This window comes from Pleurodeles waltl, chromosome 6 (genome assembly GCF_031143425.1).
Source record: "Pleurodeles waltl isolate 20211129_DDA chromosome 6, aPleWal1.hap1.20221129, whole genome shotgun sequence".
Taxonomy (NCBI): Eukaryota; Metazoa; Chordata; class Amphibia; order Caudata; family Salamandridae; genus Pleurodeles; species Pleurodeles waltl.
The window spans coordinates 304673119-304817297 of NC_090445.1; positions in this window are offsets into that span (position 1 = coordinate 304673119).

A 144179-nucleotide genomic window follows, 5' to 3' on the forward strand; every position below is an offset into this window, starting at 1 on the left:
CTTAAATTCATATTTGAAAGACACAGGGGATTTATTGAGACATTTGGATGGCATTCCGTGGCAGGACTCATATAAGTTGATAACAATGGATGTCATTTTACTATATACCAATATTGAACATCAGATTGGCATCCAGGCATGTAGGTACTTTCTGAGCCAAAGAAATATTCAATTTGCCCAACATAATGAAATGCTTTTAGAAATGATCCATCTCTGCCTTACCAATAATTTCTTTCAGTTTGACCAGCAGTTATTTTTACGGATAAAAGGAACAGCCATGGGCTTTTCCTTTTCTCCAAATTTTGCGAACTTAACAATGGGCTGGTTTGAACAGAGAATAGCATGGGCAGAAGAAAATGAAAGATTCCAGCAGAAAGTCATTAGCTGGTTAAGATTCATTGATGATTTATTTCTAATTTAGGATGGCACAGAAATTGAATTTAAGGAATATTTTAACGTTCTGAACAATACTGTTGCCAAACTGCAATTCACTTATGAAATCAGTGACACACGAGTGACGTTCCTGGACACAGAACTCTATATAAGAGAAGTAGAGATACATACCACATTACACAGAAAATCTACTGCCACAAATTCAGTGTTACATGCCAATAGTTTTCACCCACCTAATACTAAATGGAACATACCATATGGCGAATTCTTACGGATAAAAAGAATTTGTTCAGAATCTGGAGAATTTGCTAAACATATAAAGGCCTCAGAAGAAAGATTTATCTCCAGACAATATCCCAGGAAATGTATTAATAAGGCAAAACAGCGAGTGGAAAAGATTTCGAGAACAGAATTAGTTCATAAAAAAACTTCTGTGTTGGAAGGTCAATCGGAGGATCCTATACGTTTCATCACAACATACTCCAATAATGTCTCCCAGTTACGGAAGATTCTAACCAAACACTGGTCTATTCTCCAATTGGATCCTATAGTAAAGGAGATTATGGGAGACTTTCCTCGAATGACTTTTAGAAGAGCACCAAATTTGCGGGACAGAATCACGAAAAGTCACTTTAGCTCTCGGAAAAGGGGCAACTGGCTCAAAAAAACAGGTTTTTGGAAATGTGGCAATTGCAAGGCTTGCAAAATTGCGAAAAACACTAAGGAATACACCATTGGTAATGGTGTTACAAAAAGCATTAAACAACATATCACTTGTAAGAGCCGGTTCACAGTATATGTTATTGAATGCCCCTGCGGTTTAAAGTATGTTGGGAGCACCATATGTGAAACAAAGAAAAGGATCCTTGAACATATTCGTGACATCGTCAACACAGACAGAAGTTACGCCACGGCTAAGCATATGGAGTTGGCACATAATAGCCAATGGGAAACAATTACTTTTTATGCGATTGACCATGTCCCCATAAGTGAACGAGGAGGGGACAGAGAAAAGAGACTACGACAATTGGAGTCTAAACACATCTTGGAGATTCGAACCTTGACCCCCTATGGGGATGAATCAGGATGAGGAGTTATTTGTACATTTGTAATTTTACATGGCAGCCATTGCAAATAATCATAAAACACAGTTTTTTCTATTTTCTATTTTCTATTCTGCAGCACTTGCAGCTAATATTCAGTTTGGTTAATATTTTAGTTTTTTTATTATGGGGGGAGACATAGACAGTATGTCACATACGCACATTTATGAGGTGTATCAACAGATTGGTTAAATTGGTTTTGTTTTGCGGTAACTACAACTCCCAGAATGCAGCATTATAAGTTTATAGTGCACCAGTTAATAATTGAATTTATTTGGAAATTATGGGAGAGTTTTAGTTGTGTAGACCGCAGTTATTAAACTTAACAAGCAGAGAGAAGTATTTTCTAAGTGCATTTAGAAATATGTTGAGTCTTAATGAATTGTTATCTGTAGATATAAATGTGGAAACAGAAACCCCCTACCGGAAAAGCCTGTGATCAAGATCTCTCAGACCGAAACGCGTAGAGCAGGTGATTGTTGAGCTGTAGACGAAGTTAACTGAGCCTGAATAAATGAATTTTGTGAAACAAGAGATCCCGGAGTGCGGTCGTTCGTGAAGTATTTCATGAATGTTGTTGATATATATATATATATATATATATATATATATATATATATATATATATATATATGTATATATATATATATATATATTTATGTGTATGTTATTCTATGCTTAAATGTTCATAAGTCATTGCATAGCTCCTAGATAAGTTGTTATATTAGATACTTATGAATCCCTGCTCTCATTTTATATCACACTGATCAAATGTTTATTATTAGTATTTGACTATTCAAAAATTGAGTAAAGATAAATAAATGTTAGAAAAGTACACTTATTAATTGACTTCAAATATTACAAATCTTGAAAGTCTGTGTTTATACAATGCTACTTTTCTTTTCATATTATGCCCATTATTATATTCCTTGGACATAAATTTCCTGCCTATGTAGTTACATATCTATTTATTTATTACTGTAGTCCTACTGCACTAGAGAAAAAAATAAAATCTATAACTAAAATTCAAATTATAAATAAATCTAATATATATATATATATATATATTAATAATTAAAAAGAATAAATAAATAAAATAAAAATAATGATCAAAAATGTGTATGTATAGATATATAAACAATTATAAATAAAACATTATATTTTTACTCTCTTTCTTAACTTTGTCTACCCATCACCATATGTCATGTCTCTTTCGATCTATCCTCCATTCCCACTCTGACCCATCCCAAATCCATTCTACTACTTTCATCTCCTAAGTAACCCTTCCTAAGCTCTTCCCTCCTCTTCTACATCTAACTCACCAAAACCTCAGTTTCCTACCAAGATCTCCCAAACAACCCTACTAAATTCTCCCTCATTTATCTCACCTTTAACTCATCCAAAACCCTTCCTGTTACTATGATCTCCCTAACACTATCCACAGACTCTTCCCTCCTCCATCCCCCCTTTACTCATCCCAAGCCTAAATCCTATTACTATAAACTCCCAATTAACACTTCTGGATTCTTCCCTCCTCCACCCCTCCAATACTCCAGTCAATCCATCTAACAAACTCACATATCCGCGGCTCAAATTAACTCATAATAACATTAAAACTGTACTCATATTTCCCTATATTAATCCACCACTACAGTAATTCCATTTGGGTTCCAGAGTAGCAAGCTACTCACCCAAAAGCGCTTTGATGCCTTGTCAGGGGTAGTAAGCACTATATAAATACTATTACAATACAATACAATACAATATATTTTTCTAAACACTGTGTGGTGTATTTTTATGGTGTTATACTGTGTTATTGCATGACTTATTTCACAAATACTTTACACATTGCCTTATAAGTTAAGCCCGGCTGCTCAGTGCCAAGCTAGCACAGGGTGGGCACGAGATAATTTGGATTGTGTGTCACTTACCCTGACTAGAGTGAGGGTCCTTGCTTGGACAGGGGGTAACCTGACTGCCAGCGAAAGACCCCATTTCTAACAACGCCCCTTCCTAATACCAAATCGCAAAAGCAAAATGTGATTCTGTGAACGAGTTACCAAGTCATATTTTGCTTTGGTGCATTGAAAACAGCATTTTTCCAGTCGTAAACGGTCCACCGGGAAAATGGTTCGTACATCTGGCCCATGGAGCATTCCAGTCCTTTCCTTCTGTACTGGCACACAATGGGTTACCTTGTGCCAATACAGGCACCCTTGCACCATGATGCAATGGTGTCTGCATTGCAAGAAGGATTGTTTTGTGCAGGAAGGAGCACCTTCCTGCTCCAAAACAATAATGGGATTATTTTTCCTCTTTCTATATGTGCTGCAGAATGCACCACACATAAAAAAATGAGGAGAAATATCTTTATTTGTGCCTCCCTTGGGGACACCCACCCCAATGCCCAGGGAATGCCTTCCTAATGCAGAGTAAGGCAACACTGTAATTTGCGTTGCCTTGTCTTACTCCATATCTATGAGGCGATTCAAAGGCAAACAAAGTGGCTTTGTATGGCCTAATAGATATGGTTGAAACAGAAAAGTGACACAACGGTCAAGTCTCTCATAAATATGCCTCTTGGGGAGCCAAGATGGAGGACAGATAAAATGCACGATCGCACCTCTCTGTACCACCACCCGGGATTTCCCCAACCTGTGGCCCTGGGGGGCTTCTCCAGTACGCTCACGGGGTCTCCAAGGCCTGGGCCCTTCTCGCCAGCAACGGGGGTGCGTGCAGAGCGTTCAGAGGACCCGCCCTCACCGGATTGTGGTGAGTGCTGAAGGCGGCCTTGCGCAGCGAGAAAATGGCAGCACCCTGTGTGCATTGCGATGGACCAGGTGGCATGTAAGAGAAGGGCCCTGGGGAGTGGGGACTGGCAGCAGGAGGTCGGCGGCCAGCCCAAGAGGCCACAGAGACCCAACGTGCAACTGGGGCAACCACACGGTTGCGCGCAGCACTGCAGAGGGCGGGTGCCATAATCGAGGTGCGGATATAGGCTGGAGCGGACCTTGCCTTCAGAACGGAGGCTGCAGAGGACGGTGGGGGTGAGGCTGGGGCCCGGCGGTTGATACGGCCACGGAGGGGTCGGCCAGGCCCGGCATGGCCATGGTGTGGCCCTGGCAGGAGCATATGCCTGGAGAGAGGCCCTGTCTGCTGAGCAGAGGAATCTAACGCCAGGGGGCTGAGGAGGGCCCTGGGCGCCACGTCAGAGGAGGAGACTTCCAGAGTGGAGGTGAGGGGCCTGGGACACCGTACTCTCTGGGGGCACTTGAGGTGACCTACTAAGGATGGAGAGCCAGAGGAGGAGCATTGGGCACCGTTGTGTAGCAGGGTGAGGTCTTGGAGCTGCGTCGGTCAGTCTAGGAGGTTGGGGGCTCGGCAGGACGAGCTTGCACCCCTGCCCGGAGGAGAGCTGTGTGAGGCCTACCGTGCTGGTCCCACGGGGTCCGTGGAAATGGGGACAATGCGAGGAAAAAAGTACAGATCCATCAAGGACATCCTAACCACGCCACCGGGAGGCAGAGTGGAGGAGGAGACCCTTGGGCCCTGTGAGCACTTAGACAAGGACGTGGGTGCTCCGGTCACAAGAGGTATCCTGGAAGGCCTCTTTGCATCGCCCGAGACAACATCCAGGCTGTGAAGAGGGACCTTTCACAAGATTTGAAGGTAATGCACCGGGAGCTCAAGGAGGTGGGCGAAAGAGTGGCATCGCTAAAGCACGAAAACGCCAGAGGGGAAGAGGTCGAACAGCTGCAGCAGGAAATTCTCCGACTCCAAGACCAGCAAATAGAGCCCAGGTGCACACAGAAGACCTTGAGAACCGGTCGCAGAGGAACAATATTCGTATATGAGGGGAGCCTACCAGGGCAGAGTAGGGGGACATACTCTTGTATGCGCAGGCCCTATTCCATGAGATCCTAGGTGAGTCTGCTGACAAGGAGGTGGGCATCGACAGAGTCCACAGGGTGGGCCGCCAAGGTTGCCTCACGCTTCACCTGCCGACATCTTGGCCTGCATCCATGACTTCCCTTTAAATGAACGCATCCCCCGACTGGCACGGGGGCAACACCCTTTGACCTTTCGCAGGCACACTCTGCTCCTGTACCAGGACTTGGCAAACATCACCCTTCAAAAGCAGAGAGACGTTCATCCCATCTCGGAGAGCAAAAAGTCCCATACTCTTGGTTACATCCCTTCCGGCTTATATACCGATGGTAGGGTAAGCTACACCAATTGCGCTCACTGAAAGAAGCATATTAAGTCCTCCAGCTGCATGCCCCCCAGAGCGGGGCGGGAACTGTCCTCCGACGGACCACAGGAGTAAGAGGCGCGCACGGTGGCAGACGGCTCCACATGGCGGACCCAGACCGGACAAGGAGACTATGGAATCTGAAAGGAGAGTGGCCCTGGAGTCCCTAGGTGGGGACAGGAAAACAGCAGCTAAAGACACAGGGTGACCACTGAGGGCCCATCAGCTGGTAACATAGCTCAGGTGGGGTGGGAGGGCAGGGGAGCGCCCACAGTACATTTAATTGTTTAGGGGGCAGGCCCTTTGGACTGAGGCTCGACCTCAGGACTACGCCAGCTCACCCAGCTCCCCCTTCTGGGGTTGTTCGATCATGTTGATTTGTTATTTTCTGTTTGTCTTAGGGGGGACTGGAGAGCAACACTTATGCTTAGTGGTAGCTACCACACACAAATGGACGCCTACACAGACTACGGTCCCCCTGCGGCAGGTGAGAAGCAGCGGAGCTCGCCCCAGAGACATTTTGCTCAGCTTTGCTTTCCTCTCGCCTTTCCAATGTCCCTGAAACTAATCACACTTAATGTCAAGGGGCTGAGCAATCCAATCAAGTGCAGAGCGATCATCTCATACCTCGAGCACTGGAGCGCGGACATATGTCTCCTTCAGGAGACCCGACTAGTTCCCCCTGACCAACACAGGATGCGGTCTAGAGACTTTCCCAAGCAACACTTTTCATCCGGTGGGAGGAAAGCAGCGGGGTTGCAATCCTGTTGTCGTGTTCTTTCAAGGGGAGGGTGGGCGACAAGGTAGCGGAAGTATGGGGTGGTCTCTTGGCCTATAGGATTCACGTTGTGGGTACCCCGATGGTGGTGGTGTCTATCTACGTCCCGAGTAGGGTCAGGAGAAGTTTATCTTTGGGGCCCTTGAGCAGGTAATGGCTACCCAAGAAACACAGGTGTTTATTGGGGGCGGCTTCAATATAGTGCTAAATCAGGACCGGGACAGATCCACCTCACTCTATGGGGTGCGGGGGCCATGCATGCCAGGGGCCTGGAGAATTTGAAGGGGTGGGGGCTTAGAGACCTGTGGAGGAAAAGACACCCCAATACTAGGGACTCCACCTTTTACTCGCACGCTCATAAGACCTACTCACGTATAGATTTTTTCTTGGGCACTAAAGTCATTGAGCAGAGGGTGGGAGACATAGACATAGGCCCTCATTCTGACCTTGGCGGGCGGCGGAGGCCGACCGCCAAAGTCCCGCCGTCAGGTTACCGTTCCGCGGTCGAAAGACCGCGGCGGTAATTCTGACTTTCCCGCTGGGCTGGCGGGCGGTCGCCTTCAGACCGCCAGCCAGCCCAGCGGGAAAGAGGCTTCCACGATGAAGCCGGCTCGGAATCGAGCCGGCGGAGTGGAAGCTGTGCGACGGGTGCAGTTGCACCCGTCGCGTATTTCACTGTCTGCGCAGCAGACAGTGAAATACATTTAGGGGCCCTCTTACGGGGGCCCCTGCAATGCCCATGCCAGTGGCATGGGCACTGCAGGGGCCCCCAGGGGCCCCGCGACCCCCCCTACCGCCATCCGGATCTCGGCGGTCCGACCGCCGGGATCTGGATGGCGGTAGGGGGGGTCGGAATCCCCGCGGCGGTGCAGCAAGCTGCGCCGCCGCGGAGGATTCAATGGGGCCGCGGTACACTGGCGGGACCCCGCCAGTGGTGCCGGTCCGACCGCGGCTTTACCGCCGCGGTCGGAATCCCCATTGGAGCACCGCCGGCCTGTCGGCGGTGCTCCCGCGGTCCTCCGCCCTGGCGGTCAAAGACCGCCAGGGTCAGAATGACCACCATAGTTCCCTGTGCATTATCAGACCACACAGCGGTTGCCCTCACAGTTGGAGCCCCACTCGGGCATGCCAGGTCCCACCTGTGGCACTAAAGACCCTCTCTCCTGATGAGGCCGGAGGTGGTCTCCCAGTTATTGCCACTTATCTGGAATTTAAAGACACGGCTGACACCCCACTTCCCCTTATGTGGGATGCACTGAAGGCGGTGATTAGGGGGGGGTTTATAGGGATTTCTGTTGCAGATAATAAACTCAGATGTGAGAAAAGGGCTCAACTGCAGCAGCAATTGACACGCTCGAAACAATACACAAGAGGACAGGGGCCCGAGGGTCTGGAGACACCTTAACGCAGCTCGGCTGCAAACTTGCAGGGATTGACTTCGAGAGGGCAGAATATGCGGTCCTGCACTTGCCACAGTCCTATTATGTGGGTGACAACAGATGCGGCCACCTCCTGCCCAGTAGACTTAGGTCTTAGCACCAGAAGGCGGAGGTGTCGTCAATCAGGCTCCCGGAGGGACGGGTGGTCACGAGCAATGCATAGATCGCCTCAGCCTTCCGTGACTTTTATCGGGACCTCTACTCAGCACAGCGGACTGACCTTAGACCCTCGCTCAACTATCTAAACCAGGGCCGCATGGCCAAACTGACGCCAGAAGAGGCCACCCCTCTTGAGGCTCCCATCCGCCTGGAGGAGGTTATTTCGGCCATAGTCCGTCTTCAGGCTTCGAGGTCCCCTGAACCAGATGGATTTTCCAGAGCCTTTTACAAGGTGTTTTACTCTTGATTGGCTCCCCTTTTGACCAGGCTCTTTAACAACAACAGGGGGCCAGAGGATCTGCCATCAACTATGCTGGACACGGCCATAGTGGTCATCCCAAACCCGGGAAGGACCCAGAGGAGTCTGGCTCCTACAGGCCTATCTCACTACTAAATGTCGATTTTAAGCTCCTGATGGGTATCCTTGTGACCCGTTTGAACCTACTGATGCCTGGCCTGGTGGACCCGGACCAGGCGGGCTTTATTCTGGGCCGGCAGTGTGGAGACAACACGAAGCACCTTTTGCACACCGTGGACAAGGCGCAACGCACGGGGTGGCACGCAGTGCTGCTTAACATAGACGCCAAAAAAGCGTTCGACCGTGCTCAGTGGTCCCACCTTCACGCAACGCTCAGACAATTTGGCCTAGGGCCCAAGTTCTGTGCCTCAATAGGGGGTGAATACAGCAATCCGAGGTCCTCAGTTAGGGTCAACGGGGTGTCATCTGCTCCTTTCCCAGTGGGACACGGGACCCGACAGTGGTGCCCACTGTCCCCCCTGTTCTTCGCTCTATACATTAAACCTTTTGTACAGAGCGTGCGGGACAGACGGGAAGTAATCTGGTTCAGATTCCGAGGGGAGGCATACACGATTGCGCTTTACACTGATGACGTTGTGGTGACCCTTGATGACCCAGTGAGGTTCCTCCCGGTCTTTCTAGAGGAGGTGGAGGCTTTCGGCGCAGTATCGGGCTTCCGCGTCAATCTGTCGAAGTCCAGCGCGATTGACCTGGCACTACTGGGGGAGACGCGGAATGAACTGACACCGCGTTACCCCTTTCAATGGGAGGAGAGCTCCGTCCCTTACCTGGGTCTCTGGGTGGCCCGAACGGTGATGGAGACTGCAGCCATCAACTACCGGCTCCTCCTGTGGGGGGTCAGGGCTGACCTGTCACACTGTCCTTTCCTCGGGATCTGCACGCTGCCGAACAACAGGCCCACCTTCCAGCGTCACCAACTCAGAAAGCTATTATAGCACAGAGTTATGGTGAAGTCAGTCAGGGGGAAGGGAATTAGGGTAGGGAACAGCAGGGAAAGAGATTTGAAAAGGAAAAATGGTTAAGCATGTATGTATATACTTGTTCTTAACAGCATTAACATTCAATTATACATTTAGACAAAGGCGTCTCCATGAATGCAAGTGTTGAGACCCTTATGGAATAAACAAAGGCGTCTTAGTGGATGCAAGTGTTGAGACCCTTATGGAACAGACAAAGGCGTCTCCGTGAATGCACAAGTTGAGACCTTTATGGAATAGACAAAGTCATCTCCGTGAATGCAAGTGTTGAGACCCTTATGGAATAAACAAAGGCGTCTCCGTGAATGCAAGTGTTGAGACCCTTATGGAATAGGCAAAGGCATCTCAGTGTGTGTAAGAGTTGAGACCCTTATGGAATAGACAAAGGCGTCTCCATGGATGCAAGAGTTGAGATCTTTATGGAATACACAAAGGTGTCTCAGTGAATGTAAGAGTTGAGACCCTTATGGAATAGACAAAGGCCTCTCCGTGTGTGCGAGAGTTGAGATCCTTATGGAATAGACAAAGGCGCCTCCGTGAATACAAGTGTTGAGACCCTTATGGAATAGACAAAGGCGTCTCCGTGTGTGCAAGAGTTGAGACCCTTATGGAATAGACAAAGGCATCTCCATGGATGCAAGTGTTGAGACCCTTATGGAATAAACAAAGGTGTCTCCGTGGTTGCAAGTGTTGAGACCCTTATGGAATAGACAAAGGTGTCTCTGTGGGTGCAAGCGTTGAGACCCTTATGGAATAGACAAAAGCGTCTCTGTGAATGCAAATGTTGAGGCCCTTATGGAATAGACAAAGGTGTCTCCGTGTGTGCAAGATTTGAGGCCCTTAAGGAATAGACAAAGGCGTCTATGTGGATGCAAGAGTTGAGACCATTCTCTGAATCATGGAACAAGAACAATTAGTAAAATCATGATACTTCAGGATGTCACAAGCATTAAAAAAAACTGGGCGTGGCCCTTCTCTGAATCATGGAACAAGAACAATTAGTAAAGTCATGATACTTCAGGATGTCATGAGCTTTAGACAAAACTGGGCGTGGCCCTTCTCTGAATCATGGAACAAGAACAATTAGTAAAATCATGATACTTCAGGATGTCATGAGCTTTAGACAAAACTGGGTGTGGCCCTTCTCTGAATCATGGAACAAGAACGATTAGTAAAATCATGATACTTCAGGATGCCTTGAGCATTAAACAAAACTGGGCGTGGCCCTTCTCTGAATCATGGAACAAGAACGATTAGTAAAATCATGATACTTCAGGATGTCATGAGCATTAAACAAAACTGGGTGTGGCCCTTCTATGAATCATGGAACAAGAACGAACTGAGACCTCTGAACCTTGAGAAGGCAAGAGCTTGGACCATGGACATACTCTGAACATCAATCATGCAACTACTATGCATTAATAAACATAAAACGTTTGGTCTCGTTCTAGAAATTTGCAAAAACTTAAATGTGTATCTCACATATTATCAAAGACTTAAATATGTCTCTCGCATATTATGCTTCCGAAAACAATGAAACTATGATTTGCTTATTTTTTAAATGTTTTCACATTTGCCACCTAGGCCTTTAAGTTTTACTCATGTAAACTGAAGGGCCTTGATTATTAGACCAAGACTGCTTTACTCATGTGAACTGAAGTGCTTTGATTGCTGTGCCAAGTGCGCTTTACTACTGTGAACTGAAGCGCTTTGAATGCTGTGCCAAGGGCGCTTTACTCCTGTGAACTGAAGTGCTCGATTGCTGTGGCAAGGACGCCTTACTCCTGGGAACTGAATCGCTTGATTGCTGTGCAAAGGACGCTTTACGTCCTTGAACTGAAGCACTTTGAATGTCGTGCCAAGTGCGCTTTACTCCTGTGAGCTGAAGCGCTTTGAATGTCGTGCCAAGTGCGCTTTACTCCTGTGAACTGAAGTGCTTTTATTTTTTGATAAAGACATTTTTATTGATTTTGCAGAAGAGATAAAATAATAGTACATGTAACTTGGTACCAACGGGCACCTAGAGACGGTCTATCCCTTAGTTCCTGACAGGACTCCATAGACATTATATGTACAAAAAATCATTAGATAACATTATAAACTCAACACATCAAAACAGGGGAAAGAGGGAGGAGAGCGAAAACTTCCCATCATCCATCCCCGGCAAGGCACTGCCCATCAAGCTGCGTCCCTCCAAGCGGGCTAAGCACATGACGTAGCCTCCCACCTCCTGCACACCCTGCTGTGTTTATTTGGGCACCCCCTAGCCTAATAAACAAGTTTCTCACGCTGTGCACACCAGTCCACACCTCGTCTCCATTTGGCCAGTGCCGGAGCGGCCCGGCCTTCCTGTCAACCATTATATCTCTCTTGGGCACCAGGCACACCACCCCCAGGAAAGTTTGGTCAGATCTTCTCAGTCCAACATCTCCCATGACCCCTAACAGGAGTCGCAATGGAGCCACCTCTATGTCCTCCTGCAGGACCCCAGAGACCTCCTGTATGACAGGACCAGCCTTTGATCAGGGGGTCCACGTGCAGCAATTTTGACAGGGGTTTTTATTGCTAGTGCGAAGAGTAACGGGGATAATGGGCATCCCTGACGAGTGCCACGACCGTTAGGGAACGGGTCGGAAACCAATCCGTTCACCTGTCCCCACGCAGTCGGGTTGCAGTAGAGTAGTCCCACCAGGCCTCGGAATTTAGGTCCAAATCCGTTCCATTGCAGAACGCGGTCGAGTTAGGACCAGTCCACTGTATCAAAAGCTTTTTCAAAATCAAGCAAGAGTAGAGCTAGAGGGGATCGTGACAGGGCCCAGCGGTCTGCCAGGGCCGAATGTAAACGTCTAATGCAGTGCCTAGTGTTACGGGAGGGCATGAAGCCGCATTGGTCGGGGTGTACTAATGAGGGGAGCACATCCCTCAGCCTGGAGGCAAGAATTGAGGACAGCACTTTGATCTCAGTGTTCAAGAGAGAACGCCGAGCAGTGTCACAACGGGGGTTGGGTCTTGGGAATCACCTCAATTGTGGCTTGGTCAATCCCAGGAGGGAAACAGCCCTTTCTTTCTGCTTCCTCATACATACTAAGCAGATGGGGGCCCAGGATATCGCCGCACTTACTGTATAACTCTGCCAGGAAACCATCCGGTCATGGGGTCTTGCCCGATGCCAGGCTCGCAATCGCATCTGTAATTTCTACGAGGCTGATAGCCTTGTCCAGGCTTTCCTTTGTTGCCTGCAAGATTATAGGAAGGGTTATATTATTGAGGAGGGGGGATTCCCTTTCCACAAGTGGTTGGGGGTGTTCCGCATATAGTCGTGCTTAATAAGAGGCAAAACTTTGGGCGATTTCGCTGGGTGTCCTGAAAATAGATCCCGAATCATCTGTGATTTCGGAAAAAACTCTATTGGCCAATGGTCGGTGGCCAGCCAGTGTAAGAGTTTCCCGTTTTAGTCCCCCCATACACTCAGGCAGCCGACGCCCTCCAAATATGTTTCACGTATTCCAACACTAGGTGATTGATCTCATCTCTAACCATAGTAAGCTGCCTCAGGCTAGAGGCTGACGCGGAGTTCACCTGCTGGCGTTCAAGGTGCAACGCCCTAGCCTCCAGTTCTGACATTCGTGAGTTACGAGCACGTTCGCATATGCGAAGGAGATGTTTGGTCTGTCCTCTAAGAGTAGCTTTACATGCAGCCCAAACTATACCTGGAGACCGAACCGATCCCAGGTTCTGTTCAAAGTATTGAGTGAGATGATCTCTAACTTCAAGAGTGTAGTCACTATCTTGCAGGTACCACGCGTTCAGATGCCACACCGGGCGTCTGGTGGGATCTGCACCACCCAGCCAGATTTGTATTGATGTATGACTCCACGTGCTAATATTTCCACCCCAGTGACGTTAACAATGTCTAAAGTGGACATAAACACGAGATCGATTCTGCCGTGCATCTGGTGAGCAGCTGATGTTTGTGTGTACTGACGCGTCCTAGGGTGCCAGGTTCTCCATACCTCGCAGAGGCCGAGATTCTCAGCCCAACTACTGAGGATTGATGCCCGGCCGGATCGGCTGGCAGTGACACCACCTGAAACATCCAGTCTGGGATCTAGAACGGCATTAAAGTCCCCTCCTATCAATGTAGTTCCCTGGGGAAGTCCTGCCACCACCTGGCGGAGTAAGAGTTAGAAGGTATCAAGCACGGACGGGGGAGCGTATGCACACACAAGGTTGAACGGTAACCCGTGGAGCGATCCCAAGACTGCTACGAACCTGCCTTGTTGGTCGGACTGCGCGGTTGTAATCACCATGGGAAGTGAACGGTGGAGTAGGATGGCCACCCCCCTGGAGCCTCTTGAGAAACCCGAGTGGTAGACCTTGTCAAATCCTCGTGCGAGCACGGGGCACCTAGACCCAAGGAGGTGAGCCTCTTGCAGTAGGACTACTGAGGGGGTGTATCTACAGATAGTACTAAATACTGCGGACCTCTTGATCTTGTCCAGGAGGCCATTCACATTCCATGAGGGGACCTGTGTCAGTGAGGGCCACGCGTGAGTTGTGTGGATGTCGTAAATTGTCAAGTATCCGTCAGTGAGTGTAGGTACGACCGTTTCAAACATTGAAATGATATGCTAAAACAGTAAAGAAACTTACTAAAACATTACTGCCTACCCCCGTTTTAAACTTCTCACCCCCCAACCACACCCCACCTCATACTTCTACCCCGGAAGCATCTGTCGCCCAACTACTGAACCAAAACAACATAACCAGAAGGACTGTCGTTGGAGTGGAGTGGTGGACCCCTCCATTCATTCGGATCATCTGCAATCAATGGACGGAAGTCAATGCCAAACGTGATGAGCAGTGAACGAGACATTGGGCTGCGGGTAGGGCTCCCTCCCCGGCCCGCGGGAGCAAACGTTGGGCAGCACCAGTCAATCTCTGCGCACCACAGATCAGGCCACATGACCCCCATCAGCCGAGCACCGGGGACTGGCTCAGGCGGTCGCCATCCACCACCTGCATCGAGCCCCGAGTACCCAGGGCCACGGCGGGGATCTCCTCCACCCGAGAGCTGGAGTCCTGATCCACTTCCTTGCTTGTAGGACGGTCGAGAACTCCTCGCCTCCCCCGTCGAGATCTTATGCGTCTCCGGCCCCTCCGAAGTCCCATGTGGGAGGAGGGCCCACCCCAGGGGGGCCCCCATCTGGCCTGGAGGCCCCCCTGGGACACAGCGCCCCCCTCAGTCAGCCAGTACCATGCCTCCTCTGGGAATTCAAAAAAATACGCCTTTCCCTTTCCGGCCATAAGGACTTTTAATCACACAGGAAAAAGAAGCATGTATGAGAGTTGCTTGACTTGCTCATAAGACCGGCGTCGGGCCTGAACTTCGCAAGTGTAGTCTGGGAATATTAAGATCTTGTGATTATCAAAGTGAAGGTCGTCGGAGCGCCTGGGTTCTTTAAGGATGTTGTCCCGGTCTCTAAGGTTGAGGAAGCGTGCAATCATCGGTCTTTTTGGGCCACCCAGGGGAGGGTGCGGGTCAAGGGCCCTATGGGCACGTTCGATTGCAAACCAGGGTGAAAGAGTTTGATCTGTCATCCAGGTCCTGATCCAGCGTTCCAGGAATTCAGAGGCCCTGTCTTCCTCTGCCCCTTCCAGAAATCCTATGAGGCGCAAATTGTTGCGTCTCGAGCGATTTTCAGCGTCTTCAGCACAACGGTGCAGTTCACTGCTCTGGGTCTGCAATTGGGCCACTTTGGTTCTAAGGTTAGCTAGATCGTCCTCGGTCTGGGAGACACAACCTTCCATCTCAGTAATCCGTCCCACTGCGTTTCTGGGATCCTGTCTAATGAGGCACACATCTTCACGCACCTCTCCAATCTTGGTCTCCACGGCTGACTGCGATGACTGAATTGCTTGGAGGATAGCGCTTACTCCGTCCAGCGCCGGGGCCCCAGATGTGGCATCTCCATCTCCCCGAGGGCCAGACGGTGTGGTGAACTGTTCGATCTTCTGTTGAGAAGCCGGTGGTTCTTTGTTCGTTCTGTCCTTCCCCATCTCGCCTCAGGGGGCCAGGCCGGGCCCAAGCTTTATCGTGCCATGACCTACGTCAGGCCCCTGTTACCTCACGCCCCCGGTGCTCCCGGGGTCCCAAAAGGGAATTCTCCAGGGGGGAGGGGTCCCGAGCCGGTCCGGTAACCACCATAGGATTCTCAAAATCTCAAATCTGTATGTGGGGCCCAGCAGCCGCAGGTCCTCTCCCAGTTTGACCAGGCCACGCCCCCGCGCAGGGTGGTCACCCAGAGTGGGGGCTGTTCACCCCGTCACGTCCAGATCCCGACCGGGTGTCCCAGTCCAACTCAGCCAGGTGACCCCGGTGGCGGGAGCCCCCTCCAATTGACTGATCCTCGGGGAGAGGGGAGATTTCAAAGACTGGGTGGCCTGAGCCCCCGGCGACCAACCCACTGTCCCCCGCCGCGCCAGCCGCTACAGTGCCTTTGTACTCACAAGGGTCCCGAGGGTCCAACCGCACCCTCGGCTCCAAGGGGGGGATCCGCGAGTCAGCTCACCCCCGACAGTCCAGTCGCAGCTCCGCCCAGTGGCAGGTAAGAAGGGGGGAGGGGGGAGGAGGACCTCCCGGCTCCCAGGCAATCCACTAGTTTCTTAATTCAAAGCAGCAGCGGCCTGGGGCCCCGTACGTCCCAGGGGCCCAGTCCTCTTCCGACAGCCCGTGCGGCCACGTTCGTCAAGTCATCAGCCTCTATATTTTGCTGCGGCGGGTGCGGCTCACACCGCGGCTCCGCGTTTCAGCCCGAGAGGGCCCTCCTCCTTCAGGGTGGCTCTGGGTCAGCCCCCCGCCCGGGGGTCAGCCACTGCGGCACTCAGCACCCGGCCGGCCGGTCCGGGAACACAAAGGAATTACTCGAGGCTCTCCCCCTCTCCTTTCAGGCCTCGGCACCAGTTTCCCCCAGTCTTCTCGCTGCCCTCACGGCCCGGCGCATCCAAAATCAGGGGCCGGCGCCACAGTACAGGTTACGTTGGGCGGCCCCGGCTCCTGTCGCCATCTTGTTCTGCAATTCAAACTGGGCCGCAACAAGCGCTCGTGCACTGCCTCCTGCCTCTCCGCAGTTCGCTGGAGTCCCCGATGATCAGGGGATCCACAGAAGTAATCAGGGAGGCTCCACTGGGCAGGGAATTGACGGCTTCCTCAGGCGGATAACAGAGGGGTCCGGAGCACTCAGAGTGCGACCACCATCTTGACGCCCGAGGCCACGCCCCCCCACTGAAGCGCTTTGAATACCATGCCAAGTGCGCTTTACTCTTGTGAACTGAATCGCTTTAAATGTCGTGCCCGAGGCACTTTACCAGTGTGGCCTCAAACGCTTTGCTCGTTATGCTAAGGGGCGCTTTACCTTGTGGAAGTAACGACTTCCTTCAAACTTGGATTCAGCGACAAGTACGACCTACTCATTTTTTAATGCACCATGGAAACAAGGATACTTCGGTAGGATGACACTCTGCTATTCAGGAACTCTGCTCTTCTCCATAGAAACCCCCACGAGGTCTGGCTGCATCAAAGTCTTCAAAATAGTGAGCAACGTGCTTGGTTGTAGCTGGGCTTTATAGGCTTGCCACACCCCAAGATGGCTGCTGCCTCTAAAAACATGGAAATTGTAGTCCCTTCATGGAATAGCACTGATAAGAGCATCTTGTCCACCAGTGACCTGAACCTGCAGCTCTATGAGCTTTGCCACAGGGCAGACGACGTTGATGGCCACCTTTGGAGCAAGAGGGGATGACAAGTGGTGCACAGAAAGCACTGCAGAGCCGCGCAGCGGAGTTTCGGGCAGGACATGGACTGCGCATGGTTCTATTCCTGACACGACCTCACGGAGTGGCGACAATACCCCATTTCGTGGACTGGTAGAATAGTGGCCATTAAAATGTCAATCCTTCCCAGGGCCCTCTTCCTTGTTCAGACATTGCCGGTGGAACCCCCATCCGGTTCCCTTCAGACACTGCAGAGAGAAATTAACCACTTTATATGGGGGGGGTAAGAGGCCTAGAATGGCCGGTGCCCTGGCGACACAGGCCCTGGTGAGGGGAGGCCTCGGAGTTCCAGACGTGCAACAGTATTATAGGGCCACACAACTCTGGTACCTGGTGGAGTGGTCCAGATCAGAATCAGACAAGCGCTGGTTATTCATGGATCAGGGAGTAGTGGCCGCTCCCCTATGGGGGATCCCGTTCCTCCCTCGCCATCATAGAACAGGGGGTTTATATTTGTCCACAGTCACCAGAGCTACAATGAAGGTGTGGGCCAGGCAAATCACTCGGGTGAATTGACTCCTTCAAGTGCCCCTTGACGACCATAGTGGGGCACCCAGACTTTTCCCTGGGCTTGGACAGCCACGCCTACCGGGACTGGACAATCTTCAGCCGTCGCTCAGTCGGGCATCTGTTCGACGAGCGGGGCATGCTTTCATTCGAAGACCTTCGAAGGTCCCAGTCCCTCCCGGAGAGAATGTTTGACCTCCAGATCAGGCACTGGGTAATGCACCCTTTGATTAGGTAGATGGCCTGCCACCCCCTCACACAGTATGAAAAATGGTTGTTGACCAGGAAATCAGACAATCGCATTATATCGGATCTGTACGATCTATTGCAATGCGCAGCTCCAATTTCAAGCATTCCGAGCTGGATTGGTTGGGAGGCTGAGCTGGGGAGATCCTTGACACCAGAAGAGTGAGAGGTGATTCACTACAGGGCACACCACACAGCGTGCTTCGCCACGAGCATGGAGACTGCAATAAAGATAACCACCTATTGGTATCTTACCCCTGTTAGACTGCACCAAATCAACCGCACATAGTCACCTCTCTGCTGGAGGGGGTGTGACGCCATGGGTACCATGACCAACTTACTATGGGAGTTTTCGAGGCTGGCTGGGTACTGGGATGGGGTCCTACAGGACATAGACACTCACATGAACACCCAACTCCCACGCTTCCAGGCCTATATCCTATTGGGTCTTCCGAACCCCCTGGCTTTCCCGCTCAAGTCCATACGGGGTCGACAGATAAGCCTCTCTATATCCATGCCTTGTTCCTTTTTTAGGACTTACCAGGGTCTATGCCTCTTCCTGAACCTGGGGCTGTACACTGACTACTGCCTGTTTACACCCCCGGGGTTACTTTCTCTGTTACCTACGGCTCCTCCTATGACTTGGATATACATTGTACACCAGGTTTTTACAGGTATTTCTGGTCTTATGTTACCTTGCCACTCTCTCATCTCCTACCTCAATGCGTTCAGCATCTTGCATTTTATTCCCTCTCTTTTCTCACATTTCCAGCCTTCCCTGATACGTCTCATACGTACTCCTGGGAGTTACCGTTCATTGTACAACCTTTATAGGTAGAAGTTTCTTCCTTTTCTTTGTACTTACTCTTTTCTAACTACTGTCTGACTTCGGGTTTCTTCTTTTTCGGCTCACTGCCGTATTTGCATCTGGTCACGACTACGCTCATTTGGGGTTTCACACTTGTTCTGTACTTTGTAGTTCACCTTGGTCTCCACGTGCTATTTCACACTCTTCTTTGATGTCAATACACAATTGGGACTAGGGGTACTGGATGCCACCTTTACACACGCATATATCCTGCCATGTCTTTTTCACACAATCACACCTCTGTACCACTCTCTTTAATGCCTTTGTTCCAGTATACTTGTACATCTCACAAAAGCAATTACTATATGTATTTTCAGCCTTGATGAAACACGTGTCGGCTGTATCTATTTGGATTGTACTGGCTGTACCTATTTGGATGTAACTGTGAAGTGATGACTACAGTTCAATTAAATGGTCTACTGGAACTCAATGAAGGACTCTGCATTACTTATTTGTGGATTTACGACATGCAATGTGCATATTTATTGTAACGGAGCAATACGCTATATGAGTGCAGTGGTTGTCTTTGTTCTTTCCCTTTTTCTACATATAAGTCACCCATAGGGTAAACCCTAGGTAACCCAGAGGGCAGGGTGCTATATAGGTAAAGGGCAGGACATATATCTGTGTGTTTTATTTGTCCTGGTAGTGGAGACCACCCAAATTTGTTTTCCACTGCTGTGAGGCCTTCTCCTTTCATAGGCTAACATAAAGGCTACACTCATAACCAGTTTCAGTGGTAGATTCTGATCAGAAAGGGGTAGACAGGTCATATTTAGTATGGCTAGAATGATAATACAAGATCCTGCTTACTGGCAAAGTTGGATTTTATTATTACTATTTCAGAAATGCCACTTTAGGAAGTGAACATTTCTCTGCACTTGAATCCTTCTGTGCCTTAAAATCCACGTCTGTGCCGGTCTGCTTGACAGCTCCCTTGTTCATTTCACACAGACAACCCAAAACACAGACTGCTTAGTCACACCTGCACACATCTGCATACTGAGTGGGTCTTCATGGGCTGGGAAGGTGGAGGGCCTGACACTTACATTTCAATTGACAGTGGCCTGCCCTCACACAATGGACTGCCAAACCCCCTACTGGGGGTGCACTTCAAAACCACTATCTGAAGTCTCCCCTACTTCATACGCACTTTTGGGTATATAAGCTTGGACTCTGACACTACCAATGTAGACACTCCTGGACTTCAAGATACTCCTTGGGACAGACACTCTGCCCCAGAACCTGCAACCTGCCAAGAGGACCTGCCTGGCTTCCAAAAGGACTCACCTGGACTGCTTTTCTGAGAAGGACTGATGCTTTGCTTTAGCCCTGCTGCCTTGCTGGCCTCTGGCTCTTCTGAGAAGTGCTCTCCAACTGCTTGGATTGATCTGGCCTCCTGTTCCTGAAGTCTCAGAGCCAAAAACACTTAGGTGGTCATTCCGACCTCAGCGGTCTTTTCAATAGACCACCGAGGGACCGCCGTACGGAAGACCGCCAGTGCTGGCGGGCTTCCGCACAGGCCATTATGACCGTTGGCAGCGCTCCGCCCGTTTCCGGGCGAAGAGCCACCAACAGCCATACTGGCGGCAGGCGGGGAAGTGGAGGTAGCTCCACCTCCACCACCACGCCAACAGAACACCGGCCAGCGAATCACGACCTGTGATTCGCTGTGGCGGTGTTCTGTTGGCGTGGTGGTGTCAGCAGAGCTGACCCATGGGTCCCGTTCCCTCCCGGAGGATCACCGGAACAGGTAAGGTGATCGTCCCCTAGGGAAGGGGGGTGGAGGGGTTGGGGGGTTTGTTGTGAGTTGTGTGCGTGCATGGGTGTGTGCGTGTGTGTATGTTGAGGGGTCGTGTAAGTGCGTGCATGAATGCGGGGGGTGTGTGTATGTGCATGAGTGCGTGCATGAATGAGGGAGGTGTGTGTATGTGCATGAGTGTGTGCATGAATGCAGGGGGGTATGTGTGTATATGTTGGGGATCGGGGTGGGGACGGGGGTCCTGCAAACTTTTGGGGGTGGCAGGGGTGTTGGGGGGTAGGGGAGGGAGTCGGGGTGGGGGTTGGGGAGACCCCTATCAGTGCCATGGAAGGGATTCCCTGGCACTGATAGTGCTTACCGCCATGGATTTCATGGCAGTCCCAAACCGCATGAAATCTATGGGAGTAAGCCGGGGTCAGGCGGGTTGGAAAACCGCCGGCGGTATATGACGACCGCTGGGCTGGAGACCCAGGTCTCCAGCCCAGCGGTTGTTACAGCCGTGGCGGTCGGAATGGTGAAGCGGCGGCTGGGCATGGCGGTAACCGCCATGGTCAGAATTCATAAAAAAAGACCGCCAGCCTGTTGGCGGTCTTACCGCCGCTTCACCGCCGACTGTCACTTTCGGAATGACCGCCTTAATCTCTGCAAAGAAACTCCTTGTGCGGTGAAAATCGACGCACAGCCTGCTGGAATCGATGCACAGCTTGCCTCGCAGTGAAAGAATCACTGCATCGCTGACCCCGAACGATGCAGTCCAGCTCCCCAAGTGGAGCGCCAGCGTTGCGACCGAACTTCGACGCACAGCCGACCGGATCGATGCATCACTGAAATGGAATGATGCAGCCTAACTTCCTGCGTGGGGGACCGATGCAGCACCTGCCGTGTGACAGAAACTCTGACGCATCTCCCAATGGATCGACACAGCCCTGTGACTTTACCCTGCACGCCCAGGATTTCTCTGCATCATCCCTGGATGTCAAAAGACCCGCATCACAAAGAGGATTCAAGCCTGCATGCCAGAATTGACGCATCGTCTGTGTGCGCCCAGAATTCTTACACACACCCTTCATTTTCCACGCATCTCCTCCTCTGCGGTCACCCGGCATGTAATTTTGATGCAAACCAGGAACTTTGGGCCACATGTTCAAAGATCTGGTTCTGCAACTCGCAAAGTGAGAGTCTTGACAACTTGCAATTTGCGAGTCGCGAAACCGGATGTACAACAGTGTCGATGACACTATTTGTGATTTGCAATGGGGTCGCAAAGGACCTATCTCTTGAATATTTCTTGGGAATTGCAGCACTCACAGGGATGGTGGCTTGTTGGGGTCAGCAGACCACCATGTCTGTGACTGCTTTTAAATAAAGCAGTATTTTTTTTTTTATGCATTTCAAAAACAAAAATGAAAAGTTTTCTTTTAATTTTTTCAGAGCAGGCAGTGGTCCCTGAGCAAGCAAACACCATTATTCAATAGTTTTTTTTAAAAACTTATTTGTGATTTTGCAAAAACAAAGTCTTTACATCCAAAGGTATATCCAGGAGACAAAGAGAGTGATCCTTCCACCTCGAAATTCAAGACAGAGTGACCAGGAGATTGACAAAGGACTGGAAGGAGCCTGCTCGATAGGAACAGGATGTTAAAGTCTTTGTGGCACTTCCTTCCTTTTTTAAACAAATTTAGGGCTTCTCAATCCAAAAAACAGCTTGAAGGGTCTATTGGAGAAGGAAATTCACTCAAACAACCCTTATTGACTATCTTTAGATGTATCTGGGGTAGAAAATCTACTCCATGTGCATTTATACTCATAAGCAGGACTGTTTTGGCTGCCGTTGTGGCCGGAAGCAGTGTGACTAAACACAAAGGCCCTCATTCCAACCGCGGCGGTCAATGACCGCCGGGTTGGTGGACCGCGGGAGCACCGCCGACAAGCCGGCGGTGCTCCAATGGGCATTCTGACCGCGGCGGTAAAGCCGCGGTCGGACCGGCAACACTGGCGGTCTCCCGCCAGTGTACCGCCGCCCATTGGAATCCTCCAAGGCGGCGCAGCTAGCTGCGCCGCCGAGGGGATTCCGACCCCCCCTACCGCCATCCAGTTCCCGGCGGTTCTCCCGCCGGGAACCGGATGGCGGTAGGGGGGGTCGCGGGGCCCCTGGGGGCCCCTGCAGTGCCCATGCCAATGGCATGGGCACTGCAGGGGCCCCCGTAAGAGGGCCCCTAAATGTATTTCACTGTCTGCTACGCAGACAGTGAAATACGCGACGGGTGCAACTGCACCCGTCGCACAGCTTCCACTCCGCCGGCTCGATTCCGAGCCGGCTTCATCGTGGAAGCCTCTTTCCCGCTGGGCTGGCGGGCGGCCTGAAGGCGGCCGGCCGCCAGCCCAGCGGGAAAGTCAGAATCACCGCCGCGGTCCGCGGAACGGTATTCTGGCGGCTCCCGCCGGCCGCGCGGTGACCGCGGCGGGCGGGAGTCGGAATGACCCCCAAAGTCTTGCACCCGAGGCTGAAAACAGGGTGATCGAACGCAAAGTCTTGCACCTGTTTGCTGGTGGCCTAGAAGTATTGTGGTGCTCACAAGAGAGTGCCAAATCCCAACCTCGCATGCGTAAAAGAACTCTGCTTCACGCTGGATAGCGGAATTTGGGGACTCTGCATAACTCTGCATAGCGCGAAGCGCCCAAATTCTGCGAACTCCGCTGGCGGATTGGATGTCCAGGCTCAGGCCTATTTAAAGCCTTGTGCTTTAGCCACATGAAATCCCCATATTTTCTTCACAAAAATGGAAAAGTAGCTTTAGTCATGTTTTCAGGATAGAGCCTTATCTCTATAGTGTCTTTAAGGTGTGCTCCATGTTTCTCAACCATGGCAAACTTTTGCAATTCTGGCATCTCAGAATGTCCCTTACACTCTTTGATATTCTACAACAGTGGGGATAATCCAGAGGTGTATCAAGTAACTTATTGAGTGGAAGTGATATAAACTGCCACAGAAGTCATTCCCAATATGGTTCCGAGAATTACCATTGGTGTCCCAGTTCCTAGTTGTAGCAGACACCTCAGGAATGAGTATTCCATTTTTTGAAAGGCCTGCACATTTGGACCCCAGTCTCCGGCACAATAATAGCTTGCAACTAATGCTTTTGTTTTGTACACAGACAGAGGTGTATGGATATTCTTATAGTAAAAGGTTTGACTAACTGCAATCTTCGAATCTAATAAGTGCAAAGATCAAGATAAATTGAATTGTTAAAGTCCAGGTGAACGGACAAAAATGCATTCAATAGCCACAACATCCGAGAAAAGTAAAGTAGTATAAAATATGCATAAGAAATGTATTTGAAAGAAACAAGACTTCACTAAAACTGAGATCAATAGAGAGTTAGAAATTGGTCATATTTAGTGCCTATTTTCTTTACCGAGACAGACAGTAATCCCTATTCAGCTTGCCAAAGGGGAGTTTCAAAAAGGCTGAAGGAATGGAGGGGCAGAGAATTATTTGTTGTCTCTGCTGATTCTAAGATTGTGGTTGCTCATCCAATTACATATTTTAGACAGACAAGCACAAATAGAACAGAAGCATGACACCCATCGGAAGATATGTTACAATAATATGGGTGATGTCAGTATAGTGAAAATTGACTGAAACCAAAAGATTTTCCAGACTTTCTGCATCCAGAGAGGGTTTATTTAAAGGGTGGGAGCAAGTAGCCTTGTTTCAAGGGTTTAGAGACTGAGCCAGTTTCCAAGGAGGCTTCCATGAAAGATTTCACCTAATAAAACATGATGCCCTGCTCTTCTTCCAAAAGTGGACCTCAAATGGCATCTTGAGTCTAGGTTAATTTGTTTTTGAGCAACAATAGAAATGAAGTGTCAACGTATAATGGTAACAAGTTGCATCTCGCAAACTCTCCAATTATATTAGTTTTACTAAATGTCTGTATTTGGTAGTTATTGTTCAGTGAGAACCGCCCTTCAAAAATTGACTGAACACGACCTTAGCTTCAGACTGCTTTTTTCCTATACGTTCCAGCCATTTGCACATGTGGGATGCGCTTATTATAAAGGGAAGTGTGGGAGTAAGCAACAATAAGACATTTGCTCTTGTCAGTGAATGTCAGACACTATGGTCATTGTTTGAGCTTTGGATGCATTTGAATTTAAATGTATACATTTGTAAAGTATTACAAAAAGGATGTTCTAACACTTAATATGCATAGATAGCTATCAGGTGAGAAGGAAAACAGCCAAGGGATCAAAGGTAGCTCTTGAGGGATATTACGAAGTGAATGTTATTTGGTTGAAGGTATAGAGCTTGAGATAGACTGCTAAAGCATTTACACCAACATAGGAAATCCTTTAAACTTTGGTGAAGAGAAGGAAGATGAAGTAAATTGATACTTGCAAAATAGAAGGGGCAGTCAGGGTTCTAGAAATGAAAAAGGCAGAATAAAGAATGTAAAATAAAAGTCACTGTGAACCAGACCGAGGACCATAAAAAGTATCCAGGTACAATAGGGAGCTGAGTCTCAGTAAGCCGGATACTGAGCATGGCAGGAAATGCCGTGGATGAGACGTCTAAGGCATTTTTGAATACCTGACATCTGCCGAGGATGACGCATTTTGTGCTAAGAAAATCTAACTAATTGATACAGGATAGAATATAATAGTGGCCGGCAGTCGCTGTCTCTCTCTTAGAAGTTGTGCCTGTGGGAAGGAAGCATACCATATATTCCTGTAGCTTACATGAAAAAGATTGATTGCCTGAACAATCCTTTTTTCTGAAAGTCATGGGGAGAATTGTGATACATTTCTTAAGCATCAGAAAATAAAAAATAAGTTAGTGGTAATACAGATGACTTTGGAGGAAAGGGATTGAATACTGTCAAAAAGAAACCTAGATTTTTGACACATTTAGCATACAGTGCCCGGGGGTGCAATCAGCATGTGTACCTGTTTTCTATACCCCCAGGTCACTGTTGTATTATAGTAGGGGCTGTGGACTCTTATGTGGCCAATACTCTAGTATTGATAGTGGCTGCATATATTTAGGCCCTCATTACGACCCTGGCGCTGAGTGATAAAGTGGCCGTAATACTGCCAACAGGCTGGCAGTTATTAGCGCCAAATTATTACCATGGCAGTTAGAACTCCCATAGACAGCCAATGTACCACACCAACAGCCAGGTCGGAAACAACGATCACCATGGCGGTAACCGCCAACAGCCAGGTAGAAGACAAAGTACACCCACCATATTTAGGCACTGCAAACTGCTATCTTTTCTGGGGCAGTACCAACGCCATCAAAAGCCTGGCGGAAACAAATCATGGAAGAGATCTGACTCACCATTGGAGACACAGGGAAGAAGAACACTGCCATGGAACCTGAACTGCATGTTTTCCCAATGATCTTCTACGTTATGCTCTACCTGGAACACCAATGGCGAAGAAGATGATGACGATGAGTACAACCACCTAGCACACAAGGGAGGGAGGGAGGGATGGAGGAAAACGAGAGTGACACACACACACTAACGAAACACACCCAACACACACACCATGCACACGACCAGCTGCACACAAAAAACTATTTGCTCATGATTCACAGCAGAATCATGCAAGGACAACAGGAATGGACAAAAGTGATTGTATTTAAATCAACATCTAAAAAATGTATCAATTTGTCAATGAAACAGATATGTACATAAAGAGACGCTGCCCAGTCCAATGTTCAAAGGGCCCACACGGCCACAGGGCACAGTCTAAGGCCCAACCTGAATCCTGAATTCATCCAGATAGAACTCTGCAGGGGCATCAGTTCGCAAGTGGGCAGGCACCTCAGGTGGGGGCACCTCATTCAGATGCAGGAACAAGCCCACTGTTCTGGATGCATCTCCATGCCCATTGCTCTTCCTGGGAGTGCAAGGCCACAGTGTCTCAGGTGGTTGACTTTCCCACTGGTTCTGGATGGGGCAACATGCCCATTGCTCTGTCCTTGGGAGTGCAAGGTCACAGTCTCTCAGGAGGGTGACTTTCCAACTGGTTCTGGATGGGACAACATGCCCATTGCTCTGTTGTGTGAAGTGCAAGGCCATGTCTCTCAGGTGGGTGACTTCCCCACTGGTGATGGTGGGGGGGCTCCTCATACAGCAGCCCCTGGAGGGTGGCCTACATGACGTCCGCTGGCGGTGACAGCTGCAGTGTGTTGGTGGATGGTGGATCCTCCTGATCAGCCTCTATAGTTGGTGATGGCTGCAGTGGGGTGGTGGATGGAGGTGCATCCTGGGCAGCCTCTGCAGTTGGTGATGGCTGCACTTCCACAGCTGGTGGTGGGGGCACCGTGACATTGTGTGGTGGTAGAAGTGTCACCCTGACAGCCTCCACTACATGGGGTGTGGATTCCTTACCCTTCCTGGCAGGAGTGGATGTCTTCATCCCCTTATTGGATGGAGGTGCAGGCTCCTTCCTCTTCTTGCCTGGAGGTGCAGGCTCTCCCCCTTATTCGATGGAGGTGCAGGCTCCTTCGCCTTCTTCGATGGAGGTGTGGTATCCTTAACACCATGAGTAGGGGGAGTCACCACTGTCCCCATGGACTGTTTCACTGAGGTGCAGGGCTGGGTCTTTGGTACCCTGCTCATACAGGCAGGATGGGGGAGGGAAGAGGTCAAGTTGGGCAAGGAAAAGTTTTTTAGGGATGGTGGGGCGGGAGGAGGGAGGAGTGATGGGAGTGGAGGTAGAGGGAGTGGTTGTGGGAGGTGTATGATTTGGGTACAGGTGCATGGGTTGTATGTTGATGTGAGGTTGATGGCTGTTGGGTGTGTGAGTGCTTGCATTTTTGTCCTTTAGAAGAGGCTACAGACAGGGTGGGAGAGGACAGAGGTGACGCATGCATGGCTGTTGTGGAGGTATCTGCTAGTGAGGTGTGTGTGCTGCTTGGTGTGGTGATGCTGGTGGTGGATGTTGATGTAGTGCATGCAGGTGTGAGTGTGGTCATGACTGGGAGGGAGGAGGAGGAGGAAGGGGAGACAATTGAGGCAGTGGATGTTGTCATGTCTGCAACAGTATGGTGTTTGTGTGAGTGCTTGTGTGATGAAGTGTGGTGCTTGTGTTTGCCTGTGCTTCTCTTGTGTGTTGTCTTGTGTGCATGCTCATCTGTATGTGTGCCTTGGATGGGTTAGGGTTGAAGAGAATGGGACTGGGAAGTGGTAGTTGGAGGGGGACGGTAGAAACAGGGACAATGGCTGCTGTCAGAGAGGAGGCTAGAGCCTCAATTGATCTCTATTGAGCCGTCAATCTACTGTGAATGTCCTCCAGGAGTGCACTGCATTGCTGCATCTGGGATGCCAGCCCCTGGATGTCATTCACAGTGGTTGACTGTCCTACAGAGATGGATCTCAGAAGGTCAATGTCCTCCTCACTCAGGGCAGCAGGGCTCACTGGGACAGGGCCTGAGGTACCTGGGGCAGAGGAGATTCCCACCCTCCTGGGTAAGCGGGCGCGAGCAACTCGCTGTGGTGCTACTGGCAGGGTGGTGCTGGTACAGGGATCACAGAGGTGTCTGCCACCACCAGGGAGCTCCCACCGGAGAAGGTAGCTGAGTGTGTGCTGTCACTAGCAGTCTCTGCCGTGGTGCTCCGCTCGCCCTCCGTCCCACTGGTTCCCTCGGTGTCAGTGGACCCTGCCTCCTGGGTCTTGGGGGATGCAGCTTCCTCAGTCACCAGTGCCCGTGCTCCTCTGCCAGATGATGCTAATGCACACAAGGACAGGATGACAAAACAAGAAAGGGGGGGAGAGAGACAAAGGATACACTGGGTCAATGACAGCACCAACACCACTATTGGCATACACATCACAGTCACACACAGGGAAAAGGCGTAAGCACTATGTATTGCACTACCAGTGATATGGCTGGTTACTAAGGGAAGATGAGGACTACACATCGTCAACTGCAGCACTCCTGGGACCCACGATGCCCTGCCTGAAATGGACTTCTAACAAGCTAGTTTACCTGTATTTGCCATACACCCATTACCCTTCAGATGACCCATGCTGCAATGTCTGGCCTGGCTTTAGGGGCACCCACTAACATGAATTCACCACCCGGATACCACCCCACCTGCCAAAACTTTTAATGATACCCACTGTACTCACCCCCTTGTGGCTGCTGTGATTCCCTCAACCGCCCATCCAGCTCAGGGTAGGCCACCGCCAGTATGTGGGCCATCGGGGGGGTCAGGGTCCGACGGGCACCCCTTCCTCTTTGGGAGGCCATCCCCAGCTGGGTCTCCGCCTTCTTCCGTGCTGAGCATCTCAGGTCCTCCCACCATTTCTGACAATGGGTGCTCCACCTTCCATAGACCCCCAGGGTCCGCACATCCTTGGCAATGGCTCGCCATATTTTCTTCTTTTGATGGGCGCTGACCTGCAGAGGAAGGAGAACACCATTAAACAAACAGTGCAGCCTGTTACACAAATGGCACACCATACCCGTTTCCATCACCATTAGCACACACATCGTACAGCGCACACCATGTACACTGCCAAAAGAAATTCCCCCATCCCCCAACCACCGTTACACAATGCTTGCACACACATCTTCATGCATCCTTCCCACATGCATTGTGCCCAAAGTGTAGCCACCTGTTGGTCTGGAGGTCCATACAGCTGTCTGTACTGGGGTAAGACCCCATCCACCAGTCGCTCCAACTCCTCCGAAGTGAAGGCTGGGCTCCTTCCTGAGTCACACGGGCCATGGTAGCTTCTAGACACAGGTCACAGCAGTACACGCAGTGTAGGTGTTCTCCTGTTGAAGGTCAGGAAACAAGTAAAGGATCAGATAGAAAATGGAGCTCACGTCCGTGGTGGTGTACACCGTCACCACCGGCGCAGATCCCTATTGGCCACTGTACTCCATAGAGCCCCATATCATCCAATAGGGAATTGCACAGCGGTGCAAGACCGCCTTCCACCACGACGCCCAACGTCAGTGGAGTTACCTCACTTCCACCTGTCCTTACATACAGGACAGGCGGATGCCATTTTAGGGGGGGAAGCAGTAATATAGACAATAAATGCATCACAGATTAGATTGGCAAATACCTCGCCACTAACACTGTCCCAGCACATAAGTGCACCATGTGGACTGCAGTTGTGGTTTCATTGTTCCAATTGTGACAGCCTACTCATTCTTGTGTCCCTTTAGATATCTACTGCTGTAGATGAATAGGAGGTGGAGACATACCCCCTTGTACAGACCCCTGGTGGACTACACTGGAGGGCAGGTACATTATTCTCACCTACAGACTGGACAGGGCTACAATCACAGAGGTCTGTGCCCAATTGGAGCCTGACCTGATCTCATCCATCCGTCATCCAACTGGGATCCCACATCTTGTGCAAGTGCTATCAGTGCTCCATTTCCTGGTAACAGGTTCTTTCAAAGTGACAGTGGGCTTGGCAGCAAGAATGTCACAGCCAACGTTCTCAATCGTGCTGGCAAGAGTGTTGTCTGTACTGGTAAAACACATGTGCAGCTACATTGCTTTCCCCCAGGTGGAAGATTTTGCCACTGTAAAGGCCAGATTCCATGCAATCGGACAGATCCCCAATATTACTGGGGCGATTGAGGGTACACATATTGCGTTTGTCCCCCCCAGCAGAATGAACAGGTGTTCAGGAATATTAGTGGATGCCTCTGGTGTTAACCCCATAGCATTGTGTGAGGCTAAATGTGCTACTCGGAGGTGACTCTGGCTACCCAAACCTATTGTGGCTGCTATCCCCTGTGAAGAATGCCAGGACAGAGGCAGAGGAACGTTATAATGAGGCACATGGTTGAACCAGATGGATCATCGAAAGGACATTCGGCCTCCGGAAGGCCAGGTTCAGGGGCCTCCATCTGACAGGTGGATCCCTGTGCTACTCACCTGAGAAGGCCAGACAGATAGTAGTGGCATGTTGCACACCCTGGCCCTCAGACGCCATGTACCTTTTCTGCAGGAGGAGGAAACAGGAGATGCCCCTGTTGCAGCAGTAGACCCTGAGGACAGTGAGGATGAAGAGGCTGAGGATGAGGATAACAGAACATCAGTTATCCGTCAGTACTTCCAATGACACACAGGTGAGACAGTACAAATGCACATTTCTATGACTATTGGTGTATCTTTGTAGCATTGGCATGCTGGCATTAACAAGAATGTCTTGCATAACATTTGTGCATCAATGTGCTAGTCCTGGATGCATTCTTATAAATAAGTGGGGTAAAACATGTCAGTTCGGACTACATTGTTTATGTTATTTTCTGACCTTGAGATAGAGATAGCAAGGTACTGTCCCAAAACTAATGTCTTATCAGGGTGTCATATCGGCCTGTCGTATCAGGGTCATTGAATGCACATCAGGTGTTTTATGATGTAATTGTCAGAATGTCTTGCCATTTTCACAGGTTATTAGAAAGATAAGGAGAGACATCCTCTGTGTCAAAGGCAGGCATGTCAATGATTGTCTAAAAATAGAAAAAATTGAGTCTCTGTCTGCTCAAGATGGAGTTGGGCCTCAGGGAATTTGTGTCAGCATCTTTGTTCTCATCCATAATACACTGTGGGCATGTAGCCCCACACACATGCAAATGAGGGAACACCCTCTGAAGATAGCATAGGCACTATGGCTTTCATTATGACATTGGCGGTAAATGCCGCTTACCTCCAGGCTGATGGCCGCCAACATACCGCCGCAGTGGCGAATATCCGTTCACCATATTATGACACACACACACCAATCTGACAGAATACAGCCACATACACAAATCTGCCATCCCAAAGCTCAGTGCAAAAGTGGCGGTCCCAACACCCATACCGTTATACCAACAAAACAGCGCCCATCACATTATGACCCATGACTCACCACAGCAGACATTCAATGGCAGTAAACCATTGGCAGTTCATACTGCTGGCTTAGAATGGACACCCATATACAAAACAACTCCACTTTGGCCAAAACTAAAATTACACACCTGACACTCATACACACACCACACCACTATAAAACACACACTCACATTACCCACAACCCTTTATGAATACAAATCATTGCCACCAGACTGACACCAAGACCACTGCGACAACTAGACACACACCACTTACACCCATATATCCCTCCCTCGCCCCACATCACACACCCCACCACATTACTCAACACACTCTCACCAACACACACCACACAACACTCATGTCCCCGCAAAGGCACCCCTGTTTCACTGATGAGGAGTTAAGGGTCATGGTGGAGGAAATTGTCACGGTAGAGCCACAGCTGTTTGGAGCACAGGTACAGTAGATATCCATTGTCAGGAAGATGGAGCTATGGCGGAGAATCATGGACAGGGTGAATGCTGTGGGACAGCATCCAAGAACAAGGGAGGACATCAGGAAGAGGTGGGACGGCCTATGGGGTAAGGTACATTCCACAGCAGCAAGGCACCAGCTTACCATCCAGAGGACTGGTGGTGGACCCCCACCTCCTTGTCCATAGCTCACAGCTCACAGCATGGGAGGAGCAAGTCTTGGCAATACTGCATCCCGGGGGACTCACTGGAGTAGCTGGAAGACTGGACACTAGTAAGTCAACATTTACCACTTATCACCCCCCCATTACCTGCAGGCCATCTCACAACCTCATCCTTACTCCCATCACTCCACCCCATCCCACATACTACAACTACACATATGACTACCCCAATGTCAAGCCCTTTATTCTATACCAATGCATGAACAGCCCTCCCAGCCCTATTTGGACACCCATCACAAATGCATGCACAGCATAGCGAAACTAACAATCCCACAATATATCACCATACACAAGCAAGAGGTGGCAGGGGAACCCCAATCAATCAATCAGTAATTTGTAAAGCGCACTACTCATCCGTGAGGGTCTCAAGACGCTGAGGGGGGGAAGAGGGAGAAGAGGTGGGAGGTGCTGCTACTGCTTGAACAGCCAGGTCTTGAGAAGTTTCCTGAAGGTAAGGACGTCTTTGGTCTGGAGAAGGTGGGTGGGAAGAGTGTTCCACATTTTGACGGCGACGTGCAAGAATGATCTACCTCCAGTTGTAGTTCTGCAGGTGTGTGGGACGGTTGCAAGGGCGAAGTTGGCGGAGTGGAGATGCCGGGTCGGGGTATAGAAGGAGTATCGTCTGTTGAGGTATTCTGGTCCGGTGTTGTGCAGTTCTTTGTGAGCATGGGTGTGGAGTTTGAAGGTGATTCTCTTGTTGACTTGGAGCTAGTGCAGGTTTTTCAGGTTATCTGTGATGTGGCCGGGGATGTCCAGGATGAGGCGTGCGGAGGCATTCTGGATGCGTTGCAACCTCTTCTGGAGTTTGGCTGTGGTTCCTGTGTAGAGGACATTGCCGTAATCCAGCTTGCTGCTTACAAGGGCTTGGGTGACTGTTCTTCTGGTTTTGGTGAGTATCCAAAGATAGGGGGGAATCCAGGGATGTACCATTTGTCATACACATGAAGCATAATACATCACTTACATCCACACAGATACCACAGCCAATGTCAGTGGATAGGAGGTGCCATGACTATCCAGTCCCCCAACAGAAGATGCACCCAGTAATGACAATAACTCTGGACTTCAGGATCTGGATGATCTACCTGACCCATCAGGGACCACTGGACAGCCGGTCACACAAGCCCACTCACAGACCACCACAGAGCCTACCCCTTCAGTATTCCACACCCCAGCACTCACCCAGCGTACCCACATCTGCGTCCAGGACAAGTCAATCAGCAGTGTGCCCACCTGTACAGGGACTCCAGGCCACACCTCGCCCCCAAGATAATCAGGGACCTTGGATCAGTGGCAGTGGGCACACCATTCAGGGGACAAGAGGCACAGGCCAACAGGGACACTGGGAGGACTGCTGTGTGCCAGGGGGAGGACAGGACCAGGGAACCGACTCTCCATGAGGCACTCTCCTAGATCCTGGGAGGCTACCAACATTCCCAGGACATGATGGGCCGGATCCTTGACAATGTGCAGGAGAACAGGCAGCTGCAGGAAAGACAGCATCCGGGGATCAGGGAGGACTTACAGGCCATTAACACCACCCTGATCCTCATAGCAGGGGTGCTGGCAGACGTGGCCAACATCATGAGGGAGGCAACAGCACAACAGCGGGCCCTACCACTAGCCAGTCCGTTGACCAGCCCTCCACGTCCACTGCCGTTAGTGGGCAGGAGACCCCACCACAGGACCCACAGGCCACCAGCATCCCTCCCCCTACAGGAGATGAACTACCCCACAAATGTTCCCTGCAACCCAGACAGAAACCAGATACACTTGCCAAGACCCCTGCCAGGAAATGAAACTCTCCTGAGTGACCCCTTTATATCCCACTCAGTCACCATGTCCACTTTGAACTGCTGTTGCTCCCCTTCCAGTGGCTCCTTGGACACTGCACCTGTGCAATAAACAGACTGGAACAATACCCTGGACTTTCCTCCATCATCACCCTATTCCATTGCACTTTGACCTCATTTTCTTAGCACTACAATAAACACGCTTGAACACAACTCGACTACTGGTATTTTATGTGTTGACAATGTATATTTATGGAAACAGTCACACCGCTGCAAATGAACTGTACACTGTGAGAGCATAGAAATAATGACCTGTAGCTGGCTGTAGTCAACACATCAGTACACCTTTGTTACATCACCAACATCTGTAAAATGACAAACCATAGGTGACAGTAATTTGAGATAAAAGGAAGTTAATGTCAGCATGCCAATGCTACAAAGATACACCAATAGTCATAGAAATGTGCAGTTGTACTGTCTCACCTGTGTGTCATTGGAAGTACTGACGGATAATTGATGTTCTGTTGTCCTTATCCTCATCCTCTGCCTTCTCATCTTCACTGTCCGCAGGGTCCACTGCTGCCACAAGGCCATCTCCAGCCTCTTCCTCCTGCAAAAAGGCACCTGGTGACGTAAGGCAAAGTTGTGCAACATACCTTCTTGGGTGAGTAGTAGAGGGATTCACCTGTTAGATGAAGGCAACAAAACCTGACCTTCTGGAGGCCGAAGGTCCTCTCTATAATTCTTCTTGTTCACCCATGTGCCTCATTGTAATGTTCCTCTGCCCTTGCCCTGGGGTTCCTCACAGGGATCAGTAGCCATGAGAGGTAGGGGTAACCAGAGTCACCTGCAAATATCAAGGGACAACTGTTAGCCACACACCAACCCTTAGGGCCCACACTACACCCATACACCAACATCCACTGGGTGAGAACCAGGGCTCACCTATTAGCCACACCCTGTGCCTCTGGAGTTGAGCCATCAGATATGGGATGCTGGTATTCCTCAGGATTAAGGCATCATGCACAGACCCAGGATATTTTGCATTGATATGGGAGATGTACTGGCCCGCCAGGCACACCATCTGCACATTGATGGAGTGAAAGCTCTTTCGATTTCTGAACACCTGTTCATTTCCCCAGGGGGTGGGGGGAATGCAATATGTGTACCATCAATTTCCCCAATAAGGTTGGGGATACATCCCATTGCATAGAAATCAGCTTTCACTATGGCCAAATCCTCCACCTGGGGGAAATGATGTAGCTGCACATGTGTTTAATCAGGGCAGACAACACTCTGGTCAGTACTACTGAGAACATTGGCTGATACATTCCTGCTGCCAAGCCCACTGTCACTTGGAATGAGCCAGTTGCCAGGAAATGCAGCAATGATAGTACTTGCACAAGAGGGGGATCCCAATGGGGTGATGGATAGCAGATATCAGGTCAGGCTCCAAATGGGCATACAGCTCTGTGATTGGGGCCCTGTCCAGTCTATAGGTGATGATAATGTGCCTATCCTCAATTGCTGCCAAGTCCACCAGGGTCATGGAGGGGGGGAGTGTCTCCATCTCCTATTCATCTGCAGCAGTTGCAATCTATGGGGCAAAATGGTGAACAGCTGCTTAGTATCTCTTATTTCCAACCACTACACTTTAATGCATGTCGTGATTGTAACAGTATTTTTTGGAGAGGTCCAAATGGTGCGTATGTGTACTGTTACGCAGTTAGGAGCCATGGCCTGCCTCCCCCCCCCCAAATGGCGTCCGCCTGTCCTGTATTCGAGGGACAGGTGGAAATGAGGTAATTCCATTGACGTTGTACGCTGTTGCAGGAGGTGGTTGAAAATCGCCGTGCAACTCCTCATTGGTTAACATTGGGCCCTATAGGTTACAGTGGCCAATGGTGATGTACGCCGGCGGTGACGGTATGCACCGCTGTGGACGTGACTGGCATTTTCTATGTGTTCACTCACTTGCTACCTGGCCTTCAACAGGAGATGACCTACACTGAAAGTGCTGCTGTTACCTGTGTCTGGAACTGACCATGGCTCATGTCACTGGGAAAAGGGCCCCTGCCTTCACCTCGGTGGAGCTGGAGCGACTGGTGGATGGGGTCCTACCCCAGTACTGAATGCTGTATGGGCCTCTAGACCAACAGGTGAGTACACTGTGAGTATGATGCATGGGGCGTGAATGCATGGAGTGCTGTGTGTGAAGGCCACATGTAGGGGGAGTGGATGGGCACTGGGCAGCGTGCTGCATGTATGGTGGGCCATGACTGTGCTAATGGGGATAGGAAGGGGCATGGTGGGCAATGAGTGTAACAGGCAGGATGGTCGGATTAATATCTTTCCCTGTGTCCATTTCCCTGCATGTCAGCAGCCATCAGAAAAAGGGTATATGGTGGGCCAACGACGTGCGGACCATGGAGGTCTACGGCAGGCAGAGTACCCACTGTCACAAATAATGGGAGGACCTGAGATGTTGGGCATGGAAGATGGCAGAGGCCCAGCTCGGGATGGCCTCCCAACGAGGAAGGGGTGCCCCTCGAATCCTGACCCACCTGATGGCTCGTGTACTGGCGGTGGCCTATCCGGAGCTGGATGGGCACTTGGGGGCATCACAGCAGCAGCAAGGGGGTGAGTACAGTGCCCCAATATACAACTTGGGCATGGTGGGGTTGTATCCGGGTGGGTGATGTGCGCCTGTGGGTGCCCCTAGGCCAGGCCTGAAATTGCAGAGTAGCTCCCATGTTGGCCAGGGTGCTGATGTAAAATACCTCCAACCAAGCTATTCGGCATCCACTACTGGGCAGGGGTCTGTGGGTCTCAGGTATGCTGCAAGTGGCGTTAGGTATCCCTATCCATGGGCTGGTGACTAGCATTGTGACTGGTAATGCATTGCATAGTGCGTAGGGCTGTTCCCTGTGTGTGTGTGTGTTGTGTACGCCAACAGTGGTGTTGTTTGTGCCATTGACCAAGTGTATCCTTTGTCTCTTCCCCCCCCTTTTTTTTTTGTCACCCTGTCCTTATGTGCATTAGCATCATCTGGCGGAGGAGCTGTGGCACCGGCAACGGAGGGAGCTGCATCCCACAGGGCCTAGGAGGCCGAATCCACCAACAGTGAGGGCACCAGTGGGACGGAGGGTGAGGGGGGCACCATGGTGGAGACAGGAGGGAACAGTTCTGACATGGATTCCTCCTCTGATGGGAGCTACTTGGTGGTGGTGGACACCTCTGTACCCACCCCAGCTACAGCCTCCACCCCTGTACCTCCACCGCCCTCCCAGCAGCTCCTCAATGTGTTTCCAGTGCCCGCTCACCCAGGAGGGTGGGCATCTCCTTCTCCCCAGGCACGTCAGGTCCTCCCCCAGTTAGCCCTGCTGCCCTGAGTGAGGAGGCTATTTACCTCCTGCAATCCATCTCTGTTGGGCAGTCAACCATTGTGAATACCATCCAGGGGCTGGCAGCCCAATTGCAGCAGACAAATGCATTCCTGGAAGGCATTCGCACTGGCATGGCGGCCCAACAGAGATTAATCCAGGCTCTGGCCTCCTCTCTGATGGCACCCATTGTCCCTGTTTCTAGCCTTCCCCCTCCAACGTCCTCTACCCAATCCCATTCCCTTCAACCCCAAACTTTCCCAAGCATGCACCCAGGACAACACACAAGAGTGGACATGGCAAACACAAGCACCACACTTCATCCCAGAGGCACTCACACAAACACCATCCAGATGCAGAAATACCAACATCCACTGCCTCCACTGTGGCCCCCTCCTCCTCATTGTCCACATCCCTCCCAGTTGCATCTACACTCACACCTGCATGCACTACATCCTCATCCACTACCCCCATCACCAGCACACCTATCAGGACATGCCCCTCACAGGCAGTCACCACCCCCACTTCCATGCACACATCTCTTGTGTCCCCTCCCACTGTGTCTGTGCTCCCTCCTCCCAAAGTACACAAATGCAAGCACTCAGCCGCCCAACAGCCATCCTCTTCACAAAGCACCTAGCCTATGCACCTGCACCCAAACACAGCAGACTGACACCTCCTAAAACCACTCCGTCTACCTCCACTCCCAGACCATCTCCCTCTTCCCACCCCAATGTCCAGAAGAAGCTTTTCCTCTCCACCTTTGACCTCATCCCTAGCCCTCCCCCACCACGTCCCTCACGTCAGGCCAGGGTGGTCAGAACCCAGCCAAGCACCTCAGCCACCCAGGCCAGGGGCACAGTAGTGTCCACAGCTACACCAGGTGGGAGAGGATCCCTGGCACCAGGCAGCCACACTGATAGGGTGCCTGCACCAAGTTCTGCAAGGAAGGGCAAGAAGGCACCCCCAGCTACTGCAAACTAGGGTAAGGAGACACCCCCAGCTGCTGCAAAGAAGGGCAAGGAGGCACCCAAGCTGCTGGCAGGAAGGGCAAGGGGCCTGCACCAGCAGGCAAAAAGGACAAGAGGCCTGGTGCTGGGCCTCAGTCGGAGCCCCCACCACCAACCATGGTGGTTCAGCCATCCGAGGCTGTAGGTGATGGGCTGGAGCCTCCCCCCACCACTGCTAGCACCGCCACCAGCACCACTGCCGGCACCACTGCCATCACCAGCAGCCCCAGTGGGCAGCCGTCCGAGGCTGCAGGGGATGGGCTGGAGCCTCCCACCCCACTGCTTGCACCGCCACCAGCATCACTGCCAGCACCACCACCACCAGCAGCAGCCCCAGTGGGCAGCCTTCCAAGGCTGCAGGGGATGGGCTGGAGCCTCCCCCACCACTATCATCAGCAGCAGCACCACTACTGCCACCACTTAATAGCTAGCACCGCCGGCAGACAGTGTGTAGTCCTGCTTTCATGGGCTGTTGTGTGGCCTGGCCCCTGCAAATCCTGTGAGTCTGACACCCAGGTGAGAGACTGGGACCTTGTACTCCCCAAGATCTGCATCACAGGACACAATGCCCCCTCCAGAACCAATGGAAAAAGCCATCCACTCACCCCATCCTCCACAGGATGCAGCTCGCTGGGCACAATGCCCCCTCCAGAAACAGTGGAAGAAGCCAGCCACTCACCCCATCCTCCACAGGATGAAGCTCACTGGGCACAATGCCCCCTCCAGAACCAGTGGAAGAAGCCATCCACTCACCCCATCCTTCCCAGGATGAAGCACACTGGGCACAATGCCCCCTCCAGATCCAGTGGCCTTGCACTCCCCAAGACCAAGCACAGGGCATGTTGCCCCATCCAGGACCAGCGGTGTTGTACCATCTTCCCGCTGAGGCGCCCCCTGTCTATTTTTGACCTGATGCCCCTGCAGTGTTCTCTCTGTGTTGTTGCAGGAGTGAGGTTGGGCCTTGGACTTTGTGATGTGGCTCTGTGGCCCTCGGACATTGAGGACTAGGCATTGTCCCTTGCATTGTAAATATGTATATACTTTTGGTTTGGATGCATATATTTATAGTATTTTATCTTATTACACTCACTTTAATCAATTCATTTTATCCTTGCATTATTCCTGAGGGGTATGGGGTGAATATGTAATGCTATTTCATCTTCTTGTGTGTATGGTGTTGGGGTATAGCATGTTGCATGTGTGTGTTACTCTCTCTTTTCCCCTCCCTCCCCTGTGTGCTAGGCGGCAGTACTCACTGTGGTCCTCTTCCCCGGGTTGGTGTTCATAGTGGAGCAGAAGGTAGAAGAGCATGGGTAAGACATGCAACTCCAGGATCCATGGCGGCATGGTTCTTCCTTGAGTGTCCAAAGGTGAGTCGTTTCCCTTCTGTGCTGTGTTTCCGCCAGGCTTTTGATTTCGTTGGTACCACCCCAGAAAAGGTGGCGCATAGGTGGGTCATATTACTGTAGGTGGTACATTGTCTTCCGCCTGGCTGTTGGCGGTTACCGCCGTGGTGCCTGTTAGTTTCACCCTGGCGGTCGGTGTGTTAAAGTGGCTGTTTGTCTGAGCGGTTTCAGCCATGGTCATGATTTCATATTTATTACCGCCGGCCTGTTGGCGGTATTACCGCCACTTTATCACCGACCGCCAGGGTTGTATGAAAGGGCCAAAGTGTTATTTCAGCTGATGTGCGTGATATTGTAAAGAAAGACATTGGATTTTTCTAATTACCACTGCATCCCTGGATCCCTGTTTAGGGACTGTTAGTAACCTAAACACAGAGAAAACATTTCAACTACATATTGAATGAGGTTGGCTACAACAACCTGCTTCTTTACATTCACTTGCTGTTGCATTGAACTAAGTTCACCCATGTGTGTAAAGGCAAACCTTGTATGGCTAAGCAAGAGTCTTAGTTTAAGCAACAAGGCAAAAAGGCCATCAGAAAGCCAGTACAAGCATCAAGTCATTTTGGAGGGTTTAATAGGGGTCCCATGTAGCCCCAGGCATCCCCCTGCAGGAGATACAGTCACCAACTACACACTCCTGCAGAAGGATCTCTATCCCTATGAGAACTTGAGTTGTTGACTGACTGAAGTGTGAGCCCTGATCAAGCAACAGCCACAGTCCATGGCAGGCTGAACCACAAAAAGTCACTTAATAAACCCGTGTGTAACCCTGGGTAGCATGGTGCAAAATAGCAGTCAGGCCTAATTTTAAGGAAATGTGTGAAATATATATGCAGCACACAAACAATAATTCTTAATAAATTAGTTGAAATCAAAATGACAAAAAAGCAATCAGTAGAGCTGGTATTTTTAATTTTTAAATTTAATTGCAAAAACTAGCACCTAAAAGATGAAGCACCAACTGTGGACATAAAGTCAAGCAAGACTGGCTCAAAGGTGAAGAATATGACCAACTGCGATGGAGTACTGTTCATATATAAGAAAGAGATTGGAACCAGCCAATGTTTACCTTTAAACATAGAAGAATGTTCAAGGAAAAAGATCTAAGAAGGTAAAGGTAAGCGGTCAGTGTCAAAGAAGGGAGCATCCTTGTCGGGCAGCCTTGTGTCAAAGATGCAGTGAAGTTTTCTATCTTAAGACTTAGTTTATCTTTTAGACATCACAACTCTCCAGTGGGACAAGGCAGAAAGTTGTAGACAAAGACATTTACAGGGGCTCGGAAACCCCTTTGATAAAGGATGACTGAAAAGGATTTGCTACCGTAGTGGGCCACGAAGTCAGGTGGATCGACAAGCAGGTTCTCCTGGTCTTCCTTCAGTACTCAGAGCAGTTTTTAGACAAAATGCCTCTCTGGGCACATTTAGCACTACAACCAAGGATCCAGGACTGGTAAGACTCGCTCAAGGTCCAGGTGTGGGTCCACAATGGTAGGGGCCTTTGATGTCCCTGTGGCTGTGAACCAGAGACTAGCAAACTTGAAAGATGCAGGGCTCAAAGAGTAGGACTGATATCTGAGGGTTCAAGTCAAGTCCAGGCAACATGGTAGTCCTTCTAGATATGGCTTAACACTCTTGCAGAGTGCCCAGCAGGTCACAGCAGCAGGTAGTCCTCTAAAAGTCCCACTGCAGGTCCAGAAAGTGAACTGTAGAGTGGGTCTTATTTTTATACCCAGTGTTTGAATTTGGAAGACGTTTCTCAAGCTTTCTCTTTAACATGCTTGGTTTTAACTGACTTTCCTGTCCTGGCTCCAAGCTAGCTACAGTGATAATGATCAGTTGTAGAGCCCTTTGTGTGAATGCAGAGCACAGCTAATTAAATTTTGAATGAGGTTGTGCCCAGCTCCACCACTGCCGCCATCCTGCCAGTGGATGGCCCATTCAGGCACAATTAATCAATTTATTGTGTGACTGTCTGGGAGGAATTCACAAAGTATAACTGTCAGCTACACACAGTCATGTGACCTAGTCTGGGCTGCAAGCAGCAAATTGCTAAGGCATGGAAATTCCAACTTTATAAAAGTGAACTTTTCAAAACTGTATTTTAAAATCTGACTTTACAATTAAAGAGGATTTTTAATTACAATCTCAGAGATACCAAGCATGAAATGCTTACCTAGTCCCAATTAAATGTTAACACTTATTATATGTAATAAGACAACCCAATTTTATCTTAGGACAGGTAGGCCTCACAGTAGTGAAACATGAATATAGGAGTTTTTATTTACTACAAGGACATATAAAACTTTGAAAGTACATGTCCAACCTTTAAATTACAATGCACAATGCCTTATAGGCTGAGAAGGCCTTTTCTTAGGAGTGATGTATATACAACAAAAGAGGTGTTTAAGGCTTGGCAAGGGGGTTATCTTGCCAAGGTGAATTTGATGGTTAAATCTGCATTTAAGGTTCAACAGTACATCTAGGACATGTTTTAAGGTGCTATATATGTGAGCTGCACAATCAGTCCTGAAGGTCCAGTAATAGCATTCAATTTACAAGAGACTATGGTATCCTACTTTACCAGTGACTTATAAGTAAATTAATTATGCCTATCAGGTGTAAACCAATTTAACCATGTTTCACTGAGTGAGCACAAGCACTTGACCACTGGTAGGGAGCAGTAAAGTGCAGAGTACTAAAGCCAACAAAAACAAATTCCACACAAAATGGAGGCCAAAGGTAAACAATTTGTGGGTGCCCTGCAGAGAAGGTCAAGTCCCAGAGTCCCCACTTTGAAGTACAAGCAGGTGCCACCTGTACAGTGAAAGATGGACCAGTTCTACACTCATAGTTATAGGGGGCATCGCCCTGGTCTCAATGAGGTGTACCTTGTTAAATGTTCAACACAATGCAGACCGGGCCAGTGTGTCCTTTCCATAATACACTCTCAGAATGGGGTACATTAGGTGTGAGATCCTCCAGTGATTAGTACCTCTGTCCTACTCTGCTCAACTTAGGAGTATTCTCTTCCATTCATTCCGTTACAGTCACACAACATTTTCAGAATATGGTCAAATGTTTGTGTGCTAAAGTGATCTTAAACAGAGATTCTCAGCCCCATCTCACAGCTGGAGACTGTCATAAGGTTAACTAGGAAAAGCGGACATAAATGGCCTTGTGTACAAAGCTGCAAAGTTTTCATGGCCTAAACCTGATGTACTGCTTGATGTGCTGCTCCTGTCCAGATACTTTATTTGAGTACTTGAACTTGTAGTCCTGTCTTATAATGGTAAAACTGTAAATCCTAGAATTCAAAGAAAAAACCTGGATGGTGTAGTGTGTCATGCACGAACATGGGGAACTTCGCAGGGCTGTATATACTGTGCAGCACATCTTCATCTGAATTCTGAGTGGCATCTGGAGCCAGTATAATGTAAGTAATGTGAACATTCTTTGCTTTTTGTGTTGAACTTTCTGAGCTGAATGAAGAATGGTTTCATGGAGTAATGTAGGACTTGGGTACTTAAGCCTAGACATTACAAATAAATGAATGCATGTTTGGACATATTCACAAGGAATAAAGGGTCACACATTTTAGATAATGAAGAATAAAACCAACTTCTTTGCTCACTTTTTGATATGTGGGATTAACAAGAGATTTGAATTTGGAATAAAACACAAAGAATTTGACTGAGGGAGTAGAAGCATGAGGAGAAACCTTCACAAGTTAGTGAATGTATTAGTGAAGAATTTATACTTCTTTTCAAGGATGAGGCGTAATGGGAAACTCCATTTTTAAGGAATAAGGAGAAGGAAGGAATTCAACATCCAGGATTGAGGTAGAGATTGTCACTTTAAATCTCAGGTGCAATGTCTCAAAAAATGTGTCATGTGCTAAGGCCTAAACTTGGTATCAATACCACAGAAAAGTAGAGTGACACTGCTGATTCACTAGTGGTAGTTGTAACTGAGATAATTCTCTCTAGCATTATATCTCATCAAATTACTCTTAATTATGCACAATTATGTGAGAAGTATATTTCAGCATTTAGCAAGGGCCTGAGGATGCATTTTGTGCTAAGAAAATAGCAGTAAATGCTACGGGACATGAACTGCAATAGCGAGCAGTTGTTTGCTCTCTCCTAGATCATTGTGCCTGTGCTCCTGCGGTAGGATTTTTGCACCAAGTTACTCTTCAAAACTCTTAATTACTAAGTTGGGGTAAGCGTATAGTTTAGTAATTTTGTATCACAACAGAAATGAGCAATTACTGAAATTACTCTTATTACTCCAGTGTCATAAAATATTTGCCCAGTCTGATAAATCACCAGGCGTGCTGTAAGTAAAGAGATAGACATTTTTCCACAGCTTTGAAACTTAACATAATAGTGGTGTGGGAAATGTTACACTGCAAACAGTGTGGCAAATGCAGACAATTCTGCTTGGTCACACCTGATTTTTTTCCTTTTGCTGGATCCTATATTTTTGTATCCATTCAGAACTCTGTGCACTTTACACTATAACACCAGTAAAGGGCTGGTGCTTCCATTTTAAACATGGATGAACTGGCATACCACTAATTGGTATGATTAACTTGCCTATACATCCCTAGTATATGGTACAAAATATACCCCTGGCCAGATTTTAAATGCCACTAGTGGGCTGCAGCCCCTGTTGTTCCATTCACTATAGTGGGAGTGCAAACATGGCTTCAGACTTTCCAATGTAGCCTGGCTGTAACGGTGCACAACTTGCACTGTCCTCTGTTGGAATAAACCCTTTTGACAGATAAAAACATTTATTTTAAATATTATTGTTACCCCTATGTAGGGCTTACATCCTAAAAGACAGGGTGCATGGTATTTACTAATAGGACATAGTGAAATTTAAAATTAACATATCCTTACAGTAACTAGAACCTCAAAGCTATTATAACTAATTGAAGGCTGGCCGGCCCATAGAGAAATCCTGGGAAGCAATAATAAAGAATAATATTCTTTCTCTGGACTGGGACTAGCCAGAATACTTTCCAGTTATTGATTTTTAATCTGCATTTAATATCCACCTCAATAATGAAGATGTATGTTTAATAAATATTAAGAAAAATAACTTTTAGAAAGTTACACTTCACATAACTGAACTGTCTGAATGTTAAATAGCAGAATCAACTGCCAATTCCCAGCCAGTGCTTAGCATTAGCATAGGTGGGAAAAAGGTGGGAAATGCCTCCCAGGAACATTTAATAGGCTGTCCTCAATGGCAGAGATGACTTCTCTGAGCTATGGAGAATTAGGAGGGTGGGGCTGTGGGCCTCCATTTGACAACATAGGTGGTCATTCTGACCCTGGCGGTCTTTGACCGCCAGGGCGGAGGACCGCGGGAGCACCGCCGACAGGCCGGCGGTGCTCCAATGGGGATTCCGACCGCGGCGGTAAAGCCGCGGTCGGACCGGCACCACTGGCGGGGTCCCGCCAGTGTACCGCGGCCCCATTGAATCCTCCGCGGCGGCGCAGCTTGCTGCACCGCCGCGGGGATTCCGACCCCCCCTACCGCCATCCAGATCCCGGCGGTCGGACCGCCGAGATCCGGATGGCGGTAGGGGGGGTCGCGGGGCCCCTGGGGGCCCCTGCAGTGCCCATGCCACTGGCATGGGCATTGCAGGGGCCCCCGTAAGAGGGCCCCTACATGTATTTCACTGTCTGCTGCGCAGACAGTGAAATACGCGACGGGTGCAACTGCACCCGTCGCACAGCTTCCACTCCGCCGGCTCGATTCCGAGCCGGCTTCATCGTGGAAGCCTCTTTCCCACTGGGCTGGCTGGCGGTCTGAAGGCGACCGCCCGCCAGCCCAGCGGGAAAGTCAGAATTACCGCCGCGGTCTTTCGACCGCGGAACGGTAACCTGACGGCGGGACTTTGGCGGGCGGCCTCCGCCGCCCGCCAAGGTCAGAATGAGGGCCATAGTGTCCAATCTTCCTTGACAGGTCCATTGAGCCACACTGTACACTTGAAAAGAATGGAACAGAATACAAATACAATCCTTGTGAATCCAGTGTCGGGTTGCTGAAGAAAGCTGTTTTAGTCCTATCAAACACCTGTATCTGGGTTATACATATAAAACATGGGGTGCACTTGAAAGAAAAGGCACAGAATGGCAAGACAATTCTTGTGTATCCACTGCACGATTGCTAGAAAATGATGCTTTTTTGCTACCAGACTTTTTTCTCTGGTTTAATTGTGGGTACAGTGGTTGCCTCAAACTGGATTTTACAGTTAGAGGTGTGAAGGCAGTAGGATTACCATAGGACACTCCTTACACATACTCACAGTCCACAGAGCACATATTTAGTGTGTCTGAAAACATTTGCATCTTAGAAATGCCCGAAGTGCATATAGTTGGTCACAGGAATGTTTGCTTCATTGGTTAGGATGTGTCCAGTAGTCAGTTGCACCCACCAACTGTGGCACCTCCAGACACCAACTTCAGAACACAGACACGTGCTAGAAGAAAGGAGGACTGTACCGTCTATCTGTGACCTGTGAGGAGCCCTGACAGACTAGACCTTGTGTATCTTTTACCCAGGAAAAAGAAATTGACTGCAAGTGTCATGATGCTGTCCTCTTGTTTAAGTTATGGAGCTACAACATGCTATAAGAGGCCTTTTTCTGGAAGTACAGAGCTGACAAGTAGAGACTGGACCTGGACTAGATACTGCTGGACCCTGCTGAGCCCTGCTGTTGGCCTCTATCTGACATCCTATGAGTCTATAAGTGCCTGCCATGAGGTCTTGGGAAGCTTTTGAAGAGTACTCCTGTGGTTCACTGGGACATCAAGGGCCTAAAGGTAAGCTTTTGACCAGGTGAGACCTATTTGGTGCCTAGTTGGTATATCCAGCCAGAGGCCATCCTCAAATTGTGTCTGTGTCCCGGTTTACTGTTTTGACAATCATTTTCACTTTGTTTCCAGGTGCTATTTCTATTTAATACTTAAAAATGCATATATCAGGTTCCTCTTATTGGGTTTTGGTCATTTTGGTGTCCTTCTTGTTTATTAATTTTCACTCCATGGGTCTCATTTACAAGGCCACTAGGGGCATACTGTGCCTCTGGGCCATCCGTTTTTCTGACACTCCGTGTGCTGGGCCATATTTACAAGACCAAATAAAATCACCTTCCACAGCTTTTCATGGCCTCCGAAATACGTTCCTCTTTCACTCAGAACACTGTGTGAAAAGGGTGTTCCATGGGTGCTGCTGTGGGTGTTCCCATGCAACACCCATGGAACCTGACAGAATCTGAAGCTTTCCCTGATTATCAAAGCTGTGAATGCTTCAGATTCCTCCGTCACCAAAGGGGTGGCATTGAATTTGTGCAATGGTGAGAAATAACAATATTTCTCCCCATTAGTTCCTCTTTCTATGTGTGCTATACTGTGCAGAACACTTAGAAAGAGAAAAAAGCCATTAATGATTGTTTATGTGAAAGAAGGTGCCAGCGTTGGTGCTAAGCAGCAGTTTGTGTGCCAGCGCAGAGGAAAGTACATGGATGCTTCATATTTCTGTAAATACGACGCATCCTTGAACTTTCAAAATGATGTAGCATGGCTTGCAGCGCCATGCTGCACCATTTTCTTGTAAATAAGGCCCCATGTTTCTAATTCAGTCTAAGATTTTTAATGTTTTTAATTTTTACTTTATTCCTCTATTATTACTCCACAAATATGTTACATACTTTACAGATTGCCTCAAGTCAAGCCTGTCTGATCTGTACCATTGATACCAGGAGGTTGAGCACATGTTAAATGAGTGACTATGGGCGATCGGACCACCAGACTCCAGGTGGTCTGACTGCCACATTGTGACCCTGGTGGTCGGACAGCCAGCGGAACACCGTCCCCTCTAGGAACATGGTTGCCAATGGGCTGACAGCAATCAGAGTTGTGGTCAGCCCTGGTGTTGCCGAGTTCGACACCACAATGCTGATCACAAGTCCAGTTTCTGCTAACCTTTTTATGGCGGGGTCCCTGCCATGAACAAAATGGCAGAAAGACAGTGCTGAGGGCTAGAGGGGGGCTCCTATACTGCCCACAACCTTTTCAGCTGAGGGCACCATCTGTGCAATGGCATTAGCCTTGGCTCCATGAGGAGCCAAGGCCAATGCCGCTGAACTGTTTCCACTGGACTTCCTGCTGGAAACCTCTGTTTTCAGAGGTTTCTGCCAGTTAACCCAGTGGAAACCTTGTCATGGAGCCAGGGGAGACACCTCCAGCTCCATGGCAGTCTCATTTCCATGGGTCTGGCGGTCCAGGTTTCAGACTGCCAGACTCGTAATGAGGCCCTATGAATGTTCACCCATACAAGGTTTGTGATTATCTTTGGGAAAGGTAGTCACCCACCCCAAATAATAATCCAATTTCTTACAACACATTTTCTGAATATTAAATGATCCACACTTCATAGTTTTTAACTACACATGTGTAGTGTTAGTTGGTGCTAAAACTGGCATCATTTTGATAAGTGTGAAACCAGATATGTAGTGTGTTTGCAATGAGTCTTCTTGAAGAATTGTTTGCAATTTTTCAAGTAGAACTATATCTAGTAGTAATGACTGAAACAGCTTCATCATACATGTAATCCATACCATCTTTTAATTTTGTGTGTTTTCTGGTCATATTTATATGGATACAGGTAAGAAAGAATCACAGCTTCCTTTCTCTGCATTATTGTATCATGGTTTTTGGTATTAAAGTAGATATTTTAAATTTGGAAAATTTTACTTGTTTTTTTCTTGCAGGGGCTCTAATTGCCAGGGTAGTATCACACGAGGAGTAATAGGCAACTATGCCCTGGTGTACTTTTTTGTACATAAAGGCAGCCATTTGTAGGTTTGGCATATGGACAGCTTTAGCTCTATTGCCTGTCTCATAAAACAAAACTGTTCTTAAATAAGAAAAATACAAAAATACAAACAAACACCCTTACATGGTGGGACTTCTTTATCCACTGATCTATTAAATTATCATTCAAATTGTACTCTCACCTACTACAGAAAACAACTTGGGGTATTATGTCAACCCACTTCAGTCTTTGGCTCTCTTGCGCTGTGAGTGACAACAACTAAAAAGTTAATTTAAGTGCCAGGTTAATATTTTGCAATGTTTTTTTCACTTTCCAGTCTCTTCCCAGAGTTTTTAATCTTCTTTGTTTGTTTAAACTATTCCTTCAGGTTACAACAATTCAAAGCCAAGTGTATGTTTTTGTGCCCAAAATAATCATATGTTCTTAAGATGTGCATGAAAGTTTAAAACAATTTCTGTACTGTTCAAAGTTACACCTGTTTACCAAGGACTTGAATGAATGAATGATATGGTTTGTATAGCGCGTAAGCTCCTCCCCTCAGAGCATCCCAGTGCTAATTACTAAAGAAGACGTGTAATGTTGCATTACCATTATATGTAAAGATTATAGTTTTTTAAATTTTTCTTGCAAACATATGACTGCCACTTTTAGATGGCTACATGCTTTTATTTTTGCTTTCATTTTGGTGGCAGAAACATAGGCCCAGTGCAGGGGCCCCCGTGCACAGCCCCGTTGCGCAGGTCACTGCCCAATTTACGGGCAGTGATATGTGCGATGGGTGGTGCTGCACCAGCTGCACTACAGCGTTGACGACGGCTCCATGTGGAGCCATCGGAAATGTCCAGGCCCAGAATTCCGCTGGGTCGGTGGGCAGAAACACTGTTTCCACCCGCCGGCCCAGTGGAATGTTTATTATTGGGCTGGCAGGGCTTTCAACCAGCTGGCGGTCTGTGTTTAGACCACCAGCATGTCGCCGTGTTTATAATGACCCCATAATATGGAATCATATCCCCAACTTATTGGTTTGTCAATGCTTGAGTTTTGATTGGCCTCGCATAAAAATGATTTTTGCTGGTATCACCACAAATGAGTCTTTTCCCATAATTGGAGGCGACTTTAACATCCATATATGAAACTTTAAGAGTTATGTTAGTACCATCCTTCATGGACTATCTACAGACATGCAATTTATTTTTTGCATTGCAATTTGTAGGCTTTTCCCTTGTCGTAACATTCGACCCTGGGTTTTCCATTCTTTCCTTAAAAGTTCCATACTGATATGGGCTGATCACCATCAAATTACCTTCTTCATCCCTTCTAATATAACCCAGCCCATGGATTCTGTTGCAACATGCCACATTAAGAAACATTCTAATGCCAAGCCGTTCCACTCTGTCACTCTCAACCTCAACCCTGGCCTTCTAACCCCCACCTAGTTTCAACCTCCCGAAATGCAGGGGATCACTAATATAATATCCAAACAATATTGCGACAAAAAATATTGTGTAAAAAATATTGAATACAAAAATGTTGTTTTCGTACAATTACAATAGTAAGTACAAACATAATGCTTATTTTAAGTGTACTGTTATAAAAACGGTCACCACTAGGTAGTTGTAGTTAAGACTTTGGGCCTCATTATGGGGCTGGCGGTCACAAGACACATTACGAGTTTGGCGGTCAGACCATCATCGAGCTGCTGTCCCTGCCAGGATCCTAGATCCTGACGGGGTGTAGGCAGTCTTGGTTGCGTTAAACTCAGCACCACCCTGGCTGAAAAAAGGGGGATCCCAAAACTTGTTTTCCCCATGTTAATCTCCTTAGGGATATTAACCACAACTACACCCTGAATTACCTGACACAATTACACTAAATTTTGCAGAAAGGTAGCTGTCCAGAAAGTGACTTTTGTTATTTGGTATAAATCAGTTCAGTAGTTTTTGAGATATAAAAACAAAACAAATTTTATATATAGGGATGCGAAGGATCCACGCACCCTCCCGATCTTGTGCTGAGAATTGATTGACTGCGAACACTTCAACCAGGAAATGTTGGCAGCCATCTTGGGACTCGGCTTCAGCTGAAAGAAAACATACTAAATAAATAAAAAGGGCCAGAGAAGTGTCACTCTGAGCCCCTGGCCTTGGTCGGGGCTGCCCCAGGGTCCACACAAGTGCTATAAAGATTTTTTTTAAATCTATGAATGGATCTGTGGATTATTCTGAGATTTTAAAAAAGTGCAGTCTCCTGAGCTTTTCTTTTCTTTGCACCCATGTAGGTAAGGTCCCAGAGGGATTTGGTGGTAATAAAATGAGGGGGTGCATGGGGTCCCCCTTCTGCTGCTAATGGTAGCCTCAGAAACCACCACCTCCCCAGTGCACTTCAAGATATGTATGCTGGCAGGCCAGCGGGGCAAGCCCACATACACTGGGGACCGTCACTCGTGGGAAATAAATGAGGGGAGCCTGGGCAGCCCCCAGAGCCCTGGGGAGCCTCACCTTCCTGGGGGCTAAACATGCAATTAATGCAGTGGGACTTGTGTGGCCCCACCACACCCCCAGGGACAGCCACCTCTCCCGGGCTGAAATAAAATAATGAAGTGGGTCCAGGGTGGTTATAGGCCCTGCCACCAACACGCGTCATGCACAGCCTAAGGTCATGAGTGGCAATGGGTTGGGTACTCATAGTGGGTTAGTCTCAACCCCTGTCATGCACAGCTGTTTGCCATGCATGTGAAGGTTGTATTAACATATGGTAATTAAAATTATGTAAAAAAAACATACAAATGCATTGAAAAAAACAAATGCTAGGATCTGAATTTACTTGCACAAAATGACAAAAATTCTGCATTTATGGTTAGCTCAAGTAACTATAACACGTGCCTTAAGTTAACTATAACTCATGCACATGCCATCCATTGCTAATTACCAACATATTAGCTCAATCATGACATCCTTGATAATATCAATGTAACATTTGCAGCATAATTATTTAGGCGAAAACTATATATCAATCAATATAGCATTTGCAGTGAAATTATTAAATGATTTAGAAGAAAAAAAACAAAAAACAAAAAAAAAAAAAATATATATATATATATATATATATATATATATATATATATATGATTTGAAAGCAAAAAATAACCAAATACTAATAACAAATATAAGAAAAACGATATTAGGAAAAGTCTAACAATAATATATAATTTCTTCCCACTCCAGTCTGTGCAACAGTAGGGAAAACGTTGGACTTTGGAGGTATTTAATTTGCCATTCCCACTCCGGTCTATACAATGGTAGGGAAAGCTTTGAACTTCGGAGTGGAAAATGTACCATTCCCACTCCAGTTTGTGCAAAAGTAGGGAAAGCGACGGACTTTGAAGAGGTAAATTTGCTGTTCCCATTCCAGTCTGTGCAACAGTAGGAAAATTAATTCATGTTAAACACAAAGCATATCTCACCAGGAGTATGGTGGTCCGATCATCACAGCGAGTATGCCGGTCCACCAGCAAACTCATAATTGGGCCCAAAATCGCTTACATCCAAGATTCAACTAGTAATGTCACCTTCTATTCCATAATTAAACTAATTTCCTATGAAATCTATGACAACTAGGCAAAAAAATCCTCTTTCAGCACAATTCATCATTGAACCTCCTTTCTCTCATGCTGCAGTATAATTCTAGCTCACTTAATAACCCTTATCAGGTTTGCTTCCTGCTACCCCTTGCCCATTTCCTTGGTCCTCTTCTACCTCCAATTTTGAATCACCCCATAAACTCAGATTTTGTGCCTCAGACATTCAAGATTTGTTCCCTTTCTATTGCTCTTACAAAAATTTACCCCATCTCGTCCAACCTGATCAACTGTTGTCCAATTACTCTCTATCTGCTACAGCCAGGATCATGTAATACCAATCAACTTTGATTCTTTCCTAAATCCCAGTCTGTTTTCAATAATGCACAGACAGGTTGGCTGGGGTGCAGAAATGGCAGTTGTAGCTGCTCATGCTTTCAATGGTCACATACTCTGACAATGTCCCTGCCCTGATCCTCTAAGACTTCTGAGTGGCATTTCACACTGATAACCATTCGATTCTTCTCTTCTCTTTAAATAATGAACAACTTTACAGGATTGATGCTCAGTTGTTTGATTTCATCTGTTAATCAGCTCTTTCAGATAGCCATGTATATGCCCTTCACCTCGAGAATTTCCCTTTACAGTTGTTGAGTCCCCAGGGATTCTCAAAACCCTCCTATCTTTCTACGTCCATGTTCAGTCTCTCTCCAGTATTATCAGACTGATGTTCTCTCTTAAATAACTTTGTACCTGAGTTAAGGATTGGATGGACAGCCATTGGCTGAAACTGAATCCTGATAAAACAGAGGTATCCCTGCGTACTGACAGTGTTAAGTCCCTTGGGGACAATATTGACTCAAACCATCATCTAACTAATCAAGACCATGTGTGATCTATTCCTATTCTTATGTTTTACCTATATTTGGGGCTCCGCATACTATCTCAGCTTTGAAGGTCACTGTGCGGTCATCTCAATCCTGATCAATTCAATGCTAGACTAATACAATTCCATTTATCTCAGTCTTAAATTCATGTTTCTCCAACACCTTCAAACATTTCAAAATCTTGCAACCCATGTTCTTCTCAGTTCTACCCTCAAATTCTGTGGTGCTAAACCTTACTTTTAGACTTTTTGATGCCTTACCCTTCAGACTGGAATATCTTTAAAAAATATAATTATAATGTAATTTCCTGGCCAATTGTTTGGCCTCTTACCAGTGCTCAATTTGAGTCATGGGCTCAAAGGTGCTACAGTTTGGGCCCAATAGCACTCATTTTTAGGGAACAGCAATTATGTTTCCATTCAGGACTTTGACCTAGAGCTGCATAAAAACACAAAAAGTAAAAAAAAAGAGAAAGAGAAACTGGTGGGTAGTGTATGTGGTAGGTGTAAGATACATCAGACTAAATCAAGGCTACTCAGCATTGGTATTCAGCAGCCCTGAAATGTATCATGCACTGGCTGTGCTTCTGAGAAATCCGTGGGTACCAGCGCTCAATATTTTGCTAACTAAGCCCTGCCACTTCTACACCCACCTTCAATGATCACTCACAAAATCAGTTTTCAGCATGTTAGAATTAGCACTATTTCTTCTGATTGCTGGTTCAAAGGATATAGAACACTCTGCCTGCGGAGATCCACAAGATCTCTACTCATATTTTTTGGGGGAAAAAACTAAAAACTCAGTAGGCCAGAGCAAAACCTACAGCATTTGTAAATGCTTGCCATTGTTGACAAGAACAGTCTAAAAGGATGAGGTATCACTCAAATGAAAGTGTGAGTTCAATTTTCAGTGTTAGCTGATGATAATATATTTTGTATATCAAGTACAGCTACTATAATTCCCAGAGTAGTATATATAACAGAAATGTTTGGGCAGATTCCCAGATACAGAAATAACCAGAAAAGCCCCGTACAGCACCCTACTCAAGTCATATATTTAGGAATAATTCTGAAAGATGACATTTCAAATTGAAAAATTAGTATGCTGGGTCTTCGATCTTGATATTTTGAGAGATATACCTATACTATGCCACTAAAACCAACTGTTGTCCACTTGTTTGGCACCAATATTAGACAAATGGAACATGCTAAACTTGGAACTTTGGGGGACGGGTAAGTTCTTGTTAAGTTATAATTTTCCAATATAATAATTCCTTTAATTAGGTACAAATTAGTTGTCTAAAACTAGACACTGTTGAACATTTCTTTGTTTAGAACTTAGTACATCGATATAACTATCTATATCTATATATGTATTTCTATATATATATATATATGTACACACATACCTATATACATACCTATATACACACACACACACACACACACACACAAACATATATATATTTAGTGGTTAGTTTGAAATTTTCCCACAAAGTGTTTTTTGTTTTGCTAATCACTTTGGCGCTGTTTGACAAATCTTCACAAAAATTTCAGAACTATTTTGCCACTCACTTTAGCTGCTGTGTGAGAAGATTCAGGGTAATCCACAAGTGGGGGCTGAGAAAAAGGGAAGTCTTCAAATTATTTTTTTCCCATGCAATGTCTATGGAGATTTTGCAGTTTTTAGACACAACTATAACCCAAACCACTAAATGGAATTACACCAAATTTGAGAAAGCTCAGGGGCTACTGGGGGGCGGTGCTGGTAAGGAGGGTGGCGGCTGTACCTGCAGCTGGGGTGGTCACAGAGGTGTCCACCACCACCAAGGAGCTTCCATTGGAGGAGGTATCTGAGTCAGTGTTGTCACCACCTGTCTCCACCGTGGTGCTCCCCTCCCCATCCGTCCCACTGGTCCCCTTGGCGTCGGTGGACTCTGCTTTCTGGGTCCTGTGGAATGCAGCTCCCTCTGTCACTGGTGCTCCTCTGCCAGATGATGCTAATGCACACATGGACAGGATGATAGAAGGAAAGGGAACACTGGGTCAGTTACAGCACCAACACCACAGTTGGCATACACAGCACCATCACACACAGGGATCAGAATTGAGCACTATCCATTGCACTGCCATTGATTTCGGTAGATGCCACAGCAAGATGATGGCCAAACACTGCCAACTGCACCCCTCCTGGGACCCACAAAGCTGTGACTGACATGGAATGCAAACAAGCTAGGTTACCTGCATTTGCCATACACCCATTAACCTTGAGCTGGATTACGCTACAATGTCTGCCCTGGCATTAAGAGGCACCCACATGCATAAGAGTCTCAAATGCAGCACCCGGATCCCATGCCACCTACCAATTATTGTAGTAATGCCCACTGTACTAACCCCCTTGTGGCTGCTGTGATGCCCTCAAGTGCCCATCCAGCTCTGGGTAGGCCACCGCCAATATGCCAGCCATCAGGGGGGTCAGGTTCCAACGGGCACCCCTTCCTCATTGGTAGGCCATCCCCAGCTGGGCCTCCGCAGTCTTCCATGCCCAGCGTCTCAGGTCCTCCCACTGTTTTTTCTGTATGTCCTTGGCGATTGCACGCCACAATCCCTTCTTTTGATGGGCGCTTACCTGCAGAGGAAATGCAGACCGTAGGATACCATTACACATACAATCCAGCCTCTCACACATATGGCCCACCAATCCCGTTTCCATCACCATTGGCAAAGACAAAGCCCAATACCCACCATGTACACAACCACCAGAGATCCCCCCAAATACACGATGCTTACACACACATCAACATGCATCCTTCCCACATGCATCATGCCCACGGTGTACTCACCATGGAGGCCCATACAGCAGTCCATACTGGGGTAGGACCCCATCCACCAGTTGCTCCAACTCCTCCGAAGTGAAGGCAGGGGCCCTTTCCCTGGTCACAGGGGCCATGGTAGGTTCCAGACACAGGTCACAGCAGCACACGCAGTGTAGGTGTCGTCCTGTGGGAAGTCAGGAAACAAGTAAGGAGTTGGATAGGAAATGGCAGTCACGTCCGTTACGGTGTATTCCGTCACCCCTGGCGCAGATCCCCATTGGCCACGGCACTCCTTAGAGCCCCATATTAGCCAATGAGGAATTGCACCGCGGTGCAAGACCACCTTCCGCCACGACGCCTAACGTTGGCAGAGTTACCTCACTTCCACCTTTCCCAAGATACAGGACAGGAGGTCACCATTTCATGGTGGTGGATAACGATCAGATAAACCATAACTGTGTCACTGCCTAAAATAGCACATACATTGCCATTCCCACTGTCCAATCACATTGATGCTGTATGTACACTAAGGCGGTGGTTCCATTGTTCAAATTGTGACAGCCTACTCGCTCTTGTGTCACTTAGTTACCCACCACTGGGGATGACTAAGAGGAGGAGACAAACCCCCATGTACAGACCCCTTGTGACTTGGCTACGCTGGAGGGCAGGCACATTATACTCACCTATAGACTGGACAGGGCCACAATCACAGAGCAATTGGAACCTGACCTGATATCAGCCATCCATCATCCCACTGCGATACCCCTTTTGTACAAGTGCTATCAGTGCTCCATTTCCTCTCAACTAGTTCTTTCAAAGTGACAGTGCTCTTGGCAGCAGGCATGTCACAACCAATGTTTTCAATCGTGCTGGCAAGGGTTCTGTCTGCCCTGGTGAAGCACATGTGCAGCTACATTGTTTTCACCCAGGTGGAAGATTTGGCCACTGTTAAGGCAGGATTCTATGTAATGGGGCATATCCCCAATATTATTGGGGCATTTGACTGTACACATATTGCGTTAGCCCCCCCTTGCCAGAATGAACAGGTGTTCAGGAATCTGAAGAGTTTCCACTGACTGAATGTGCAAATGGTGTGCCTGGCTGACCAGTACATCTCCCACATCACTGCCAAGTATCCTGGGTCGGTGCATGATGCCTTTGTCCTGAGGAATAGCAGCATCCCAAATGTGATGGGCCAACTACAGAGGCACAGGGTGTGGCTAACAGGTGAGCCAGAGTCCAACCCACTGTATGTCAGTGTATGCCTTGAGGTGTTATCCCCATAGGATTGTGTAAGGCTAAAGTTTGTCCCTCACTATTTGCAGGTGACTCTGGCTACCCAAAGCTATTGTGGCTCCTGAGCCCTGTGAGGAATACCAGGACAGGGGCTGAGAACCGTTATGATGAGGCACATGGGTGAACCAGAAGAATAATTGAAAGGACCTTCGGCCTCCTGAAGGCCAGGTTCAGGCGCCTGCATCTGATAGGTGGATCCCTCTGCTACTCACCCGGGAAGGTCTGCCAGAAAGTAGTCGCATGCTGCATGTTGCCCAACCTGGCCCTCAGATGGCATGTGCCTTTTCTGCAGGAGGAGACTGGAGATGCCCCGTGGCAGCAGTGGACCCTGAGGACAGTGAGGATGAGGAGGCAGAGGATGAGGATGTGGACAACAGAGCATCAGTTATACAGACGTCAATACTTCCAATGACACAGAGGTGAGACAGTGGAACTGATCATTGCTCTGACTATTGATTTCATCTGCGTGACTGTGGCATGATGGCATTCGCTTCCTTTGCATCTAAACTTACTGTCACCTATGGCTTGTCATTTTACAAATATTGGTGATATGACAACAGTGTCCTGATGTGATTACTACAGACAGTTACAGGTCATTAATTGTATGCTATCACAGTGTCCATATCATTTGCACCAGATGTGACAGTTCCCCTAAATGCACATTTTCAACACATAAAATACTATCAGTCAAGTTGTGTTCAAGGGTGTTTATTGTAGTGCTATAACATTAATGGTTAAGTGCAATGGAATGGGGTGATTGCAGAGGAAAGCCCAGGGTATTGTTCCAGTCTGTTTGTAGCACAGGTGCAGTATCCAAGAGGCCAATGGAAGCGGAGCAAAGGCATCACAAAGTGGACAAGGTGACAGGGTGGTTATGAAAATGCTGAGGCACCCGTTGGACACATGTACAATTGTCTTAAAGATATAGGTTTTCACCATTCTAACAAGTTTCTATGTATGTAATACAATTTTATCAACACATATTTTGCAATAAACGGCTAAATGAAAGGCAGTAAATCTTGGAAATAATAATTCATAAATTTCCTGGCTCTTTAATTTACACACACAAAATTCATTGCACATTCCCTCAGAAATCAAAAGGAAAAGAATATTAGTAATTCCAATCTCTTTCAAGGTCACCGAACAGTCTTAGTAGTAGTCCATGTTGTCTCCAAAGTCCATTACATTTAGCTTGAGTATTCCTCCAAATCTTTTTATGACCATAAATCAAAACAGAGCATCCAAATTCCTTGTAACTTGACTTCTTCAGGGCTGGATTTTAGTCGCTTCTTACATCACCTTATCTGAATTCCCAAAACCAACAAAGACAAAAATGCATTCAATAGTATCATATTAATTTTCACAACACATATACCATTAACTCATAGTGCAACCCAGTGATCAAAAGTCCATTAGATGAAACAGTATCCAAACAGCCAAATCAAAACTCAAAGTAGCACCCTATTAAACCGTGCATAGCACCTGTAGTTCTAAAGATCCCTATATACGTCACCATAATCACCCTAGTGTGCATGCTAAGTCAAAATTAAAAAGAACCTTTATATATAAATAAGAGAAAAATGTGAATCGCCAAGAATAAAAATAGAGATATAGTGCAACCCTTATACCTTCACGTTATAACTAACCAGCCACAAAATAACAATCCAATTCAATACGTCCATTAACATTTTACCTCCAAAATCACTGTTTCATTCACTCCAAAAAATTAAACCTGACTGCAGACCCACTGTTAGTGAGGTAACAGGGTGGGACACAAGGGGGACAATCAGGAGAGTCTCAATTCCTGGCGGTGGTCTTGGTCTCGGCAGGTGTCTCTGGCTTCTGCCTGTGTCACAGGGAACGTTTGTGAGGTGGTTTACCTTCTGCAGGGGCAGGGGTGCTGGTGAGGACTCCTGCCCACTAGCTGCTGTGGAGGTGGCGGGCTGATCAATAGACTGGCTAGTGGTAGGGGCCCGCTGGTATGCTGTTGAATTCCTCATGATGTTGGCCATGTCTGCCAGTACCCCTGCTATGGAGATCATGGTGGTGCTGAGAACCTGCAAGTCCTCCCTGATCTCCTGATTGTGTTCTTTCTGCAGCCGCTTGTTCTCCTGCATGTTGTCAAGGTTCTGGCCCATTGTGTACTGGGATTGTTGGTAGGCACCTAGATCTTGTGAGTGCCTCCTGGAGAGTGCGTTCCCTGGGCCTATCCTTCCCCTGGCGCACAGCGGTCCTCTCAGTGTCCCTGTTCTCTTGAGCCTCTGTCCTCTGAATGGTGTGCCCACTGGCACTGACTGCAGGTCCCTGATTGTCTTGGGTGTGAGTTGTGGACTGGGGTCCCTGTACAGGTGGACACACTGCTGATTGACATGTCTTGGGGACAGAAGTTTTGGAACGCTGGGTGGGTGCTGTGGTGTTGGATACTGATGGGGAGGCTCTGTGGTGGACTGTGAGTGGGCTGGGGGGACTGACTGTCCAGTGGTCCCTGATGGGCCAGGTTGTTGATCCATATCCTGAAGTCCAGAGTTACTGTTATCACTGGGGGCATCTTCTGTTGGGGGACTGGTTTGTCGTGGCACCTCCTCTCCACTGACATTGGCTGCGGCCCCTCTATCGTTGCTGTTTCCCTGGAACCTTAGTTTGTGTATATTGATGTATTGTAGGATTGTTAATTCCCCTATGCTGTGCATGCTTTAGTGGTGGGTGTCCATGCAGGGCTGGGAGGCTGTCCATGCATTGGTATAGCATGCAGGGCTGGGCATTGCGGGTTAGTCATATGTGTAGGTGCAGTGTGTTGGATAGAGTGGAATGATGTAAGTGAGTGGGTGTGATGGCATGCAGGTATGGGGGGTGATAAGTAGAATATATTGACCCACCAGTGTACAGTACTCCGGCAACTCAAGTGAGTCCATCAGGATGCAGTATTGCCAAGACTTGCTCCTCCCATGCTGTGAACTGGGGGTGGGAGGTGGGGACCCACTGCCAGTCCTCTGGATGGCGAGCTGGCGCTTTGCTACTATGAAACGTACCTTCTCCTGTAGGTCGTTCCACCTCTTCCTGATGTCATCCCTTGTTCTTGGATGCTGTCTCACGGCATTCACCCTGTCCACGATTCTCCGCCATAGCTCCATCCTCCTGGCAATGGAGATCTGCTGTACCTGTGCTTCAAACGGCTGTGGCTCTGCCCTGATTATTTCCTCCACCATGACCCTCAACTCCTCATCTGTGAAACAGGGGTGCCTTTGTGGGGACATGGTGTGTGTAAGTTTGTGGGTGTCGGGTACTGTGGTTGGGTGTGCGTAGTGGTGTGTGTGAGGGATGTATGGGTGTATGTGGTGTGGTGTCTAGTTGTCACAGTAGTCTTGGTGATTTGGATTCGTAAAGGGTTGTGGGTGATGTGGGTGTGTGTTTTATATACTGTGGGTGGGTGTGTGTGGTGTGTGTATTAGTGTCAGGTGTGTGTTTTTGGTATTGGACAACATTGTGCTGTTTAGTATTTGGGTGTCTATTCTAGGCGTGCCGGTGTGTACCGCCAATGGTTTACCACCGTTGAATGACTGCCGTGGTGATTTGTGGGTCATGATGTAGTGATCATTGTTTTGTTGGCGTAATGATATAGGTGTTGGGACCGCCACTTTACCACTGACCTTTGGGCTGGTGGATTTGGGCATGTGGCAGTATTCTGTCAGATTGGTGTGTGTGTGTCATAATACGATGAACGTATATTCGCCAAAGCGGCAGTATGTTCGCGTGGCCGTAAGCAGGATTTACCTTCAATGTCATAATGAGAGCCTATATTATATCCCATAACGTAACTTTAAGGGAAGATGCATTGTATCTTACCATAAGTATAGCTATAACTGCTCAGATAAGTACATCTATAACTGCTGAATCTCTAAGGCTTTGTGTTTTTAAAATCGTGAAAAGGAACCTAATTAAAGGTCTCTATAACCTTTATTTTTTCAGTAAATATATATATATATATATATATATATATACACACATATGTAAATATGCATATATATGTATATATTTAATTTACTTGTAAGTCCCTAGTAAAGTGCACTACATGTGCCCAGGGCCTGCAAATTAAATGCTACTAGTGGGCCTGCAGCACTGATTGTGCCACCCTTAAGTAGCCTCATAACCATTATCTCAGGACTGCATTGCAAGGTCTGTTTATGCAGTGTAATTGCCACTTCGACTTGGCATGTAACAGTACTTTCCAAACCTTAAACTCTCCTTTTTCTACATATAAGTATCCTCTAAGGTAGGCCCGTAAGGCAGGGTGCTATGTAGGTAAAAGGCAGGACATATACCTGTGTGTTTTATATGTCCTGGTAGTGGAAAACTCCTAAATTTGTTTTCTACTACTGTGAGGTCTGCTCCTTTCGTAGACTAACATCAGGGCTACCCTCATATACTATTTGAGTAGTAGATTCTGATCAGAAAGGGGTAGACAGGTCATGTTTAGTATGGCTAGAATGGTAATAGAAAATTCGTCTTACTGGTGAGGTTGGATTTTATATTTCTATTTTAGATATGGCACTTTTAGAATGTAAGCATTTCTCTGTACTTAAAGTTCATCTGTGCCTTACAGCCTGTCTGCAATCCACGTCTAGGCTGGGCTGGTTGACAGCTCCCTTGTGCATTTCACCCAGACAACCACAAACTCAGGATAATCAGTCACACCTGAACTCATCTGAATAGTGAATGAGTCTTTCTGGGCTGGAAGGGTGGAGGGCCTGGCACGTACATTTCAAGGGCTAGTGGCCTGCCCTCACACAATGGAATGCCAAACCCCCTATGGGGACCCTGGCAGACAGACCTGTACTGAAAGGGGACCTTTTGCACATCAAAACCACTCTTTGAAGTCTTCCCAACTTCAAAGGCATTTTGAGGGAAATAAACTGGGTCCCTGACCCCACCAGATCAAACACTTCTGGACCAGATCTTGCAACCTGTCCAGAAGAACTGCCTGGCTGCCCAAAAGACTCACCTGGACTGGTTTGCTGTGAAGGACTGCTGCCTTGCTGTTGCCCTGCTGCCTTGTTGGCCTCTGACTTTGTTGAGAAGTGCTCTCCAAGGGCTTCCATTGAGCTTGCGTCCTGTTTTCTGAACTCTTAGGGACAAAAAGACTTCATCTCTTGAAAAAAACTGTGTGCCAAGCATCGATGCACAGCCTACCAGAAACAACGCACAGCTTGCCTTGTGATGAGAAAATTACCGCACAGCTAAGCCGGAATGACGCAGCCCGACTTCCAGAGAGAAGATTGACCTAGCGCCTGCATTGCAATGCAAAATTTGACTGACAACCCTACCAGATCAACACACAACTCTTTTTCCACTACTGTGAGGTCTGCTCTTTCATAGGCTAGCATTAGGGCTACCCTGATGTAGTGTTTGAGAGGTAGATTCTGATCAGAAAGAGGTAGACAGGTCATGTTTAGTATGGCCAGAATGATAATAGAAAATCCTGCTTATTGGGGAGGTTGGATTTTATATTATTATTTTAGAAGTGCCATTTCTCTGCACTTAAAATCCATCTGTGCCTTACAGCCTGTCTCCAATCCATGTCTGGGCTGGGCTAGTTGACAGCACCCTTGTGCATTTCACCCAGACAACCACAAACACAGGATACTCAGTCAAACCTGCACTCATCTGCACACTGAATGGGTCTTCCTGGGCTGGAAGAGTGGAGGGCCTCACACTTCCATTTCAAAGGATAGTGGCCTGCCCTCACAAAATGAACTGCCAAACCCCCTACTGGGACCCTGGCAGACAGACCTGTACTGAAAGGGAACCTGATGCACTTCAAAACCACTGTTTGAAGTCTCCCCCGCTTCAAAGGCATTTTTGGGTATATAAACTGGGTCCCTGACCCCACCAGATCTGGACCACATCTTGCAACCTGTCAAGAGGAACTGCCTGGAAGCCCAAAGGACTCACATGAACTGCTTTGCTGTGAAGGACTTCTGCTTGCTGTTGCCCTGCTTCCTTGCTGGCCACTGACTATGCTGAGAAGTGCACCCCTAGGGCTTGGATTGAGCTTGCCTCATGTTTTCTGAAGTCTCAGGGCCAAAAAGACTTCATTTCTTGAAGAAACTCCTTGTGCACTGGCCATCGATGCACAGCTTGCCTTGCAATGAGAAAATCACTGCACAGTTGAACCGGAACAACACACCCAGACTTCTTGAGAGAAGATTGACGCAGGGCCTGCATTGTGATTGGAAATTTGACACACAGCCCTATCAGTTTGATGCACAGCTGAGCCGGAACGATGCAGCCTGACTTCATGAGTAAAGAACTGATGCAGCGCCTGCTATACGAAGAAACTTTTGCGCATCACCATCCTGGATTGATGCAACACTTGTGACTTCGTCCTGCACACCCAGGATTTTCCTTGCATTGTTCCTGGGCATCAAGAGATCCCCGCATCACAATGAGGAACCAAGACTGCCTGCCGAAAATCGATGCAAAGCCCCTTGCAGCGTGGAAAGAACCCACACATTGTCTATGCCGAGTCAGAAAATCCTACCCAAACCTTATTTTTTCACACGTCTCCTCCTCTATGGTCTCTGTGCGTGATAATTATTTTGATGCAAACAATGGGTAACTGTTGATTTTTAAGATCTAAGACTCTTTTCAATCTTACAAAAGTTGTATTTCAACTTGTGCTTATTGAATCTTTATCGATTTGACCTTAATTTAACTAGAAAAATATCATATATATTTTTTAACCAGTGTGGTGTATCTTTGAGGAGTTTTCACTGTGTTATTGCATGATTTATTGCTCAAATACTTTAAACAGTGCATTCTAAGTTAAGTCTGACTTATTAGTGCCAAGCTACCAGAGGGTGGGCACAGGATATTTTGTATTGTATGTGACTAGGATTGTGCTCCCTACTTGGACAAAGGTGCAAAGGTGTATACCTCTGCCAACTAGAGACCGCTTTTATAATATACTGCTCACAGAATAATGAAGTTCACAGGTGTGGGATATGAAGGTATAAATCCCACAATGCCTCTGCGCACTGAAGAGAGACATTTTAAAACAGCATTGAAAAAGACTTTAAACCATTTGATAAAGACGAGATGTCGAAACGTGTCATGGAGCTTGATTTATGCTGCTTAAGAAATTCTGCCTGTCATTAAATCAACTTGCTAAAGAATTCCCCGGGAGTGCGGTGTTTTTCTCTTGTGTGATTATATATATATATATATATATATATATATATATATATATATATATACATACATATATATATATGGATAGATAGATAGATAGATAGATAGATAGATAGATAGATAGATAGATAGATAGATAGATAGATAGATAGATAGATAGATAGATAGATAGATGTGTAAAACAGAAAGTATGCCATTCCTCCTAGGCATGAAAAAGGCTGCACTCCAAAGTTCTAAAGTTCTTGGATGCAAAATAAATTTAATGGTGACGTGTTTCAATCAAACGATCTTCTTCACAGCCCATGTAAATCATTGTTGATTTAGTGCAGGTTTCCACCTACAGCTGCAAGATACGGTTTCTGCTTTAGAAGCCTGGTCACCAAATGTGGCTCCCATTAGCAATTAGGTAGCTAAAAAAGTGACCCACCCACCAAATCAGGGAAATTTGTAACAAGTAAAGACAAGCTTTATATGTGTTTTGCAAGACATGGGGAATGGTTTCATAATAGGAAAGATAAACAAGCATCGGCAAAACAATAGGTCTGGCATCGTCCACCAGCCTTTTAGCAATACATATTTGTTCATGGTTTTTGCACAACTTTAATGTTTTAGAAGCTGCCAGGTATTTGACAATCTGAAAACAAAACACTGACTCAAAATAGCACATATTACCATAGTACTCGCTGACACTGAAGGGATCTACTTGGCATATGTGGGCTCTCTGTGAAAGGGAAGCATACCTTAACACATAGTGAAGTCAGGCAGAGGCTGAAGTGAGGTGATGCGTTTTCCCTAGATGCATACTCATGCACATTAGAGGAAAATGTGAATAACACACCCACAGACAAATGGATGAAATATAGCTGTAAAGTTTTATAAGTAACTGTTTTACACATATTTTTATTAACATCAAATGTCATGGCTAACACAGCTAGTCAGTCTGCCCTTGACTGCAGAAAGAAAGAAAGAAGAAAGACAAAGAAAGACTGCGAGAAGTAAAAATGAAAGAAAGGAAGAAAGAAAATTTAACAAAAAGAAAGAAAGAAGGAAAGGGAAATAAAGAATATGAAGAAGGAAGGCAAGCAAGAAAGAAAGAAGGAGAGAAAGAAAAAGTAAATAGAAGATAACAATATAGAACCATTTTAAATGGGCACTCGGATCTGGTATGCTCTGTGAAAAATCAACAGTGAGAAAAGTAAAGCCGCCCATAAACAATTTACAACAGCATCAGCATGAGATTGGAACTGATGAAGATCGAATGTGCATCAGAATCATCCTGCTATCACATCAGGCTCTAAACACAAAGCGAACGCTATATTATTTATAAAGTAAAAACAAAATCACTGGAACTGAAAGGAACTAGCTTGTGAGCGGATGTGCTCCTTGTGAAAGAGCAAAATACAGTCACTCTAAGTGAAGTTAAATAGTGGTTTAAGTAGGCTGACCTAATGCCCCATGCTATATGCTGCAATAGGTGGAAGCAAAATGTGAACAATACAACAATAACAACTACAGACCAATGGATGAAGAAAGATTGCCAAAAGCCCCTATATGTAAGTATATTATAGATGTTTTAATAAAATCAAAAGATCTTGGCTAAGACCAGGGCCAAAAAAGGCCCACCAGATGATAAAACAGGTCCACAAAAAGCCAAAAAAACACCTCACACAATGATCTGCCAGATAAGCCCATCTGGAACTGCTAAATTGCCCTATTGGCCAGTTCAAATCCTGGGTTTGGCCAATATTTAAGTAAATATAATTGTTACATCACATGTCCGTCACTACAGTTGGTGATTTAATCATGTATCTTCTACTTTAGGGCTACCACAAAAAGACTCATAAAGGTATTCAAAAGGAAACTAAATAAAAACCATAATCAAAAAGAAACACTCATTTCATCACATATTTTGCCTCCTGACTAAGTGCAAAATGGTTATAATTTAACAAAGTTCCAGATCCTCATTGTGACATTTCCACCCTCAGCTCATTTCTCTGATTTTCTGTATCATGATCCTTCACAAGGGAAGGGATACAACTTGATTTTAAAGACTCCATCGCTAATATGGTGCCTTTTCAGAATTGGCGTCTGACATCACGTCCTGACTACTTCCCTAACCATTTTCCAATTAGCACCAATAGATCATTTGGCAACTGTTTAGTCAAACCACCACAATTACATCATTTTCAAATCTCTAAATGAAATTCATCAGTATCTACCATGCACATAAAGTAGAATACCATATTTATAATGAAAGAAAACAAAAACATATGGAAAACCAGGTAAATGAGCCAAGGGTGGAAACACTTTCTTGTTTTGCTAAGTTGGTGTCAGAGTGTGTAAGCGTTTTATGATTTTTATTTGTTTGTTTTTTGTGTTTGAGGTCTGGAGACAAGGGTGTGCTTACACAAAGGAACATTTCAATGGAATCTTTTTTTCTTATCTCAGACAACAGGTGTTTTACAACATCAGAATTGGCTTTTTCAAGCCTAATGCATTAGCCATTATTTTTAAGATACAATTCCTGAGCTAAAAACCCCAGGTTTAATGCGAGTTCATGATATGATCAAGTGTTGCTGGAGTCAGTTATCATGCAATTTTGAGAGAAACTGATCCCATATTCAGTACCCCAACATTATAAAATACTATTTTGCAGTTTTAACTTCAGGTTGCAACTTTATAGATACGTATGAATTTGATGATAATCAAAATGACGGAGCTCTGCCACTTTTGGAGCTCCCAGCGCACCCCCAACGAGGGTAGCATTAGGCTTCTCACTGGGCAGGTGTATGCCCTAGGATTGACATGGAAGTGGCTCGCATATGCATGGGTGTGGCTTGTGACTTCCAAAGCAGCGCCTGAAGAAGCTGAGGGTGTTGCACAGTGAAGGTGCTTGCTGCTGTGACAAAGAGGATTCACAGTGCGCGTTTCAGCCAAAACTTTATGAAATTCAAATAGTAAACGTCTGATTTTGCAAGATAAGTCACCAGGGTCTGCTGTACAGACACTTTCACCCTCTACCTCCATGGCATCCACTCCACAATCAACGCTTTTATCTTCTGACCACAAGATAGAACACAATGAGGCTGTAGTAGGTGGCCAGGGCAGAGCGAGTCTAGGAACTTAGAAGAAGCTACTGGCTTGTCGCAGGATTCACTCCCCCTAGTAAACAGCTCTCAGTCAAAGGCTGAGCCTGGTTGAAGCAGCAGATGAGAAGGTGAGAAAGGCAGTGGGGGAGAGTATGTGAATAACCCCTACGAACTATGTGCCACCAGACTTACCCATTATTCGTTGTGGCCGGGCATAAGGAACTTGTAAAGATGAGCAAACACACTGAAAATACATCAGGGAGCAGGCAGGCCAAGCCTAATTCAGTGCCCATTATACATAAATCTTTGGCAAGCACCCAGCATTGTTGAAACCTTTTTGTCACTTCTGGTACGGCACTGACAGGACTTCCCTCTGGTCCATCATGGATTGGGACAGATCAGCAGAAAGCCTTCAGTGTGGCTGTACTGCCATTCCCGGAATTAGGCTATCTTTAGCCGAGTACTCAACCAGTGAAGGAGGTGAAAAAGATGAAAGGTGAACTTCTCCAATGGAGACTTTGCTTCATCAAATAATGTCTAAGGTCAAAAATATGGAATTATCTTAAGAGGAGGCAACTTGGAGGACTGAAGCACAGTTAAATCTTATAAGCAGCAATATTCAGCAGCTGAACACCTGCATTATGGTGGTAGAGTAACAGATGTCCGATTTAGAAGATAGAGGGCCCCACCTGGAAACCTGAGTTGCTAAATTTAAATCAGAACAAGTTAATTTACAGATTTGGATTGATAATGCTGAAAATCGATCAAGGTGCTCCGAGTTAAGGTTTACAGGGGACCCAGAAGATCGCAAGAATGAGAAGACTGTTACTAAATTAATTACAGATCTTATAACCCAGCATGTCTTCCCAGAAGTGGGAAATCAAAATCTGGACCTCATCATAACATGGACCCATCAAGATCCAGCTGTTCAGTCTCCTAATTCTAAATATCCTTCAAATCAAATCAAATCATTAGCATTTATAAAGCGCGCTACTCACCCGTGCGGGTCTCAAGGCGCTAGGGACAAAGGGGGTGGTTATCGCTGCTCGAACAGCCAGGTCTTTAGGAGTCTCCGGAAAGCGGAGTGGTCCTGGGTGGTCCTGAGGCTGGTGGGGAGGGAGTTCCAGGTCTTGCCCGCCAGGAAGGAGAAAGATCTCCCACCCGCCGTGGAGCGTCGGATGCGAGGGACGGCGGCGAGTGCGAGGCCAGAGGAGCGGAGGGGGCGGGTGGGGACGTAGAAGTTGAGCCGTCTGTTGAGGTATTCCGGTCCCTTGTCGTGGAGGGCTTTGTGTGTGTGGGTGAGAAGTCGGAAGGTGATCCTTTTGCTGACTGGGAGCCAATGCAGGTGTCTCAGGTGTGCGGAGATGTGGCTGTTGCGGGGTACGTCGAGGATGAGGCGGGCTGAGGCGTTTTGAATGCGTTGCAGGCGATTTTTGAGTTTGGCGGTGGTCCCAGCGTAGAGGGTGTTGCCGTAGTCCAGGCGGCTCGTGACGAGGGCGTGGGTCACGGTTTTTCTGGTGTCGGCGGGGATCCAGCGGAAGATCTTGCGGAGCATGCGGAGGGTGAGGAAGCAGGCGGAGGACACGGCGTTGACTTGCTTGGTCATGGTGAGAAGGGGGTCCAAGATGAAGCCGAGGTTGCGGGCGTGGTCTGCGGGGGTCGGTGCGGTGCCGAGGGCCGTGGGCCACCAGGAGTCGTCCCAGGCGGACGGGGTGTTGCCGAGGATGAGGACTTCAGTTTTTTCAGAGTTCAGCTTTAGGCGGCTGAGCCTCATCCAATCTGCGACGTCCTTCATACCCTCTTGTAGGTTGGTCTTGGCGCTGGCGGGGTCCTTGGTGAGGGAGAGTATAAGTTGGGTGTCGTCGGCGTAGGAGGTGATGATGATGTCGTGCTTGCGTACGATGTTAGCGAGGGGGCTCATGTAGACATTGAAGAGTGTCGGGCTGAGTAATGAGCCTTGAGGTACGCCGCAGATGATCTCAGTGGGTTCTGAGCGAAACGGAGGGAGGTAGACTCTTTGGGAGCGGTTTACGAGGAAGGAGGCGATCCAGTCCAGGGCCTGGTCTTGGATCCCGGTGGAGCGGAGGCGGGTGATTAGGGTGCGGTGACAGACGGTGTCAAAGGCAGCCGAGAGGTCGAGAAGAATGAGGGCGACTGTTTCACCGTTGTCCATCAGGGTTCTGATGTCGTCTGTGACTGAGATGAGGGCGGTTTCAGTGCTGTGGTTGGTTCGGAATCCGGTCTGTGAGGGGTCGAGCAGGTTGTTGTCTTCCAGGAAGGTGGTCAGCTGTTTGTTGACGGTCATCTCTATTACTTTGGCTGGGAAAGGCAGAAGGGAGATGGGGCGGAAGTTTTTCAGGTCGCTCGGGTCAGCCGTAGGTTTCTTTAGTAGGGCGTTGACTTCGGCGTGTTTCCAGCATTCGGGGAAGGTAGCAGAAGAAAAAGAAGAGTTGATGACGGTCTGGAGGTGCAGGGCGATGATGTTGTCGGCTTTGTTAAAGATGAAGTGCGGGCAGGGGTCCGAAGGGGCGCCGGAGTGGATAGAGTTCATGATGGATTTGGTTTCTTCCGTGCTGATGTGGGTCCAGTTGTTGAGGGTGATGGTCGGGGATGTGGGTTCGGTGGTGTTAGGTTGGGTCTGGTGTCCGAAGCTGTCGTGGAGGTCGCTGATCTTGCGATGGAAGAAAGTGGCGAGGGATTCACATAGATCCTGTGAGGGCGTGACGGCGTTGGCGTTGGCGCTGGGGTTGGAGAACTCCTTGACGATGCTGAAGAGTTCTCTGCTGTTGTGGCTGTTTTTGTCCAGTCTGTCGGTGAAAAAATTCCTTTTGGCAGTGCGGATCAGGTGGTGGTGTTTGCGGGTAGCGTTCTTGAGGGCGGTCATGTTGTCAGCGGTGCGGTCCTTGCGCCAGGCTTTCTCAAGTGCGCGACAAGTTTTCTTTGATTCTTTGAGGGTGTCAGAGAACCAGAGGGGTTTCTTGGTGTTGTTCTGTCGCTGCGACCGTTTGAGGGGAGCAAGGTTGTCTGCGCAGTTGGAGATCCAGTTTGTGAGGTTGAGGGCTGCGACATTGGGGTCGGTGGTGAGGGAGGGTTGGTTGGCGGCGAGTGCGGCGAAGAGTTGCTCTTCAGGGATTTGTTCCACTGTCGGCGAGGGATGGGTTGAGTGCGGAGGTGGCGGGTCTCGCGTCGGAATGTGAAGTGGACGCAGCTGTGAATGTGAAGTGGTCGGTCCAATGAAGGGCGGAGGCGTGGCTGAAGAAGACGTGTTTGCTGGCGGAGAAGATAGGGTCGAGTGTGTGTCCGGCGATGTGGGTGGCAGTGTTCACCAGTTGTTTGAGGCCGAGGTTGGCGAGGTTATCGAGCAGGGTGGTGGTGTTGGGGTCGTTGTTTTGTTCCAGATGGAAGTTGAGGTCGCCTAGGAGGATGTAGTCCGGTGAGGCGAGGGCGTGCGGGGAGATGAAGTCGGCGATGGTGTCGCTGAAAGGGGCGCGAGGTCCGTGAGGACGGTAGACGAGGGATCCTCTGAGGGTGGTCCTCGGGTCGGTGCGAATCTGAAAATGCAGGTGTTCAGCGGCAAGAGGGGAGTCTTCAGTGGAGGTGGTGACGCTGATGGAGTCTTTGAAGACGATGGCGATGCCTCCTCCTACTTGGTTGGTGCGGTCTTTCCTGGAGATCTTGTAGCCTTCGGGGATGGCGGTGGCGATGTCTGGAGCAGAGGAGGCGTTCATCCAGGTCTCCGTGATGAAGGCGACGTCCGGTGCTGTGGAGTCTAGGAGGTCCCAGAGTTCAACGGCGTGTTTGTGAACGGAGCGAGCGTTGACTAGGATGCACTTGAGGTGGTTGATGGCGCGTGGGCTTGTGGTCGTAGTTGTTGCGTGGTGGAAGATGCGTTTGCAGGAGTTGCAGGCGAAGGGTCCATGGGTGCGTTTGGGGTGAGCTTGGAAGCAGGTGTTGGAGCGTCCTGGGTTGAGGGCATGGAGGGTGGTGGGGTCATAGCGGATCATCGGGGCTTGGGAGTGCTGGGGACCAGGGGTCATGGCGCTAGGCGCGGGCCAGGCGCGTACGGGCGCAGACGGGCGCAGACGGGCTTGCCTCTGGCGCACCAGCGGCGCACCCGCTGCGCGCGCCCGCTGCGCGGTCGCGCAGTGGCCGCCATATGAGGTAGGAGGGGGGGAGGGGTCAGCTGGGGGCGAATGAGAGCTGGGGGGTGGGGGCGTGCAGGAGGTCGCGGCGGGAAAGCGCGAGGGAGGGGGGGACAGGTAGAGTGAGAAGAGCTGCGGGAGGGGGGTTTAAGGGTGGAGGGGGGAGAGTGTTAGGAGGTTTAGGAGATTAGGGAGAAAGATAGGTGTAGGGTTGTGAAGATAGGGGAGGGGGGGTTGTAGAGGTGGGTGAGGGTGAGAGGTAGAGTGAGGGGATAGGAAGATAGGTAATAGAGGGGGTGGCGGGAGGGGGGGAGAGATAGAGAAATAGGTAGAGAGAAAAGGTAGATAGAGAAATCGATAGATAGGGAAAAAGATAGAGAGATAGGAAGATAGGAGGAGGTGGAGAGTGAGGGAGTTGGATAGTGGGATAGAGAGATGGAGAGATAGGTAGATAGGAGGAGTGAGGGAGGTAGAAAGTGAACGGGTTAAATAGGGGAGATAGAGGGGGGGATGCGAGTGGGAGAGGGGGATGAGGCAGGAGCAGGAGGGCAGGCGCGGGGAGAAGAGGACGGAGGAGGCAGAAGAGCCGAAGGCAGAAGACAAGAAGACAAGAAGAAAAGAAGAACAGAAGAAAAGAAGAACAGAAGAAAAGAAGAACAGAAGAGCAGAAGACCGGAAGGACTGAAGACCGGAAGAGCAGAAGACCGGAAGAGCAGAAGACACACAGAAGAACACAGAAGAACAGAGAGGAGTACAGAAGAACAGAGAAGAATACAGAAGAACACAGAGGAAGACAGAAGAAGACAGAGGAAGACAGAAGAACAGGGAAAATACTGAGGAATTTCGGGGACTATCATATTATGGAACGTATTCTTGCATTCTTGATTAAAATAAGGTTGACCAGGTCCCCGGGGACTGCACTTTCAAATTTTTCTCAGATATGTCTGTGCTTGCAGCTCGGCAGAAGTGCAAATTTAAAGAACTGACATCTGATTTTTAAAAGGCTGGTGCTCCTGCGGGCCTTCAACCCTCCAACCTTCCAAGGGCTGTAGGGCCAGGGTTTGTAGCTGGGGGATAGTTAGTGGTGGGATAATCTGGGGGTTGTGAGTGAGAGGAATGCTCCTAGAGTCCTCAGGTGGGGGTGGGGGGCTCAGGTACAGATCACCTGGAGGGTGGGTATGGAGAGTGGTGGTGCACAGAGTGGGATGGTGGTAGGTGGCTGGGGTGAAATGTTTGGAAAAAGGTGAATTGTTGGAATATGTACTTGTTTTGAAGGCTTGGTAGTGAGATCACCTTTGTTGATTTGACTTCCATGTTGGACAACAGTTTGATTGCATGGGATAAGCCATGGGCAGAAAAGGTATAAGCCATAGGATGAAATGGTTTGGAAGCACTATATGCACTTTAACATCCGGTTAGCCATGGGACAGGTTCATCTGATATTAACTTTATGTTTATGGGGAAATGGAGGTCCAGGACAATGGACTGCTTAGGCAGCACTTTATTTAATGATTGCACTTATAATATTGGTCAAGTATAAGCCATAGGTTTGTAATTTCATATTGTGGGCACTTTATGCACACTTGCCACTTTCAGTCATGTTTGCTCTTTCTTTGGACCATTCTTTGCTGCTTCTATAGGAGGCAAAAGTAAGGACAACATTTAAGTGTAATGTCTAATTGTCTAATGTCAATGTCTAATTCCATATTGAAGGTGGTCTCTTTGAATGCCAATGGCTTAAATAATAGGAAGAAGTGGGGGGGCATTAGAAGCATATTATAGAATATATAGCATTAATAGAATATTAGGAGCATAAAACAACAAAAGGGGACTTTGGAAGAGAGTGTTGATGATAGTTTAGATGCATTTTTAAAGCATCCTCCTAGATCAAATAGGAATGCGATAGACCATGCCAAACAGGCTCTAAGGACCTGGTTATGCCCTGGTAGTCTTCAGACGCCAAAGTGATGGTCCGATCGCTTTGGCAGTGGTCTGACTGCCATGTTATGCGGTCCTAATCCGCATGGGAGGCACTGCTTGCACCCCCCTTCTCCATCAGCGTTTACATGGCTGTAGCACTGCCTTGTAAAGGCTTGAGGAGACGGGGTGCAGGGTGCATGGGCAGTACAGAGGCCCCCCTGACCAGCCCCATTGCAATGTTCACTGTCTACTTTGCAGACAGTGAACATCTTGATGGGTGCTGGTGCACCTTATGCACTACAGCATTGCCATCAGCTCTGTTATGAGCTGGTGTCAATGTTGTAGGCCATTCCCCGCTGGGCCAGCAAATGGAAACACTGTTTCCACCCGATGACCCAGCAGGGACCTCTTAATGGGGCCCACGGGAAGAAACCGCACTGGCGGCAACCTGACTGTCGGGACTTTGGCAGATGGTGAAAACCTTCAGCCAAAGTCATAATTACCCCCTATCTGTATTATACTAGGTGCAAGATCTGCACCTGGCGCCTATATGCAGAAAGTTTACGAGCAAAGCAAAGCAATTTTACGGGGGGAAGTCTAGCATGGCGGTTATATAGTCAGAATCAAGCAGTAGATGAGAAGCATCAAAGACATTTTTGATAGGACTCACTATTCCTACTTTATCTAAGGAAGCTGCGGAAAGTATTGCTCATCCTTTTACCAAGAATGAACTGGTGGAGGTGGTTAAAAGACTCCCATATGGTAAGGGTTGTGGCCCTAATGGTTTCCTGATTTTTTTTTAATCCTTCGTTGATATATAGGCATATTTCTTTTTATTGGCAGCCAGAACAATGCTGAAGGGAGGCACTATTCTGATATTGTTCCGTGCAAGGAATGTGGTCAGCTTCTTGAAAAAAGGTAACGATGGGGAAGATACAAACTCGTACCACCCAATTACTTTATTAAACTCTGATTATAAAAAAATCATGAAGCTCCTGGCCAATCGATGTAATCTGATAGCAGCCAAATTAATCCATCATGACCAGAAAGGTGTTATTGCCAGTCACCATTTGGCAACAAATTCACCTTATCTAACCAAAGCCCTGGACTATTTTTCTGTCAATAGTATTACTGTCATAGTCCTTTTACTGGCCGCAGAAAAACGTTTGACCTCATGGTCTGGGAAATGCAATTTGACACCTAGGCCAATTTAGGGGTGCCCTCCCAGATCACGGGGTTGATGCAGGATGTACCAGAATGTTAAAGCCAATATTATAATAAACGCCAAAGAGGTGGGTAAATTACAAGTTTGATGAGGGACTCGGCAGGGCTGCCCTCTCTTGCCAATTTGTTTTGCTTTTTTTATTGAGCCATTAACAATTGCAATAAGGCAGAATAAAGCCTCCTATTAGGCAGATGGGGAAGATTAAACCATATGCCGACGATATTATGTTGATTCTCAATAGTAATAAAAGCTCACAGGATAAAGCCTTTGACATGTTCTCGCAATCTGAGCAAATGGGGGGCTATAAAATCAATATGAAATAATCAGGAATTATTCTTTGCGGATGCCGCTTGGATAGATTACTCCCTGAAATTGTGCCCTGTGTAAACACTCAGCCCAAAAGATATTTGGGAATTAGATATTCTTCAAAGATTGAGGATTTATATGACTTTAATTTTGCCCCTTTGATTTTTAGAGTACAGGCTATGTTTACACGGTGGAGATCACTGCCTTTGAATATTTTAGGGAGAGTTGATCAAAATGTCAATACTGCCATTATTTAACTTTTTGTTCTCAGCTATCCCATGTGTTTTAACCATATTTTATTTTAGGAAGGTGTGGTCTATGCTTTTACCTTTTATCTGGCAAATAAAACTGCCTGAGGAACTGGGGAAGGGCAGTTTGGCACTTCCTAATGTCAAAGACTATTATTTTACATATTTTTCACAGTATATAATGCAAAGCTTTGATATGGGGTTATTTTGAGGCAGGATTTTTTGGAGTTGATTTTTAAAGCGAATGGTATACGTGACGTGGTAAAACAAATGAAATCACCAAAGAAAGTCTGCTATAAGATTCTAAGGGGCCTTTTAGGAAGCAGGTGGATCTCTATCGGAGAAACGCGATTCCTTGTTACAATGCTACAACTCTTCTGCCAGAATTGGCAGAGAAGCCTGGCATTCAGGTGCATCACAATGTAGTAAGAGAATGGGAGAGTGTCACACTTAGGAAGGTTGCAGACTTTTTATCCGTGAATAGGTGGAAGGGTTTGTTGGAAATTGGGAAAATAGTGCAAGGTGATTTCCTGCTCCTAGACTCCTATAGAGCAATGTTCAACAAAATTAGTAACCTTGACAGTAAATAGATTCGGAACACTCAAAAAGTGGTAAAGGAACTGGTGGCTATAAGCAAGCGGGAGAATGGAAAAGGCTGCTTGCAGATCTGAAGGGTCCAGACCTTTGTTTGAAAACTATTAAAAAATAGGAAAAGTACAAAGGGTTAGAATTAACAAAAAAGATGTGGGAGGAAATTAATCAGTAGAATTTCAATGTTCTCAGAGGAGCCAATTGGCACAGAATGCTATATTTCAATAAATGGCTTTCTTAAGGAATTCCACCTAGGCTATTTCTAACTGGTCTGGACACCATTTCTGTTGTAATGTAGGGGTGGATGCAAATTGGACACACGTTATAGGTCTGTGTGCTACTATTAAAGAATTTTGGGCCAAAATATATAGGTACCAAGAGAAGGCATTGCAGATAAAAGTAGCTCCTAGTACTTGGTGGATAGTACTGGGATATGATCCTGCTGGTAGATTAGCTCTGAGATTTTCAAAGCTATTTTATGTTACAATGGTAGTGGCCAGATCTTTATTACTCCAAAGATGACAAACATAGCCAATTTCCAATGTATAGCAATGGATGATAAAAATGAAGAAAGTGAAAAATTGGTAGCTCCTGTACGCTCTGCGATATGGGGGGACTAAGAGATTTGATAAAATCTGGGGAAGTTTATGGAGACTCCATAGGATATTAAAGAAGGTGGCAGGGCTGTTGGGAAAATGTTTTATGTAGCTATTTCTGCTGACATCCGGAGGTTTTTGTATTTTTTATCACTGCTTTGCTGAGGTAATGAAATATGAACTATTATTGTAAGGTTTTTATATATTATTGTCTGAGTATGAATGCTATGTTGCGTTGTTTTTTTGTTGCAATTTTGGATTTCAAAATGATGAAGAGTGTTTAGCTTGGGAATTGTAGTATTAAAAATAATGGTCAGGGGCCTGCCCATCCATGAGGACTGAGTGGAAGTGATCCACAGACGCTCCACTGCCGTACAAAAGAAAAGTTGAGGAAACTGCCCAACTCTTAACCCACAAACTCAAAACAGGATGCCCTACAATTAAAGAGGCAGGTGAAGCACAAACAACTGAAATTCAGCTTCCCTTGAGTTGGATGAAAGCAGATTTCCTGGCGGATGGCATTGGGCAAAATGGTGCAGTGGTCCTCTAGAGCTGGCTAATGTGTGAAAAAGGCTTTATGAAAACAGGAAAAACAGAACCCAAGCCTTTGAAAGTGGATTTATGAGAGGAATGGTAGGTGGTAAAGATGGAGCGTGGCAGTTCTTGCAGCAAGGGAAACAGAGACAACGACATTGAGAATGCTGGTGAGTGAATCACGGGGACCCTAAGTGGAGCTCCATAGGTGGGCCTGAAGAAGGGCTGCACAGCAGTAAAGAGGGACCACACCATCAATACCTGCCACCATAGGGTAATCAGGGCCACACAGGCATCCCGAAACTGGACTCTGCACAGGACATAAGATCTGGAATCACCCACAACACCGGCATGCATGACCTTAAACTGAAGGGGCCAAGGCCAGCGCCGACTACAGATTGACACGGGGAGGATGATTCCAAATGGGAAGCATTGAAATAAATCCTGGGAGATAGAGGTGGATCCTGCGACACTTGGCACAGGATTCGTAGAAGGCTACAATAAAGAGAACTAAGAGAGGTCTGCTCCCAAAGGGACAAACCTATTGAGGCTCACAGGGACACAGCTATCCTTTGGTGGGGTGCGAACATCAGAGAAACCTCCCCCAATAGAATATGAGCTCTATTGGGCCTCCTCCAGTAAAGCAGCAGAATGGGCATCACTGACCCCGCTGCAGGGTCTATCTAGACTGGGATGGAGGCACTGCGCAGCCTATAAATCCAACTCTCACTATCATCTTTTGGGAGCTTGAGGGACATGCATGACTGGTCTTACAAAGGGCCGAATACGAGACACGATCGCTGCCTAGGTAGCCGTATCACGCAAGGGTCAGACTACATCGAGGCAATTACTAAGAGAAACACTTCTCCCTAGCATTCACCACACCCACATTTATGCTGGCAAAAAAACTACAAAGGAGTAGAGTGTCCAGATACTTCAATACAACAGAAGCATGGCATATTAATACCCGTGCTGCCGTAGCAGTCACCATGTGACTGACAAATGATACCTCTTATCATCATTATGTGAGTTCAAATCAGAGCTATACAAAGAATTTAAGGCTGACATGGCAACGTCCCTGGAAACACTCTGGCCCTCATTACGACATTGGTGGCAAAATCCGTTTACCGCCGTGCAGAAGACCGCCAACACACTGCCGCAGCAGCGGAATTCCGCCACGGTCATTATGACCTACTGCTCGGAATCCGCCAAAATTCAGACACCCACACAAGTCCGCCACACCAAAGGTCAGTGATAAACTGGCAAAAACAAAACCTCCACTGTCACACCAACAGAAATACGCCCACACTATCCCGACACACAAATCCATGCGGCGGTCTTTCAACCGCGGTATTCCATTGGTGGTACACACCGCTGCGCTCAAAATACACACACATTTACAAAACACTACCACAATGGACAATTCCAAATACACACACCTGATGCACATACACACAAGACTCCCACACATCCAATACAATATAAAACACACACCCACATCACCCACAAACCCCTACAACAAAATTACCGAGAGAAGGCCAGAGAGAGACACTACAAACAACTACCAAGCATCCACAGGCACACAATACCATCACCCACATAACTTCCACGCACCGCACACAACACACCACTAAATATCACCCCACTTATCACTACACACACCACCCCACACATCACCCACACCACCCCATGGCACAGCAAAGACACCCTAGGTTCTCTGAGGAGGAGCTCAGGGTCATGGTGGAGGAAATCGTCCGGGTAGAGCCACAGCTATTCGGATCATAGGTGCAGCACACCTCCATAGCTAGGAAGATGGATCTATGGCGAAGAATAGTGGACAGGGTCAACGCAGTGGGACAGCACCCAAGAAATAGGGATGACATCAGGAAGAGGTGGAACGACCTACGGGGAAAGGTGTGTTCCATAGTCTCCAGACACCACCTTGCGGTATAGAGGACTGGCGGTGGACCCCCACCTCCTCCCCCACAACTAACAACATGGGAGAAGCAAGTCTTGGCGATTCTGTACCCTGAGGGCCTCACAGGAGTAGATGGAGGAATGGACTCTGGTAAGTCAAATCTTAACTATTACATCCCCACCCTGCTTGCATGCTATCACATACCCCCAACCTCACCCTCACCCCATCACTCCAACTCCTCACAAATGTCTCAACATCACAAACCACACATCCTAACACCAAGCCCTGCATGCAACAACAAAACATGGACACCCATCACCAAAGCATGGCCACTGCACATACCCATAACACCCCCAAAAATCACCATCACACAAGGACCCACACAGGAATGCAAGCACTGGGGTACATGGTCACCCACCCATTGCATACCATGGCACACACAGATGTAATAAACATCCTTTTATACCACTGCAGGACCCCTACCCAACGTCACCGGACAGGAGGGTCCACACATGTCCACACCACCAACAGAAGAGGCCCACAGTGATGACAGCAGCTCTGTCCAACTGGATCTAGATGACCAGCCTGGCCCATCTGGACAGTCGGTTCCCCTGACACAGTCACAGGCCACCACAGAGCTTCCCCCCTCTGGAAACACCAGCACAGGACCCACCCAGCGGGCCCATACCTCTGTCCCCATGACACGTCAATCAGCAGTGTGTCCACCACTACAGGGAACCCAGGCAAACCCACCACCCCAACAACAACAGGGACAGGGGGCAGTGGCAGTGGGCACACGGTCCAGGGGACGGAGGCCCAGGAACACAGGAGAACTGTGAGGGCTGCTGTGCGACAGGGGGAGGACAGGCCAAGGGAACCCACTCTCTACGAGGCCCTCTCCAACATCATAGGAGCCTACCACCATTCCCAGGAGACGATGGCAACGGTACTGGCCAAGTTTCAGGAGACCCATTGCCCGCAGGAGGAACAGTATTTGGGCTTCAGGGAGGAACTCAGATCCATCAATTCCACCCTGGGCACCATCATAGGGGTGCTGAAGGAAGTCCTCAACACCAGGAGGGACACTGTGGCACAATAAGGGGCCCCTGACACTAGCCTGGACGATGAACTGCCCACCACCTCCACCGGCGCTAGTGGACAGGAGGCACCGCCAGAGGACCACCACACCAGCACCCCACCCCCTGCAGAGGGAGAACCACCCCGCAAACTATCTCTGAGATCCAGGACAAAGACAGAGAATGATGTCAAGACCCCCACTAAGATATGAGACCACCCTGAATGTCATCCTTCTGTCCCACCTTGTCACCCTGTCCATCCTCAAACTGCCCCAGCTCCACTTCCTATGCCCATTTGGGCAATGCACCTGTGAGAGTAATAGACTGGACTCTGCCATGGACATTCCTCCACCATCACCCCTCACCGTTTTACAACCCCCTCCAATATTGAGCACTGAAATAAACACCCTTAAAGCACAAAACAATATGGAGTCTGTCTGTGATTTTGAAATAGTGTATTAGCAATTACAGTGACAAAATGCTCTTTCAATTGTAATGTCAACATACCTATGTCACACAGCTCTAGTCCATGAGGAAACAAAGCAGATGTCACACAGTGGGACGCACATCTGTGAAATTGTAAGGGAGAGTGACAACTCAGTGACTATACACTGGGTGAAAAGGACAGACAGTAGAGAGGTAGTAGTGTTAAAGTACATATAGTGGGCAGGTTTGTATTCTTACCTGTGTCTCACTGGAAGTATTGCAGGATCACAGAGTTTCTGTTGTCGATGTCCTCTTTTTTCTGCTTCCTCGTCTTCACTGTCCACAGGCTCCACAGCTGCCACAACACCGCCATCTGGACCATCCTCCTGCAGAAAAGTCACCTATCGTCGCAAAGCTAAGTTGTGAAGCATACAGCAGGCCACGATGATCTGGCACACCTTCTTTGGTGAGTAGAATAGGGATACACCTGTCATATGGAGGCACCTGAACCTGGCCTTCAGGAAGCCGAAGGTCCGCTCTATAATCCTCTGAGTCCGCCCATGGGCCTCATTGTAGCATTTCTCTGCCCTTGTCCTGGGATTCCTCACTGGGATCAGTAGCCATGACAGGTTGGGGTAACCAGAGTCACCTGCAAATGGCGAGGGCAACTGTTAGACACACACTAACCTGTAGGGATATCCCCAGACCCAGACAGCCATTCCCACTGACTTGCTTCCAGGTGCTCACCTAATAGCCACACACGGTGCCTCTGGAGTTGACCCATCACTTAAGGGATGCTGCTATTCCGCATGATGTAAGCGTCTTGCACTGAGCCACTGAATTTGGCATTCACATGGGAGATGTACTGGTCTGCCAAACACACCATCTGCACATTCATGGAATGATAACTCTTTCGGTTTCTGTACACCTGTTCACTCCTGTGGGGAGTACCAAAGCCACATGTGTTCCATCAATGGCACCTATGATGTTGGGGATATGTCCCAGGGCATAGAAGTCACCTTTCACTGTAGGCAAATCCTCCACCTGAGGGAAAACGATGTAGCTGCGCATGTGTTTCAGAAGGGCAGACAACACTCTGGACAACACGTTGGAAAACATAGGCTGGGACATCCCTGATGATATGGCCACTGTTTGAAAAGACCCACTTGCAAAGAAATAGAGTATTGACATCACCTGCACTAGAGGGGGGATTCCTGTGGGATGGTGGATAGCTGACATCAGGTCTGGCTCCAGCTGGGCACACAGTTCCAGGATTGTGGCACGATCAAGCCTGTAGGTGATGATCACATGTCTTTCGTCAACAGGTCCACCAGCGGTCTGTACACCAGAAGATGCCACCATCTCCTCACATGTCCCAGCGGACGGTGCCTATGAAGGACAACGGCGGGCACAGAGTCAACCAACTCAGAGGTACGTACCCACAGCTTACACAGAACACGAATCGTAATGCAAAATTTGGCCTGTATGAGTGTTAAGGCATGGCCTAGGTATGTGTGACGCAGTTAAAAATCAAGCCATGTGGGCCCCTGAAATGGCGGCTGCCTGACCTGTAAAGTGGGACAATGGGATGTGAGGTAACTGCGCTGGCGTTGTTCACCATCACAGTAGGCGGTCGAAGACTGCGGCGCAATTCAGCATTGGTTAACATTGGACCCGATGGGTCCCAGGAGCCAATGACGATGTACGCCGGCGGTGATGTTTCGTACCGCCGCGGATGTGACCGCCATTTTCTATCTGTTCAATCACTCGATACTTGATCTTCGACAGGAGAGGATCTACACTGGAAGTGCTGCTGTGACCTCAGTCTGGAGGAGACAATGGCTCGTGCGTCTGGGGAAAGGGCCCCTGTCTTCACATCGGAGGAGTTGGAGAAACTCGTGGATGGGGTCCTCCCCCAGTAGACGCTACTTTACAGTCCTCCAGACAAACAGGTAAGTACACTGGGAGCATGCTGTATTGGCTATGCCTGTGTGGAGTGGGGTGGATGAGAGATGGGGGAGATTGAAGCGTGCATGAAACGACGGTGAGTACATGTGCCACATGGCAATGGTAGGAATGGGGGCCAATGACTGTGATGGTGCAGTTGGTAATAACTTTCCTTTTTCCCCTGTACAATTCATGTAGGTCAGCGCCCACCAGAAGAAAGATATTTGGCATGCCATTGCCAAGGACGTCCGGACCCTGTGGGTCTATCACAGACGGAGCACCCACTGCCGTAAGAGATGGGAGGACATTCGCCACTGGAGCAATAAGATGCGGAGGCCTAGCTGGGATGGCCTTCCAACGTGGGAGGGGTGCCTGTCGCACCATGACCCCCCTGATGTTCAGGATCCTGGCAGTGGCGTACCCAGAGTTGAATGGGCGCATCACATCTGCCACAAGGGGGTGAGTACACTCTCATTCTGCTGATTTTGCACGCAGTGGAGGTGTCTGGGTGAGGGAGGTGGGCTGTCGGTTTCCCTAGGCCAGGGCGAGTGTGCTAGTTAGGTCCCCTTGTTTTGGCAGACCCTGTGGCACCCCACCTGTGTACAGTGCCATGTACACCTAGTCAGGCTCCTGTGACACCCATGTGTGCAGATATCGGCCATAGCCTTGTAGACCATGTCCCAGGGATTGAACAGTGGACCCCAAGTGCGTGGCGTAGTGCAGGGGGCTTCTGTGTCTTTTGAGTCCGCCAACGGTAGTGGTAATGCATGCACTCAACATGTCTTTTTTCTGTTGTTCCCCCACTTTTTGTGGTCTCCCTGTTCTTGTGTGCATTAGCATCATCAGGCGGAGAAGCAGTGGCACCAGAGCGTGAGGGAGCTGCATCCCACATGGCCCTGGAGGGTGAGACTACGGACTCGGAATTCAACAGTGGGACGGAGGGCAAGGGGAGCTCCACGGCACAGACAGGAGCTATAACCAGTGAAACAGACTTGTCCTCTGATGGGAGCTCCCTTGTGGTGGCGGCCACATCTGTGCCCCCCACATCTACAGGTACAGCCACCACCCCCCCTACCTGCACCGCCCTCCCAGCAGCTCCTCAGCCTTTGCCCCGTGGCCGCTCACCCAGGAGGGTGTGCATCACCTTTGCCCCAGGCACCTCAGGCCCTGCCCCAGTCAGCCCTGCTGCCCTCAGTGAGGAGTCCATTGACCTCCTCAGGTCCCTCACTGTTGGGCAGTCTACCATTTTGAATGCCATCCAGGGTGTAGAGAGGCAGTCGCAACAAACAAATGCATTCCTGGAGGGCATTCATTCTGGTCAGGCAGCCCTTCAGCGAGATTTCCGGATTCTGACCACAGCACTGATGGCAGCTATTGTCCCTGTCTCTAGCCTGCCCCCTCTAGCTTCCTCCACCCAGATCCAATCCCCTCTACCCCAGCCTATCCCAAGCACACCTTGAGACCAGCATGCACACACGTCAACACACAAGGGAAGCTCAGGCAAACATAAGCACCACACATCCCACAGGCACTCACGCAAGCATCACACACATGCAGACACACCAACATCCACTGCCTCCACTGTGTCCCCCTCCTCCTCATCTCCCTCCTGCCTCCCAGTCTCGTCTACACTTACACCTGCATGCACTACATCTACAGCCACTACTTCCAGCACACACACCACCACACCCCTCTCACGTGCACTCAACACCCCCACTACCATTCACACATCCCCTGTGTGTCCCCCACAAACGCAGCCACAGACCCACCCAACAGCCATCCACCTCACAACAGCCTCCAGCGCATGCACCTTCACCCAAAGTCACCAAACGAACACCTCCTACAACCACAACCTCTTCCTCCACTCCCAAACCCCCTCCAGCTACCCGTCCCAGTGTTCCCAAGAAACTTTTCCTGTCCACCCTTGACCTCTTTCCCTCACCTCTCCAACCCCGTCAGTCTCCTAGGGCCCGACTCTCCAGGTCCCAACCTAGCACCTCAGCCACAACATCTCCGGGACCAGTGGTGCCTGTAGTCACCGTAATCTGAAGTGCACCGGGCAGCAGGGCAGCCAGTGTGGCACAGAGCCACAGCACGGACAGTCTCCCACCTGTCAAACATCAAAAGTTGGCCAGTGCCCGGCGGGAGAGGGGGAAGACTCCAGCCACCAAAGCCGCTCCCAGGGATACAGGTGGGAGTGTGGAGTCAGCTGCGACACCTTCCCAGGTGGGGAAGGGGCACAAGAAATTCAGCAAGTCTGGGAAGAGCAGCACGGCCGAGAAGACCGCCGTCATCCCCGCTGCCCAGGAGGCCACCGCCATCATCCCCGCTGCCCAGGAGACCATTGCCATCATCCACACTGCCCAGGAGGCCCCCGCCATCATTCCCGCTGCCCAGGAGGCCACGGCCAGCACTAGCCCTGCTGCCCAGGAGGCCACCGTCATCATCACCGCTGCCCAGGAGGCCGCCGCCAGCACCAGGCCTGCTGCCCCGGAGGCCAGCACCAGCCCAGCTGCCCAGGATAGGACTGCCAGCACCTGCCCAGGACTGGACCGCCAGCACCAGCCCCGCTGGGCCATAAAGGACCACCAGCCCGGCTGGGCCATAAAGGACCGCCAGCACCAGCCCCGCTGGGCCAGAAAGGACCACCAGCAGCTGAGTCACTGCCAAGGACCCTGCTGCCACAAGCACCGCTGAACAGGACACTGCTGTCACAAGCACCGCTGAACAGGACACCGCAGCCACAAGCACCGCTGAACAGGACACCGCAGCCACAAGCATCGCTGAACAGGACACTGCCACCACAAGCAGCAGGATGAAGCACTCTGGGCACAAGGCCCCCTCCAGAACCAGTGGAGAGATACATCCACTTCCTCAGTCCTTGGCAGGATGAAGCACTCTGGGCACAAGGCCCCCTCCAGAACCAGTAGAGAGAGATACATCCACTACCTCAGTCCTTGGCAGGATGAAGCACTCTGGGCACAAGGCCCCCTCCAGAACCAGTGGAGACTGTTATCCACTTGAGAGACTGTGGCTTTGCACTCCCCAGGATTGAACAGTGGGCATCCCACCCACTGTAGAGATTTGAGAGACTGTGGCCTTGCACTCCCCAGGATGGAACAGTGGGCAACCCACCCACTGTAGAGACTTGAGAGACTGTGGCTTTGCACTCCCCAGGATGGAACAGTGGGCAACCTACCCACTGTAGAGAATAGAGAGACTATGGCTTTGCACTCCCCAGGATTGGCATCGTGCACTCAACCGGCTGAGGTGCCCCCCCCTTCCCTTCCCCATGAGGTGCCTGTTTTATTGCTATCTGATGCCCCTGCAGTGTTCTCTTTGTCATGTTTGGGGATTGAGTGTGGGCCTCGCCCATGCCGTGTTGGCCCAGTGTTCCACGGACTTCAATGGAGCACTACCTGGACTACTATTCTAGGTGTATATATTTGTTAATAGTGTATATATATTTTTGCATACTGGATTTTAATATATTACAATGGTTACACTCAGTCTTTGCATTCTTCTGGGGGGCTTGGGGGTGTAACTATAATGTATCATGCTGTATTAGTGTGTGTGTTGTAGTGGGTGAGGGTGGGGTGTTGCGTGTGTGTCCCCAGGTTTTTTCCATCCCCCCTCCCCTGTGTCGTAGGTGCACTACTCACTGTGGTCTTCGCCACCGGCATTCGTGCTCCTGGTAGAGGAGCAAGAAGATAGATAGATAAGAAGATAACAGCTGGCTCGATCTGGAGCTCGGGTTCCATGGCATCCGGATTCCTCGTGGGGTGTGTAGAGGTGAGCGTTTTCCCTTCGAAGTCCTGTTTCCGCCGTGTTTTTGTTCGCAGTGAATCCGCCCCGGAAAAGGTGGCGGATTGGTAGGTTGTGATACTGTGGGCGGTACCATTGTCCTCCACCTGTCTGTTGGCGGTGACTGCCATGCTGTTTGTTTGTATCGCTGTGGCAGTCGGAGTGTTAAAGTGGCTGTCTATGTTGGCAGTTTCCGCCACGGTCGTGATTCCAGTTTTTTTTCCGCCGGCCTGTTGGCGGTCTTACCACCGCATTAACACCGACCGCCAGTGTTGTAATGAGGGCCTATGTGCTGACGTAGTTTGGACTCTTGCTCTGGGCAAGACTGCTGGTTTAAGGATGACAGTACTTATGTTTGTAGGTGACTATGCCTATCCTACAAGTAATTTTTGGTAGCTGTCTCTCTTGTTCCAAATGTGGAGTTTCTCAGAGACGCTGGCGTATAGCCAGTGCTACCACTTCCCCTTTAATGTTACTGAGTACTATTGAGGATACCGTGTCAAAATTATGAATCAATTTCATCTCCAAATCTAGTGCAGGAGCTGACACATGCTCATTCTGAATTTGTTTTAATACTTACGGTAAATTGGCAAGTGTTGGGATTATCATGTGTGGTAGTATATATTGCAGCAAAGACTGTACCCCATGTGGCACAGTCATCCACCGAGGGAACCATCCAAAAGGGCAAGCACATTGTTAGAATTCTATGTTTCTCCTGTGGTTCCATATGGGGAACACAGCTTCCAGATGATCTGTTTTCTGGGCTATCCAATAAGGTATTTTCTCCCATTCTGTGGGTACTTTACCCATAATAGTATGTACTGTTTGTGGATAAATCCCAGTAGTCAATTGATATCCAGCAGGTGCTGGTGGTGCTGGACTTGCTGGTGTTGTTTTCAAAGTCTGCATTACAAACTGAACAAGCCTTATATATAATGTAACAGTTTCATTATATAAGTTCTGCAGATCTGCTACTGGCATATTATGTATATCTGGGTGAGGTGTGTATGTAACAAACATAGGCCATGTTGGTTCATCATTAATTAAACGACCTAATCTCACTCATTGTATAACATGTGGAACAGCGCCTTCAAAACTGTTCTGATGCTCTTGATAGGTAAGAGGTATTTGGTGATACTGGTATGCTTGGTACTGTTGAGGTACATTAGCAATTCTATATATGTGAAAAGTGGCTGACCTGGCGTCTTCCTCAGAAAGGGTGACCCAGGCATACTGTAGAACGTTTCTGTTTGGTAAGCTTCATTAACTTCTACTATGAAAGTGACTTCCCCGCCCTCTTCTCTTAAGCCATGCACTACTAGATGTAACGTTAATGCTTGCCTAGCATTTTCAGGAATGTCTATGGCGTTAGCCATATTGAATAATTGGTAAAGAGATGGAACACCAAGTGGGGAGTAAAAGTAATTTTTAAGAGTTCAAGCTCAAACAACCTACAGCCTAATGAGGTGTTCCCTGTTCAGCTGAGGAGGATTTTCTCAAAGATCACAGATGTCTCCATATATTGGGTACCTGCCGTTTTGTGAGACAGTGATATTCGGGGTACCCATAAATTAGTGCCTAAACACCATCTTTGGTGGCGCCATCTCGTAATTTGGACCCCATGTGGCACAGTCATCCACTGAGGGAACCATCCCAAGACTGCTGGTTTAAGGATGACAGTACTTATGTTTGTAGGTGATTATGCCTATCCTACAACAAGTTGCAACTGTAGTCCCAACCCTTCCGGCTCACTAACAGTACCTCACCAACAACCCAAACAGTTAAAGGTGATTTGTGGCAGCCTTTAGGCATGGACTCAGAAGTATGAAATCTCAGGGAGTGTCATGGTTAAACGGAGACTACTCCTTTCTCACAGATATATTATGTCTCAACCAAACACAGGCAATAACGAAGATGCAGTAATGTTTCAGTAGTTTTTATTTAACACAGTAAATTGTATTGGCTGCAATGATTAAGATAATGAACAGTAGAAGAGATAGAATTGTAAAGACGAGGGCCATGATTATGAAGAGCCCCACCATCTTCTATTATCATAGAAAGACATGAAGTGTATCATATGTCCGTGTACCCTATCATAATAGGCCTGACCTTCTACCTAGAGGAGAGCTGGGTATGTTAAACCTAATCTGCCAATGCCATGTCCCTGGAAGGAGCCCCCAACCCTGGTTACCTTGAATGAGGTCTTGAGCTCAGACTTCGGAAGAACACGAAGTTTGTGTCAGCGTCAGGGCGACGTGCAGCATCGATAGCAGCGATGGTATCTTGTTGAAATCCCTCTGATTATCTGTTTGAAGTTTGATGTATTTATACAGATCTACTTGGACCCCTGATGTAGGTTGTTCCAAAAGAATAGATAACGCTGCATGCTTGGGACAGTAATTTCTAATGTGGGCACCACAGTTTGTTTGTCTTTGTTGTATGAGTTGACGCCTTAGCGCAGTGACACTGATAACATTACTCTAAACAAACTGGCCTAACCATAAACAAGACAGCCATCTTAGAAGAATTAATTAAATAAATGGTCTAAGAAAGAGCAAGCTAAGTAGGTTAAAAGTCACTAGGTGACAGGGGCATGAGTCTGCAAGCCAAAGGCTAAGCTAACTCCCATTATCCCATTAAAACAAACTAGGATTCACTACAGTGCCAACCCCCAATAATAGACTGCCCACTTTATAGGGAGATGTGGACACAATAGTTCTTGATCTAGAGTCCAAGGTGTGTGAACTCTAACAACATACTGAGCAGCTGGAGAACCACACACAATTCCTACAGATGCACCTACTGGTGTCCATCCTGAAAATCGAGGATTTGGAAAATAGATCCAGGAGAGAAAACATGTGAATAAGAGGCCTGGAAGGAGGCCTGGAAGGAGGCCTGGAAGGAGGGCACAGAGGCCATATCTGGAGGCCTTTGTGATAGGACTTTTTTCTGAAGTAATAGGAAGCTCGCAAATAAAGATCAAGTTAGACAAAGTGCACAGAATGGGAGGTCCCCCAATAGGCAAAAGATCCCGAACCCGGAATATCTTGACAAAATTACAGTTAAAGAGGCAATATTACAAGCTGGCAGGAAATTGGACTCCTTTTTTTTCCAAGAGGCCATGTGCTCACACTACGAAGATGTCGCTCCCGACACCTTGCACCGCCACCAACAATTTAGACCGGTCACAGATAAGCTAAGACTGGATCGCATTGAATATAGATGAACATTTCCCTTTGGCCTGGCTTTTGAACTATGCAATAAAACACCTCATGTGACAGAATTAGAAGAAGCAGTGACACTCTTAGAGATACCTGGACCTAAGGTGCAAGACCAAGTGCAAGCAGGAGACCTAATCAAGATGGAGAAAAAGGCATCCGGAAAAACAAGACTTAATCAGCATTACCCATGATTCCAGAGGAGATGCTAAGAGGTCAGAAGTAGCATATTTCATGAACATTGCTTGGTTTCAATCCACTTTGCATGGTCTGACAGGATCCCTGACCACTGATAACATATACATCCTACGGAGGACCCAAGGTTACTTAAATAGCTGTCAATGAGAAAACTGGAGGGGTCCTAACTAGAAAAACTATTGATGTCAGGGAATGGACTGGGCTATGGGCCAGAAGACGCAATGTTGCCATAGGGTTCCTCAAGTGAGTGCACACCGTTTTGAACAAGGTAGTGGACTCTGGAATGTAAGGGGTTTAAATGTGCCAACAATACGGCAAAAAATATGGAAATAACTGCTTGAAAAACATTATGATATAGTGGAATTGCAGGAAACACACCTCAAAAGAGCTGACATAAATCCTACCCCTTGATTTAAAGTTCTTCTTCTGTTTCACTCTTCAGTAAGATTTCATCCAGAGGGGTATGAAACAGATAAAGAAGGGAGAATGGTCTTAGTGAAAGGCAATATCCAGGTGATATTATGCACCAGTATAACAACATATGTCCCCAATTCCAATCAAATGACTTTCACACGATCCTTGTTCTCAAGTGCTGGGGTGTGTTTATGGAAGGAGATATAATAATAATAAGGGGATTTCAATCTCACATGGCACTCAGGGATGGATAGCAATCATCCACAAGGAGCTCCAACAGGGAGCTTAAGGAACGACCTGAAACAGGCAACAGAAGACCTCAGCCTGGTTGATTCTTGGCAGTCATTACACACAATAGCCAAAGATTACACATTTTTCTCTTAAGTACACCATACCTACTCATGCTTAGATTATCTTTTTCTAAGTAAGACTCTAATCCATGGCCTTAGAGAGCCAATCAACCCCCCAATCGCATCTAACGACGCTCCGATATCAGTGTCTTTGGACTGGGCGACCCCACCACCAAACCACAAACGCTGGTATTCCCTCAACGAAATAATATGTGACACACAGTTGCAGGATGAGCTAGGAAAATCCATTACGGAATTTTTCCAACTAAATCAACCCTAGGACACCACACCCGCTAACAATTGGGACACATTTAAAGCAGACTAAGAGGGAAATGTGTAGCTCTAATGTCAGCACTGAATAACCAGAGGTCAAAAGGGCGGCAAACACTGGAAGAGGAACTAAAAAACTCAGAACAGGCACACAAAAACACCCCCACATGGGCTCTTGATCACAATGTGACAGCATTGAGGGGGAAACTCAACGCCATATACACAAAGAAGGCTGAACTAACACTACTGTGTCTTAAACATAGATCATACTTGGAAGGCAATAAAGTAGAAACACACCTAGTGAGATAACTAAGGATTGAACAAGAGAAAGAATATGTTGGTAGAATATTTAACAAAGCTGGGGACTTGAAGACCTCAGAAGAGGGGAAAGGCCAAATACTTGGCACTTTTAATACAAGGCTTTACAAATCAGATCACGTAGATGGACACTCCCAACATGACTGTCTATCAACAGTGAACCTCCCACTGCTGACTCAAGACTAAAATTAGCATTTGCAAGAATCACTCACTGAGGAGGAAGTATTGAAGGCTATAGGGACTTTGAAATTACACAAATCCCGGGGACAAGATGGGTTCACAGCTCACTTTTACAGGTCATTTAGCTCAGAACTAGTCCCCCACTTGACAGCACTATTAAACTAGATAGGAGAAAGAGAACAGGTGACATTTACTGTGAGTGGGGTAATATTCACGGTTTGGCCTGAGCTGGTTAGGGATCACTGACATTGCAGCTCATATAGGCCTATAGCACTCCTCAATCTGGATGCCAAGGTATATTACAAAATCCTGCCCTCGAGACTGGAAAGTCTGATGCCTGATCTAATACACCCAGACCAATCAGGTTTTATCACAGGCAGACAAACTCACAACAATGTGAAGAGAGTGGTACATATGATTGAGAAAGCCACCAAGAAATATTTCCAGCGCTGATCTTGGGCCTCATTGCCAAAAAGGCAATTGATCGGGTGGACTGGCTCCCTCTATTTCAAACACTAAAATGGTTTGGCTTCTGTGATACCTTCATTGCAATTATCAAAGTGAATTATGCCACACCTACTTCCAATGTAATAGTTAATGGCATCAGCTCGAAAGCATTTAACCTGGGGTGAGGGACAAGACAGAGATGTCCATTGTCTCCGCTGCTTTTTGTTTTTAGCATCAAACCTCTAGCAGCCAAAATAAGGGCAAACCCATCGATAAATGGCATCCACCTCAGTGATATAGAACATAAGACCTCTCTGTTTGCATATGATATTTTATTGACACTTATGTTGCCCTTATGATCCCTGACAGCTTTACAGGAAGAGTTGCTGCTCTCTAGAGAATAGCGGGCTTCTGCCGTAATATGGCCAAATCCTATTCGCTTAATCGAACACTATCAGATAGGGAGATGGAAGCTCTTCAGGCTTCAACCCCCTTTCAATGGGCTAAAAAAGAATTCACATATCTTGACATAAAAATCACCCCAAGTGTATGCGTCGATAGCAGGTAAACTTCCCACCACTCTTATGTCAAGCACAAGCTGACCTCAAACACTGGACAATATTATACATGTCATGGTTGGGCAGAATCAATGCCATTAGGATGAACATTTTGCCAAAGTTCTGTATCTTTTTCAGAGTCTCCCTATTATTGTTCCTCAATATTTTTGTCATCACTACACACAACACTTATAAGGTTTAGCTTGCAGGACAAACGTGCTCGCCCATCCTTTCAAATATTGAGGTGTACGAAAGAGGAGGTGGGATTAGCCTTCCCAGCTTTCCACTTATATTATCAAGCAGGACAATTGCAGGTTGTTACCAAGTGGTCATAGCACGAGTCAGATAAACACTGGTTCTATATAGACAAGGCAGTGATGAGAAGGGTGATTTGGAACCTATTATGGAAACCTAGATCTACCCTTCACCAGAATGCCTACTTTAGCATACAAACTAGAACACCACTCACAATCTGGGACACAGTAAACAGATCAGCAACGTGGACTACTTTCCCATCCCCCTTCACCCCAATTCATTTCAATCCAGCATTCCAACAAGCCACCCTACAAAGCCCCTTTGATGCTTGGAGGGAGGAAAGATGCCCACTCTGTCTGACCTCTTCCATAACTGGGATATGCTAATTTTTGAACACTGCCAAAGGGATCACCACCTCCCTGCCTCAGAGCAATACCCCTGCCTCCAGCTAAGATTCATTACAACCAGAAGTTGGTGAGACAGCTACCAGAGAACTTACACCAATCATAAAAATGTGCTAATGGCTCTAGAGCCTCTAGGGGAGCCATTTTTCTGGATATCTTTACTATTATCCACACAAACCTCCTCTCAACCACACAACATAACTTCTGGAAACACGCACTGGGACAAGAAATACCAGAGGGGCAGTGGAAAACTCTGTAGAGGGACATACTGAAATGTAACCACTCCCTGGCCATGAGAGATGCTCATTATAAATTAGCTTATGATTGGTATCTCGATCCCACCAAATTGAAAAAATATTTCCCCAATACTTCTTTGCTGGAGAGGATATGGATTGCTGAGGGAGTTATATCACATATGGTGAGGCTGTCCCATGATTTGACCATATTGGTCTGAAATTCTGGCCCAGATTAAGGAAATATTGAGATACCACATGTCAGAGACCCCAGAATTCACTCTCCTAGGCCTCAGAGATGACTCTCTAAAATATATCTAACCAAGAATGATAAAATGATAATGTGGCTCTGCCTTGGGGCGTTGATATTGACAATTGTGGCAGCTTGGATGATAAAAAGAGGCCCGGGCATGCTAGACTTTGGCAAGCGCTAATTACAGAAAGATAAGCAGACATATTTCAAGATGAATTTAAAAAGTTTGAATAGTCCTGGGGTCCATTGGTGGTATACCTTTCAAGGGCTCTTCCATTAACAGCTTGTTCCCCACATGTAGGAGCATTACACCTGTTTCAGTTTTGAAATGTGGACATGCATTCAACTAGATTATCAATAGATGCAGTGGCAATTCATTCACATGGAAGTTATATTCTTTGTTCACTTATTTCATGTTTTATTTTAGTTTTATATGCCAAGATACAGATTTGATTGATGAACACATTATTGTACTGAATGGCGATTGACACTGTACTCTCTTGACCACAGAGGTCATGGTTTAAATATGAAAAACTGTGTTGTATTATAGCTATCTCTAGATGTACTGTGTAACCTCTTTTTGAAGGCCCTACTAGGCGTTGATCTTGAAAAACCGAATAAAAACAGTTTTGACAAAAGAAATACTGGTCAATGTATTGGCCCTTAAAGAAGTAACTTCTGATGTTGTAAAACACATGTTGGCTAGCTTGTTGTCTAAAATAAGAATAAATAAAAAAATTAGTTTCAACTAATAAATTCTTTCTTGTATGATTACCTTGTCTCTAGACTTCAAACCAAGTCTGTTTTTGCATTATAAATTGACAGTGGTGAAGAAGATGGCCCCTCTCACTTTTGCAGTCATTTCCATCTCAATTTAAGAGCCTTCATTTTCCCCTTCCTCGCAGTAGTTATAAGGACGACAGTTACATAGCACTTTTTGTGTGGAATAAATCTTAATGTCAGTATATGAATTTGGAATATATTCTAAGAAAATTTGGAATAATACGATGCCAGGGGTGAGGAGATTTTTTATTAACAGGTAAGAAGGAATTGAGAAGTTTTGAAGTAAGTTGGACTTATTAACTTAAATTAACTGAGAACACTAAGATGATATCAATAATGAAAATGGTATGAAGGAATTTAAGTTGTCAACCTATTATTTTACCGCCCTGAAGATGCAGTGTTGAGACTGTTGTGTAGCCATTTTAGTTATAGCTCCATGCACGTTATTTTAGCAGACTAGGACTGCCACTGTGCACTTTAACCTAGATATATTTTATTCAGCTTAATTTATTATTTTAACAATAGCCACATTTGTGATCTTTATTTCTCTCTATCTAGCTGTTCTTTGCCTAGGCCAGCACGGTGTTCTTAAACAAAACATTTCTTTCACTCTGTGCTTCACTCAAGGCTACAGTAAGATAAGTTGCTGATAAATGTGGTAAACGTTTTGTCTCTGGTATTCATAGAAACACACACATCCCTACACAGGAACATCAGTTGTTTTATTATAAAAACACTTCACTGTCCCATACACGTTAGAGGGAGATTCCAGCCAGATGACCACGACTGTAGGCTGATTGCTGAACACTTCGCTACAGCTGCTTATGCAAACTTCAGGCCTTTGCTCAGGTGTTGGAGATGATGTCTTCCCAGGGGAACCTGAAGGGCAGAACTAGAACTTAATATTCTGTGCTCTAACAGAGCCTCGGTAGGAACTAGTCTATTGACTCTAGTGACAGTATGGTAGCATCATTTCTATGCTTTACTCTTCTTGTTACAATTTTAATCCTGTCATGCCACATCGTCCTGGTTATTGTAGTACATGCTTTATTGTCAAAGATACAGTCGCTTTATTAAAACCTTATTGAAACATATACTGCCTCTGCATGTCATTGTATATGTGAGACCAATGTAACTGAGAGAAATGGATGAGATCTGAGCAACCACGATTTCCTTGAGGAGTCAATTGTGTTATGCTCTCACCTGCCCAATCATCCCTGCTCTTGTGTAGAGATGAGGCACTGCTAGTTAGCTGGAGCAAAACCCGGATTGGGGTGACAGGTGTCACCTGTAGTGTGTTAAGACTCAGTCTCCCACTCTGCAGGTGATTTTGCAGCTCAAATCCAGTAGGGTCATTAGAATAATGAGAGCCTACATGACAAGACCACAAAACACGAGCTGGATGTACATGTGGTACTTTGATTTGAACAATGATTCTCACTACTAATGCCATCTAAAGTGCTTATTGTACTTTGCAATTCGGCTCATTATTTGATGTCACTCATTTATATTAGTTCAAAAAAACATGAATCTAGTGTATCACGTGTAAGAAGACCTTCATGTTTGAACAATTGATGAATAAATGCAACATCTGGTTAAATTTATTTAATAGCTGATTGCATGAAATAAATATTACTCCCCACGCTTTATTATTATTATTATTATTGTACGAACGTTTTGTGCCAAAGGGGAAACTAGCCTAGTGGATAGAGTGTGCAGGTTTTATTGCTCTGTTGTCCCCAAGTTAGTAGTATGCATGGACGTTATTTAGGGGTTAGCAAGGTTCACTGCTTGTGACCCCTGGCTTCCCCCACAACCCCTGGCATTTTCTTTGTGACCCCTTGTACTCAGAGGTGCTAAGAGCAGTGCCAGACATATAAATTAAACATTGACATCACGTAACCAAAACTCCAGTGGAAGACTATCATCACATATCTTTTTACCTCAATGATACTAAGGGCCAGATGTAGCGAAGTTTTGCGAGTCACAAATGGCTCGCATCGCTTCTTGTGACCCCGCAAAATCCGAAATTGGATGTAAAAATCCCATTTCCAATCACCAAATAGCGATGCGACCCAGGACCGACTCGCAAAATTTGCAACTTGATTTTGTGACCCGCAATCAGGAAGTCGCAAGTTGCGAGTCGCAAACCATATGCAAAATCCAGTCGCAAATTGCGACTAGTTGCAAAAAGACCGTTTTGAACACCCAAATAACCACTGATTCAGAGAAGGTGGTAACCAGAACCAAAGTAGAAAAGGAGACCCAGAAGGCATCAGGGCTACCAAAATGGCTGAACTGTACGTGATTGTATGGAGGAGGAGCGTCCAGGCTGCCCAGCAGAGGAGGAGGAGGCAGAGACAGGAGAGGATATACCGAACTAGGCAGACACTATTTCAACAAACTGAGGAGGAGATTTATGACAAATATAGACTGAGCAGTGCTGTTATCTTAGAGATTATTGAACTGTTGAAACCTCAGCTTGAACGACAGACAATGCACGGCAGCGCCATCCCCACACATGTGCAAGTGATCTACTCAATGCACCTCTTGGCCTCAGGTAGCTATCAGGGGGTGATTGCAGTGGCAGGTGGGGTATCCCAAAGTTCCCTCTCACGATTCTTCAGACGTTTCCTAGATGCCATACTCACACACATGTCCCGATGTATATACCTTCCCAGGAATGAGGCAAAACTGAACAGCACCAAGTTGGACTTCTACAGAATTGCCAACTTCCCCCATGTAATAGGGTGTGTGGACGGGACACATATACAAATTTGTCCACCTGCAAATCTGGAGTATGTGTTCCGCAATAGGAAATGTACCCACTCACTAAACATCCAGGTGGTATGTGCCGCCCATAATGTCATTACTGGCATTGTAGCTAAATATCCAGGGAGTACACATGACTCATACATATTCAGGCACAGTGGGATACACCAACGCCTAGCACGTGGGGAGTTTGGAGAAGGATATCTATTAGGTATTGTTGACTACACTCTGAAGCCTTACATACAGGTCACTGTGTAACCCTGTGATGCCCTGCTAAATGTGCCTATTTTGTCAAACAGGTGACAGTGCTTATGCCCTGAGACCATGGATACTCACACCATACTTAACAGCTGGCAATCAGAACGAGAGGCGATACAGCATTGCACATCGGCGGCCCAGAACTGTAGTTGAGAGGACCTTTGGCTTGTTAAAGGCAAGATTCCGATGCCTCCACCAAAGTGGCGGAGCACTCCAGTATGCCCCAGAAACAGCATGCAAGATAGTTGCCTCCTGTGCCATCCTACACAACATTGCCACCAGACGTGGGCTACATCTCTCCCCTGAAGACACAGGCACGGAGGAGGAGGAGCAAGAGCTACAACACCGCCAGCCTGGGGATAGAAGCATCGCAAATGAGGGCAGACAGAGACGGAACCACATTGAAGCCCAATACTTTGGCAGGTACGTGGCAACCGTGACCACACTCACTAATGTCAGACACACATAGCCCAGTTGTGTAGTCAAACAAACAAAACCTTTTTATTGCTAAACTATAATGTTGTTAGAAATGTGCAGTATGCAACAGTCTGGTATTGGAAACAGTCAAATCAGACACATTATTTTCATGTGCCTCAGTACTAGGACATGTCAGTGGCTCACAGCCTCCTCCGACTGCTGCCACCATGGCTCACTCCAGGTGGGTCCCCTGAGCCCTGTCGTGCACTGCTACTCCGCAGCACAAGCGCATCAGTGGCAGACACACTGCTGATTGTTGATCCCACCTCACTATCCTGCAGGGTATCCCCTGTGCCCCTTGCAGCCTGTCTGGTCTCCATGATATCAACCGCATGGCTGATGCGGCCAAGTCCCCATGCCACATCACCAGCAAAATTACCCAGTTCTATCTGCAGGCTGACAGTGCGCCTTGACAGGCAGGTTGTGTTCATTGCCAGGCACCCAATGGATGCTGCAAGTCTGTCTAAATGGGCTGCAGTGTTGCGCTCCCTGCACCGTGCCTGTGCAGTGTCAGCCATCAGTTCCCTGACCAATAAGTCAATGGATTGTGTCATGTTCCCCAGATGCGTGTTCATTGTTTGGAAGAGATTGTCACATTAGCCAGCCCATGGGTCACAGTGGTCTTCAGTCCTGCTGGGTTCCGGTTAATTGACCTCAACTGTCTATTTTGCAGGTGCTGACCCTTTACTAAGGATGCCCCAAGTCCTGCAAACTCAACATCTGCGACATCCTCACTGTGCACAGACTGCACTATGCGGCCGCGTCTGCACACTGCGCATGATTATGGCTGTATGTGCCTTTCCATGGGCATTGGCCCTGGTGCTACCACTGCTGCCTCCATATCCAGCACAGGATCGTCAATGGACTCGGGTGGCAATTCCATGAGTGGTGTTGTGCTGCAGTCCCCTGCTCTGTCAGTGGCAGCCGCCTCCTGTGGGTCTGGCCCATGTTCCTCTCCCTGCACATTTGTGCTGATGAGGGGCCTTGTGGGAGACCTGTGGGACATAGGGGATACACTGTCAGTCTTGCATATCTGTCTTTTGCCTCATAATAAACATTTGCCTATATTTGGACTACTGTACTACATTGCCCATGTTAAAGCGTTCCTTTATGATAAATTATTACACATTAGGACTCGTTTTAGGCCAATTAATCTTTTGACCCAGTTGAGAGACATCTTAGCTAATCAACATGTCAATCAATACGTCAATAATATCATCAATACTTATTACCACAATGCATTTTACTTTAGTCAATGTCATTTAGTTAGACTCAGGACACCACCATGACCTTTCAGTTATGAATAACCACACCAGTTTAGTATATTTTAGAGATTGTATTCCCTATTGGTTACACTACTATTAGCAAATTGATTAACCTCAAAACCAAGAAACACAATAGCATAGTCATGATATGGCAACTCTGATAAGATTTCATCAAAGCAGGAATCACAAATATCAGAACATAACACAGCGCAAACATAAACTATCCTTAGCAGAATATTGTTAACAAAGCATTAATTCAGTCATTTGTCCATTTGCATCAGTTTAATGCACCCCTCACCTAACCTCTAATTAGCATTGGCATGTTGGGCTTCATGCAAAACAATTTAGAACACCAATTTGAAAAACATCTAGCTATGGTCTCTGTCAAAAGAAAAGCAGTTGGTACCTAGAAAGGAAAAGCAAACAGACAATCACAATTTCATGTCATATAGTTACCCTCCAAGGGTTGGGTCAGCATTAGTCTTCGTCTTCAGGACATCAGTTGTTTCACCATTAATCAGGAACTCAGCTCAGGCAGGAAGGACAAAGGGGCACTTCCCTCATAAGGAGGTAAATTGTAAATGGGCAATTTAAGGACAAGGATTATTCTAAGTAAAATCAGCAAGTCACCAAACAGAGAGACAAAGTCTCTGGATCATATAATCAGCATTTCCCTAACCAAATCTCTCCATTTCCGTGTGTCATAGGTTTTTATCCCTTTTTCATTGTACATTCCCCTAAAATCTAATTGGTTAAGGGGTTGCACCCCACTATCTATAACCAATTGAAATTGAATTATGTCATTAAACCTTTTACCCCGCATTAGTTCTCAGGCATTTTATTGGTCCCTATGATTGATGTCTTTAAGGGTAGAATGTCCGGTATGATTTCATCCTTTTGTAATTCTTTGCACATCTTCGGTCAGTAGCTCCATTGTCCGTACCGGTTTGGGCAACCTTGTATTTAATACTAGTCTACACTGTTGCATTTAGTTAATACATTTTCTACAAGCGCAGTAAACTTTATGAGAAAGGATCTACGATAGTTACATTGAGCTTCTAGTTTGAACAAAACAAGATAGCAAGTCAGCACATTGCACCTTAGGAAAAATACATTTAATATGAGAGCCAGGCAGCTAGGCTTCGGCTCATGCTAACTTAAGGCCTAATGATTTATTAGCAAAACTTCAATAACATAATCATTAATAATTAGTATAAAACTATCCTCTAATAAATAAATTCATCAACATTAGTAATTTTTATTAGTCCCCCGTATACATTGGCGGACAGTCCCTGTGGGCACATTACAAGCACACGTTTTAGCAAAACCTATTAATACAGTTTCTATGCAGCATTATTGTACGTTAGTTCATAAACATTTCATGTTAATATAGATTATATAAGCTACGCTCTCTCAGTCCCTCCTCTGATGACCTTTGTCATCACACAAACCTTCCCTTTCAACCTTTTACCTACATTTTTCACCTTGCGCATAATGCTCATTTCAACATCTTGCCCCTTGTGTGAACTTTCCCAAATTTCATTAAACATTTTCTCCCTTTCATTTTCTTCATTTCTTTTGCTTCGTTTTGTCAAATTTCTCTTAATTCTTTCATTAATTTTGCATGCTCCCCATAATCCTAATAAACAAATCAGAACAATCAGAAGACCCCCTAATATTTTTGCAAATACCCCATTCCAAATATTACTAAACCAATTCCCCACTCTTGTAATTCCTTTCCCAACTTTCTCCCAAACTCCAGGTTCCTTCAGCTCCTTCAAATCTGCACTATCTCTTGTTAGGTTAGTAAGCATACCTCTAATCTTTCTACTATTGTCAGGAATGAAAGCACAACAATGGCGCTCGTTAAGCATCTTACAGACTCCGCGCTCTTTGCTAAAAAGAATGTCTAAAGCAAGCCGGTTTTGAAGAGTCATAGCTCTTTCCGCAGCAAGTTCAGTATCCATCAGGAGTATAGCCCCTGTGAAGTTTGTCAGCATGTTATCCACAATAGTAGACAACTTTCAAATCCTTATGGAGTTTACGATAACCTCTACTGAAGGAAATATGGCTCAAATTATGTCACCAACGACAGCAGCCGTTGTCTCTCTCTTTTGTCTAGCATGTTGTAATTCAGACATTTTAGGTATTTGTTTTAAGTCATCAATCTGGTAAATCTTTGGGAAAACTATCCCCAAATATCATGTCCCATACCATCCCTTAGGGAGACGGTAATAAGCATTAAGCCCACATATGTAATAGATCCCAGGTATTGCTGGATCCTGTCCATTTAACATGAATGCCCATTTACTCTGAAACAAAAACACATGCCTGCATTCACTCATTCCCACAAATAAAGTGTTGTGCTCAGATTTTGGCCTACATATACAAAGCCTACCTACATGTAATGTATCTATAGCTAATTTGCCCTGCGTTTTTATTGCAGTGTAAGCAAAATCATTTGCATATGTGCGTTTTTCTAATCCTTTTTCTAACCTTTCTTTCAGTGCTTTGCGTCTGTCATCAGTGTGATCTAAAAAACTTTTCTCTACAGGTGTTAATAGCAGGTCAGATTGTTGCGGTGCGCATAAGCTGTCCCAAATGTTAGTGTTGGCTCAAAGAAACCCCTAACCAATTTTATGCTATTCTCTTTAACTGGCTTATTTAGAAACTCAATCAAAGGCACAAAGGAAAACACCACATCTAAATTTGAATAAAAGTATTGCACATGCTCCTGATTATACAATCTTGTTAGTAACAGGCTACAACGTATCCCGTAGGTTAGTGGAAGACTATGGTAAGTGACCCCTTCTTCTTGTACTGATGTAGGGATCTTTATACACATATAACAGTTCTTTGCATCCATTGTGTCGACATACTCATTCAGCAAGCGTAGTGTAGCAGTCTCAGGTTTTAAAGCATTGTTTGTCACCTTCTTATCCAACCATGGCATTCCCACAATCACGCCTACAATTATTATTGCACATACCATACCTTTTTGCTACTACCTCTAGTGTAAGGCATGATCTGTAAAGAATCAGATAGCAGAATAATACAAAGCAAACAATCAACTTGAGGACGATAGAAAAGCTCTCTTTTTTTTTTCTAAATTAAAAGTCTCTGTTTCTCTCTGCGTGTATTTACAGCGTTTCACTCACTCCAGGACCCTTTTTGTCAAATTAGGTTTAGCAGCTTGTCATAACTGGTTTTCAAAGTCAATTCAGGTTATCAATGTCTCATCCGGTAATTTTCAGTCTCTTTTCTCAGCTTTTCAGCTTTTAATTTTCAATTTCAATTTTAACACAGTCTCCTGCTCAGGGTGATTTCAAGTGCCGTAGTATTGACCTGGTACCTCTCGATCAAAACAGAATGCTAGGAATTCTTGTTGCCATTCAGATGTTGCGGCACATGCCCATTCAGGACCCGCGTACCTTTTATTTGCAACTCTCTTTCTTTTCAATCTGCGTTCACTCTGCAACTCTCCTTCACTGAGATCTTCTTTTCTAGTGGTGTCAATTTCTACCGCTATTGTGTCACCAGGAACCACTTTCTCTATTGCAGCTTGTTTCTTTGGCCAGTTATCACCTTAATGAGTTTTCTTTCTGCCTGGTCTTTCAGGACGCTGAACATCACCCTCCTCCTGTGCTATGATGTTTTCTCTTGACGGACCTGCAATTGCTCAGGAAGAGTTGATGTACTTTGACTTCCTTCTTCTCCTTCTCTCTTGTCTTCAAAGTCTGCAATGGGTTCAAGTTCTAACCCGTATCCGTCTACTTCTGGGAGAACCTCTCCTTGTCTTGGTTCTCCTACTGCTTCAACTGAGATAGGCTCACTGTCACCTCTCTCGAACTTGTTTACTGTTTGAGGGACTAAGCCGTCCTCAGTGGCCTCTACTTCAGTCTCAGTTCCCCTTTGAATATTTCCGGCCCTGAGACTTCCTTCTCTGAAGTTGTTGTTTCGGACACTTCAAGTTCCTCATCAGTTGGACATGTCACCTTCTTTGTGTGACTGGTGTGTATCCAGTTTGGAACGCCTGCACATTTCACAGCAGTGGTTGTTGTTAGTATTACTTGATATGGCCCCTTCCAACGTGGCTCCAGACACGACTTCCTCACGTGTTTCTTGACAACCACCCAGTCACCGGCTTTCAAGGTGTGCCCTGGATCACTGATTGGTGCCAATGTGTTAGCTTCCACCTGGTGAAAGAAAAAATGGACCACATCAGCTAGACCCATGCAGTAGTCCAACACCATATCATCCGTGATATTCACAAGAGCATTTGCAGGTACTGCAGGCAACCTCATAGCTCTGCCCATCAATATTTCATGGGGAGATAGTCCTGTCTTCTTATCAGGTGTGTTTCTCATTGACATCAGTACTAAGGGCAATGCATCTGGCCATTTCATATTGGTAGCTGCACACATCTTTGCTATTCTCGACTTCAAGGTACCATTCATCTGTTTCCACTAGTCCTGATGCTTCGGGCGGTAGCTACAATGAAGCTTCTGCTCAATGTCTAATGCAGCACATAAGAGCTTAATCACCTTATTGACGAAGTGTCTGCCCTTATCTGATTCTAAAGAGACCGGAAATCCGAACCGTGGTATTAGCTCTCTGAGTAACAACTTTGCTACTGTAAGACTGTCATTCCTATGTGTAGGGTAAGCTTTAATCCAGTGACTGAAAACACACACAATCACCAGCACGTACCTTAAACCTCCACACATAGGCATCTCAATAAAATCCATTTGCATCTTGCTAAATGGACCTCCAGCTCTCCCTATGTGGCTCAAAGTCACCACAGTCCCTTTTCCTGCATTCATCTGTTGACAGATGATGCACCTGTGACAGGTAACCTCTGCGGCTTGTCTGAATTTTGGATTAAACCAGTCAATTATGAATAATCTGATCATTACGTTTCTCCCAAGATGTGCCTGACCATGATAAAGCCTTGCAAACTGTGACAAAAGGCTGTTTGGTAAAACCAACTTCTTCTCCCACAAGTTGTCAGCTCTCTGCACACATTGCATTCTCTGAGGAGCGTTTTTCCTTTCTGCTAGCACAGCCCTGCAGTGATCTTACCTCATCTAATGTAAAGTTTAAGCATGTTTCATTCTCAGTTTCAGGTAACAGTTCCCACTGTTCCTTTAACGATATACAGTTCAATGTGCAAAACCTTGCGACTTGATCTGCATAGCCGTTTCCCATTGACACGAAGTCTTGTGACTTGACATGAGCATTGCATTTCACCACGGCAATTTCAAGAGGCAAATGAATTGCATGCAACAAATCCTTAATATTTTTGGCATTTTTCACTGGTGAGCCAGAAGAGGTCATGAAACCCCTCTGTGACCATAATTAGCCAAAATCATGTACAATTCCAAATCCGCATCTGCTGTCAGTATAGATAGTAACCTTCAGGTTTGCAGCTGCGTGGCATGCCTTAGTAAGGGCAATTAATTCAGCCACTTGTGCAGAGTGTACTCTTTTGAGCCAGGAAGCCAGGAAGCTTCTAGAATACCAGTGATTGTACACACGGCATAACCAGCTCTCAGTATGCCGACTGAGTCTCTCAAGCATGACCCATCAACAAATATAATGTAGTCATTTTCTTCTAACTGTGTATCTTTAATGTGAGGTCTGGGTTTGGTGCATAGCTCTGTTACCTCAAGACAGTCATGTTCCAATTCCTCTGTATTACTAATCTCAGCATTTTCAACAGGAAGTACAGTTGCCGGGTTCAATACAGTACATCTCTTCAAAGAAACATTGGGAGACCCTAGTATGACAGTCTCATATCTCGTTAACCTAGCATTTGTCATGTGCTGCGTCTTGGTTTGGGTTAACAGAGTTTCGACTGAATGTGGAACCATTACTGTTAAGGGATGTCCCATCACTATGCCTTCACACTGTATGAGGCTCTGACCAACTGCTGCAACTGCACGCAAACAACCCGGTAAGGCTGCTGCGACTGGGTCCAAAGTAGCTGAAAAATATGCTACTGGGCGGTTTGCACCTCCATGGACCTGTGTTAAGACAGACAAAGAACAAGCATCACGTTCATGACAAAACAGTAGGAATGGCTTTGTGTAATCAGGCTTACCTAAAGCTGGCGCCCTGCACATGCATTCTCTCAATTCCATGAATGCCTCAATCTCTTCCTCGGAGAAGATTATGGTACCCGGGTCATCCTTAACTTCTTTACTTGTCAATTTCACCAAAGGTTTGGAGATAATCGAGAAGTTGGGAATCCACTGACGACAGTAGCCCACCTTTCCCAAAAACATTCTGACATCTCTCTTTGTTGTCGGGGATTCATTTTCACTATGTCTGTCACCCTTTCTTTTGATATTCTCGAGGATCCCTTCTCAATCAAGTGCCCCAGGTACTTCACCTCTTTCTGACAGTACTGTAACTTTTTTGGGGACCCTTTTTGTCCGTTTTTTCCCAAATGGTCCAGTAAGGCAATTGTGTCATACCTGCAGTCGTCTTTTGTTCTGGATGCAATCAACAAATCATCAATGTACTGCTCCAGAGTCGAACTGAAAGGCAGTTCCAGTGACTCTAAATCCTTCTTCAATATCTGATTGAAGATGGATGGTGACTCAGAAAACCCTTGAGGAATTCTACACCAACTGTACACCTTATCCAGGAATTTGAAACTGAAGAGAAATTGGCTGTCCTCATGCAGAGGCACTGAAAAGAATGCTTGAGACAGGTCCACAACTGTGAACCACTCTGCATCACACGGAACCTGAAACATGATCACTGCTGGGTTCGGCACTATAGGGCAACATTTTACCACAATCTCATTTATTTTCCTCAAGTCTTGCACAATTCGAACCTTTCCACAAGGCTTTTTCAGACCCATTATTTGTGATACCTGGATAAGGACATCTTGTGCCATGTGGTACTGCGGTACCTGAGGAAACACAGCATTTGGTTTAACCTGCACTTTAACCTGTTCCACTCCTTTTATCAGTCCTTCCTTTTCTGTCAAGTCCCATACTTTCTCTGTCACAGTTCCCTGTAACTCAGCTGGCAAGTCAGTCACTGTAAGCATCGGGAATAGAGTTATCAGAGGGTATTCTTCATTTGCGGTCTCCGTCTCTGACTCTGAGAACTGACCATCATCCCCTTCATCATCACTGTTTGTCTGTACTTCAATCCCTTTGTTGGAACAGGTAATCGAACATTTCGTCTTGCACAGTAAGTCCCTTCCCAGTAAGGACACAGGACTAGAATCACAGACTACAAACTTGTGTAATCCCTGGAAGTTGCAATCTCAACTTGGACAGGATCTGTAATCAGGTTTGTCAAATACTGGTTTGCTACTCCTACCGCTCTTATGGTAGGCCCTGAAAGTGGCAATTTCGGAACCTCTGCACTTCTGACTGTAGAGCATGTAGCTCCTGTATCAACAAGAAATTAAACCTTGTGACCCATCACCTTTCCCTCCACATAGGGTCCCCTTTGATCTACCTCAAGGGACGCTGCAAGCCTGCACTCCTCACTGTCTGAACTATCATCCGACCATTCATCCTTTATTCCATCTTCACCACGCAATGGGAACTGCTGCACTGTGTTATTTTGACTCATCATTTGGCCTGTGACCTGCTGAGGAAGCATTACCTGTTGCTGTCCCATTGGAGCTAATGGTAATTGCATTTGCTGTCCAGGTACCAGGGGAACCTGCTGTTGTACTTGCTGCATTTGTGGTGGTTGAACACGCGGCACTTGCATTTGCTGCATGGGTTGTAACCCCTGCATCTGAACCATGTTATTCTGGAAGGTCTGACTTTAACCCCTCATTTTTTGACCCCTCGTATTTTGAAATGTACCCACATCAATGCTTTGTTGAACAACACCATCCTGCACCACATTTGGACATTCCCACTTCCAATGCCCCAAGCCCCTGCACACGTGACATGGTGACATCTTTTTCATCCCCTGCGCATCATTTTGAACCACAACAGTATTCAAGTCCGGACCGTGATTCACAAAACCCTGACCTCGGCCTCTCGGCTGTGCCTAAAACATGCCATTCGCTTGCGGTTGCTGTTGTACCACATGCTGGATTCCATTTCCCTGCATCCCTGCTTGCGCTGCCCTAATCTGCATCACCATCACTTTCTCCTTCAACTTTCTTTGCTTCAACTCAATCTCCTCACTGCAGTATTTTGCATATTGTAACACCTCATCAATCGGCTTCGCTTGCCAACAGATCAAATGATTCTTAGTCATCTGACTAACCTCTGGTCTTAGCCCTTCAACAAATCTGAACACAAGATGGTTCATGTCTTTCAGCTCAATAGTTTCAGTGCCACTGTAATGCTTGAACGCTTTCAACAGCCTCTCATAATAAGCATGGATCGATTCTTTGACCGCCTGTGAGGTCCGATCTATTTTCTGCCAATCAGTCACTTTCTGCGACACTTTCTGCTTCAAAAACTCAATCACTTTATGATAGTACCTCATCACCTCCTCAGATGGTGCTCCAGTCACCTTATCTCTTGCCGGTTCCTGCATTGGCCAGTCCACACCTCTCTTGCACTCAAGCCATAAGTCGGGTGGCACAATAATCTCAAACAGGGTATTCAGGTCTTCCCAGAGACATTTCGCAAGTTTCACAAACCTATCTGTCTGCTGATACCACTCTATCGGCTTCTCCCTCAACCTGGGATAATCGTTTGTGAATGATAGAATGTCTTCTCTAGACCACGGTACATGGACTAGGACCCCTTCAGCTGTTTCTCTCATCTGTAGCATTTTCACTGTCCCCGTGTCCGGTGAGGCTTTAGCCTGATTTGATTCCGGACTGTGACTTTTCTCTTTATCCCTCTTCTTTGCCCATCTGCCTTCCCACTTCTTTAAGGCTCCCCAGATTTGCGCGCTTTGCAGAATCTCTTTAAGATGCGCCCTCATTCCGGTAGACCTCATATGCTCAAAATCTTTAGAATCAAAGTCCAATCTGTAACTTCTTTTCAAATGTTTAGTATTCTGAATGTCTATATTGTATTTGGCTGCTAGGTTCGCCAACCTCTGGTGCACTTTGCCCACTTCTTTGGTGCTTTTGGGGCACAGATACCTCAATTCTGCTTCTGTGTATGACTCTAATCGGTTTACCCACATTAACCCTTCCACTAATTCCGCAGCTTCTACTCCCAGTCTCACAAAATTCAGGTAGTCTTCCTTTTCTGTTTTTTCTGCGGTTATCGCAGTATTTTGTGAAGGATAAGTCTTTTCTAACCACTCATTCAACTGTTGCATAGTGAAACCTTGCAGTGAAATGTTCCCTGCATGCATCAATGGTGACTGTGAGGAGTTTGTACTTATTGTCTGTGGAGTTAGTACACCCAACCCTGCTTATCTCATTGTCTGCAAAGGTGCTTCAATCGGACTAAGGTCCAGCAAGGACCTGAGTCCTTCAGCTGATTGCTCTCTTGGTGCCATTAATTGGGGAGTTCCTGTGAACCCTCATCTTATTGCCTCTAGGGTCATCGTTCCCTAATCACACACACCAGGCTTACCCTGCGCATACAATGGCACTGGGGGACCAACCGTAATTGGTAATGATATGGCAGCTGGAGTCTGACCCGGTCCCAAACTCCGTGGAGCAGTAACTCCCAAAGCTTGACTCACTGTGGCTGGTGCAGGTACAAACGGAGGTCCTGCTGCTGGACTATAACCCGGAATCAGCTGTTGTTGCGGCTGGAGCAGCAATTGCGGAGTTGGCTCAATCTGCACTAACCTTGATTTTGTGTATATTGGATCAGGCGACACCATCAGACTCGTAGTTGTCTCTAGTACTGGGACGTGTGGATAAATCCTCTGTATCTGTGGCGGAGGTTGCAACTGTATCTGCATGTCTGGCGCAGTGGGTACACTGACACCATTCTGTATCAAACCTGTATCACTTGTCTGCACTGTATTTGTAACTTCTTTACTCTGCATCTGGTTCCCAGGACCCGCACTAGTGCTCGGGGCATTGTCATTTATTGCATATGGTGGTGGGCGATCATGTAACAACTGATTTAGAAATTATTCTTCATCTGAATCATCTTCATCTACCCAAGACCTCTTAGTCTCTTTTGGCTTGCTAGAGCCCTTGTCTGTTTTACAAGTGGTCTTCTTTCCCTGTGTCTCATCTTCCTGTGTTATTTCTAGAAACAAATCAGTCAACTATTCCCCTTTTCCACATTTTGCTCTCGTTGTCCCATCTAGCCTCGGCTAAAGTTTTTTCTGCCCTTTTCATTCTTCTCTCAAATTTCTGCTGTCTTTGTCGTATGCCCATTAAATCCCAGACTGCTAATGCCTCATACTGTGCTGGCCTCGGAGGTGGCTTTTATACACTTAACATCCACCTCAAATTCTCTAAAATTCTGGTATTGAACGTTCTGTGCTCCGGAAAAGCTAAACATCCCTCCTTCTTTGTTCATTTGCGCCACTGCTTCATCCATAGGCAAGGCGCGATTCCCTTCTCTTCCATTACTATATAAGCTGGAGTACCCTCAGGTGGTGTAGGCTCCCCCTCACTCGCCATAATGTATGCGTCTCCTTTCAGAGCGCTTCTTAAAGCTTTGAAAACATTTTTTTTTGCGTCTTTTATTTTGTTTAGAATCTAATCAGAAAGTGACTTTAATTCACAGAACACTCTTCACCCACCTTTCTCTACCTATTGCCTCTCACGGACGGCTGCCAATCCGTGCGCGAACCCTCTCGGCAACTGACCTATCCCAGCGCGGCACCACTGACGTCACACTCACACACACTGTAGCTGACAAAGTCTTGCGGCTTGTCCTCCTCACTATGGATTCACACCAAACTAATGCACTATATTGCAAGCACCTTTAACCACAAAAAAAACAAATTTTCCGGTTTACTACAGGAAGGGTAACACATTCACTTCAGAACTTTACAGAGAGTTCACTTGAAGCCTTGGCCGCTACTCTCTCCTTCTCAGCTCCCGCACCCACAAGCAGAATTCAACCCGCAAATCCTACTCTCGACTTGTCAATGGTTCGTCCTAGTGCACCTTAGAACTTGCCAAATCTCCATCAAAGGTTTCATACACACATTTTGACTCAAACTCGACTTGCCAACCACGCCTGATTGACCTATTAAACCGCACAAATTACAACATAAACCCAAGTGTCTCCTACACTTGCCAATATACTCCAGAGTCTTAGACGATGCCGGGTCCGTACATTACAAACCAACTACGTGGATAATTTTTTGGATCACAAAGCGCCACACTCATATGAAGTTCGCCGACTTCCCTACTCTCATGCTGCGGAGTACGCCCACTCCTACTAAAACAACATTACCTGTCCTAAAAACACTCAAATTTCACAAAACACCTGCAAAATGCATAAGCTGAGCAAGCGCAAATCCTATACCACACACGCTAAAATGCCGAGAACATTACCCAACTTACTTAGGCAGGCTTCCGAGGTCCCAGGAAAGTCATGGGGAATTTAGAAATGCATCATACCTCCAATTTGCATTATCTCAGAAAACAAAATTCAACAATGATTTTCCGTCCTAGGGCCCCAAAGGGCCAAACCGTCGCTCTGCTACCAGAACTGTTAAAGCGTCCCTTTATGAAAAATTATTACACATTAGGACTCGTTTTAGGCCAATGAATATTTTGATCCAGTTGAGAGACACCTTAGGACGAGATAGCTAATCAACATGTCAATCAATACATCAATAATATCATCAATACTTATTACCACAATGCATTTGACTTTAGTCAATGTCATTTAGTTAGACTCAGGACACCACCATGACCTTTCAGTCATGAATAACCAAACCAGTTTAGTATATTTTAGTGATTTTATTCCCTATTGGTTACAATACTATTAGCAAATTGATTAACCTCAAAACAAAGAAACACAATAGCATAGTCACGATATGGTAACTCTGATAAGATTTCGTCAAAGCAAGAATCACAAACATCAGAACATAATAATAATAATAATAACTTTTATTCGGTATGAAAAAATTCATCCATTACAACAAATATTCACCAATACATTAGTTAAAAATAGCAATAAAACCATATATAATAAAAACACCCATCAAGAATATAAACATATAAAAACTCATTCATAGAAAACAATAAAATTAAAAAAATTGTTCTAAAAACTCAGCATTATTACACCAGGTAATAGCTCCCTTTAGGAATGATCCCAGGCCCTTCCACACCAATACATCTGAGGCCATTTGCAACCACACAAAAGCAGGACGACATTGCATGAAACCCTTGGGCCTTAGGAGAGGTAATAAAAATCGAGTTCTAAATGGTGCATAAAAAACACAAAATAATGTAAAATGGGACAAGGTCTGTTGGGACACCCCATCACATGGGCAGGGTCTAATACATTTGTCCCCATACTGACCTAACGGGAAACACAGATTACTTCTGATTGATTTTTTCCCTAAGGCCTCCCCCTCCCTCCTGGTCACCTGGATTCTTAAAAAATTATCCTTAACCCATTTCTTAACACAACTAGTCAGGGCCTCAGGATAATCAAACAATTCAGGCCGCCCCAAATCATGAGCCATCATCCTTATGTGCATCAGCCAGGGAATATTCTTTACATTGTCGCAAGCCAAACAATCCCTTAAGGTATCCCTATTAAGAGTGGCACGTTCATTACTCCAAATTGAGATCCATAGCAGAAGGGGAGCCAACTGGATAGTGTCCTGCACAAACTCAAGCTCCAGTTCCAGATGAAGGCTAAAACCAGGGATATTTTATACACTGGGACAATACATGCAAGTCTCCAAGAGACAGGAATACCCACAGTAACTGCTGCATTGAGGACATTTAAGAGAATAGGTGCCCATAAATGGGGGTTAGCTTTATACAAGTCCATAGGGATCGAATCCGGGCCCGGAGCTTTACTACTTGCACTACTCTGTATCGCATCCATGACCTCCTGGAGAGAAAACCTAATTGCTAGGTTGGGAGCCATCTCATACTCGTTCTCCCAATTATTTCTTAGGGGAGTACCCTCAAACATTCTACAAAAGTGAATTACCCAGGCCTCCGGGGCGATGTTACAGCCAAGGCCATCAGATGTGTCTGTTCCAAAGGAACCTCTATTTACCACCTTCCAGAACAAGCCAGGATCCTTCAGAGATATGGCACGCTCTAACTCTTCCCAGGCTTTATCTTTATGTTTAATCTTGCTGTCCCTCAGAGCCCTTTTATACTTCATTCTAGCTTCTTTTACGAGGACCCAATCTCTAGGATGCTTCTTAGTGGCCATCTTCAGGTTTGCCCTTGCAACATAGCAGGTCTTGTCATACCAACCACATTTACGTTTACTAAGTTGGCTGCCTACTGAAAAAAGGCAGTCTCTCACTGCTGCATTTACTGCTGTTATTGCATCCATAACAGACTTAGGATTGGGAGCCTCTGTCAAGAGTGTGCCCATAAATAAATGTAAATTTTCCCCTAACACCCTTTCTACAACTTTTTGGGAATCCACTTGCTTCCACCCAAGCCGCCTACCCTGGTCCTTTATCTCCACTACTACAGGCCTACCTTGTCCTAATTTACGTAAGGCCCCAGGGAGTTTAAAGGATATTATAAGGGGATTATGATCACTGAAACACTCCCCCAGCACCTTACCCTCAATCACCAGGTCTTTCATAGGTGGAGACACAAAAATATAGTCAATAGTGGATTCAGATCCTCTTCCCACATAGGTTGGGAGTTGATGAGTGCCTACGGCTTCTATATCACAAAAATTCAGAAGGCCCATCTTCCTGAGTTCCTTCATTAGGATCCTGCCTCTGGAGTCCTGCAGACCATCCACTAAATAATCCTTGCAGTCACAGATAAAGGGATTAACCACAGTACTGATCCTCCCCAATTTAGCATTAAAATCTCCAGAGACAATAGCACAGAATTCTAGCCCCACCTCTTCCATTCTGTGTTTCAGAACCTGAAGAACGGAGAACAGGGCCCCAATTTAGCACCCCACATCCCACACAGCGTTATAGAAGTTTACCAGCAAAATATTAAAGTTATTAGAAAAAATTACCCATACCAGCAATATACCTTGGTGATTGCAGTTAATTTGAAAAGAACCCACTATCTTAGAGAGGTGAATTAGGGTAACCAGGCCACCTCTTGAGCGGCCACCAAGAGACTGCACAGCTGGAATTGCAAATCTGTCATACCCGTCCCACACAGACAACCCCTCTGACCAGGTTTCCTGAAGCATGATCACATCATAGTTAGTCACACACCTAATCCACGCCTGATCAGATAATTTTGCATCATAGCCCGCAATATTCCATGAAATAAGCTTACACTGTGGAGGCACCTCTTCCTGTATAGCCAGGGTCTCGGCGCATTGTCAGTCCACCCCTTCCAAGGATAGATTGCTGTTAGTGACAGTTCTTCTGCTGGTTACCTGGAGGCTATTCTGACCCAGGCAGGGATTCCTACCAGAGACAGGAGACACCCCAGTACTCAGTCGCATGTGGTCATAAAAATAACCCAGAGGGACCATACCTATTGTACCAGCTCTAAAAACAGCAGGTTGATAATTAGAAAGGAGCCTTTGACTCAGGGCTGGATATCTAACATTTATAATAATACAATCTTCATTCCCCACCTTATTTTTGGGCCCAACCCAGCCAATTCTTCTGGCAAACAGAATATCCTTGAAATCCTTACATGAAAAATCACAGTTCTTACTCAACCAAAATCCAACCTTATTTGTGAGTTGGGCCGTGGACTCAGTTACCCCAGGAGCAAGAGCAGGTACATTCGTCAACACCACCACATAGGGGGCACAAGCTGGGGGGAGATCCAGACAGGCGAATGAAGGCCTAGCCGTCGGCGGATTCAGATTATTGTTCGTCATCAGAACATAACACAGCGCAAACATAAACTATCCTTAGCAGAATATTGTTAACAAAGCATTAATTCAGTCATCTGTCCATTTGCATCAGTTTAATGTACCCCTCACCTAACCTCTAATTAGCATTGGAATGTTGGGCTTCATGCAAAACAATTTAGAACACCAATTTGGAAAACGTCTAGCTATGGTCTCTGTCAAAAGAAAAGCAGTTGGTACCTAGAAAGGAAAAGCAAACAGACAATCACAACTTCAGGTCATATAGTTACCCTCCAAGGGTTGGGTTAGCACTCAGGTTTAGTCTTCATCTTCAGGACATCAGTTTTTTCGCCATCAATCAGGAACTCAGCTCAGACAGGAAGGACATAAGGCACTTCCTTCATAAGGAGGTAAAGTGTAAATGGGCAATCTAAGGACAAGGATTATTCTAAGTAAAATCAGCAAGTCACCAAACAGAGTGACAAAGTCTCTGGATCATATCATCAGCATTTCCCTAAACAAATCTCTTCATTTCCGTGTGTCATAGGTTTTTATCCCTTTTTCATTGTACATTCCCCTAAACTCTAATTGGTTTAGGGGTTGCACCCCACTATCTATAACCAATTGAAATTGAATTATGTCATTAAACCTTTTACCCCGCATTAGTTCTCAGGCATTTTATTGGTCCCTATGATTGACGTCTTTAAGGGGAGAATGTCCGGTTTGATTTCATCCTTTTGTAATTCTTTGCACATCTTCGGTCTGTAGCTCCATTGTCCGTACCGGTTTGGGCGACCTTGTATTTATTACTAGTCTACACTGTTGTACATTGATGGCCACTCCCTGTGGGCACATTTCAAGCACATGTTTTAGATAAACCTATTAATACAGTTTCTATGCAGCATTATTGTACATTAGTTCATAAACATTTCATGTTGATAGATGACATAAGCTACGCTCTCTCACCCATAATGCACTATTCTAGAGGTTGCTAGACTGGAATGGAGTTAGTTTGGAGGTGCCTGCTGCTGTGTACTGGGATTGTGTGTATAGTGTATTTGTGGGTGTCAAAGCATATATTTTGGTACTTACTTTTTGATGTTCCAGGTTCGAACTGTCCACTTCTCCTATGCCCTGTACAGCCTCCGGCTCCAGTGTTGTCTCCACCATGGTTTCAATTGCTGTCGGTGGTGGAAGAGTGGATGGGCCTCCTCCAGTGCCCTGCATCTCTCTCATGCACCCCGCAACCCTCTCCTTGGTCCTGGAGAGAAGGTCATACCACCTTTTCCTAATTTCATCCAGGGTGCGGTGGCTTACCCCAAATGGCATTTATTTTGTCCTGGATGTGTTGCCATATTTTTTATTTTTAGGTGTCAGGGACACTCATTGCTGCCTTGCCAAAGAGTTGTTCATGGTGCAGGCAGCACTCCTCAGTTAATACCTCCAACTCCTTGTCAGAGAACTTGATTTTTCTCTTCCTGCCAGCACTGGGCGTCTGCTTCTCCATTGTTGCTGCAGCTCCTCTCACCTGGGTGTGGCTATGCAGTTTGGGCTGGGTGGGATCCTCCCAGTTCTATTTGGTTACTTCCTGTTTCTGATGTCATCACCGAGAGCCAGGAAGTGGGTATTCCAACTGTTTTGTTCCAACTGCAGGCAATTTGCGATTCAGTCGCAATTTGCGACTCCGGACCACACCCTTTGCGCAATTTGCGACCTCACTAAAAACAGAGGTCGCAAAATGCGGTGCGACACCTCTGCGACTCGCTATTTGGAATGGCGAGTCTTTCTGGCATTTGGTTTTGCGAGTCGGAAATAGCGATTCGCATGGAGTCGCTATTTCCGAGTCGCAATTTTTTTAATACCTACATCTGGCCCTAAATGACCTTTGACATACTGTCACCTTCTCTCCTGCTATCTGTTTTTAAACTTTCAGTCTATTTCATTATCTTTTTCTCATGTCTTTCTCAGCAATTGCTGACTCTTTCTGACCTTTCTGTCTCCTCCTCTATCTTAAATACCTTTCTCACATATCTCCTTATATATCATACATCTTCCCCTCTGTATGTACTGACTTTTAGACCTGTTCTCATTTTCACCTTTCACTTGTCTCTCACCTCTCATACACACTTGTCATTTTCTCAACATCATTTCCATCTCTGACGTCTCCTCCTCTTCCTCTGCTGTGTTTTCTCTGCCTCCTTATCACCCCTTTAGCTCTCTCACTCTAAACTGTGTAATTTTCCTGTTTCCCATTCAGCTCTGTCACAATATAACCACTTTTTCAATTGTCTCTTTTGTCAGTTTATAACCTTTCCACCTCTCCACCTCTCACAGCTGTATTTCTAACCTGTCTATATAATGCACCTCTCTCGCTCACCTGTTTTCTGTTCTCTTTAAGCAGTCTCTCTCATTGTTGTCACTAGGACCTCTCTCAACTATCTACCCTCTGCATCTCCCTTCATATGTCTCTCAACTTCCTCTCAGCTGCCTCTTTAAGTTGTGTCCTCTTCACGTCCTTCTCTGAGATGAATCTTTCTTATAATTCTCAACTACCTACCTCTGCCGCTCAGTTGTTCATCACCAGCTGTCTCTTTATTACTTTTCTCGCACCTGTCTGTTCTCTTTCTCATCTGTTTCGATCTGCAAGACATCTCTCATGGGTCCTCACAGTATTTAGCTGAGTAACACGGAAACTAAATCTAAAGTATAGCAAATGGTTCTGTGAAATACGAAAAGGTTTCTGAGTTTGTGTTAAATCTGATTGGATATTTTTTCTCAAAAGAATGGTCTTGTATCCTTTTGCGTTTGGTCAGAACTCAGTACATTAAATATTTCAGGAAGACCTTTATTCCTGAAGGGATTGTGTTTAATATGATTATGAGTGTATGGAAGGGAGGAATAGGTTAGTGGGAGTAAATCAGTTGATAATGTTGTATGTAAAACCTTATATTTCACTTATTTCTGTTTTTTTGCAGTAAGGGTTAGGATGGTGATACTAATGACAGACATTTTTTAAACATACTGAGTGAGGTATTTGTGCTTCTGAAAAATCGGTTCTAGGTGCCCATTTGCAGGGCATTGTGAAGTCACTTGAATTAGATTTTGCTCATGTTGGTGGGAATGTCTTTAAACAAGAAGTCAACAAAAATTAATGATGCACATAATAAACATTGACATTAGGCTTCTCGCTATTGTGTTGTTCCAAGGCCTATTATATTATATACAGTATTGTACTGTTTCTCTGTAACTCTGTTTTGGTCACCCGAGCACCTTCTCTTTCTTTAAGAACATAAAAAGATAGGCCTCCGGTTTACATATACAAGTGTTTCTTTTTCAATTGATTATTATCTGGTCGGCTGTTAAATGTTAACTTTATACCCTTGTTATTGATCCAATTGTTCCACTAGGAACCAATGCTGCACACGTGTGTATTTGTGCCTGGTGCCAGGTGGTCATTGGGCAGCCCCCGTTCCATGACACCACTGTAAGAAAGGTTAACGCAAAGATATGTACCTGTGTCTTAAATGAAATGTTCATTGTTCAAAGTGCCAGGAAAATTTCTAATTACCTCCAATGTGCTCATTTACTTCTGATCACATACTCATTATGTTTTTTTTCTTCTGAGACATGAATTGCTTATTCTGAATTGCTTACATGTGACAAATTAAGACCTAATTAAAAGATTCACCACTCTGAGCTTAAGGGACTAGTTTTAGGAATATCGTGTAGTTAGGTACTACTATATGAGTGTATTTAAACGTGTGTCACATCAGTGGTCTGTAAGTATTCAGCAAGACAATGAGTACATATGTTCATGCAGTACAGATTCATCAACATGCACCATCAGACAGAAGACACTCCTTGTAAACAAACTGAGGTATCCATACCAATGGTAAATGTATGTGCTAACTGATGTGTCCCTAGCTCGTTTACCTTATATTTTCAGAAGTAGAAAATTAAATCAGAACTTTACGTGTCACTATAAATGTACTTTGACATCTAAAGTGAGACACCGCTCAAAAATATTTGAATAACTGTGACATGGGCATTACTGCGACGAAGCTCACTGAAAAGAGAGTTTGAAAATTCTTATGAGTGAATAATAGCCAGGTATATGAATTTTAATTATCGTTTTAGAATCCATTTTGAAAACAGATACCTGGCCACAGAAGAAAGACAGATAAGTAAATATAACTGACCTGATATGGCTGCCAAACTTCCAATCCCTCTTCTCTCTAACTGTACATTAATAATTTTCTAAAAGTTACTTTTAATTATAAGGGGCATCTGTTTGAAGGTAGATAGAGTGGAATGTATTACATATTGTCATTTTTTCAAGTTCAACTGGTCTGCATTTTTTTCATTTGGAAATTTAGGACGACGTAGAAATGTTTTTGGTACGGATGGAGAAAAAGTGTGTAAAATTCTTCAACTTTTTTCCATGTCACTAATCAAGATACCATATCAAAAACATCAAATAGTGCAGGTTTTGTCATTGTTTTTGACAGGTATATCATCTTTTGGGGCATGTTTGAAGAAATCTCAAGTTTAAGGAAACAGATTTCAAAGTGTGTTGACTGGTGAATTCCTGCCGTAGAGATCTACCGCACCGAAAATAAACATCTTTAAAGGTGCTGATTCCGGAAATATGGACAAAATAAAATTGAGTTCCATGCATATCATTTGACTTTCATGATATTAATGGAAAGAACTTTGAGGATATAATTTAGCATACCTGAAAAGTACACATAGACAATGTTGTAGCTTCCCGCTATGTCTTCTGTGTTCCTCAAGACTTCTGGAAGAAATCTAGATAGACGATGACAAAGGCGTTCAAGGTATCCCATAAGATACCATTGTAAGGAAGTTTTGGCATGACTCACTATTTGGAATTTGTGCTTTTACAGAGGTCAGGAATCACAGAAGTGTATTGTTGACCTCAGTAATGACGTCTGCATTGTATAGAGCATGATAATCATGGCACTGGATATGGTCTAAGTCCTTCCCTTACCAGAGGAGTGATGCCTACAACCGTGATTATCATACAGATGCCAAGAATTACAGGTAAATTGTTTGACCACAGTGACAATGTTCATCTGACAAAGCATAATGTCAGTAGGCTCATATTGACTGCAATGTTAATGTCTCTGTTTCCTCAAAGTCAAAGATGCGTTGAAGTGTTTTGTGGGCTGCTGCACAAATGTGTGTTTTCTTAGATACTAAGGGGCAGATCTGCCAATCTTTCAATCAGCACAACACAGCAAGTCACCTTGCTGTGCTGTACTACGTGAAAGGGAATGGATTGTATTTAACATTATATGACTTATTCCTCTCCTTTTCTAGCGCTTGTGCACTTTTGGCTGCAGAGAGCCAACACAGGCACCCTAGCATCTTGTTGCAAGGGTGTCTGTGTTGTAGGCAGAATCCTGAGGGGCATTTCCCTTTTTCTGAGTGTCCTGCAGAATGCAGCACTCATAGAAAGAGGACAAATTTGGAGAAATGAAGATATTCTCCTTGTTATGCATCACCTGAGGAGGGGTAGCATTTTGACATATTCCCAGGTCTACCATTAATGGTGGTTTGGGAATGCAGAAAAATCCATGTGTGGATGCGTGTGAATACACATGCTCCACCCATGGAACACCTTTCTGTCGCAGAATAACGCAAAGGCAGATATCTGCATTGCTTTGCTTTTCTATATATTTGTCAGGCCATAAAGAGCCAAGCAAGGAGGCTTTGCATGGCTTGATAAAACTCACTTAGGCTTTACGTCACCCTTGCGCCCACCTTGATAAATATGGTCTTAAGAATCATGGTGCTGATGTGCCAACAACATTGACAATGTCCTTATTTCTGTAGTCTACAAGGCATGGGAAGGGTTTGCTGACAGCAATGGCTATGTCTGTTCTACTGTAGAGATTAGGAATCACTGGAAGGGTCCCAGGCATGGGGAGGATTACCTGGGTACAGTGGAGAGCAAAGTGTTTCTGTAGAAACTAAGGCCCAGATTTATACTCCATTTGTGTTGATTTGCATCATTTTTTTACGCATATTTGGTGCAAAACTAACTCCATATTTATATTTTGACACTAGACATGTCTAACATCAAAAATTGCAGTTTGCACCATTTTTTAGATGTGTGAACCTAACTTGTGTCAATGAGATGCAAGTTAGGCGTTCCCATCTAAAAAATGGTGCAAACCTCATTGACCCATATTTATCCCCCGTGCTAAAATGACCCACAGGTGGAAATAGGGGGCAAATAATGGTGCAAAGCTTGCTCTGCACCATTATTGAATGCCTGGGTCAGACCAGGCATTAGGGGACCTGTGGACCCATTTTCATGGTAGAACACCAAGGAATGGGTACACAGGTGTCCTCCTGAAGCCCCAAGAACACATCCAACACATCAGTGAGACACCGGAGGATGGGGTACCCCATCCCAGGTAAGTAGGGTAAGGCTAGGGAAGTATTTTTTATTTTTTTAACTAAGTGAAATCAGGGCCCAGGATGGGCCCCCCACGTGGCACAGGGTGCAATGGCCATGGTGGGCATGACTCTTGTCTTTTCTATGACATGAGTAATGTGGTATGGATGGTTTTGCATCAGACAATGACACAAGGCTGGTTAGTGGCATTTTCTTTGCCTCTAACCAGCCTACTGTCATACCACCACCCACACCCTGCTAACGTCATTTTCTTAACACTAGCCCACCCTTTGCGCCGGATTGTGCCATTCCATAAATTTGGCATCAAGCTGGTGTCCTGGAATGGTGGAAGCCAGCACTATACTTTTGGACGCAAAAACTGTGCAAACGCAGTTTTGCATCAAAAAGTATAAATGTAGGCTTAAGAATCATGCAGATGATGTGAGGAATAGGATGGATAGGGTTTGTTTACTAAGAGGCAAAGTCTATGTTACTCGGGCAGAAAGAACCATTGGTAGAACATGTTGAATTAGGAGGGGGAAATGCTGACCACATTGATGAGAAAGTTCTTCTGTAGAGGCTAGGAAATGGGGGTGTCTCTGGGGATGATTTGTTGAGTACAATGGCCATGTCTTTATTTCTGGAGGGGTTACAGATCATGGGGAGGATTTGCTGACTACAATACTAATGTCTGTGTTACTGGTATAGACAATATTTAAGAAATGGTTTGTTGGCAACAATGGCAAGCAAAGTGTTTCTGTTGATGATGAGGATCCTGCAAGTGTGTGTTTATTATATTGGCAACATCTGTATTTCTGTTGTGGCTAGGAATCACAGTATGCATTGCTGACTATAATTGTGATGTGCGTGTTCAATGAAATGCTAAGAATCGAGGACAAACTGTTGGTGGTGTGATGATGTCCATGTTTCAGTAAAAGCTGAGAATCACGGAAGGGTTTGCCAACAGTAATGGTGATATATGAGTTACTATAGAGGTTAAGAACCACTGGATGGGGTTTGTTGACTTAGGAAGTTTAAAATAATGTAGAGAGTCTGTTGACTGCAATGACGAGCAAAGTGTTTCTCTAGGGGATAAGAATCATGGAAGCAGATCTCAGCTAAATTAGCAATGTTTTTGGTTCTATTCAGGCTAGATGTCACAGACAAAATGACTGCAGTGTAGAGGTCTGTGTTTCTGTAAAAGCTAAGACTGATGGTGACTGTTTATTACAACAAGGATATGATGGGGTACCTGGGGCCTAGGAATCTTAAAATCGTTATTTGGTGAACTTGGTGATAACTGTGTTTGTTGATTAAGTTAGTAATACCTGTGTTTCCATAGATGCAAAAAATCATCGAAATAGTTAATGACTACAATATTTTCTTACTGGCTAAAACCATGGAGAGAGTTTTGTAACTGAGTGGACCAAGGAAGTCTGGATGTGTGAGTTTTGGGGCTACTGAGTACATCTCCTCTGCTCTAAACTGGACAGAGGAGCATAGTAAAATTCTAAACAGCTGGAGAGTAAATCATTCTAGGGGTGAGTGAGAATATTGGTTTGAACTATTCCCACTGATAGGCTTTTCATGGTTTGTAAAATACCTTTGGCCTTATCATACAAAACGAGCACTGAACATGCTAATTTAGGACACTCCCGGCCAGATGTATCAAACATTTTTGTGATTGCAAAAATGCATTTTTGGTATGTAACAAATCCAGTTTGCCATTCAGTAACTTGTTACCAGATGGCAAATTGGATTTCCAACTACATACCGATTCAGTATTAGGAAGGGGTTTGTCAAGGGCGTCCCTTCCTAATACCGAATCGCAGAGGTATGTATGATTGTTTTGTGAAAGTGAATACGGTCTCAAAGCAATTGCAGTTACCACCAATTCCATCTGGTGGTAACCTATTCGCAAAGAGGAAGGGGTCCCCAAGGGAATGCAATCCCTTCCTCTTTGTGAATGCATACGAAAACGTTTTTTAAGAGCAGGCAGTGGTCCTGCCTGCCTACTCTTATAAAATGAAAAGAAAACTTTTAATTTTTCATTTTTAAACGCATCTTCTTTTCCTTAATTGAAAAGAAATCACAGACATGGTGGTCTGCTGAGCCCAGCAGGCCACCATCCCTGTGATTGTAGCCATTCGCAATGGTTCGCAAATTGCGACCTAACTCATGAATATTAATGACGTAGGTCCATTTGCAAAGCCCTTGTGAATCGCAGAATGAAACTCCTGGAGTTTCATACATTCCATAATCGCTATTGGATAAAATGATACATCTGGCCCTCCATGCCATAATTTTCGGAAGACTTTGTCATAAATAGTTGAGGAGCTGGAGCAGCAATAATTCACGACATAAGATAGTGCTAAATGAACACACATACTGCTTTGGGCTGGAAATGTAGCAGCATTTGTTGATCTATCTGTACAAAACAACCTAACATAACATAATAGCACATACAAAGCAAAAACACAAGGCAGAACAAAGCAAGACAGTCAAAATACAGAAGGACACAAAACAACATAACTTATCAACACCACAACAACATTTCACACACTGAATATGCACACTTGTTACACTTTACACAATACAGAAATCTACTTATTATACAGTGAAAAATGCATTTGCACCAACCCCTGCCTTAACTTACCACCCAGAACAAGAAATACCTCCAGTCAAAAATGCCTTGTGAACCGGACCCTTGTGTTGTAAACATACCTGTCATCATGTTGGTATGTGTTCACAAAGTTCAAATAACATCTTCTACTCATATCAAATATTTAAACCTATTTAGATTTAAGAATTGCACTGTAAACATAACTCACAAATCAACAATCAGTTTGAAATCTATAAAAACTACCAAGGGAATTCATACTCGCAAAAATGTCAAGTAATTTTTTTCTGACAGAATCACAATGAAATATTCATTAAATTACCACTTTGCTAGTTTTCTAAATCATGCTGTGATCAACTGCATGCAAATGTTTCACTATAGTGTTGTAATCAATAATGCTACATTAATAAAAAACGTGTTCTTTCAACTTTGCACACCAATCTGCCAAAAATAAACTTGTCTGTATCAATTCACTTTGATTTACTTACTTGATTTACTTTTGCTATGGCAAATGTAATGAAATATTTTCACAAATGTTTACATGAAGGATGTCTGTATTCCACGACTGTGAAATACGTCAGTATGTACTAACTGGTTTTCTGTCATCCCTTGTGTTTGAATATTTTTACTCTTTTTCTGTCATCATCAATGTCAAGTGAAACACTTCCTTTAATTTTGCACACCATTAGTGTTATGAGTGATGTTGGAAGGGATAATTCAGCAGAAATTCATGCCCTCATTTTGAGCACGGCGGTCCGTTCCGCGCTGCCGGCAGTAAAAACCGTCAACAGAGGAGTGGGCCGGACCTCCAAATAATGAACCAAACGAAAGACAGGCATCCCAAAAACCACCCACTGCCAGCAGAGGAGTGCCGATGAAGATGGCAGAGTCTGCCCACAGGCCGACAGAAAGGCCCAACCCACCCATCAAATAATGAACCACCAGTCCGCCACCAGTTCCGGGGCAGGAACCACCGCCACACAAAGCCAGGCGTAAATGTACCAAATATAAGGAAACACTCACCGGAGGCCCACACAATGCACTGAAACAGACATGGATAGAGAGCTGCAGATCATGCCAGCCTCTCCTTGCCATATACCTCCACGACCGAGACCGCCGACGAAGACGACGATGGTAAGTATCGCAACCTACGAAACAAGAGAGGAAAGGGCACAGTCACATACCCACCCACTCCACCCACCCTGCAACTCCCCCCAACCCTTCACAGCAGCACAAATCATACACCCCACAGCAATAGGTACTTATCCGACACAAGACAAATCCAACTTGACCATAGTACATACAAATGGCCCACACCCATAAACAATGAAACGAAAGACCAGGGTTCAACAGTGTGCCGCCAAAACACAGGCCACACGGATATTTTTAATGAAAGCTCACAGAGCCAAATTGTCCAAACAGGGCCAATGGCCAGTCCGTATGGCTACAATTGTCATGGGCCACAACGGACCCAACCTGACTCCCAAAAGTGCATGGTACTCCACCTAATGGGGCAACAAAGGGGCATCCAGGTACCTCATGGAATGGGGGCAGCGGGTGGTGGGGGTGGAGCTTTGCGACGGGGTGGGCTTTGGACTTTCGTTTGGAAGGTGGAGGGGGGGTGGGCTTGTCCTTTAGAGGGGGACTGTTTTGAGCGGGTGGAGCCAGATGGACTAGGCTCTGCCTGGGCCTTTTTTCTCTCGGGGGAAGGGGCACAGGAATGTGAAGGGCGGACAGGGGTGGTCAGTGAAGTGGAAGGAGTGGCAAGGGCAAGGAGGTGAGCACGCTTGGGGACAAGACGGGGTGGGCCAGTGGGTTGGAAGAGGTCAGCACGGGAGAGGAGAAGTTTCTTCAGAGCAATTGGGGTGGTCCTGGATGAGGGCGTGGGAGTGGAGGTAGAGGTAGTGGATGTATGTGGTGTAGGGGTGCTTGTAGAGGGTGCAGGTGACTGGACAGTATGCTGGGGTGTGGTGGATGTGTGATGGGTAGGTGTTTTGGTGCGTTTGTGTGTTTTTGGAGGAGGGGTGGACACAGTGGGAGAAGACAGGCAGCCAGTGTGGATGTATGCTGTGTGGGTGTCTGCAAGTCTGGTGAGTGTGCTGCATGTGTCAACTATAGTAGTTGTGGTGAGTGCAGGTGTGGTGCTTGGAGTACATGTATGGATGCCTGCTGTTGTGGTGAGTGCAGTAAGAGGAGCAGCAGCAGTGACTGAAGGTGCAGTGCATGAGGGTGTGGATGTAGAGGGGACAGACAGGGAGGCGGAAGAGGTGGGCACACTGGGGGAGGTGGATGTTGTTGTGTGTGCATGTGTCTGTTGGCTGTTTGAATGCTTGTGGTGGGAGGTGTGGTCCTTGTGTTTAGAAGTGTGCTTCTTGTGTGTTGATGTGCTTGACTGCGTGTCTGAATGTGTGCCTTGGATGGGTGAAGGGAGTGGGGTGCTGGAAGGGGTAGAGGAGGTTAGAGGGGGATGGAATGGCCGGGGAAACTGGCTGCTGTCCAAGAGGAGGCCAGAGCCTGAAAAAGATCTCTGTAAGGTAGACACGGCACCATGAATGCCATCCAGATAGGCATTTGTCTGCTCCACCTCTGATGCTAGCCCCTGGATGGCATTGACAATGGTTGTCTTCCCTACAGAGATGGTTCTCAGGAGGTCAATAGCCTCCTCTGTGAGGGCAGCAGGGCTGACTCACCTTTCTGGGTGAGCGGGCACAAGCAACTCGGTGGGGAGCAGAAGGGAGGGCGGTGATGGAATGGGGTGGCGGAAGATGTCACTGTAGTGGTGTGGCCACTAGGGTCCGCCACCGCCTAGGAGCCCCCATCAGAGGATGTCTCGGAGTCACAACCTCCAGTGGTAGTTGCCTTCCCCATGGAACTCCCCTCGCACTCCCACCCACTGGTCCCCTGGGTGTCGGATGTCTCTGCCTCCGAGGATCTGTGGGCCGCTGCTTCCCCACTTGCTGGTGCCTCAGCTCCCTTGCCAGATGTTGCTCCTGTACCAAACCAACACTAGGGAACAGGGATGGGGGAACAAAACAGGAAATACAATTGTAAATAGCTGAATGGAGGTACATAATGGCCAGACATACACCCACCCAGAAGACACACCCAACAGGCAGCACCGTTCACTATGCCCATGGCCATACCCCTGACTAATGACCAGAATACTGCTCTACACTGTTGGAAAATGGGTTATTGGTAAGGGCAGGTAGGTACCTACACTTAGCAATAGGCCACTAACCTCCACTAAGGTCCAGTTAGGTCTCCAGTTAGGTCTCAGTAAATTAACCCCAGCTCAACCCTTGGTAGCTTGGCAACGAGCGTCAAGGCTTAACTTAGGAGACAGAGACAGAGTGTAAAGCATTCAAATATCACAAAACAGTAATTAAATAAAACACAGGAAACAGTTTAAAAATCCAAAACCAACTTATAAAAATAGATTATATTTTTATCTTTAAAATGACACCAAAACAAATAAAATCGGATAATGGGAACCGGAGATATTAATTTTTAAAGAATTATTATTTTTTTAGCGCCTAGAAACAAAAAGCACCAATCGGGTCATCTGGTTGCACCTCGACCGGGGCAAAGTCAAAGTTTCAGGCCGACCGCAATGGAGCCCTGCTCGGCTACAGGCCGCGGGAGGCCTCGGTTAAAATGTTACCTTCACACTTAAGGGGTAATTTCGACCCCGGCGGTCAAGGACCGCCGGGGCCGGGGTCGGCGGGAGCACCGCCAACATGCTGGCGGTGCCCCGCAGGGCATTCTGACCACGGCGGTTTGGCCGCGGTCAGAACAGGAAAACCGGCGCTGCCCTCATGAATCCTCCATGCTGCGCCGCCATGGGGATTCCAACACCCCATACCGCCATCCTGTTCCTGGCGGTTCGCCCGCCAGGAACAGGATGGCGGTATGTGGTGTCGTGGGCCCCTGGGGGCCCCTGCAGTGCCCATGCCAATGGCATGGGCACTGCAGGGGCCCCCGTAAGAGGGCCCCACAAAGAATTTCAGTGTCTGCTTAGCAGACACTGAAATTCGCGACGGTTGCAACTGCACCCGTCGCACCTTTCCACTCCGCCGGCTCCATTCGGAGCCGGCTTCCTCGTGGGAAGGGGGTTTCCCGCTGGGCTGGCGGGCGGCCTTCTGGCGGTCGGCCGCCAGCCCAGCGGGAAAGCCAGAATGGCCTCCGCGGTCTTTCGACCGCGGAGCGGCCATATGGCGGTTCCCGCCAGGCGGGCGGCTACCGCCGCCCGCCAGCCTCAGAATGAGGCCCTTAGTCTTTTTTTCGAAGATTTTCTTCAGCGGGACGAACCTGCCAGTCCAATCAGACCTCCTGGAGCCCTTCTCCGAATACGCGATGCTGGAATCCTCGGTGGAGATTTTTACCTTCGGACTTAGTCGTTTTTTCGAGGTGAAAATCCTTCGACCGGGGTAAACCTGGATCTTGATCTGACGTCCATGGAGCCCTTCTCGGATACGATGGCTGGGAGGTCCCAGTCAACTTTTTACCTTCGGACTTAGTCTCTTTTTCAGAGATTTTTCTTTACCGGGTCGAACCAGCAAATCAGGCCGGGTCGCGGTAGAGGCAAGCCGGCTAGAGTTGCCGCGGCGGGTCGTCCCTCTATGGAGCTTTTTTACAAAAATTCTACAAACTTCTACAAACTTCTGGGGCTTCTCCCAGATGTCCTTTTAAGGTTCTTTTGGGGTTCACAGCTCACCCCAAGGGTCCAGAAGTTCTGAGATGGTCCTTGGGGGTGCGGACTACAACTCCCAGAATGCACCTGGCGCAAACTCCTTTTTGGCCACTGGACAGTGGTCAGCTGGTCGCTTTCTTCAGGAGTTGGTGCAGGGGACTCTGGATAGCAAGTTTTCACCTGTAGCAAACAGGGAGTCCCTCCTTGAACCAGTTGAAGCCAGGCAAAGTCCTTCTTGTGGTGAAGCCCAAGTGTGCAGCTGGTGCAGTCCTTCTGAGTGCAGGTTCCAGGTGCAGGTCAGGGGTCCAGCAGGGCAGTCCTTCTTCTCCTTTGGTTCTTCCTTGTTGGAATCTGATGGGGATCTGAGGTGTGGGTGCAGGTCTGCCAGTTTTATCCTTGCTCCTGGGTGAAAAGCAGGGGGGTCCTGGTTCTCCAGTCAGGTGCAGGGTCATTCCCCCTGTGATGACCACTTCCTGGGAAGTGTGGCAAAAATCAATCCCAGGAGGCAACATTCTCTAAAAATCCATCATGGCTGAATCTGATTTTTGGAGGTTACATCTGGCTGAGCCCACCCAATGGTGTGGCTAAAAATCATAAACACACCCCTCTCCTGCCCTCTCCTAATCTAATCAAGGGGGCACCTAGTTGTCTGGGGTTTCAGGATGTGGGGGTGCTGCTGGTTGCTCCAAATGTCCTTCTCTGCCTTTAAAGACCAGTTTGGCAGCCCTCCCCCTTCCTGCCTCACCATCTGCTGAGGGGAGATTCCTTCCCACAGGCACATTCCTTTGTGTGAAGCCAGGCCACTTCACACCTCATCAAGGCAGCTTGGCCAAGCTCCTCAGGCTGGCCAATCAGAGCACAGCAGCAAAAACAATGCAGGGCTGAAACTGGCAACTTTTCAGGTAAAGTTTAAAACTCCTTACCTGAACAAGTTATATTAAATCCAACAACTGGAAGTTGTGGGATTTATTACAACGATTAATCTGATACCAAACTCTTGGTATGCATCATTTAAGGAGACTTTAAAAATTAAAATAAAGTCTCCCCATTCTAGCCTATGAAGGCCATTTACTACAATGAGGGAAAAACAAATTTGGCTGTTTTTACCTCACCAGGGCTTATAAAACTATTTTTATAAAGTCCCTGCTTATAGCTACATGGCACCCAGCCCTAGGGGCACACCTTAGGGGTGACTTATATGTAAAAATAAGGTAGTTTAAGACTTTGGAGCTACTTTTAATTCCAAAGTCGAATTTGCATATACCTTTAATTTAAAAGCAGCCAGCAAGGCAGGCCTGCCTTTAAAATGACACTGGGCACCTCAGCAGTGCACCTATGTGTGCACCACCTACGCTGTGGTCCCTAAACCTACATGCCCTACCATATACTAGGGACTTATAGGTAGGTTAACTTAGCCAATTATAATTAGCCTAATTTGCATATCCATTTTACACAGAGCACAGGCCCTGGGACTGGTTAGCAGTACCCAGGGCACCATCAGAGTCAGGAAAACACCAGCAAAAAGTGGAAAATGGGGGCAAAAAGTTAGGGGGCCTCTGCAATCAGCCAGGTTTTCCCACACAAGCCCCCCCCAGCCCACACGCCCAGGAGACTCAGCCCAACCCTGGGAGAGTCTTCCTGGCTTGTTAGGCGAGGAAGACAGTGAAGAAAACTGGCTGTCTCTTTGCAGGGATTACTCTGCCTTACATCCTCCTGTCATGGTCACTCCCTCTGGGTAGTGAACCCACCTCAACAGTGAAAGGACCCATCTCAAACTGAAACTTCTCTCTAGGGGGGTCTCCCTCCTCTCTCTGCCAACTTGGGTAGTGAGGTGCCCACCTCCCCTACTCCTAACTTTGCTAGGGCAACCCCTAGCTTACCCAAAGAGGTCACCCAACACTTGAGCAACCCCACCATGACCAACAGGGTCAGGGGGCCTACTTTGCTATTGGCCCTGGGGTCTGCCTCCCAGGCCAAGTACAGTGCTGCCAGGAAGGCTAGCACCCAGCAGAGGCTACTGACAGCTGTCAGTACCCAGAACCACACCCTAAGCTCTCCACTGACAGGTGGCTGAGCTGCTTTAGGGGCAACTGTGGGGTCCTGGCACCCCTCTTGCTGTCTAGAGTGGGGGGCTACCACCTCCTGTGGCAGACACCCCCCTTTCACTCTCCCTTCTGTCAATGCAGGGGCAACACCCTGCATCTTGACAGCTGCCTGACTACTCAGGACTTCCTTGGGGTCAGGTGAGGCCTCACCAGTGCCAACTCTGGGCTCCCCCCCTACCGGGGCAGAAGGCCTTTGGCTCCCTGGAACTCTCTTTAAGAGTGGCCTACCCTTCCTTTTCTTCTTTCCTTTTCTTGGGGACCCCTGTCTCCTAACTGTAGGGACTGACTCCCCAGTACTTTGGGTTGGGGGGGCACCCTGGGCGACCACCCCATGTGGGACCAGACTCACCTCTGGGAGGTCATTGCCCAGGATACAATCTAGGGGGAGGTCAGCACTGACTACCACCCTAAACCAGTCAAGGATACCCACACTCTCTAGGGGCACTATGGCTACAGGTTTGGAGGTGACCTCCCCTGTGGCTATCCTGACTTTCCTTGTCTCTCCTGGGACATACATGTCTGGGGTCACTAACCGGTCACTCACTATAGTGTGACTGGCACAGGTGTCTCTCAGGCCAGTGGTAGGGATCCCATTCACTTGAATGGGGTGGAAGTGCCTACTCCCACCCTCAAGGATGACCAGCTTACCATCTGGTCCTGTCTCCCAGCTCAATGCTAGGAGGACTTCATCATCTGAGGAGTCCTCCTCTATGGCTACACTGGACAGCCCAGTGCTAACCACCTTCTTTGGACAGGCTGCATCTCCTCTGAAGTGACCTGTCTGCTGACAGTCAAAGCAAGCCTTACTGTCCAAGAGCTTTTTTAACCCTGGGTCTCCCTGTCTCTGCTTGTCAGAGTGGGAGTGGGATTTACTCTCCTCCTTCTTAGGGTTCTGGGGTACAGAGGGAGTCTCTGTGGTGGGCTTACCACCTCCCTCTTTAGGTTTTTGGGGACCTGACCCCCCCTTCTTGGAGTCTCCCCCCTGGGACTTGACAACCACTCTGGTTCTCAACCACTCATCAGCTGCCTCCCCTAGCTCTCTAGGGTTGGTCAGCTTAGAGTCCACTAGATGCTGGCGTAACCTTTCTTGGGTACAATTGGTCAAGATGTGCTCTCTCATGATCAGATTGTATAACCCCTCATAAGTATTTACTTTGTTACCAATAATCCAGCCCTCTAGTGCCTTAAGTGAGGTGTCTACAAAGTCAAACCAAGACTGGGTACTGACCTTCTGGGTGTCCCTGATCTTCATTCTATACTGCTCTGGGGTCAGACCAAACTTCTTGGTTAAGCACCTCTTCATACTAGGGTATGAATCTGCCTCCTCCCCCCTTAAGGTCAGAAGCCTATCCCTCCCTGAGTTGGGGACCAACTCCCACAAAAGGGAACCCCAGTATTGAGGCCTAACCCTTCTCATTTGGAGTGTCCTCTCAAAGGCCTCCAACCATTTGTCTATATCATCCCCCTCTACATAAGCAGGAACTACCCCCTTGGGTAATCTGGGGCAAACCCCCCCACCCATGGACACCTCAACTTCTCTGTCGCTGCCACCATCTCTTTTCTCTCTCTTTGCCCACTTTTTCTTTTCTAGGGCCAGTTTCTCTGCCTCCAAAGCTATGAATGTTAGCTGGGCCTCCAGCTCTCTTTCTCTGAGGGACAGGTTCTCTCCTCCTGAAGGGACCTCCTTCCCCCAACTAGCTTTGGGACTGCCCCTAGTGACTGTATGTAATGAGGACCGGTCTTCCTCATCCTCACTTAGGCTCAGATGCCCTCCCTCCCCTGAGTGGTGAGAGCTAGCATCCTCCCCTACTTCTCCCTCCTCTGGAGTTTCCTCTGGGTCTACGTCTTGGGCCTCAGCCCATGCTGTCAGGGATTTGATCAGGACATGCTTCCTGAGGTCAGTGGTTGCAGGCAACCCTCTTTCAGTACACAACCCCCTAAGCTGGACTACTGTCAGTGTGGGTAGGCTGGCCAGATCAAGCTCCATGGTTCCCTAGTTTTGTGTCAACAAAAACTTTTTGCAAAAATTGGAAACAAGAATTTAGAAAAATCACAAAAATTCAATAATTGAAATTAATCCAAATTAAAAATTAAAAACAATTTTTGCACTAGGACAATTTAAAGGATTTTTAATTTGTTTTACTTAAAACTGTAACGTGATACTGAACACAAGTACAGGATCCCACCACTGCTCACCAAAAATGTTGGAAAATGGGTTATTTGTAAGGGCAGGTAGGTACCTACACTTAGCAATAGGCCACTAATCTCCACTAAGGTCCAGTTAGGTCTCAGTAAATTAACCCCAGCTCAACCCTTGGTAGCTTGGCAACGAGCGTCAAGGCTTAACTTAGGAGACAGAGTGTAAAGCATTCAAATATCACAAAACAGTAATTAACTAAAACACAGGAAACAGTTTAAAAATCCAAAACCAATTTATAAAAATTGATTATATTTTATCTTTAAAATGACACCAAAACGAATAAAATCGGATAAGGGGAACCGGAGATATTAATTTTTAAAGAATTATTATTTTTTTAGCGCCTAGAAACAAAAAGCACCAATCGGGTCATCTGGTTGCACCTCGACCGGGGCAATGTCAAAGTTTCAGGCCGACCGCGATGGAGCCCTGCTCGGCTACAGGCCGCGGGAGGCATTGGTTAAAATGTTACCTTCACACTTAGGCCCTCATTCTGACCCTGGCGGTTCTCTACCGCCAGGGCCAACGGGGGCGGGAGCACCGCCGACAGGCCGGCGGTGCTCCCTTGGTCATTCTGACCGCGGCGCTTTGGCCGTGGTCAGAACGGGAAAACCGGCGGTCTCCCGCCGGTTTTCCACTGACCCTTAGAATCCTCCAAGGCGGCGCAGCTCGCTGCGCCGCCGAGGGGATTCTGACCCCCCCTACCGCCATCCTGCTCATGGCGGGAAAGCCGCCATGAACAGGATGGCGGTAGGGGGGGTCGCGGGGCCCCTGGGGGCCCCTGCCGTGCCCATGCCCATGGCATGGGCACGGCAGGGGCCCCCTAACAGGGCCCAACTAGGCTTTTCAGTGTCTGCGATGCAGACACTGAAAAGCGCGACGGGTGCTGCTGCACCCGTCGCACGCCTTCCACTCCGCCGGCTCGATTCCGAGCCGGCTTCCTTGTGGAAGGCGCTTTCCCGCTGGGCCGGCGGGCGATCTGAATCAGATCGCCCGCCGGCCCAGCGGGAAAGTCAGAATACCCCTCGCGGTCTATTGACCGCGGGGCGGTATTCAGGCGGCTTCCGACGGGCGGGCGGCAACCGCCGCCCGCCTAGGTCGGAATGACCACCTTAGTCTTTTTTTCGAAGATTTTCTTCAGCGGGACGAACCTGCCAGTCCAATCCGACCTCCTGGAGCCCTTCTCCGGATACGCGATGCTGGAATCCTCGGTGGAGATTTTTACCTTCGGACTTAGTCGTTTTTTCGAGGTGAAAATCCTTCAACCGGGGTAAACCTGGATCTTGATCAGACGTCCATGGAGCCCTTCTCGGATACGATCTCGGATACGATGGCTGGGAGGTCCCGGTCAACTTTTTACCTTCGGACTTAGTCTCTTTTTCGGAGATTTTTCTTTACCGGGACGAACCAGCAAATCAGGCCGGGTTGCGGTAGAGGCAAGCCGGCTAGAGTTGCCGCGGCGGGTCGGTCCCTCTATGGAGCTTTTTTACAAAAATTCTCCAAACTTCTCCATACTTCTGGGGCTTCTCCCAGATGTCCTTTTAAGGTTCTTTTGGGGTCCACAGCTCACCCCAAGGGTCCAGAAGTTCTGAGATGGTCCTTGGGGGGTGGACTACAACTCCCAGAATGCACCTGGCGCAAACTCCTTTTTGGCCACTGGACAGTGGTCAGCTGGTCGCTTTCTTCAGGAGTTGGTGCAGGGGACTCTGGATAGCACTTTTTCACCTGTAGCAAACAGGGAGTTCCTCCTTGAACCTGTTGAAGCCAGGCAAAGTCCTTCTTGTGGTGAAGCCCCAGTGTGCAGCTGGTGCAGTCCTTCTGAGTGCAGGTTCCAGGTGCAGGCCAGGGGTCCAGCAGGGCAGTCCTTCCTCTCCTTTGGTTCTTCCTTGTTGGAGTCTGATGGGGATCTGAGGTGTGGGTGCAGGTCTGCCAGTTTTATCCTTGCTCCTGGGTGAAAAGCAGGGGGGTCCTGGTTCTCCAATCAGGTGCAGGGTCATTCCCCCTGTGATGACCACTTCCTGGGAAGTGTGGCAAAATCAATCCCAGGAGGCAACATTCTCTAAAAATCCATCATGGCTGAATCTGATTTTTGGAGGTTGCATCTGGCTGACCCCACCCACTGGTGTGGCTAAAAATCATAAACACACCCCTCTCCTGCCCTCTCCTAATCTAATCAAGGGGGCACCTAGTTGTCTGGGGTTGCAGGATGTGGGGGTGTTGCTGGTTGCTCCAAATGTCCTTCTCTGCCTTTGAAGACCAGTTTGGCAGCCCTCCCCCTTCCTGCCTCACCATCTGCTGAGGGGAGATTCCTTCCCACAGGCACATTCCTTTGTGTGAAGCCAGGCCACTTCACACCTCATCAAGGCAGCTTGGCCAAGCTCCTCAGGCTGGCCAATCAGAGCACAGCAGCAAAACCAATGCAGGGCTGAAACTGGCAACTTTTCAGGTAAAGTTTAAAACTCTTTACCTGAACAAGTTATATTAAATCCAACAACTGGAAGTTGTGGGATTTATTACAATGATTAATTTGATACCAAACTCTTGGTATGCATCATTTAAGTAGACTTTAAAAATTAAAATAAAGTCTCCCCATTCTAGCCTATGAAGGCCATTTACTACAATGAGGGAAAAACTAATTTGGCTGTTTTTACCTCACCAGGGCTTATACAACTATTTTTATAAAGTCCCTGCTTATAGCTACATGGCACCAAGCCCTAGGGGCACACCTTAGGGGTGACTTATATGTAAAAATAAGGTAGTTTAAGACTTTGGAACTACTTTTAATTCCAAAGTCGAATTTGCATATAACTTTAATTTAAAAGCAGCCAGCAAGGCAGGCCTGCCTTTAAAATGACACTGGGCACCTCAGCAGTGCACCTATGTGTGCACCACCTATGCTGTGGTCCCTAAACCTACATGCCCTACCATATACTAGGGACTTATAGGTAGGTTAACATAGGCAATTATAATTAGCCTAATTTGCATATCCATTTTACACAGAGCACAGGCCCTGGGACTGGTTAGCAGTACCCAGGGCACCATCAGAGTCAGGAAAACACCAGCAAAAAGTGGAAAATGGGGGCAAAAAGTTAGGGGGCCTCTGCAATCAGCCCTGTTTTCCCACATACACCCATCCCCTGGACTACCTAAGGAGGCAACATGTGGGATACCTGACAAAGACACCCTTACACCCTTTGGGGACCATAATGTAGATTGACACCAGTCGGAGTCCTTGCTTCTAAGCTGCATGAACCCTAATGCACACACTGACATCCTTCCAGACTGAGGTTTGTGAAATGAGTACTCATCCCCTTGTAACTGCTGTGCAGCATTCAAGCGCCCATCAAGGTCTGGGTACGCCACCACTAGGATATGTCGCATGAGGGGGGTCAGTGCCCTATAGGAACCCCTTCCATGTTGGGAGGACTTCCCCAGCTGGGCTTCATAGATATAACTTGCCCAGTGCCGCAGGTCCTCCCACCTCTTTCTGCAGTGGGTGCTCCGCCAGCTGTAGACCCCAAGGGTCTGCACCTCCTTGGTGATGGCATGTCAAAGTGCCCTCTTCTGGTGGGCGCTGACCTACAAGGGCGACACAGATATAGAACAGAGAGGTCAGGCACTTGCAACATAGGTACAGATGGCTAATTGTCCACTATGTGACAGACAGTACTTTCAGGTTTACAGGCCATATGCATGCAGCATGCCATGCACCACGTGCCATGCAGGCTCAGAGGTGCACACATATGTCCATTCAACACCATCCATTACACCCAAACAGTGCCCCCCAATCCCAGACTCACCTATGCCTCGGGCCGTCAGTACAATTTTGCGTACAGGGGCAGGACCCCGTCCACTAGCCTCTCCAGTTCCTCCTGGGTGAAGGCCGGGGCCCTTTCCCCTGCAACACGAGCCACATCCATTGCAAGAGGCAGGCCACAGCAGTACACACAGTGGAGTACCTGTCCGCACAAGACCAGGGAGTCAAGTGAATAATCAATGACGAAATCGCGTACGTATCGCAGCGTTGTGCACCGTCACCGGCGGCGGCGATCATGATACGCCAGGATTCCCCATTGGCATCCCTGTTAACCAATGACGGTGCGAACGGCGGTAAACACCGCCTTACACTGTGACATCAACCGCTAGCGGTATGAGGTCACTTCCACAACTAAAGGCCTGGATTACAGTGGGCAGACATTTTGGCAGTAACTACTCATCTTGAAATAAAAGTTTGCACAATGCAGTCCCTACTAGCCACATGAAGCACCTAAGCATGTGTCCATTCCGTAATATCCCACACATGAAAAACTCTGTCCCCTCATTGTAGTGTAGATGTCGATATGGCAGGAAGCAATTAATGTTGAGTCACTACAATGAACTATGCAGTGCACAAATGATGAAAATGTGTGCCTATTTATGTGTCTTCATCACACCTTTTTGATACCCCTCGTTGGTACCGACCCTTGTGACGAGGAAGGGCACCATCGGTGTACAGACCACTTGTGGATATGAGGACCATGGTGGAGCATCAGATCACAATCAATTACAGACTCACCCGTGCAACAATACAAGAACCTTGTGCTTTACTGGATTCTGCACTAACTCTGGGAAATCGTAATCAGCATGCCACCCCTACTGAAGTGCAGGTGCTCTCCGCACTCCATTTCCTGGCCACAGGCTCATTTCAAGTGACAGTGGGCATGGGTGCTGGAATTTCACAGCCAATGTTTTGCATGGTACTGACAAGATTTCTGAATGCATTTGTACGACACTTGCAGTCCTATGTGAGGTTTCCCCAAAGTGCTGACCTCCCTGCCATCATGTCTGAATTCTATGCCTTTGCCAACATACCCAATGTGATAGGTGCCATCGATGGCACCCACATACCGATCATCCCCCCAAGAGTGAGCGAACAGGTGTACAGAAACAGAAAGAACTTTCACTCCATGAACATCCAATTGGTATGTACTGCAGACCAGTACATCTCACATGTGAATGCCATGTTCCCAGGTTCAGTCCATGATTCCTTTGTGTTGAGGAACAGTAGTGTGCCACAGAGGATGGAACAACTCCAAGAGGACAGAGGGTGGATCATAGGTAAGTGTGTCTGTCACTAACTGACATATAGCAGACAGCCAGGCTGTCTGACTAAGGGGCTTAACAATGATGACTCTGTATTGCACATTTTTCTAGGTGATTCTGGCTATCCAAACTTGCGTTGGCTCCTGACACCAGTGAGGAATCCCAGGATGGATGCAGAGAGGAATTACAAGGAGGCCCATGGACGTACTAGGAGGGTGATAGAGTGCACAATAGGTCTCCTGAAGGCTAGATTCCGTTGTCTACATATTTCTGGGGGTTCCCTGGCCTATGGGCCTGAAAAGGTGTGTAGAATAGTGGTGGCCTGCTGCATGCTGCACAACATGGCAGTGAGACATTCTATCCCCCTCTTGGAGGTGGAGGGTGCTGTATGTCCTGACCAGCTACCTCACAGAGGTGAGGAGAGTGATGGTGATGATGAGGAAGGGGAAGATTCCAGGACCCAACTGATATAACATTACTTCCAGTAACTGTGTGGGACTTTGGCCTAACATTGGGGTTTGTTACACATACTGGCAGTGTGCTCACTCATAAAGGGGGCAATGATAGGTGAAACATGGTCCACTTCTGCATGGTACAGATTGAAATTTTCTGCAGCTACTTATTGCCAACATTTAGGCACACAGGAATTCCTTAATGCACACATTTAGTAGTTATCAGCCAGTTGCATCCATACTTCACTTTGTTCACAATTTAACACAGGGGACAGTGTTGCAGGTATGATATGTGTTTTATTGGTTGCAGGTAGTGAATAGTGCTATTTACAGTGAGGGCAAGTCGTAAGGGGCGGGTATCCTCAAAACCAACATGGTGGCAGCCTTGTTGGTAGTAATGATGGGTCCAGCTTTTCTTACATTATTTCATATTGCCTCTTAGCAATGTGTGGTGGCTGATTGAGTGGGGTGGTTGCTGTGCAGATTGTTGCTGAGTTACTTCTTGAAGGGGGCCTTTTTCTTTGCTGGGGTTACAGTGCCATATCTTGGTCTGAGGGTCCGTTTGGGCACCTGCTGTTGATCTTCAGGGGATGACATGGTAGGCCCTTGGGATTCCTGTGTGGGTAGTTCCTGGGATGTTTCTGCTGCTGGTGTAATCTCATGGTGGGTGTCCGGTGCTGTAGCGGGGCCTCTTGTCCTGTGTGTGTGTCAGACTGGGTTTGGACCAGCTGCAGCAGTGCTCCTGCTATGGTGGCCATTGTGGTGGTATGTTGTTTCCACTGCTCCATGGCCTGTTGGTGGTGTTCCTGCTGTATCCTCTGACTGTGCTCCAGGCTGGACACTATCTGTGCCAACCTGTCATGGGTATGCTGGTAGACCCCCAATACCTCTGATATCACGTCCTGGGCTGCTGCATCCATCCTGTGGCCTCCCCCCTGGCCCACTGCCACCCCTGCACTTGCCCTAGCCCCCTGTGCCTGTGTCCCCTGCACAGGTCTGGCAGTACCGCTTGTACTGGGGCCCTCGCCTTCCTGCATGTTGTGAGTGGGAGACTGTGGCCTCTGTACCTGTGTTCCACCAGCCTGTGGCCTGGATACACTGGTGTGGGACACTTGCCCTAGGCTGCTGGTCTTGACTGGGCTGTAGGGGTGACAGTGGTTTCCTGGGTGGGGCTGCTGCATGGTGACAGTCCAGGACTGTGTAAGGGGCCGGACTGCTCATCAGTGTCCAGGGATCCTTCACTAGTGTCATGAGAGGTGCCTCTGTCTCCCTGGGGGGCACTGCCACTCCTTGTCCCCTCCGTAAGGGTTGCATGGGTGGTGGTGCCTGTTGGGGGACATAGACATGTCAGTTACACCTGCATGGACGTTTGAGGTGAACAGGACTGGGCTATTTTGTGCTGGGGTTACTTTCAGTGGCCTTACAGGGTGACTTTGTGAGGTTGACACTGCATTTAGCATTGACTGTGGGGTTGCATTGTGGTGGGGGGTGTCGTTCCATTGTGGGTACTTGCAGGGGTAGGTGATTGTGCACAGGGGGAGGGATGTGGGCCTGTTAGTGGGTTTGTGGTCATGCGGGGGTGGATTTAGTGGCTGATGCCTGGGTGGGGTGTTCGTTCTGGTGGGTGTGGGTGGGGTTGGGTGGTGCATGCATTACAGGTATGGTGTATATGGGGTATATGTTGATGACTTACCTGAGTCCATTCCTCCAATGAGTCCCTCAGGGTGCAGGATGGCCAGTACCTTTTCCTCTCAGTCTGTGTATTCTGGTGGTGTTGGTAGCGGTCCTCCCCCAGTCTTCTGGACCAAAATGTGGTGCCTTGATGCCATGCCCCTGACCTTCCCCCGCAGGTCATTTCATCTCTTCCAGATGTCATCTTGGGTGCGTGGATGGTGTCCCACTGTATTGACCCTGTTCACAATGGTCTGCCATAGCTCCATCTTCCTTGCGATGGGTGTGTGCTGCACCTCGGCCCTGAACATTTGTGGCTCGACCTTCAGGATCTCGTCCACCAAGGTCCTTAACTCCCTTTCTGTGAAGCGTGGATGTTTGGGGGGTGACATTGTGACTGTGGTGATTGATGTCGGGGCTGGGTACGCTGTAAGTGTGCTCTTCTGGGGGTCGGTGTGCGTCTCCTGTCTGTTGGCGTTTGATGTCTGCCTCTGGTGCTCTCTGTCTTCTTGACCTGGTTTTGTTGCAAAGGATTGTGGGGTATGTATGGGGGTGTTTTATGGGGTTATGGATGTGTGTCAGGTGTGTGGGTTACCCGCTTATCCAATGTGTACACTTCTTGCTGTTGAGTCCACTTGCCGCCCGTGGTGGTCGGAGCCACCAATGGCCGTCCGGCCTTTACTGCCCGCCAAGGTGATTTGTGGAGGGCGGGATGTGGGTGTCCTCAGCGGTGGCGGGGTCCTGAGGTCCAGGATTCCAGCCGACACGGTCATGGCGGGTGTGGTGGTCTGGTGATTTTTGGCGGGGTTGGGATTTTCAATCATTATGTGGCAGGTTTCCATTCACCGCCAAAGGCAGTCTTCTGTTCACCACCACCACAGCAGTTGGCGGTGTTTGCAGCCGTGGTAATAATGACCACCTCAGTTTGGTGTTGTATTCAGTAGTGCTCCGGTCGGTTATATAAGAGATAAAGTACCTCCTGCTGTACAGTATTAGAATATTGCAAGTCACAGAGGACTTCCATAACAATATAGAGGAACAAGGCCAAAGATTGAGTTCCTTTATAAGATCATGGAACTCCAAGGTGATTTGCAATATCCTTATCAAATACAGCAGAGAGTATGTTATCCTATATTACACATGGTTACACCATAACCTTTCCAACAAACCATTTATTTTGTTGGATCATAGCTCTTTCAGAAAGAGAGAGCATGTTTGCAAACATGAAGACTAAATACAGGTCATCCAGTACAAACTTGAACACATCAAAAACCTGTTAGATATTTGTTGCATGAAGATATTAGAAACAGTTCAATAAAATTACATTAAAAAAAGCTGCAGTAACTGAGATTGTGTACAAACATGCAGAAAGATTCTAACTTTTCAATATTCATCTAAGGAATGCTACACATGTTCATGTTCTTTCTGCTGATGTGTGTTAGAAATGGGGTCTTTGGTTGGCAGTTAGGTTACCCCCTGACTAGACCCTGACACTAGTCAGGGTAAAAAAGAATCACCCTCAGCTAACCCCAGCTCACCCCCTTGGTAGCTTTGCATGAGCAGGCAGATTAAACTTCAGAGTGCTAGGTGTGAAGTATTTGTACCAACACACACAGTAATTTAATGAAAACACTACAAAATGACACAACAAAGGTTTAGAAAAATAGAAAATATTTATCTAAACAAAACAAGACCAAAACGAAAAATATCCACAATACACAACTCAAGTTATCAATAAGAATGCAAAAAGAGTCTTCATGTAATTTTAAACACAACATTAACGCTGTTAGTGTGAAAATGTACCTGGGTGCATCAAAAATAACCCAGCACGGGCGAGTGTGCATCAAAAAGGCTTGCAATGCATTGATCTCACTCACAAGCGAGACCTTTTGTTGTTTCTCCTTCAGCCGGGTTGGTGTGTGTCATTTTTTCTCACCGCAGGAGAGTGATGTGTCGATCCAAACAGCACTCTCGGGTCCGGGCAAGCCTTGCATCGTTTTCACACGCCCACTGGTGTTTGCATCAGAAATCCTGCTGCACTATGAGCTGAAAAACATGCAGAGCTGGTTGCGATCTCACCAGCCTCCATCAGCATTGATCTTCCGGTTGAGCTGCAGGTGAGCGCTGATTTTCAGCCACGGACCTCGGGGTACGTCGATTTTTCAGCTCACGATCGGAGTTGCAGACTTCAAACAACAGGAAGCAAGCTCTAAATCAAGCCCTTGAAGAGTTCTTCACAAGAAGGAAGACACTCAAAGTTTAGTCTTTGTCCTCTAGCACAGGCAGAAACAACAACTGCAGGATGGCTCCACAATGTACAGTCACAGGCAGGGCAGCTCTTTTTCCTCAGCCCTTCAACTCCTTTCCAGGCAGAGGTTCCTCTTGGTTTCCAGAAGTGGTCTAAAGTCTGTGGTTTTGGGTGCCCTTCTTATACCTATTTTGCCCTTTGAAGTAGGCTTACTTCAAAGCAAAGTCTCTCTTGTTTGTGAAATCCTGCCTTGCCCAGGCCAGGCCATAGACACACACCAAGGGATTGGAGATTGCATTGTGTGAGGGCAGGCACAGCCCTTTCAGGTATGACTGACCACTCCTCCCCTCCCTCCTAACACAGATGGCTCATCATAAAATGCAGACTTCGCCCCAGCTCCCTTTGTGTCACTGTCTAGTGAGAGGTGCAACCAGCCCAACTGTCAAACTGACCCAGACAGGGAATCCCCAAACAGGCAGAGTCACAGAAATGGTTTAAGCAAGAAAATGCTCACTTTCTAAAAGTGGCCTTTTCAAACACACAATCTTAAAATCAACTTTACTTAAAGATGTATTTTTGAATTGTGAGCTCAGAGACCCCACACTCCACATATCTATCCGCTCCCAAAGGGAATCTACACTTTAATCATATTTAAAGGTAGCCCCCTTGTTAACCTATGAGAGGGACAGGACTTGCAACAGTGAAAAACGGATTTAGCAGTATTTCACTGTCAGGACATATAAAACACATTACTATGGGGGTCATTACAACCCTGGCGGACGGTGTTAAAGGTGCGGTAATACCGCAAACAGGCCGGCGGACAAAAAAAGGGAATTATGACCGTGGCGGAAACCGCCAACATAGACAGCCACTTTAACACACCGCCCACCAGGGCGGTACAGACAAGCAGAGCGGCGGTCACCAGTGAGTACTGCACCTACGACATAGGGGAGGGGGGAGGCAAAAGTCAGGGGGACACACACGCAACACCCCCACCCCCACCCTCGCATATTACAACACACACACCAATGCATTTCCAAACATCACAGTAACAACCCACAACCACCCCGGAAGAATTCAAAGACAAAAGGAAATCAGTTCAAACATTGTAATGTATAAAAATACTGTTCCAAATATATACAGATATATATACACATTCAAAATCATATACATTACGAGAAGTAGTGCAGGTATGCACATATCAATGTTCGTGCACCACTGGTCCAAAAAATGGATGGGCGAGGCCCACACTAGATACCTTTCCACAAACGTAGAGAACACTGCAGGGGCATCAGGTAGAAATACAACAGGCATCTCAGGGGGAAGGAAGGGGGGGCACCTCAGCTGGATTACAGCACCATGCCAGATCCACAACGGGGCTCCATGCCCATTGATGTAGGAGTGCAAAGCCACAGTCTCTCAAGTCTTTACAGTGGGTGGGTTGCCCACTGTTACATCCTGGGGAGTGCAAAGCCACAGTCTCTCAAGTCTCTACAGTGCATGGGTTGCCCACTGTTCTATCCTGGGGAGTGCAAAGCCACAGTCTCTCAAGTCTCACAAGTGGGTGGGTTGCCCACTGGACCATCCTGGGGAGTGCAAAGCCACAGTCTCTCAAGTCTCTACAGTGGGTGGCTTGCCCACTGTACCATCCTGGGGAGTGCAAAGCCACAGTCTCTCAAGTCTCACAAGTGGGTGGGTTGCCCACTGTTCCATCCTGGGGAGTGCAAAGCCACAGTCTCTCAAGTCTCACAAGTGGGTTGGTTGCCCACTGTTCCATCCTGGGGAGTGCAAAGCCACAGTCTCTCAAGTCGATAACAGTCTCCACTGGTTCTGGAGGGGGCTTTGTGCCGAGACTGCTTCATCCTGCCAAGGACAGAGGTAGTCGATGTCTTTCTCCACTGGTTCTGGAGGGGGCTTTGTGCCCAGAGTGCTTCATCCTGTTAAGGACAGACGGAGTGGATGCATGTCTCCACTGGTCCTGTTAAGGACAGGCGGAGTGGATGCATGTCTCCACTGGTTCTGGAGGGGGACTGGTGCCCAGAGTGCTTCATCCTGTTAAGGACAGACGGAGTGGATGCATGTCTCCACTGGTTCTGGAGGGGGACTGGGGCCCGGACTGCATCAGGCTCCCTGTGACGGTTCCTGTTCCGTCACTGTCCCAGCTGCACATGGGATAACGATGCTTGATGTGGCAGTGTTTTTCTTGTTCGGCGGTGCTTTGCCATGGCGGTCTCTGACCTGTTCAGGGGTGCCTTGTCATGGCGGGCTCTGACCTGTTCAGCGGTGCTTTGTTATGGTGGGCTCTAACCTGTTCAGCGGTGCTTTGCCATGGCGGTCTATGACCTGTTCAGCAGTGCTTTGCCATGGCGGTCTCTGACCTGTTCAGCGGTGCTTTGCCATGGCGGTCTCTGACCTGTTCAGCGGTGTTTTGCTATGGCAGTGTTTTCCTTGTGCAGAGGTGCTTTGCCATGGCGGGCTCTGACCTGTGCATTGGTGTGTGGCATGACGGTCCGTCATTGCCCAGCGGGGCTGTGGCTGCCGGGGCCTTCCTGGGCACTGACTCCGGCTGTGGTCTCCTGACCAGTGGCGATACTGCTGCCCTCCTGGGCACTGACTCCGGCGGTGGTCTCCTGACCAGTGACGATACTGCTGCCCTCCTGGGCACTGACCCCAGCGGTGGTCTCCTGACCAGTGACGACAGTGCTGGCAGTGGCGTCCCGGCCGCCGGGGAGGATGGCGCCCTTGTCCGCTGTGCTGCTCTTCCCAGACTGTGCAGACTTCTTCTGGCCCCTCACCACTTTTGGAGGAATCACAGCTGACTCTGCAATCCCCCTGGGACCCTTGTGAGCAGGTTTTCAGCCAGGAGTCTTCACCCTGTCCCATCGGCCACTTTCCAACTTGAGGTGCTTTACAGGGGGTGGACTGGCAGTGCTTTGGCTCC